General features: G+C 43.2%; 9 protein-coding genes across 18 annotated transcripts in view; 3 read left to right on the top strand and 6 right to left on the bottom strand.

The window, feature by feature from the left end:
* Positions 1-14,159, bottom strand: part of tefa (TEF transcription factor, PAR bZIP family member a) — a 15,805-nt gene extending 1,646 nt beyond the window's left edge. Inside the window, exons 1-4 of one of the 4 annotated variants that reach the window (XM_071909761.2) lie at positions 13,953-14,159; positions 5,070-5,190; positions 3,846-4,238; positions 1,371-1,588 (exon numbers count right to left, since the gene is read on the bottom strand). In XM_071909761.2, coding sequence (XP_071765862.2) covers positions 1,371-1,588; positions 3,846-4,238; positions 5,070-5,190; positions 13,953-14,033 — 813 coding nt within the window. In that variant the 5' untranslated portion in view covers positions 14,034-14,159. Of the gene's footprint in view, positions 1-1,370; positions 1,589-3,845; positions 4,239-5,069; positions 5,406-13,952 lie in introns of those variants that run through there. The other 3 variants (XM_071909765.2, XM_071909764.2, XM_071909763.2) reach the window with 3 other exon arrangements.
* Positions 14,160-17,598: 3,439 nt separating this feature from the next.
* On the bottom strand, positions 17,599-35,946 carry zc3h7bb (zinc finger CCCH-type containing 7Bb). Its single transcript, XM_078290966.1, has 21 exons — positions 35,768-35,946; positions 34,881-34,942; positions 34,728-34,764; positions 34,170-34,367; positions 33,307-33,465; positions 32,761-32,901; positions 32,321-32,363; positions 31,985-32,226; positions 30,796-31,114; positions 30,260-30,318; positions 30,032-30,131; positions 29,242-29,403; positions 28,432-28,637; positions 27,777-27,877; positions 27,351-27,532; positions 26,832-26,911; positions 26,007-26,284; positions 25,028-25,133; positions 23,877-23,985; positions 23,315-23,448; positions 17,599-22,097 (listed from the first exon to the last, which is right to left on the bottom strand). The coding sequence occupies exons 2-21, from the start codon at positions 34,937-34,939 to the stop codon at positions 22,062-22,064; spliced, it is 2,751 nt and encodes a 916-aa protein (XP_078147092.1). The 5' UTR covers positions 34,940-34,942; positions 35,768-35,946; the 3' UTR covers positions 17,599-22,061.
* A 496-nt stretch (positions 35,947-36,442) lies between these two features.
* Positions 36,443-47,210, top strand: rangap1b (Ran GTPase activating protein 1b). Of its 2 annotated transcripts, none has more exons than XM_071909751.2 (16): positions 36,443-36,509; positions 36,931-37,046; positions 37,168-37,295; positions 37,403-37,462; positions 38,068-38,247; positions 39,063-39,197; positions 39,485-39,643; positions 39,742-39,855; positions 39,954-40,053; positions 40,565-40,649; positions 40,835-41,021; positions 41,765-41,848; positions 41,960-42,062; positions 42,848-42,936; positions 44,103-44,224; positions 45,014-47,210. In XM_071909751.2, the coding sequence occupies exons 2-16, from the start codon at positions 36,938-36,940 to the stop codon at positions 45,096-45,098; spliced, it is 1,740 nt and encodes a 579-aa protein (XP_071765852.2). In that variant the 5' UTR covers positions 36,443-36,509; positions 36,931-36,937; the 3' UTR covers positions 45,099-47,210. The 2 variants fall into 2 exon arrangements, with proteins under 2 accessions (XP_071765852.2, XP_078147010.1); XM_078290884.1 differs by having other exon boundaries at positions 44,107-44,224.
* A 3,611-nt stretch (positions 47,211-50,821) lies between these two features.
* chadlb (chondroadherin-like b) lies at positions 50,822-61,185 on the top strand. The gene is made up of 10 exons (XM_071909741.2): positions 50,822-50,998; positions 52,250-52,444; positions 53,302-53,457; positions 54,355-54,500; positions 54,586-54,867; positions 55,527-55,746; positions 56,773-57,046; positions 58,332-58,744; positions 59,692-59,858; positions 60,035-61,185. Exons 1-10 carry the CDS (start codon positions 50,822-50,824, stop codon positions 60,333-60,335), a joined length of 2,331 nt encoding a protein of 776 aa, XP_071765842.2. The 3' UTR covers positions 60,336-61,185.
* A 200-nt stretch (positions 61,186-61,385) lies between these two features.
* Positions 61,386-75,205, bottom strand: l3mbtl2 (L3MBTL histone methyl-lysine binding protein 2). The gene is made up of 17 exons (XM_078290945.1): positions 74,742-75,205; positions 74,151-74,277; positions 73,258-73,391; positions 70,259-70,331; positions 69,904-69,983; positions 69,365-69,482; positions 68,575-68,709; positions 68,071-68,159; positions 67,006-67,252; positions 66,276-66,361; positions 66,004-66,108; positions 64,692-64,839; positions 64,331-64,413; positions 63,696-63,930; positions 62,882-62,947; positions 62,541-62,738; positions 61,386-62,446 (listed from the first exon to the last, which is right to left on the bottom strand). Exons 1-17 carry the CDS (start codon positions 75,117-75,119, stop codon positions 61,896-61,898), a joined length of 2,853 nt encoding a protein of 950 aa, XP_078147071.1. The 5' UTR covers positions 75,120-75,205; the 3' UTR covers positions 61,386-61,895.
* Positions 75,206-82,139: 6,934 nt separating this feature from the next.
* ep300a (EP300 lysine acetyltransferase a) lies at positions 82,140-113,469 on the top strand. Of its 5 annotated transcripts, none has more exons than XM_078290634.1 (32): positions 82,140-82,407; positions 84,465-85,144; positions 86,670-86,849; positions 87,207-87,537; positions 88,225-88,344; positions 89,049-89,288; positions 90,368-90,473; positions 90,737-90,862; positions 91,676-91,793; positions 92,356-92,497; positions 93,521-93,595; positions 94,019-94,104; positions 94,275-94,427; positions 95,129-95,617; positions 96,266-96,677; positions 97,029-97,147; positions 97,928-97,991; positions 98,490-98,665; positions 100,244-100,332; positions 101,779-101,859; positions 102,019-102,072; positions 103,055-103,111; positions 105,043-105,120; positions 105,313-105,380; positions 105,997-106,147; positions 106,733-106,879; positions 106,982-107,095; positions 107,571-107,736; positions 108,057-108,224; positions 108,383-108,544; positions 109,268-109,549; positions 109,724-113,469. In XM_078290634.1, exons 1-32 carry the CDS (start codon positions 82,314-82,316, stop codon positions 113,039-113,041), a joined length of 8,646 nt encoding a protein of 2,881 aa, XP_078146760.1. In that variant the 5' UTR covers positions 82,140-82,313; the 3' UTR covers positions 113,042-113,469. The 5 variants fall into 5 exon arrangements, with proteins under 5 accessions (XP_078146760.1, XP_078146761.1, XP_078146762.1 ...); XM_078290635.1 differs by having other exon boundaries at positions 95,132-95,617; XM_078290636.1 differs by having other exon boundaries at positions 88,225-88,338.
* A 5,893-nt stretch (positions 113,470-119,362) lies between these two features.
* Positions 119,363-126,970, bottom strand: cbx7b (chromobox homolog 7b). Its single transcript, XM_071909773.2, has 6 exons — positions 126,728-126,970; positions 124,226-124,269; positions 122,973-123,038; positions 122,756-122,822; positions 121,072-121,474; positions 119,363-119,562 (listed from the first exon to the last, which is right to left on the bottom strand). Exons 1-6 carry the CDS (start codon positions 126,794-126,796, stop codon positions 119,363-119,365), a joined length of 849 nt encoding a protein of 282 aa, XP_071765874.2. The 5' UTR covers positions 126,797-126,970.
* A 289-nt stretch (positions 126,971-127,259) lies between these two features.
* On the bottom strand, positions 127,260-135,687 carry josd1 (Josephin domain containing 1). 2 transcript variants are annotated; one of them, XM_078290792.1, is made up of 5 exons: positions 134,904-135,687; positions 133,437-134,417; positions 132,735-132,863; positions 131,121-131,315; positions 127,260-130,050 (listed from the first exon to the last, which is right to left on the bottom strand). In XM_078290792.1, exons 2-5 carry the CDS (start codon positions 133,796-133,798, stop codon positions 129,948-129,950), a joined length of 789 nt encoding a protein of 262 aa, XP_078146918.1. In that variant the 5' UTR covers positions 133,799-134,417; positions 134,904-135,687; the 3' UTR covers positions 127,260-129,947. The 2 variants fall into 2 exon arrangements, with proteins under 2 accessions (XP_078146918.1, XP_078146919.1); XM_078290793.1 differs by lacking the exon at positions 134,904-135,687 and adding an exon at positions 134,741-134,855.
* A 1,250-nt stretch (positions 135,688-136,937) lies between these two features.
* The window catches only part of LOC139919877 (GTPase IMAP family member 4-like), a 6,232-nt gene continuing 2,463 nt past the window's right edge, over positions 136,938-140,706 (bottom strand). Inside the window, exons 4-9 of the mRNA XM_071909744.2 lie at positions 139,929-139,979; positions 139,279-139,329; positions 139,140-139,190; positions 138,897-138,947; positions 138,691-138,744; positions 136,938-138,139 (exon numbers count right to left, since the gene is read on the bottom strand). Coding sequence (XP_071765845.2) covers positions 137,385-138,139; positions 138,691-138,744; positions 138,897-138,947; positions 139,140-139,190; positions 139,279-139,329; positions 139,929-139,979 — 1,013 coding nt within the window. The 3' untranslated portion in view covers positions 136,938-137,384. The remainder of the gene's footprint in view (positions 138,140-138,690; positions 138,745-138,896; positions 138,948-139,139; positions 139,191-139,278; positions 139,330-139,928; positions 139,980-140,706) is intronic.

A 140,706-nucleotide genomic window follows, 5' to 3' on the forward strand; every position in this document is an offset into this window, starting at 1 on the left:
AACTTCATATCAGCCCAACTGTAATTTAGATAAAATACAAGGCGGCAAGTACGGCTTACTACTGGAATCATCATTTCTTTCCCATGTATTAGAAGTAACCGACCGCTCAGTCAAAGAGACGAGCAGGCGGACTTATCTTTTTCATACTTTTTTGCTGATGGACCATTCAGGAATATTTTTGTAAATGATTATTTGGTGTATTCTTGGTAACGGGGAGACTCAATAGCAGGGTGTCAAAGGTTCATGTTAGCAGTGTAACCCAAACACGACCTTAACCAAGTATGGAGTATGGCCGACTGCCAGGTTGGTCTGTAGATGTAAACACAGCTAGTGTTCTCTGGCGGTTAGGAAGGAAGGAAGGAAGCATCAATTTGAAGAGTCTGCTGAGTCACTGTGAGTCGCCAGAACGGCCTCGGTGTGACTTGGCCTAGTTTCTATAAGCTATCTATCTCAAACTCCTTCTTCAAGTGAACTTTTGACTGCGAATGCCATTGCGTACTGTTTGCATCATTTTCACCGCCGAGCCAATCAGCGGTCGTTTGTGCTGCATTAATGCGGTTTCAGAGTCACATCCCCTATCTCACATCCTCTTCCTCTGTTTGCTGTAATATGGTTTCATCTTTATGTAAAAAATCCTTTCTTTGACCTCTTGCCTTCGCACTCATTTCTTTATCTAACACTTTTGTCTTACATCAGCCAGGCTTTTGACTAAGACCAAACGCTTTTCACATATCACCCCAATACTGGCCTCTCTGCACTGGTTGCCTGTGACTTTTAGAATCAATTTTAAAGTTTTATTAAATACATACAAGGCTTTACATGGTCTGGCACCTTATTATATCAGTGAACTGTTAACTCTCAGGTCCGCCAGTCTCAGTCTTTTGGCTGTTCCAGAGTCTAGGTTATTTTTAATGGTGGTGTTCTTTACATTAGTGTTAGTTAATGCTTTGACCAGTTTTTACCACTGTGTTTTTGTATTTTATCCTTGTTTTTGCATTTTATATTTCTGTTTTTACCATTCTGTTTCTGTATTTTATATTTCTTTCTTCTGCAAAGCACTGTGCTCTATGCTTGAAAGGTGCTATACAAATAAAATTCATTATTATTATTATAATTATTACATGATCACTCACAGGAATATTGTTGGGGCACGATGGCTTTGACCCATATACTCCTTGCTATTGATCGCTTTTAATGTCAGTGATCTAGGAATTTAAGCTTATTCTGCTGTTTCACTCATTGCTCTGAAAAAGAGCATCAGCAAAGTGTAAATGTAACATTCCTCGTCATAAAAAGACTGAGTGGACTTTATATATTGTAGTCCTCATTTACAGCACAATGTTTCTTTTTGTTTTAGTGGTTTCAATTACCTTCTGCTCCTCAGGCACAAACACCTTCTTGGCCTTCTTGATCATCGGCTGAGGCTTCAGCTCCTCGTCAGTGAACTTGTGTTTGCGCGGGTTGAACAGCTCGCCTCCCGGCACGCTGGACAGGACCAGGTCCGTGGGATCCGGCTCGAACTTCACGTCCACCTCGATTTCTTCGGGGTTGTCCTCGGGGGTCACCTTGTCCTTGTCTGTGGTCACTTCTGGGCAAAGAGAAGGGAAACACAGGGGTTGAAATACAAGACAGCTGAAGGTCCTAATAAGTGTAACCCAACTCTGTGAACCCACGCTTGCTGTCGCTGTCACCAACTTTACAGGAGAGCCATTTTGTGTCACAATTGTGTTTCTGTCCGGCTTAACATTCATCCAAACTAAAAGTATATACATATATATATATATATATATATATATATATATATATATATATATATATATATATATATATATATATATGTGTGTATATGTGTGTGGGTGTTTGTATGGATAGCCATATATGTATATATTTTCTTATGTTTTGGAGGAAATCTTTAGAGATGGTGTATGTTTTGTACCAAAAACCCCAATAAAAAGAGTTCAAAAAATAAAAAAGGTAAAAGTCAAAAATGGACTGAACAAAAAATTCATAAATAATAAAATAATTTGTTTGTTTTCAAAGCCTGGCATTAAAGGTTTCCCCTGTCCACTGACTTGTGACCGTTTCTAAACATAATAAGAAAAATAACCTTATATTATACTTTTTACTTTATTTGTATAGCACTTTTCAATACAGGTAACAAAGTGCTTCACGACATTAAAAACAGTTACGGGGGTTAAAATGATTAACCTATTATATAAATGTGTCTTAAGAAGTGAAATAAAACGGGGAACTGACTCTGCGAGCCTCATCTCCTCTGGCAGATTGTTCCAAAGTCTACATTTGTTTCTTTGTTGAGGAACAGCAGCCGGTTCCTACACTGACAGAGGTGTGTCTGTCCGTGAGAGTGAGAAAAACCTGATAAAACCTTTGGAGCAAAGCATCTCAAAAGTTTGTTTTAGTTGAGTAACATTCCAACAAGATTTTAGTACTATTTGTTAACATTTGTTGGATATGTAATACATCTTTCAACTTTGTGACTCAGTTCTTTTCAGGTTGGATCACATGTATATTTTATTAATCAGTTGAGAAGCAATGTTGGTGTCCAGGTAAACTACACTGGGGCAACGTACGCTCTTGCTTTGCGGCCATACCTGCATATAATATGATTTACTGGTTGTGGGGAAATAGTTTATGCGAAATAATCTTTATTCTTGCAACATATAGCATTTATTCTAACATCTGTATGCTGTTAGAATAAAGTTTATTCAGCATTATCTGTGTGCAGCCCTCCATCTATTCAAGCTTAAACCGTTTTGAGGCGACCAGCACCAGCACAATACATTGTGACCAGTTGAGAGTGAGTGCTGCATTTTCATGAATGGGGAAACAGTTTCTAACATTTGCATAAATACAAATGCCTTGGTGCAGCTGACTTGATAGATAATGGGGAGAGAGCAGGCTGTGGGTGAAGCAGTCTGCCTCACCGGATAGAGTGAGGCAGACCGCTGATAGAGACAAAGGTCAAGGGAATGGACCAAACCCAAACGATACTGTCAGTTTGATTTGACATCTCCACACCAACAGGCTGCTGACAAGCCCACAGTAAACTCTACTATCTCCACTATGCAGCAAGACCTGCTTCTATTTTTGCCATGCCTCCAACCATTCCCTCACATGGCTTAGTCCTGGGCGGAGTGACTTTCAGAGAAAACACACCGGCAAGACTTTCACATGTTGTATACCTTTACCACTCTCACACATCTGTGACAGAACCAAATAAATACCCTTAAAGAATCTTTAATAACACTGTCTAAATATATAACAACCAGGCTAGAAACAGAGAGCTAGCTGAAAAAGCTTGTTGTGGTGTGGCTGTAGATCCATTCAGTAACGTTCTAAGTAAAAGTAAATAGTCTGATAAGGTGGATTTGTTTCCAAATGTAGGTTACTGTGACACAGTAAACTGTCTCGTCTTTAGCCCTAGTCTCTACTCAAAAACACTCTGAGTTGTAGCTTGAGAAGAGTCAGCTCAGTTAACCTCAACAAACACTAACTAGCAGGTTAATTTAGCAAAGCAACCAATGTTAATGTTAACCTGCAACTACTAACCACTACCAACGCTAGCTTCTAAAACAGCACAGAAATTAACCATGTCTATTCAATTCTGTTGAGACTGACAAGTGGGACGTATAGAAACACAGTCAGCTGTCTACATCTATAGGACCTCCAATATGGCTGCCAGAGGGTGTGTTACTTCACCTAAAATACCTGTATAGTGTAACAAGTGAGCCAGGCAGGTAATCTCTCACAACTCACAATAGTTAGGGGATCAAATTGCAGAAACGGCCTCAAGCCATTGTCGTCTCTCCTCCCTCTCCACTCACCTGTAGTAACATCAGAGCTTATGTCTGACTGGCTCATGGTGATGGTGACCACTTCCTCCTCGCACTGGTCCAGCTCCAGGATGGGCAGCAGGGCCACCGGGACCGCCGTGGTCTTGGCAGCCTTGGTCGCCTGGGCAGCCTTTGGCTTCTCCTCCGTCTTCTGGGCGTCTCCTTCCTGGTCGCTCTTCAGCAAGTCCTCGGTGGCCGAGGTGGAGATGCCGTTCTCCATGAGGAACTCCTCGAGGTCCATGTACTCCAGGTGGAAGTTCTCGCCGTCGTAGGGAATGGTCTTCTCCCAGATGGCGGGGGTCAGGGCGGCCGAGGGCCCGATCCCGCTCCCTCCGACGCCCAGGTCCACATCTTCACCCAGGCACAGCTTCTCCTTGTCCGTCTCTGAAAAGGCAGAAAATACATGTATTCACATTCACACACACACAATTTGTATGGTTAGGATTTGAAGCTACAGGATGATTTCTGAGTAGATACAGAGAAGAATGAGGGTTTTCACTGACATGAGGTAGGAGCATGGAGCATGAAGCAGGAGTCCGTTTAGTCTAATTTTACTATGGAAGTCAATAGGGAAATTGGACAACAGAAGCTCCAGTGACAGTTCACCCTATACATTTTCAAATATAGTAGGGAGAATGAGTTTGTTTTTTGTTTTAACGTTACACCTCAGGAACTGCACTCCAATGCCATCTCAAGGTGATCCACACATTTCCACACTATCCCCATGTTTTCTGAATTAGAGCCCATCCTACAACCTAAAATTGCATTGTGCTGAAGGGACCTAATATTTGTTTTTGGCTGGAAAAAGGCTGATTTAGAACAATTGTGAATGGAAATTTTTCAAAGCCAGTAACTCAAGCCTTAACATGAAATAAATGCTACCAACACAAATATTTGCCAGTGACACTTTCATCCAAAACGAAAACACAGGTGCGTATGCTTTGTGTTGTTACATTTGTAATCATTTCTTTTCACTCGAAAATACTCGAAAATATCAACAAAAAAATACGAATTACTGCATTTTAAAAATGTTTTATATCGCAACAAACTGAAAAAAATTAAGCTAGCAGTACACAAACTCAGTTCGCATGATTGCGTCTCGACACATTTTTCGGTTGAACTCGTTCGATTTCGTTTATTCTTTTTTCGCACTTTCGGCTTTTTCCGGCTAAACTCGGCGGCTCGTCCCTCTCCACACGAAGCTTCTGCACTTACCGTCGTCGCCCTCCAGTAAATTCGGCGGAGGTATTTCCATTATTTTCTTCAAAACCACCGGGAGTGAACCCGGGGCCCCCGTCGTTGTTTTCAGTGTGAAGGCAATCGGCTCGGTCGACATGAATTCCCTCGTAGTTTAACGTTACGCGGTTAAAACAAATAAATAACCTCCGCAGAAATCTCGTTCGATCAAAATCCAGCCGGTTGCACCGCGGTGACAGGCTTCCAACCGTTACTACAGGCTATTTCAGACGTTTAAAACAGTGTCGTACGCTCAAAATCGAGGCTAAACTGTAACACGGACTATCAAGACATCCCCGACCTGTGCTTGCTTGGCCCAGTTCTCCAAAAAATTAGGTGGTCAGAGGTTTTGCTATTCAGGAGAAACCGCACCTCCTCGCGGAAAAATACGACCCTGCCCGCTGCTGATAGGCGGGCTTCGTCCCAGCCTCATGAATATTAACTTATCGATGTAAAGGAGGCGGGTCTTCTACTGAGGAACCAATGGGTATCGTTGCACCGAGCTGACAGCTCATTGGTTGACCGAGTTATATATATGTGTCGACTGAATACATTAAGGGAAAACGTGTCACGGTAAAACAAATATAAAGCAGATATACTCAGATGCGATCAATGGGATCGGGCGGGGAATGGCCTTTTGAATAGATTATTACTATCAGAATTAAGTTTTTAACTATTTTTCCTATTATTTCCATAGATACACCGGTAAGAAGGCTTAAAAAACTATTAAAAACTATTATCTGATATTAAGGGCCAATCATACATCTCTAATCACGCGGCCATCAAAAACAAGCATTACACATTTTTGTTTTGGCGCTTCAGTGACTCTTCAGATAGGCTGTATGTTGTTTTTTGGTCCTTTTGTCCCCTTTGCTCCGGCCATCCCACCACATGCCTCTCACATGGAAAAACATGTGCCGTCATTACATATCTGCAGGCTCGGGCCAATGGAGCCGCGCTATATGTCGTTTACATGCAGACGTGCAGGGCGGGGCTGCAGCGCAGGAATGGGGGGGGTGCACATATGTGTGTGTGTGTGCGCGTGCGTGTAGGCCATATAGCAGCACAGCTACTTGCTCTTCAAGTCACTGCATGTATAGGTAAATTGCAGCCATGCAGATATCTCAAGGGCAAAGATCTGCATGTATGAGACTCTGGGGATGCAGAAGAACCACAACAGTAGAGAACATTTTGTACTGAAGACTGAAGACTATCAAAATACCCACAGTAGGCTATATATATTTCTTGCACTATCCCCTTGCACTAAATGTAATTTCCCGTTGGCCCTGTATCATGCGTGCCACTATGTAGCCTATCTGTGTCACCATGAGTTGTCAGTATTTTTCTGCACCAACGTCACCAAGGCAAATTATAAATGTAACTGTGCACAGTATAACCTAGTAACATACATCCTGGTGGCCTAAAAAGAACTACAGTTAAAATCTGCCAGAGGAGTGGAGGTGGGTGGGGTTGGGTGTTAGAGGTGGGTGGGTGTTTTCACTCGGCCCAGACACGAGTGCGTGTTGCTTATATGTGTCGTGCAGAATCTGTTTTTGGCACAACAGCAGGAGGAGGGACGGAGCCTTCAAGGTCAGCCGGTAAGTGCAGGTGAACTCAGAATATCACACCTCTGACATGAAATGACAATCACCATAAACTATATATACCAGGGTTTAGTCCATTCATGAACTGAATTGAGAATACATGGTAAATTTCAATTCAGTTCCTGGAGTTGTAATTTGAATGTCACCCAGCTCTAAGGAAACAGAATGTGAATTGGAAATAGAATTGAATTCCATTAAATTCCATGAAATTCCACTTCTAAAAGAGTCTAAGTCTCAAGTCTTCACTTGCTCAACATTATGAACCAAATAAAAGACAGTTCAACAAATCAAACACATTCAATCATAATGTATGTATTACGATTACATGTTATGCATCAAATGCCACCTGAAAGGAACCTTTAACATTTTATGATGTTCAGTATTGATAATATATAACACTACCTGTAATCTCACATATGTGGTGAGAAAAAACAACAAAAAACATGGAATTTCACTGAATTTAAATGAATTAAATTAAACTTCCTGAAATTCCAATTCAATTCCAATTCTGTTTCCTGTTGGTGTTTTCAAATTCCAATTCCTCAATTGAATTGGAACTGATGAGTTCATTCATGAATTGAACCCAACCCTGATATATACCTTAAAGAGTTGTATGTCCAGGATTTTAGGATTTTGCAGATACCAACCTGCCATACATTCTCCCATCCATATGTTTTTCTCTGTGGGTTTGTGCTAGAGAGGGGAGGGAAGTGATTGATCCTGTACTGAGGCCTAAACATCACAGATGCAGGATACACTATACAGGCACTGAGCTGAGACCAGAGAACATGGGTCATTAGAAAATCACTTCCATTTTGACCTTAAGATCACGTGCACATGCTATGTTTAGGTGGTGAGAGACACGCATCCTCTCTCCCCCAGTAACTGTGTAAAATACACCTAAAAGGGAAGCTAACATAAAACATATAGTTACATTTTCTATGGATTACATGAAATCAAGACAGACAGATTCTTTTTTCATCACAAAATGAGACGTCAGCTACTGGCTGATGCAATAGTATCCACATCTGCTGTATTCATAACACATCCAAATCATCTCTATGACTATGAGGCCCTGCAGTTACATTGATAGTAAAGCCATAAGACATTATAATGCGCATGGTAAGACTTGAAGGATAATTACAATGAATGTTAAGTCCATTTTCCAGCATTCTGTCTCTCGCTTTTACTAATTCCTGGGGATTTTTATATGCTGTTAGCAAAGAAACATGCGACTTCTCTCACTTCCTCTAGACGCCACTCACTTTCATTCAACTCCAAACGACATCAAAGCTAAATTTTGCAAACAAAGTGTAGTAACATAATCCATGGGGAAGTGTGCATTGACAAATGTTTTGCTAGGCCTTGACTAATAAATCATTAAAAAAAATCTATTGTTTTGTTCCTATCCAAATAAATTGCAACATTTTTGAATTCCGAAAGCCCTCATTGGACGAACAGGAAAAGAGTAAGCGTGTCCATGACATCATGCGAAAATGTAAACATTGGGACAAGGAAGTAGGCAAAACAGCGTAGCAGCATCGCTGCATCATTAGAACAATGTCGGATTCTGAAAATAAAAAATATAAAATACTTAACGTGACCAGCCAGTTTCACCCAAAACTCTCACTTCAATCTTTGCTTAGATTTTTTTGGTTATATCTGAAGCCCCGCCTTAGACAGCACTTCTGACCAATCACCAACATCCTCCATGGTTACATCACGCCTCATTTCAAGTCTCTCGGCTCAGGAAGAGAGTTTTTCCGCCTCAAAGTAGAACGAGAATGAAATTAATAAGAATAAGGTGCGAAATAAGCAAATTTTATTCTTGGACATGTAGAGCGAATGATAATAAAAAGCTTGTTTCTTATCCGCTACGAGACGTGTTTCAAAACCTAGAAAATAGTGGTAAAATTGAGGACATCTACAAAGTCCGTCTAGCAGTTTATCACAAAAAAAAAAAAAAAACGAAAAGCATGAATGTCATAAGGGGAAGTGGGCACTCTGAATGTTCACTATGACCGACATTATCCTTTAAACTTTGCGTGTTATTCAGACTTTTGATTATATGATGCGTAGCCGAACCTCAAGGCGAACCTGTGAAAGAGCCAAACAGTGCAGAGACAGCTAGACAAGGCAACACACATGTGAATGCGAGGACACAAATTCAATCAGTGTGACTTTAATGCCATTTCTCTGTCTGGTAAAGTCAATAAAAAAAAAAGTGAATGGGGCTTCTCTGAACGCAGGATCCGTTGTCACCGTGACTGTGCAGTTTCCAGTCACATGAGAGGTCAAACAGAGTGTGAGGGGGTGACGAGTCTGAGAAATATTGTGGGTGAACATTCTTTGCCATTACATTCATCTGCCTTCATATCAGCGCTACAATATTTATGCCTGTCTTTGTGTTTGGGCCTGACTGTTTCAAAGGCTGCGGTCACCAGAAGGCCAGGCAGAGACGGAGTGCTGAGGATGTTTGGGAACATTTTATATTATCAGCAGACAGACACAGAGGCTTGTAGACTTCGTTTTGGAGCCAGGCCACAGTTTTCAGCTCGATCCATCCGGAGTGGAAAGCTACAGTATGAAAATTTTTAATCCCCAGTTACTAACCATCTGCACACTCTCATTCACTCGTGTAAAATTACCATAATTTATCATTCTTACTTTATGATTCTGCGCGATTGATTTGCCTCTCCCTTCAAATAGAAATCAACCCCCAGGTTATCAGGAGTTATTATTCTCTTTTAGGTAATTATCACTGAACGGTCTCATTATGTTTTACCTTTCAAGTGGATCCAGCCAGGACCGAAGGCTCTAACAGCCTAATGATCAATAGGCTTCTTCATGAAATATTTGTATGAGAAAATTGTCCAAAATGAATATGCTGAATTGCCAGGATTTTATACTTACTCCCATATTACTCTCATTTGAAGAGAAGACACCCACAACCTAAAACTGAGAATTACCCATAGTTCTATGACAGTGAGTTCTGTTGAACTCATTTTATCTCATGCTTTTGTATGTCAATTTCATGTTCTGAATATACTTTTATAAATGTTTTGGTATTGAAATGTTTGCAGCATGTTTTGCGTTGTAGAAACCTTTATGAATTCTGTGCTGTTTGGCTCAGAGACACACAAATATGTGAGATCACACAAGGCATACAACCCAAACCTTGAAAGACACAGATATTAATGCCATTTTCAGACGATATATATACATAAGCCAATGAAATATTAAATATGTTCTGCACTGTTCCACAGGTGCTGCAGTCAGGAACAACATCTCAACATGTGGAGGTCGAGGTTTTGCAGCCTGTAAAGTGAATTCTCAGCGGCTGCACAACGTGGACACCGAGATGAGAGAGGAAACACGCTCGGATAACAAGCACATCCATGTGAGCGAGCTCCTGAGCAGCTCTGTCCGCTTCATGGGCCGCGCAGGAAGTGTTTTTATGGTCAGTGGTATTCTGGTCTCCAGTGACAGGGACAGAGAGCTGGGGAACTGTCTCTGCAACCCTTATAGCCTCTGATCTTGGCCAGTGGACAGTATAATGTTCTTTTATCTAATTATTGTATTAAAGGAATAGTTCACCCCAAAATTAAACTTCAGTCATTATCTACTCCAGTGACTCTCAACCTTTTTCATATCAAGGAACCCTAATTTAGTCCACATTCGGGCCACGGACCCCCCCTTTGATGAGATTTTGTCTCTCGGACCCAAATCTGAGAATATTTTTATTGTTAGATATGATTTTGTCCAGAATTCCAAGACTATCTGTATTGTAGGTAGAGAGATAACAGTGAAACTATGATCAAAACAGTCATTCTTCTACATTCTCTAATTGTGTTAACTTCTTGTAAATTAAATAATGCTGAAGTTTAACAATTCATCAGTTTGCTGGGGACCCCTTGGAACCCACTCAAGGACCCCTGGTGGTCCCCGGACCCCACGTTGAGAACCGCTGATCTACTCAACCCCCCCCCCCCCCCCATGTTAGTTCAAACTCCACTGAACTTGGTAGGAAAACCAAACGCACAGCGAGTTAGGCCCCTGTAGTTTCATCTCAGCCGTGTTACAAACTGTTGAAAGTAAACAGGCCGTCTTCTTACAGCTAAAAAAAAAAAAGGATAAAATGTTTCGAAAATTTCGCAATATCCAAGTGTTTTATAGCCAAATGAGCTGTACTGTTAGTCCAAAAGTCCAATATTTATCTCATTATCTCCTGTGTTTTCCTCACTGACAACGCTCTGGTCGCTCGCACCTTACAGCACTCTGATAGAAGACTCAACTTTCTACTGCAGGGTAAACTAACAGACAGAAGATAATGAGGGAAATATTGGACTTTTGGACCCGCAGTGCAATTGTTCGGCTACAAAACACTTCCTATTTGCTGCAGGAGCTGTTTGGAGAAATTGGGAGACACTTTCTGCTTTCTTTTGGCGAAAAAAAATGGCCCCATTAACTTTAACAGTTTGTTAAAAGGCTGAGATGGAGCTACAGGGGCGAACTCTCTGTGTGTTTGACTTTCCTATGAACTTCAATGGAGTTTCCACTGACATGGGGGTGAGCAGATAAAGACTGAACTTTCATTTTGGGGTGAATCACTGCTTTAGGAACGGTGTGTGCAGGTTTGACCGACATGGGGGTGGACAGATATTCAGGGTTCCCACGCCTTTTCACTGATGAAATCACAAAATTCTCCATGACCCCTTTTCAAATTTCCATGACCAAAGTTTAATGTGACTGAACTGAAAAGTAACCATCAAACTACACTAACTTTAAGCATTAGTTTTTCCACTTTAAAATCAAAAATTATAATATTATTTTAACTCTGTCAACAAAAAAACAGTCAGCAAAAGAAAACAATATTTTTTTTATCTCAACTGTTTCAGCCACAGCTTTTTGACATTTGACAGTATTCAAGGAAAAAAAATCATTAACTTCACAAATAAAAATGTCATGACTTTTCTGCCTTTTATCATTTCTCATTGCTTCTCGGGGCCAATTATTCCTTTATGTCTTAGATCTGTGTTTTCTACGGTGCTTTTAGACGTCCTACAGCATCACAGACCACCTGTAGCATGTCAGCTACTGGTGTGACACACAAGTCACCATCAAATCTTGTTAACTGGATCCAGCAGCACACCTCACATGACATTACTTGAATCTAATCTATCAAAACACAGTCCAGGATGCCAGAGAAGGAGAATAGAGCCATCTAGTGATTTGATCATGAGTCTACAGCCAGTCTACAGCTGTACACACACACACACACACACACACTTGACAAAACCTTGAAAGAAGTCTGGGTTTCCTATATTCATCTCAGTACTAAGATGTGATACTGAATTGATTCCTGTGGGACAATTATCTTCTTGCTTGACATCTTTGGATAAAACTGTCCACCAACTGACATGTAATGATCTCTTTTATCTGATCAATACATCCCAGTGACGAGATTTCTTCAGGGAAAACAGGCACCGGTGTGTTTTATAAGGTAGTTTTTCTAAAGTTTTTCCTGTTTACCAAGAGTCTTAACAACTTGAAACACATTCCAGCTCTAAATGAAGCAATAAATGAAGATTGTTTTCTCACTTGCTGTCCACAAAGAAATAAAAAGTTTCAACAGAGGACTCAAGAGACATAATTATCATGTTTGAAAAAGCTGTGGAAGCAGCTGGAAACGCCAAACCTCCTTCCAACAGAAACCACAGGCACACAACGCAACATGTGAGGTCAACTACTACTGACACTAAAGCTACTGACCTTTTCAACCCGGTTTAACACTGTCATACCAGCAGACCCATGTTACTGAAATCTAAGGGCCGTGTCTTGAGACCCTCCAGGCGATATTTATGAGTCCAAGGATCACCAAATCACCTGACAGATCCTCAGTAGAAAACAGCAACCACACTCCTAACTCCTCAATAAATGCTTCTAATTCAATTCCTAAGACTGGTAGACTTAGCCTACATCCTACTTACATTAGAAGCTTTGAGCTTATTCTGATTAATAATCCCGAACAGTAGGCTAAATTGTAACTTGGCATACTTCTGCACCCTGGTCTAGTCAGCAGCAGTTCACAACTCCTAATCTGCAAATTTCAAATTAAAAGCACCAAAGTTTAAAAAGACTGTTTTTAAGCCACTAGGTGTAGAGCTTCTGTAGTTTGTCCATAAAGAGGAACATTTTGGGGCACAACGTTCATAGACTTGCATTCATTCTGGGTGCTCAGTCAGTTCCATTGACTTACATTTGTGGCAATTTCCTGAATTTCCCCAAGGGGATTAATAAAGCGCTATCTTATCTTATCTCTTACATCTACTGTTCAACAGATAGCGCTATCTCCTCTGTGGCTAAAATCACTGATAGGCCTAAAAGCAGGTTGCCCTGGGTCTTTCTTGATTTTTGTCATTTGTGTGATGTCATCAGCTCAGATGCTGGGAATAAAGGGAAACTGTGACTGTACAGTTGATATATGTGGGTTTAATACTTTAAGCTGCTGTATTGGTAAGCTTCACAAACAAAACAGGGGGAGAGCAAACGAGCACTAAGATAGTTTTTTTTTCACTTGTATGCCTTTACTTCTGCAGGGAAGGTTATGCACCTTCACACCTGCTGGCCGCTGAAGCAGCTGAGGGTTTGCTGCCTTGCTCAAAGGCACTTGGGAGGCAGGGAGGGACAGCTTTCCTTCATCACTTTCCCCAACTATCTCTACCTTCCAGTCAGCAGCCCACTTTCCCAACCCCACCACAAGTAACGGTACTTTTATTTTGAAACTGCCAGAAGCTGATCGTCAACTACAGCCAGCTTGACAACAGCACAGCAGACAGCGAGGTAGCCTACTGACCGCCTTGTTGCCGTTATCTTATTGGAAGTATTGAAAGGCTTAAACAAGTCAATAGTCCAGTACTTCTGAGGTGAATCGATGTATTTAATCCTGTTAACCTTTGAATTTCAACTACAGCCACGTACTGTGATAGGAAATATAGTTTCTGCTGCAGAAGTAAAGCAGATCTGCATCTCAGCCTGCACAGCTGGGGTTACGAAACACACACGCAGTTGTTTGCAGAAATCTCGGAAACTCTTCAGCTGTTAATAAAAAATGGTTTCGGGCAAATTAAATGACATTTATATATAAATGTCAGTAACTTTAACTCTGCTTTCAGGATGGAAACAAGCGCCTCACTCCCACATGCAGTTTGCAGCAGAACTACAACACAACACGGATCACTCTTTCATTTGTTAAGTCCTTACCGTTTTCATCAAAGGTCGGCACAGAAAATGGATACTCAAGAAGAGTCTTGAAAATCTCCGGAATCTCTGAAGTCATTTTTGTTTCTGGACTTTTAACTGTAATTTCAGTCACGAGTTTTTTCAAAGCTGGTCACCTGATAAGGCTAGCTCAAATAAAATAAAAAATAAGCCGACCGGCTCACCTGGGACTGACAGCTTCCATTCAGACTTGGGAATAATAGGCTACAAATTGGAAACAGCCTTAAGCTTTGGACTCCAGACAACACGTTACTTAACGCGGCCCGCCTCCTTTAGCTCCCCGTAGCCAATCAGCAGCGAGTACGCCCTCAGCAATTACAATAGCAACGACGGAAAGAGTCAGGATTGGTCCGTGCGGGTGTCCGTGACAGCGGTGAGAGCCAATCACGGGCCGTTTGGGTATTACCTAAGGGAGCAGATGAACTGGTAGACGATGTTACGAAATAAGGCAAAAAAAAAAAAAAAAGTGGGATAAATCAAAATAAATCACAGAAGTCGCCACCTGTAGTTATTCTCGACTCAAATCTCATAAAAAACAACAACTATAATACTCCTATAATGAGTTTCAGAAGGATGCTATGCAAATATCACAACAGAACCAGGCTATTTATAATATCCTATAGGAATATTATAGTCTAGTGTTATCATAGGAGGTAGAAAATACCATAATACGATAATGTCACACGATAAAGTCACTATGAACTCACTGTTGAGAACCACAGACAGCTGTAAGTCCCTATAGGAATATTATAGTGATTTTTCATTGGGGATCCACCAACAGAACGCATGTAAAAAAAAACAGAACAGAATTAGATCATTTTTAATTAAAGATAACAGGAAAAACGCGCAAAACCTGTGCAACTGCTTTTTCGCGTGCAGAATGCTCTTCACCGCAGAGCCGGACAGGCCGCGAGGAAGGTCACAGGGTGTAGTCTCCACGTGCGGGACACTTTTTGTACGCCCACTTAACACACGTGCAAATGTAAAATCACCCTCCTAAACCACGAGATAATCATATAGGCTTTAAACCGTGTCGTTTTACACGTTCATCCATCCCGGTCAGGCTGAGTTTGGGTCAACACTCGGAGCGTAAAGGAGGGTTTAGGGTTTGGTTACAGTTGGCTCTCCAGGACAGAAGGTCATGTGACCCTTCTGGAGTCATTTACGTGTGAATTTCAGAGAGCTGCTGGAAACACAGTGACCTAATTCAGTGACTCCTAACTTGGTCCACATTAGAGCCACAGACCCCTATTTGAGGAGATTTTGTCTCTCGGACCCAAATCTGAGAATATTTTTATTGTCCGATATGATTTTGTCCGGAATCCCAAGACTATCTGTACTGCAGGTAGAGAGATAACAGAGAAACTATGATCAAAACAGTCATTCTCCTACATGCTCTAATTGTGTTAACTTCTTGTAAATGAAATAATGGTGAAGTTTAACCCTTCATCAACTTGCTGGGGACCCCCTGGAACCCCCTCAAGGACCCCTGAGGGTCCCCAGACCCCACGGTGAGAACCACCGACCTAATGGCCTGAAGAGGAAGAGAGAAGTCGGGGTTAAAGGAGAAAACTGGTGTCATTCAGAGTCACAGCCCATTTACTTCGGTCTACATGTAGTTTACATTTCCCCCAGTCATTTTTCAATGCATGCTCTATGTAACTAGATTTTTAACATTTGCTCATTTTGGAGTCAAACCTAGCTTGAAATGTACCACTGTGTGGCTAAAGAAAAACTTAAACTTAAACTTAAAAAAAAGCTCTGTTTGGAGGTTTGATCATAACCATCCTACATGCTCAAGTCAGACTGCTGTTACATAATAAAACACAAATAAATGCTATGACTTGAGGAAACTAGACTTGTGCGGTTTATGAACCCAGATTGAAAATAAACTATAGTGTTTATCTAAAGGAGACTTTTATCTAAAGCAGACTTTAAACAGGCACTCTAGCTGCCTAATGTGCTGCCAAATTACCATGATATAGTAAATACACACAGTTATGGAAATTAGGTCATTAATTAAGTAGCTGATTAATCAATGCATTAATTAGCAGATATTCCTGTCAGCATACTTTTACATAACACAAGGGCAAACAAAACTCATCACTTCCTTCCTGGATTTTTCCCAGGAAAGAGCTACCAGACACCGGGTGTTCAAAAAAGAAAATGGAAAAATACACACTTTTCTAAAACAGTCTGTTTATTAAATGCTTTCAAGAGATTTGGTCCACTTATGTGATCATGATTCACTTCCAACCAGGGAGGAGAAAAGAGAAAACAAAGACAAAAAGATAAAACGAAAACAACAAAATGTAAAAATACAGTACAAAAAGAGGCCTTGTTTTTTCACTTCTTAAAACCCTGGTTTTCTTTATCCGAGTTGTTGAAAATAATTCAACTATCCATCAATTTCTAATAGTGAACGAAAAATGTAAATTCATTAAGATTTTCCGTGTTTATGTGGCTGTGTAGGTGTGTGTTGGCGGCGGGAGTCAAACGACACAATCTGGATTTGATTTTGCGTTGCGCAGAAACTGGTTTCCAAGCGAATGGTCAAAGATACTCTTTTACGCCAAACAACTTTTTGGAAAACCACGCCCAGGGAGAGAAACAACCGTGTACTGAACACGTGTTTTGCTTTATGTGGAAGATAGCTAGAACTTTCTGAATCAGTGCTATTTAGTTGCCTCATGCCATGCCAGCTGAATCCAAGGTTTAAGGTTTAAGATGCTGCCGGGCACCGATAAGGCAGAAATAAAGTCAGTATCTCCCCGAAAAGTCAGCATGGAGCTTCTGCCTTCAACAAATAAATAAAAAAAGGCTGTTGATTGTGCAGCTTATACCAAAACGCCACCGTTCTTTGCATGCTTACAGACTGGGTGAAAGATTACCAGGCAGGCAGCGGGAGAGCCCCGACAGGTTTGAGGTTTCTCGTATTGCAGCCGGCTGGAACAGCTCGTAACGCGGCAGGCTAAAGGTTAACGCAGCGTGCCGTTTGGGAAGAATAACCTTTTAGTGTAAGAATACAGTAGCGAGAACCTGGAAAAAAACTAGATCCAAGAACTCTGCGTGCTCCGTCATCGGATCCTCGGTGTGATAGGGATGGGACGATAAAGCGTAATTCGATATATCGCAATACAGAAATGTAACTACGTATCGTGGGTCAGAAAAATTAATTGTGATATTAGCTACATTTTATTCTGCTGTAGTAATCACAAATGAGACGCTTGACCATCACAATTTCACAAGCTCTACATCCAAATTATATTATTGTCACTTTGTAATGACATTTTTAAATTGTTTACGTTCTAGCGAGCCAATGCCATCGCTAGAAAGATTTGTGGCTCAGAAATAAACATAATTCTGCACAGTCAGACTTTGTCGTGACTGAACGTTTATTCATTACATCGTATCGTGGTTGTATCGAATCGTGAACCCCACATCGCGTATCGTATCGTGGTTTAAGCGCATCGTCCCGTCTCTACAGTGTGATGTCGGAGCACGCCGGCCTGGTCTCGCTGCGTTCGGCTGGACTGCAACGTAAGCCGCCTGCTGCGTTTTGTGTCATGATCCACCTGCCTTTAAACTGCGCACAGAGAACATGCAGTACAGGAATCCATAGGTTGTTGTTTTTTTTTTTGTCTGTGCAGGTCAGTCACATCATCAGCATGGGCCTTTATCTTTTACAACAACGATGGAAGAAGAGCGTCCTCTCAAATGCTCCGACAAACACCTTTCCTGCCAAAACTGTTCACTCTGACAGGATTTACATTTCTCCAAGTGTCAACTAGCCACAGTGGCTGGTAAATCCCCAAATTCACCAGCCACATTCACTATTTCATCAGCCAAATAGGTATTTTTAAATAAATCCCAGGTGATGGTTGGTTTCCTGCCAAAACTAGATACATTTTCAAGCCACAAGCAAAATTTACTGGCATTTGGCTGGTGGCTGGTGTTAATTTCCCACTCTGGTTGCAAGCGTAAATATCTTGAATATTACAATATTTGAGTGTTTAGAGCATTTGAGAGTGCAAGGATCTCCCGTTCCCTTCTCCTTCTCAACCCAACACGCTCTATAAAAAGATGGAAATATATTACTGACCACAGCAAACTCTTCCACAGCCACAGAAAAAAAACAAAAACAAACAAAACAAAACGGCTCCACCACCATCTCTTATCTAAATTACCTCATAAGGGTGTCTAAGTATTATTATAGGTATAGGTATCGTATATATAGAGAGTAGGATTATACAATAGGGGTATGTATCATCTTATAGGTATAGTATATCGAATAAGGCGCTATACTGGAGTATATAGGCCTCTATGTATGCTTTTTTTCCCCCGCCACACATCTGTCGCTGCTTGGCAAACCAATTTAAATAAAAATGTACAGGTAGTGAGCGGTGAGCTTTGCTGGTGGGATCCACAGCAAGGGGGAAACAAGAAATCACATTATCGGTAGATGAAAATTCAAATTACTGTCGCCTCAAATTACTGCCCAGACAATCCTAAAGCCTCCAAATAGAGGAAATCAAACATATGGCAGGTCTACCGTCTATACACTGTACTATAAACAACCTGTGGCTGCTGGTGGGTGATTAATGATGTAACCACCTGTAGGTTTAGAAACCCAAAAGCCTCACAGTAAATGTCTTTCCTCCTTGTCAGAAGCTGCACCGTCCACACGGGACTTTCTTTTCTGTTGCATACATAGGCGCCTATTTACCGTTAAGTATTATATTCATACATGAATACATATATAAAGAGAGAGTTATACATTGCAATTAACATATACATATATCAATAGCGTATAGAAGAGAAATAGAAATAGTCAATAGATAGCAATCATTATCGTCATCATATTCATCATAATACTAGGAGTAGTAGTAATACGTTCCCTCAATGAAGCTAATACCTGGGCCGCTCCAGACCAGGGCCGGTCATCGCCTTATTACCCAAACTGCTCCAGGCTGAACTGGGATCAGCTTCCTCAGGATCAATTTCCAAACTGTAACAATTAACAATAATAGCAAAACTGACCCAACATCAGCATTTAAGGGTAAATCCACAGTGGGTTGCCTGTGAAAGCTCTGATTAGACATGAAGTCAGATGATTTTCCAAGAGCTGGATGCTTGTCTGATGTTTTTTTTTTTGTTTATTTTAAACACTAAGGACTTTGCCGTCACACCAGCCCATCCACTTTCTGTTTGTGGGACTTGCAGACAAAGCTGGAACATCACAAAACGTGCATACAACATTTCGGTGGTTTGATGTTCTCTTATCTTGAGGTAAAAAGAAACATCTCTTCTACCTCTAGCTCCTATTTTTCTGCATTTCCTCCTACTTGATTGTAATCTTGGTGATCTAGAAATTGAAGCTAATTTGCTAACTGTAGAGTTGCACTCAGAAGAAGTTGCTCTGGATAAGAGTCAGCTAAATGCTTAAACTGTAAAATATTAACAATCTGGCTTATCCGTAATTCTGATAAACACAGTGCTGAACATCTAATATGCAATATTCTGTACGTTCAGTTTATCTGCTGCAACAACAACAACAGCCAGCCAGTCTCCAGCTGTGTGACCTCATTTCTCCTCCTCTCCCCTCAGTGTGAGATTTAACCCTCTGTGATCCGTTTCCACGCCTTCAGCCTGAAGCCAAACTCAAACCAACCTCCGCTGCAACACCGTCACATAAACCCAGTCTGGAACGACCCACACACAAGCAAAAATTACAAAAAAAAAAAAATTAAAATAAAATAAAAAAATCACTATTGTCATCTAGTTCAGCGATACATGTCATATAGCAATAGCTCAATAACAAGAGGTTCTTCTATGTAATCAATACAAGGTTTTCAGGTTATATATTTAATTAAGCTTAACCGCTAAGTTATCAATTATTATTAGTAGTATACCAATATCTGTAAATATGTATAATATATTGTGTGTATATGTATCTGAATATAGACATACCTCCATCACATCTGTCCACTTTGCAGGCTAGAATAGGATGGCAATAGATATCCTGTCTTTCCGTGTGTGTGTGCATGTTTTTGTGTGTGTGTGTGTGTGTTTACGTGTGTATGTGTTGTTTATAGGCACAATATATGGTGCTAATCATTTCCCTGTCCCAAGCTAGCAGTTTTTCCCATAGTGAAAAGTTATCTTGGGGGCTACCATTAGCTATCAGGAACATAACATCTGGGTGCGAATGAGGAACACAGGTTTCCACTGAAGGCTATGGGAGCGCAATTTCTTTTTTTCGGTGAAATAACGACCCCACTTCAACCCGAACACGTGGCGTCTTGCCCTTACTTTCAAATAATCTTAAATATTTCCATAATCGTTCATAAAAAAATATATTCTTAATCATCTTCAATCTCATTCTTTTCATCAGCAGCTATGGAGCTTTTCAGCCTTCACAAGCGCGATTCATCCGGACATAAAGTTAAGTCTCTTTTTTTTTCTTTTCTTACAATAATACATAGCTCTTCTTCTCTTCTACTGGGAACTCAAGTCTTCTGCGCACTGCAGTTGGCGGCGCTGTGCTTCGGTCAAAGTGGGGTCGTTATTTCTTAATGGGCATCTGCGGTCTGAACTGATCTAATTGCTGTAGCCAGGAAACTGTACATGTGCTGCAGTCACTCCTCTGCCTCCAACGCCGGCTTCGCGTCTCCGTCCGACAGCTAAGCCGCATACCGAGCCGATTAAGCCGCTTTGGCAACGAATGCTTAGCCATTTTCCTTCTGCGCTTCTACTACTGAAGTTTCGACTTCTCAGACGCACAACAGGCGATTCGTTTCAGGCATTTACTGCTGTTTTTTCTCTCTTTTATGCCCAGAGAAGCTGAAATTCAAGCATGCACAGATTTACCTGGACGCAGGCTGACGGCGGCTGAAAGGTTAACGTGTGAATGTGTGCGTGTGCGTGCTCGTCCCATGCAGGACCGGTTGGCATGATTACAAAACCAGCTATGTCTTGTCTAGGGGGGCTTTTTCTATCAATAAAGAGGGGAGAAGAGGAAACTTGACCGTTACGTAAGTTTGGTTTTGGGGTATGTATACTTGAATACATTCCACAACCATAGTAATGTTTTAAATGACTGACTTTCCTCATTTTTAAAGGCCCGTGCAGGCGTTACATTCATAGCGTTCTACCAATATGGCAGACAATATAAGAGGGAAGTACAACTCCCATTGGAAAAAAAAAAAAAAAAGTTCAAAACCATTCATCTGCAGATTTCTCTCTTTTCAACCCTCTCGCTACGTTCCCACAAGGATTTGGTGGTTACTGAGCGTGTGTGGCGTGTCCACCGAGAACCTCTCTGTACAGCGCCGGCTTCGTTTCCTCGTCAGTTTCGATTGAATAGACGCCCTGCGGCACGTTCCCGACAGCGCTGAGGGCTTCGCATTTTCGGCGCTCAGAAGTTTCAACTTTTAACAAATTTTCATTAATTGCTAAGCGACATGGAGAGCCACGACCAGCGCGTCCCCTGAGCTTCTTTTCAGCGCTACTAGCTTAAAAAAAAAATCCAAAAAAAAAAACAAAGAAAGGAGGTTCCAGGCGGACACAGACGCTTAGTCCCTAGAAACAGCGGGGGACTTAAAACTACCGGGTACACTTGTTGGTTATTTTCGTCTAGGCAAACCTAGTTGTTGCCACTTTGACTGTGAAATTCATGGGGTTTTAATCTGCTGGAGGGGAACTTAAGATGCAGCGTGTAACTGCAGCATGATAGAAAAAGAAAACATCTAAGGTAATAGATTATTTTCACTAACGTAGCTTTTTCTTTGTGTGAATCGGTGCCTGTGATTTGTGTGTTTCCTGTTGTGTGTGTGTGTATGTGTGTGTGTGTGTGTGTGTGTGTGTGTGTGTGTGTATATGGGGAGGGTCAGCCAGTCTGTTGAGTCTGGGGCATCCATCTGCTCTCATACTGCTGGCTAAGATGCTAGACGAGGTCAGACTGGCCTGACATGATGACAGACTGTTCTGTAGTAGCTGGTGTGGCAGGCAGGTCTGTCTGTCTGTCTGTCTGTCTCTCTGTCTGTCTGTCTGTCTGCAGCGCTGCTTCTCCTCAGCACAGCAACACTCAGAGGTCGTCCCCATCTGACAGCCGCCGGCCTCCCTGGAACACACACACACACACACACACACATATCAACACAGCTCATGTATTACTTACGCACACAAACACACACAAACAGTGATATGGGTTTGAACAAACAGAGACAGGCACAGTCCAGTTACCGCGAGCTAAAATGGAAACCACTCAAACCCATTAAGCTGAAAGCAGGTTCCAGGAATAAATTTCCCATTCATTTCTCCTATAGGGAATTTGATTATTTGCCATAACTATAAGACTGTGAAACAACTTTATGTTATCAGGTAATTTGATGTTAACTGCGGTGTTAAGAAATGATGTTTTACTCCTGCATTCCTCGTGAAATACTACACTACCCACAAGCTTTACTGTGTTCCCACCAATCGGACAGGTCGCTGTTACCATAGAAACGTTACCCGCTACAAAGTTGCACGTGGTTTGAAGCCAGACCAAAGCAAAGTAATGTTAGTCTTTTCTTTATTTTTTTCTTTATTTTATTTTTTTAGGAAAGAGAAGAGTGTGCGTAGGAGAGAAAATCATTACAAATCACGAATCACTAGTATTTCATTACACGGCTTTGTTGAATATTCAATTCTGATTGCTCAGTGAAGCATTCTGAGTCTGTCTGTTATTTCTGATTAACACACCGCTGTTTCAGCTCTAATCAAATCACTCCACAGTCAATAAGATTTGTCGAATTTCTAATCAAATTAACTGGCAACACCTTGTGGCAAAAAGACTTTACTCCGACACTCGGCTAACCAAAATTAAAAACATGGGAGAATTCTCCAATATTATAATTCCAATTTTAATTTGATTGATTGGCGGTTAGAGGCTGAACGGTAATTTTAACGAACGTTGCTATGGTTACAGTTCTGCTACAGTGTAGCCCTTTGACACTAGCTCCAGGTGTTTCTATGGTTGCAGTCCTGCTTAACTATTTTTTTGGCGGAAGCTTGTAAATCGGTTTAGCTTGTACTAAAATCATTTTAAATCAATATTTTGTGCCACATGATTAATGCCTTTGGGAAGCAGCCTTGAAATAAGGAGGATAATGTACAGTATCACTGTTTAAATGAGGGAAAGGGAATCAATAACATCAGTTGAAACGCTGTATGAGCGTTTCAATCCTATCCTATCCAATCCTATTTAAAAAACATGAGGGAAAATGTCAGGAGGGAAATCTCCTGCAGCAACCCAAGCAGGTTTCAGCTCTGTTGTTATTGTTAGCAGCCACTCACCATGCTTTCTGAGTAATCTGCTGTCATGGTGACCTGCTTCTCCTCCGGGGGCGGGGTCAAGACGGAGCCGTCTGTACGCCTGCTCTGATTGGTGAGCTGCAGCCACATGTCGTACATCTGCTGCATGTCTCTCACTGTGGAGGAACGAGGGGAAGAGAGAGAGAGAGAGAGAGAGAGAGAGAGAGAGAGAGAGAGAGAGAGAGAGAGAGAGAGAGAGAGAGAGAGAGAGGACGAGAAGACGAGCTCAATGACCTTCAGTTCGAGAGTTACATTCAGCTGAACAACAACAGCAATCAATGGAGAGAGAGAGAGACAGAGTGAGAGAGAGAGAGAGAGAGACAGATGGATACAGACGCAGATAAAGACAGACAGATAAATAGAAAGACAGACAGATAAATAAAAAGACAGACAGATAGATAATACACCACTTTCCTTGTATGATTTTGAAATCCAAAAACAGTAGTCTCTAAAGACAGTGATTGTAGGAAAGGTCAACGAGGGGAATTTCTGCAACGTGTGTAAATGTTATATATTGATGTGGCCGGTGGACGCAGGAGCTTACAGCTGTTGTTCTTCATGTATGTCCAGACGTCCCTCTCCTCCAGACTGTGGGCGAACGAGCAGTTCCCAATATAGTGGCACTTCTTCTGCTTCATCACATGGACGCACATCTGGGTGAGACAAAGCCCACAGACACGGGTTACATTACACAGTGCACTAATGTACCATCACAAACATGTTTCTGTTCACTAGTCTTGTTACACCAAAACGTAATTTTCTTGGTGACTTAATGACCATAACATATCTGCAGGGGGTTGATAGAGTTATTGATCAGTACCAGTAACTCAACGATTGCTTCACCAGGCCCTGAGATTTTTGGCTTTCAAAACTCACTTTCCATTTCATCCGTTTCATAACTGTAAATGTAGACTGTAAATATTACCGAGTTAGCCTCTCCCATCCACCACCCCCACCCCCCAACTGCTGCTAATGCACTCCAACACTTTATTACATACATCTAACTTGTTGTGCAATACCTTTTTATTATCTTGTTTTCTTGTTTTTACCTTGTTCTCTATTGCTGCTGGCTGAGAGTTACCAAACATAATTCCGTTGTATGCCTACAATGACAAATAAAGTGTCTTATTTTATCTTATAAGCCCTGATGAAGATCTTGTGACCGAAAGTAGCATCAATACCAGTGTGCTCGAGTCATTTTTTATGATTTAATGACGCATTTATACTCCAAGAATCTGGAATACATGTAGGAGTGCGGACCGTTTCCTAAGTGACGATTAAGTAACAAACTCTCAAATGATCTGAAAGACGGCTCCGGGGCAACCAGTGGGGACCGCTGTAACTCAATAGGAAAACACTATGAAGAATCAGACAACAGAGCTTATAGGGGTGGAGAGGGTTACCACAACACCTGCCATTAAGGAGGGGGGGGGGCAGAAACAGATGATGGAGGGGAGGAGATTTAGAGATGAGGGGAAGACAAGGATAGATGGAGTGGAAGGGAAGGAGAGAGAGAAGAGAAGGAGAGAGGGAAGATAAGACAAGGACAGATGGAGGGGAAGGAGAAGGAGAGATGGACGGGAAGGGAAGGAGAGAGCGAGGGGAAGGGGAGGAGAGAAGGAAGAGAAGGAGAGAGGGGGCAGACAAGGAGTGATGGAGTGGAGGAGAAGGAGAGAGGGAAGAGGAGGAACTCACATCATATTGCTGTGGGTAGGTGCGGGAGAAGGGCAGAGGCCGAACGACGACCCATTTCTTCTTCTCAAATGATTTTACCAGCAGGACCCGTCGCTCCTTAGTCCAGCTGAGGAGAGCAAACATAAATTCAGACAAATTTCAGGTTATTTCAGGTAACTTTGATGTTGAGATGCAGACCTGAACATAATAAATATATCAGCTATCATGGTTCAGGCATTTTGATAAAATAAACGAGGACACGGCAGTCTCATGAAAGGAGGCCAATACCAGCCCAATTTCATATGCCATGTCCAGCTACAAGTCAGATCTCTTTTTCTCAAGTCTGAACAGTCTGGAATCTGATCTTTTCAGATCAGATTTAAACTACATTTGTATGTGGGTTTGAAATGTGATTCAAATCGCATCTCTGACCACTCAGATCAGATTTCAAGTGTTTTTCCCATCGCATATTTGATGTTCCACATTGCAACAAGAAGAGCAGACAACGACAAACATGGAGGAGAGCCAGGAGGAGAATAGCGGTGCTTGGACAGATGATGAGGTTTCATGCCTCCGCTCACGACTAAAAAATGCCTGATAAAAACAGTCAGCAACGGCCAAACTTTCATGTTGCTAGCTTGTTGCAGCACCCGGAGTTGTTGGACAGAAAATGCGCACTTAGGCTACGTGTGCACGCCTGTGTCGTTACTATAGACACCAAGCTTGTAATGACAGCAAACGATTACACTGTCTAAACACACAAATCCGATCTGGTCACTTACAAATTACAAATGTGCAAAGTCAGCCTTGAAAAACAAACCGAATTTGCCTGCTGTCTGAACACAGTGAAAGTCAATATTTTGGCATTGTGGCAACTTTACTGCATCATATTGCTTTGACTCATGGGAAAACACTGCTGGTAGTGTGTGTGTGTGTGTGTGTGTGTGTGTGTGTGTGTGTGTGTGTGTGTGTGTGTGTGTGTGTGTGCGACCAGCCTCACCTGTGCCGTGCTTTGGCGGTGCAGTACTTGAGGTTCTTGTCTGGCTCGTTCACCTGTCCGTCTCTCCAGCACTGGCCGCACACAAACTTCATCTTCAGGTTGAGACCCCGCCCCCTCCCCGCCGCCGCTCCCACCCCTCCCATCCCCCCCACCGAGCTCACTCCGCCCCCCCCAATGCCGTCTCCCCCTACTCCTCCTCCCCCTCCTCCACCGCCTCCCCCCATCCCCCCTACTCCTCCTGCGGTGACGCTGCTGCTCTGGTGGGGGATGTGCATAGGCTGAAACAGAGAGAGAGAGAAACATCGATCCAAATAGAGGAATCAATTTTCACTTGCTCCATTTTGCCATAGTGCAGTAAAAACAAATTAATGAGGGCAACTGTATATCTAGACAGTGCTATTTAGGGTGAGGCTGTATATAGAAAACCCAGCCTGGATGCTAGAGGAAAGGGAGGTGGGTGAGACCAACTGTGATATTGGGGTTATCAAGATATTTGGCCATCAGCAGTGACAGCCCAGCATAACAAATTAACTGAAGGCAAACTGCAGTCTGGACTGATGCTCATATTCAGCTACTTCTTCATGTGTTCTTAACTGGTATGAACACCAGAGAAGAAGAGAGCAGACAAGTCCAGCATGCTTAGCTAAAGTTACAGGGACTGAAATCAGATTTGACTCCCCTTTTGCCAAAGTCTCTAACCAAAAACTCTGTCCAATAAATGAGCGGTTTGGATTTTTTTCGGTATCCGTTACACCCCTGATGTACTAAGTCATTTTATTCTCTTCAGATGTCTGGATGCCCTCCCAGTGTCCTTTGCTGTCTCACCTTCTGCTGTTTCTGGGCGTTCTGCTCCAGCCTGTGCCAGTGTCTCTTGGACTCCTGTACCATCTCTTCATGGGTGATACCTGCGGGAACATCAGGAGCACGAAAATGCCTTCAGTGATAATTGAAATTACTTTGCTGGATACTGTGATCCCCGATTATTAGTCACCATAATTAGTCTCAATCATGTGGGGGACAAAATTATTTCACTGCACTTTTTGCATCATCTTGATTATTTTCAAATATAGCATACATTCTAAATGTAATAAAATGTTTAAATATTGCCAATATGCCAGTATTCTACGATTGTGGAAACTAAAACTGTGTTTAAGATTAAACAAAATTAATTGTGCAGCCCCAGTTAAGAGAAATTGCCCCATGTGGGATAAATAAAGTTCTACCGATTTGACTGAAAGGGGAAGGGAAACAAGTCAGAGAGACACAATTTTTTTTAACAAAACAGAAGAGACACCTGTCATATAAGAGTGTGTTTGTGTGTGTGTGTGTGTGTGTTGTACCCACCGGTGTCTTGCTGCAGCACCCAGCACTTGAGCTCTATGACGGAGTGGGCGAAGGAGCAGCTGTCTTCGCGCTGGCAGCCGTAGCGAACCTCATGGCGACACACGTCGAACTGGCAGAGGGGGTGCAGGGGACGCACCTTACTGTAGCGCACGTTGGCCGACCTCACCACGTGCACCAGGCACCTGCAGCGGGCAGAGGTAGGAATTGGTAACAGCTTTATCGATGTTGATTCCTTCAATCAATAAGTTAGGTTTGTACTGCCATATAGCTCAAAATGACTCATTTTAATCAGTGTTTTTATCCCTTGGCTTCTATGATTTCTCACTGTGTAAATAAATGTAACTAATTGCGCCAAAACAGACCGCTCACTTGGGCAAAGATGTTTTCCTGTGTTCATTTTCCCTCACACTCAGACTCTAGACTCACTTGTTGTCGTCGAACGGGTGTCGAGCCGTGAGGTTCGAACACACGGCTAGGTTTTCTTTGCTGCGTTTGCTGATGATGCGAGGCTTACTGTCAAAACATTCCTGTGGAGAGAGGAGGGAGATGGTGATCAGGATCGGTTTGGTTCGATCCCCCCTGTTTTGCTAATAGATTCCATACTGGACCAGATTCAATTGATTTTCTCAATAAAAACACTGTTAAATAGAGGAAAAGTTGCATTGTCATTTTAAAAATCCAACATTTTTGAGCTTTTTTATGCCTTGAAATGGACTGATACAAAAACCTAAATCAGGTGGCATTTTTTGATACCAATCCAAATGGCACAGATCAGGATTTTGATATAAAAATACAAGAAAATAAAGGTTTGGTACATTTTATTGTTAAATAGGTTGACATTATGATATTGAGAACTAGCTAGCAAAGTAAAAAGTATTTTTCATTTAGCAGACTTTAACAAACAGGTTTGCCACAAAGTGCTTCCAGTGAACAAAGGATACCAGTGCAATTTAAGAGAAAATAGAATAAAAAGAACAAGAGATAAAACAAGTACATCACAAACTCAAAGAAAATGAGTACCATTCAAATGTTGTGAGTTAGTACAGTTGCCACATGTGAATGTACTTCTATTCGCTCTCACCTCACAGAGGAACATGAACATGCCCATGTGCAGCTGCAGCAGCCTGGTGACGCTGAGCGCCCGCCGCTCGGTGCTGCCCAGCGGGTCGAACAGCAGCTCTCGGCTCAGCGCGCCCTTCCTCTCCTGGGTCCAGACGTCGATCTCCTCCTGGCAGTAAGCGAACGTACAGTTCTCCCCGTACTGGCACTCCTGCCGCTCCTGCACCTCTGTGGGACCAGAGAGGAGGGAGAGGAGCGGTTTAGATGAAGGAGAATAACAAGGGGAAGAGGAATAAAGATAGCAGTAGCAGATATTAGGAGGAACAAAAAAATATATTTTCTACGCAGGAGTCATTTGTATTCAATGAGGCACAAAACTATCTTTTTAGTGACTAGTGTGGTTAATTTTTGTCAAAATGTTGTAAAATTTTCTTAATTATGGATCTGTCTCCTTCCATTGTCCGTCACACATCAGATTTCAGGCACCGCTGATTGGATTTTGACCAAACTTGAGAAAATTATGCACCTTACCACTGCACTACAGCTTTTTCAAAAGAACACCCAAGGGGGGGGCGCTACAGTCACAGGTCAAAACAGGGTCACATATTTATTACTGATTAGCCATGAGGGGGACTGCATGATTCATGGGAGACGACAGGTTTACTCTTCCCTTGTTTTAGAATAGACAAGACCTCCAAATGATGGTTGCTGGCCCGACAAAGGGGCCGGAGAAGTAGACAAACTTACCAGCCTCCGGCAAAATTTACCATCATTTGACCAGTGTCTCACTCTAAATATATGTTCAGCCATTTCACTGCAAATGCAAACACACCTTTACAGAGTACGAACGCCCCCAGGAAGTTGTTTCGTGCGGGCCGGGGCCGGACCCTCTTCCAGTTGGGGTCGTCTGTGTTTTTGAGGCGGCACAGGAGCACGTCTCTCTTGCAGCGATGAGCCGCCTCCGGCTGATACTGGTAGTCCATCACTCGCGGACCTGGGAGCAAGAGGAGACAGAGAGGGTTGGTTACACTGCTAGAGGAGCAATAAGTAAAGGTTTGACACGCCCTATAGCACAAAATGACCAGAATCTATCTGCAGGGGCTGAAACAGTTAGTCAATTAATTGATCAACAGAAAATGTACTGATTGTAGTTTTCAGGTCATTTATCAAGTAAAAATACCAAACATTTGCTGGTTACAGCTTCACAAATGCTATGATTTGCTGCTTTTCTCTGTTTCACATCATTATAAAATGAATACTTTGGGGTTTTATTAGCTGCTGGTCAGAGTAAGTAAGACATTTGAAGACATCACTTTGGGTTGTACGAACTTGTGATAGGCATTTGTCATCATTTTTGACATTTTATAGACTAAATGATTAATCAGAACATTTGACAGCTGATATAACAGTGCACAGTTGGGGTACTGAAGGAGGAAACAGTGCTGCAACCTCCCACAGTGAACATTTTGAAAAAGGATGGACAAGAAAAGCTGGCCATTGAGAGAGAGAAGAGAACAAAACCCCACTGAAAACAATATCATGATTTATCAAGACGGTCAGGACAGGACAAAACAGCGACTACAGGAGGGGAAGTGGCTCGGATGTCGGCCATGCGAACAAACCTATTCGGCTGTAACAGGCGTGGCAAGCCTGACGAAACTCATGTGTGGCTGCCAGAGGATTCCTGGAGAGCAGCGAGAGGTTGGTTCCCGCTGGACCGTTCTGAGGAAGAAGAGGATAAGGAGTTAGTATTTAGGTGTGCTTTACAAGAGATGATGGAAAGAATAGAACTACTGAACTACTGAACTACTGTGTGTGTGTGTGTGTGTGTGTGTATACACTTTACTCACTGCATGTGTAGCGTTGTGGTTGCGCACCCCAGAAATGAAGCTGTGAGACACTCGTCCCCCTGGAGACCAAAGACACAAGGACACTGATGTCAGACCGTGTATCGCCTCGCTGCAATGATGCTGACACACACACAGTGATAATGCTGACTTTACACACACACACACACACACACACACAGACCCGCCCAATGTTGTCTGCTGCTGACACACTCAAGTTAAAGCCAGCTCCCTAGGAATTGTGTTCAGAGTGGCTAAGCAAGGGCAAGCTGAGAAAATACACTTGGTCAGGATGCTACAACATGGCAGCTGTGGCTGATTTAGTAACTTCACCCCCAATTGGAACAATGATCAATGTAGTAATAAGACTTTATCTTACAGATTCTAATAATCATCCATAATTAGATGTAATAATAATAACAATTGAAGTTAAACATTTTCAGTTACTTCCACTGCCTTTTGGAGCCACCAATGTGAGGTAGCAAGGATTTTTCCCCCCTAAATCAGATAAAAAGACACACTGAGATGAAGATTTTCACCCGTTTGCTCACCAGGCAGAGTGTATTCAGACAGAGAGTCCAGGCCGCCAGCGACGCCTCCAGCCCCGCCCACTCCCTTCCCCTCCCCGTCCCCGGCTCCTGGGGAGAAGCCTCCCAGAGCGTCCTGCGCCTGGGTGGAGCCCTGGTCCCTCTGGGCCAGCGAGGTGTACGGCTCCAGAGAGGGCATCTGGCTGACGGAGGAGCTGAAGAAGGCGGGGGGGAGCTGGGGAGACGGGGCCGGGAGGCTGGGGGAGTACGGCGGCCGGAGACCCACCGCTGTGTTGGGCAGGTTGGTGGGGATGGCACCCTGGACCGGACTCTGGACCAGGAGACAGAGAGAGGGAAGCGTTAGTCCAGACAGAGAGACAACCAATCAAACACATTTTATCTCCTGTGTCTCCCCGACTGTTTCCCTCTCTGCTTTCCAACTGTTTTACATGGATTGCTCACTCCCCTTCAAGAAAAACTAGAAATACAAGACCAACTTTGCAACTGAAATAAACATGATGAAAACAATTGTAGTCCTATGAGGCGATAGGTTTGCATGGCTGGGCTGATCTCTCACCAGAAAACCAGCGCACCAAGAAACCACAACATTTTTTAAGATCTCTAAAACTGAATGGGAGACTTAAAATCCTTTATTTAACTGCATTCAAGACCGTTATGGCCTTCCTTGACTTAAGATAATATTAGTTAAAAGGAGGTTGTATCTTTAGAAAGGAATAATCTCATGTTTTTCATGGGTTTTAAGCTCTTGGATGTTCCTTGTTCACAGAAAAAAAAAAGTGAAAATTGTACTATTTGATGTTTTGCCAAAATTGTATTTAGAAAAAAATGTTGCCTCTTAACTGGGAAAAGCAGAACACAGTCCGGTTGCTGCGTAGAAAGCCGACTTAACTGGAAGCAACATCATCTTACTTTTGGGTTAGGAGGAGGGCGGGGCCTCTAGTACTGCCAGCCAATCAGCTAGAAACACCCCCAAAATGGCCTTTAGCTCTTTAGGTGCGAGAGGGGCACGAGGGAATAAATTACTAAAAATATTCATAAATTATTTTGAAAAAAAACTTCACAGACGTGTTTTGTAGACTCAAGATTATGATATAAAATTGTAGGAAAGTGAAAAATCATCCCCCTTTAAGACATTTTAAAACTCTGAATCTTTTCTCCCGCCCGTCTCTCCTCCGCTCACCTCACTGACTTTCTTGGGGATGCAGTCCAGCAGGCTGTCCAGCTCGTCGTTGATGACGCTGCTGCTGCATTCCTCGATGTGCTCCGACACGGGGACGGAGTAGGGCATGGGGGGCAGGCCCTGGCTGCTGGGGCTCTCCGACAGGTCGGCGCACGGCGTCACCACAGGGGTGGCGGGGTCGTCGCTGACGGGGATGGGCGTGGCCAGAGGAGCGGGGATACACTGGGCGCTGGACAGGTCCGCTGAGGAGGAGGGGGGGAGAGAGAGAAAAGGGGATGAACAGAGGGAACAGATGTGGATCTAGGTGGGAACGGAAATGTTGACTGTTTGCCGTACCTGGTCCAATGTCACTTAACGATTCAAGCCCATTAGAGGAAGTCTAAAGAAGAAAAAGAACAAAAGAATCAGACTAATATCATCTCATCCACTACTTCAGTCAGAACAGAATCAATATATATCATAATATGTCTAACGTATGCAAAATCACATTAAAAAAATCTAATTAATGTTCATCCCATGAATGCTAATGTTTGGTGTGATGTCAAACAAAACGGAAATTTTCTAATTATATTCCTTAAATGTTTCAGAACTCATTTTGTCAGACATTTTAAATAAAATTAGTTATCATCAGTTTAAACAGCAGAATCGTGTGTCATGATATCCCAAAATCACTATATCATCACAATATGATTCCACTGAAAGACAATAAATGATAATATTGAATTACCGCCCAGCCCTACCAGTATGTAGCTCTGCATGGTGAGAGCAGCACCCACCTCTCCTGTGGGTGGGGAAGTCTCCCCGTGACTCTCCCCTCCTGCGGCTGTGGACTCGGCCTGAGGGCTGATGTAGGCCTTACGCACCTTCAGGCCCAGTTTGGTGGCCAAATCCTGGGCCAGGTCGCTCACCTGCCTGTCCTGGAGGAGGGATTAGAAAAACAAGAGGTGCCATTAACCAGGGTGCAACTAGGGTTAAGGATAATTTACTTTCAGGTGAAATATCATGAGGAACACAACAGAAATATGTCCCTGACTTCACTGTGATGTTGTCCATGATTTTATTCACGCTTACTGAGTTTTTGAAGTAGTCTAATAAATCAAATTAAGTCACTCAATTCAATATGTAAACATAACAAAAATAGAAGAACCTTTTTATGGCAAAACATTTCCAGTTTTTGAACTCTGAAAAAATTGACCTCAAACATGCTGCTAACGCTTGCTAAAAATAATCACATACAGCTAGCAAAAAGTAATTCTCCTTATCCTTTCAAATGACGCAGCAGAATGTCTTCTGAATGGATATTTTTAGCGTAGATAACGTACGTGCGGTGCTGTGAGCAGACATCTGGTCCCACACTCGTAGGCCTCTCGGAGTCGTCCCAGCTCCCTCAGACAGAGCGCCTTGCGGTACAAAGCCCTGCGGCTGCCCTCCGACACACACAGCGCGCTGTCGCAGTCCTGAACGCCGCGCTCGTACTCCCTCTGAGGCCGGGAGAGAAACAGGGGAAAAAACAGAGTTACAGAGTGAGAGCAAGAAATGTGAGGATTAAGCATCAGAGACTGACAGTGTCAGATTACACAGACAGACAAGTGATTTGGGCTCAACTGAAGCTGCTACAAGAGATCAATGTAATAAAGAAAAAATAGACTGCCAAGCCCATAATGCAGAATGAAAATTAGACGATTTTAGCACTCCTGGAAGTCTGCACATTTATTGCAAGACAGTGCCTGATGTTTTGACTAAGCGGCTTCCTCAGAGTCGACCTTACTTCGGGTAGTCTTTATGAAGTGACCAGGTAAAATTACTTTGTTTACATATTGTCCTCTACTGCGAGCACCAAATCCCTCTTTTTTAAACGTTGGCCATATATCTGGGACATCAATATATCATTGTCAAACTGATGGTGAAGACCATCACTGAGAAGAAGAATCTTCTCAGTGATGGTCTCGTTTTTTAACAGTCATTAATGTCTTACTGATGTTAAAATGCCACATGTAGCACCTTTAATCACTGCATGTGTTGTTTGAGACAGATGTTGGTTTCTGTTGGTTTAACTGATTTAGTGAACTAAGTTTTATACTCTACTGATCTGTGAACAGAATAAAAAACGCCACTCTCCAGTGTGTTTTCTACTTGTCCAAACTAATGTGAACATCTGCATGTGACCCGGCGTCTTCTCCCTCACCATCTGGTAGTACGCAGCGGCCCTGTTGACGTAGAGGCTCTCCAGCAGCTCGGGGGGGATGACGAGTGCCTCGGCCTGGGCGTAGCGGGCCACGCTGATCCCCTCCCCGTAGTGCTGTGTCGCCTGACGCCAGTCCCCGTCTCGAAATACCGTGTTGCCCTCATCCAGCAAGTTACACACCAACTGGGTCAGGAATGCCTGAGGGGGGGGGGAGGGTAGAGAGAGGGGAATGAGAGATAAAGCAGTGAAGAATGAGGGAGAGAGGGAGGGAAAGGGTAACAGACACAAAAATAATGGAGAGGGAATACGAGAGGGTCAGACGGGGACAGAAAGACAAGAGGAAGAAAGACGGGGCAAGGAAAGCAAGAGAGAAAAAGATTGAGGTCAAGATAAATCACAATGTTCCAGCTCAAATTCACAGCCAGGTCCAGGAAGTAAGAGTTTAAACACAGGCCAAGGATGATTATGTGCTACATTTTATCACAGCCAACTGTGTGAACAAACAAAAACAATATAGAGAAGAGTCATTAATTAAAAAGAAACCAAAATGTGTGATACCTCATAATTCTCCGGTTCGGGGAAAGGCAGTGAGGACCTATGGATAGAAATGAGACAGAGGCTGTCAGGGGTGTGTTCCTTATGTCACTCTGATTTGACAGGTTAACACATTTTTTGTAAAGAAAAAAAAGTAGATACTGCTGGTTTACTTACTGGATAAAGCCCATTGCTTTCTGAATCTCCTCTCTTCGTTTCTGTCTTTCAGGATCCATGGCCTGAGGGCAAAGAGAAAGTAAACTTCCAACACCTTCAAACAACTTTTGGCATAACAGCATAAACCATTTTGACAACTACGGTCGAAATATGTGCACATAATATCTTGATAGATATGTATTTTAATAATTAGAATTATATCAATGTTTGCAAACAGTGCCACTTTCAAGCTTGCAATCATTCCTCCATTGCAACCAAGGCCTTCCGCTAAAACACGCTAAGCAATCCTCGGGCTTGCGTAAACAAACCGTGGGGAGACCAAGTAGAGCTAGCGGTGAAGTTGGCTAACAGTTAGCTAACATTACGTTCATCTTAAAATTATCCGGGACGACACATTGCCAGACTTAGTAACTAGCGCTAGAAGAAAGGTTGACGAATAAACTCTAGAAATTGTCCGTGTGTATCTTCCAATTTTTCGATGCAACAATGTAAAAAATGTTAGCTAACGTTAGCTAGTAATGAACGGGCTGACAGATAGCTTAGAGCCAGCTCCAACATAGCCAGCGATGCTAGTACCAAATGCTGTGGACGAAGCCGTTACCTGGGTCCAGTTTACCTTGCCGGTAGTTAGGATTAGCTAACACCACTAGCTCGCTCAAGCTAAAGCTATAAAGCTATTCACTGTGACTTGCTAGAAATAATGCAAAGATAGCTTACGAAGTTTGTTGCATTATTTTGTCACGTCAGTAGATTACCATAAATGACAGTTCAGCTAACAAGCATGTCTACATTGCACATGAAGCCAACATTAGCCAGGTAGCTAATTAACTAGCTACACCGTTTCAAGTCCCAGGTAATAGTCGGAGGCCCTTAGCAATACAACTCACCGAGTAGTTTGCTTTTTCAGATCAGATACCTTCACGGATCGTTGGCGATAATGTTCGAAAAAATAACCAGCCAAATTTCAAACAATATCCGGGCGCATATTTGTGAGTTCACTGTCCCTATCATTGGTATGTGGACGGAGCATTAGCTTTTTTTTTTACCGCTACGATAGCTGGATACTGTCAACTGACTAACGTTAGCTAGCTACTACTAGCTAACTGTTTGGCTAGTGCAGCTTCTTTGGCAAAACTATCGCAACAAGTTTCTAGGAGATGCTTGGGCACAGGAGGGCGATAGAGGCCAGAATTACGTTGCCTTCACATGCTGTCGGAAATATTGTAATGACGCCTTGAGCGCGCCCCAGGGAGCGGAGTAGCGAAGAACATGTAATCGTGTGAACTACTGACCTGTCAACTGTCACGCATTTTGTGCATACTTCTTGTTCTCTCGAATATACAAATCTACAGCTTTGGCTAATAAATTAATAAAAAAAATATATTAATTACATGTCTGAATAAAGCAACAGTTACCAAAAAGATTACCTATAGGGTCCATTTTCTTATTTCCGATCAAAGCACTTGAATGTGCGTCAGGTCGTAATTACGACTCCAGATGTCAGAAGCTTGCCAGGAGTACGTGAAGGCAGCATGACGTCAGACGGTTTAGCAACCTACTTGAACCGGCGCGCTGCACGGAAAGAGCGGCGTGTGTTCACCATCATTGACTTGGAAATTACTCTTTGTGGTAAAGTACAATACCTGTCAACAACATTATGTCTTGTTTTAAGGCTTGTGTGACTGATCGGATGGTTACAAAACATGAGAATGAACTTTTTAAAGGCCGGACGAACAGTTAAATGTCGCATGTAAGGTCAGCTAACTAGCTAGTAGTGTTAACGTTACCTTGCTGGTATCTGGCAACTGCTAGCTAGCAACGGCCGAGCTAACTAGCTAACGTCCTTTTGTTGACAATCCTTGTTGCTAATATAAAAAAAATCTGTTTAGAAAGAACCAGTTGTTATTGAACATTATCTGGTGGTTCCATACACAGTTAGGTATTCATGTGCCAGTTCTATTAAGTGTTATGTTCAGGAATCGACTAACTAACTCCCGCTGCATCAACTTCTCTTTCTCTCCTCCTGTCTCACATTTTGACATCTCCATAGAAACATCATGGCGGATGACATCTCACAGCTGGCTGATGCGCTTTCCAAGACCCATGTTGGGGATGGAGAGCTGAGCTACAAGGGCCGGGGACTGAAGCTGGACAACGCAGAGTCAGGTGGGAAGAGTTTTGTCTCTTGTTTTTGTCTGTCCATCAGTTCCAGTGCACTGTTCAGCAGAGGACTAGTCCCACATTTATCGTCAGCCTGATGTGTTTGTCACTGTCACTGTGCTTTCAGCGGAGGAGTTGGCCCTTGAGATTGAGCAGTACCAGGGTCTGAGAGCGCTGCGGCTGGAGGGGAACACTGTCGGGGTGGAGGCAGCCCAAGCCATCGCCAAGGCCCTGGAGAGCAAAGATCAGCTTCAGGTACTTTAATCATTTTATGGTTTTCAGTCCCAGCAAAGACGACATGGGACTCCTCTTGATGATGTATTGTTTTCATTCTGTTTTATGTGTTCTCTTTTGTCTTTCAGAGATGCCACTGGAGCGACATGTTCACCGGAAGGCTGCGCTCTGAAATCCCAACAGCCCTGGTGAGAATCTCAGCTACTAGTTTATTGGTCCTTGTTAAAGGAAAAGTCCACCCTCAGATATTCTTACATTATTATATCATCAATGTGTGATGTTCAATGAATTCCAGGAGTTATTTTGGGTTGTAATTTACTTTTTTGGCATACCCACTTTCCCTTAACCTGCCTCGTCTGCTTCTACTTCAGTTATGATTTCCTACATTGCCCAGAATGCCTTTCAAGAACCCCCAGAGAACAGACATGAGCTGTGGCATTCAGCTGGGGATTGTACTTTTCGGTAGAAATAGCGATAGTGATAGCAGAGCAAAAGTTCTTCCAATCGAGAATAAGTGAAAGTCATGCCCCTTTACTCAAACCCCATGGTTGCATTGCATTCTGGTCTCTCTCCTGCTCCTGTGGGTGGAGAAATTGGTCTCTCTCCTCTTCTACGATGGATTTCTCCCTGTATGATTGTTGAACGTCTCTCGGTGCAAAATGGCGGCTCTAGAAAGAAGCCCTCGCTCTTTGATTCTGAGGGACTGACACCAAAACCTGACGTTTACCGCTGATGTTTTAGATCCTGAAACATTTTCTGATATCAAACACCATTGTCTCTGTGCTTTCATCAGAGGTCCCTGGGCAGTGCATTGATGAGTGCGGGGGCCAGGCTGACAGAGTTAGACCTGAGTGACAACGCCTTCGGGCCGGACGGCGTGAAGGGCATCGAGCAGCTGCTGAAGAGCCCGTCCTGCCACTCGCTGAGGGAGCTGAGGCTCAACAACTGTGGCATGGGAATTGGAGGGGGCAAGGTGAGCTCTTTCTCTCTCTCTCTTCTCTCCTCTCCTCTCCTCTCCTCTCCTCTCCTCTCCTCTCCTCTCCTCTCCTCTCCTCTCATCTCTCTCTCTCTCACCCTCTTTTAGCTCCATCTTCATTCTACAGTGCTTTGCGGTCTCTACAGTTTGTTTTCTTTGGTCTGAACCATAGTTTTACTACGTTTATTTCATTTTTCTATTTGGTTCGTTCAGGTTCAGGTTCACTCTGCCCAATTACAAGTGAACCAGGGTTTGTAAACAAAAGTCACAAGACTCACAAGTAGCTTGTTTATTGAACATAGTTTTGGTAAACTGTCATCCTGCCAGGTTAGAGATTTTGGCAGTGGGGAGAGTCAAAACAAATAATTCCACTCCATGTAACTTTAGCTGAACATGATGGACTTGTCTGTCTCTTCTTCTCTGGTGTTCATACCAGGTCAGAACACATGAAGAAATAGCTGAATGTGAACATCAGCCAAGACTGCGGTTTGTCCTCACTTCATTTTGTTATGCTCGGCTGTCCAAGCATGAGGAACTGCTGGCTATCAGATGTCAACATCTGCCTTCTTCTTACCCATAAACCCTTGTGTTTTGGGGTTGTTTCCTGTAGTTGGTTCGAGGTGTAGTGTTAGTACATTCTCACTCCTAACAAGAGGACAGAGACCCGCATTTGCCCAAAGGAACCAAACTAAAAGAGCAAACTGCTCTGTGTTTTAGTTGTTGTTTACATGCTGTACTGTTGACAGTTGGTAGTTATTTGAAGTTTTGCATCATGGTACAGAGAGTGATGGCTGCCTGTGTGGTTCATGTAGATCCTGGCTGCAGCGCTGATTGAGTGCCACAAACAGTCGTCGGCTCTGGGAGCTCCGCTCAAACTGAGAGTTTTCATCGCAGGAAGGAACCGCCTGGAGAACGAAGGAGCCACCGCACTAGCCCAGGCCTTTCAGGTAGGAAATACTGTCCCTCTTAAACATTATGTCTCTCTTTCTCTGTTTTCTCTTTTCTGTCTCTGTCTCACAAACACATGAAGTCACTCACTCACACACATTTACAAGCTGCACAGTGTTTTATGTTAATAATGTTCATTTACAGACACTGGCTTCTTATTTTATGTTGTGGCTCTTAATTTGAAATCAGCGTTTCGCTCTGCCAGAGTCCTGTCGATGTTGTTGCAGTCCCTACTGGTCACCAATAGAGGTCAATCTCCTCTCTGTTTTTCCCTGTAACTCCTCAGCTGCTGGGCAGCCTGGAGGAGGTCCACATGCCCCAGAACGGTATCAACCACGCAGGCGTAACGGCGCTGGCCTCAGCCATGCGGCACAACCCAGAGCTCCGAGTCCTCAACCTCAACGACAACACCTTCACCAAGAGGGGGGCGCTGGCCATGGCTCAGGTGAGGCCGGTTGATTTCCATAGTGCACTAGCTTGATGTCGGCATATTCTCTTTTAGTGGAACAACTTGTTTTTGATTGGCCCCTGTCTGCCACACAGGCTCTAAGACACCTGAGGAACGTCCAGGTGATCAACTTCGGCGATTGTCTGGTTCGCTCCGAGGGAGCCGTCGCCCTCACCGCCGTCCTGAGAGAGGGACTGCCCGTTCTCAAGGTCGGTTCAGAGCTTTATCTCCGTCTGTATGTCTAATTTGTCATCACACCTGCCTCAGTTATTACAATTCTCCATTATGTGTGTTGCCTTCTCTTCAGGAACTGAATCTGTCATTTGGAGAGATCACTGAGGCAGCAGCTCTGGTGGTGGCTCAGACTGTCATGGAGAAACCACATATGGAGAAGGTGGATCTCAATGGTATGGATACGGTGTTAAGTCCAACCATAAATACCCTGTAGCAACAGCAGTGACATGCAGGGTTCCCACAGTCATGAAAATCCTGGAAAAGGTCTGGAATATGAAATTTTTGTTTTCCAGGACTAGAAATGTTTTTGGAAAATCATAAAAAACATTAAAATTTAAGAAAAGTAATGAAATTTTAAATAACGCTACTGAGTTCAAAATTTACAGCAGTAATTTGAAAAATATGTGAAAGACTAAATGCAATTGGTCTAGAAAGTGGCTGCTGTGAGTCTCAAACAAAACACATTTTGAATGTCATAGCATTTGTAAAAAGTGCTTTACATTACACCACAGTAGTACAATCATGAAAATTAGATATGAATTTATGGAAAAGTTTTGAAAAAGTGGAATTTAACCCTGAACATGTTTTTTACATCACAGTTTTGATGGAATAGTTCAGATATAAGCCAAGGCTAACTGTCTAGTTTTTGGACACCAGTTTTAGTTTTTTCTTGGTTTGTGACAGGAAACTGTCTGGGAGAGGAGGGCTGCGAGGCTCTGAGGGAGGCCATGGAGAACATGGACAAAGGAGACATGCTGGCATCACTTAGGTAGTGTGTGTGTGTGTGTGTGTGTTTGTGTATTTTCATGTAATCAAAGGAATCCTCAGCAGCTGTCCCGAAGCTTTAGTCAAATTCCTCCAATACAAACATCCTAACTCACCCCTGTTTATGATTTAAAACCCAAGATGAGATTTACTGAGTAAGGAAATTTTGTTTATCTCTTTGCACCATAGTGATGATGAGGGAGAACCTGATGATGATGATGATGACGATGATGATGACAATGACGATGATGAAGATGACGAAGATGCAGATGACTACAACAATGGAGAAGAAGAAAATGAGGACGAGGACGACAAAGTCATGAAGGAAAATGGAGTGACAAGTAAAGACAACAGTCCTGCAAAGCCTCAGAGCCCAGTAAGCAAACACTAAAATGTTAAATATAGTTTCATATTTTATGTATTTAGCAGACATCGATATCCAGAACAACTTTTAATGCAACCATTGAATACGTTTGAATTCCCATCTTGAATATCCAGTGACAAGGATTGCAGGCATCAGAGCCATCATTCCCTGGCAATACATGGAACAAACTATTGCTGCAACCCTAGAATGATGATTCACCGTTACACCTGCCATCTTTAAATATGAAGCAAAACCACAATCAAATTTTTTTTTTTTTACCCTTGCATCGATCATCTCCCCCCCCCCCCCTTATTTATACTGGTAGTTAATCCAGATTTATCTATCTTTCATACATATTACTCTATTATTCACTGTTTTGTTCAATACTCAGTTTTGATTGGCCAATCAGGGCATTCTGAAGTCTGTTATTTCTGGATAACTGACCGCTGTTTCACATCTTATCTTATTACACCGCAGTCAAGAAGTCCGGTCCATTTTGTTGATTTCTAATCTAAATAACTGGCAACACTTTGTGTCAAAAAACTTCACTCCAATTTTAAATCAATATTTCATATCATTATTAATGTCTTTGGTAAGTGCAGTGAGCTTCACACCAGGCCTTGAATCACCCTGCTTATTTTGGGATGGTGACCAGCTTGGTGTACATTGTCTGTTACTTAATAATTATGCATGGACCCACAAAAATCATTATTCATGCCCTGATCCTGATTGTGACTTCCTGTCTCCACCTCCAGCCAGAGGTCTTGTCTTTCCTCAGCTGCCCGTCTGCTGAGAAGCTCCTGCAGCTGGGAGAGAAGAGGACGAGTTTGGAGCAGCAGGTGGGAAATGAAACAAATCTGAATATAAAGAATGGCAGCTTCCGTTTACCAACACACAGAATCTGGAAAGAATAGAGCCTGTTGTTAAGACTCTTTCTCTCTTCTTGTCAGGTGGATTTGTCGGACCCAGACAAGGCCGCCGACGTTCTTCTGAAAATCTCCTCTGTGTACAGCGAGGAACCAGAGACCAAGACTGCCGTTCTGGAAACCATTGGTGAGTGGGGAAAGCACACAATCTCTCACCCTTCCCCTCTCTTTCTTTGAGTCTTTTCCTCTTAGATCCGTTTTTATTGAAAGGTGGTACCTGTGGCGTTTTTGACATCGATGAATCATTACCACATTAATTTTGAGACATTAGTGTAATTACCAAAAAACAAATGAGACCATTACGAGAAGCCTGTCAGCCTCTACCAGCCTCTACTCTGCATCCTCCATTGTTTCTCCACCTGGTGGATCTGGAGGGAAATCTGCTGGATCGCTTTACGGCACAAAACAGGAAGAGGTTCTGTTCTTCCAGAGCAAACGGAGCTAAAGCTGAAAGAGTTTCTGGCAGCAGATGGTGGAAGGAGGGAAAGGAAGATGCAAAAATGTAGTCTTAATCTTGAAAAACACCAGCACTAACAATACCACAGGTGTGAGATAGAGGTTATCAATCGTCTTGACCCTGGTCTCATTTGTTTACCTAATTATACCGAGGTACGACAGTTATTTTGGCAAGGCTACACATATGTTTTAAAGTTTACCTGCACAGTGCAACCTTATTTTTTTAACTGGAAGTTGATAGATTTGGCCACGCAGGTGAAAAGTTAAGTTATGTTTGAAGCCCTGCCACTGATAAGAACATATAGGACTGATTTGGTGTTATTGTTGGAGTTCAAATTGTTGCTCCCCCTAGTGATTCAAATCTCCGTTTGGTGTTAATGTGATGGATTTCTTGCTGTGCAAACTGACAAACTGGTGAAGTGTCAGACTGCAGTCTAACCTGTTTGTGTCCCACAGACTCGGTGCTGAAGAAGCTGCTGTCTGGTTCGGCCCTGCAGTCCTGCTGCTTCCTCTCCACTCTGCTGGTCCTGATGGGACTCCTGAAGGTACAGCTGCTCTGACCAGCACCTGCAGGAGCCGCTCTCCCCACGCTCCCTCTGCTGCCAGACCTTACATTACATTATGTCATTTAGCAGACGCTTTTGTCCAAAGCGACTTACAATAAGTGCATTTTGTCAACAGTAGTGAAACCAACTGTGTATCACAGTCTTCCTCAGCTAAGCCTTTTAATAGGAATAAGTGGCATTTGTAGTTTTTGAGTAGAAGGGGAAGAAGACCTTACCTACCGCTCATCTTTCTGCTCATAATGTGTCCTGCCATCTCATCTGGAATGGGACACTTGTTTATCATAACAAAAAAATGAAAATTCATTCATTCACATTTACTTTCTATTAGGGCCCCATCCATGCTGGATTTTTGGGTCCAATGTCGATATTTATAGTAATAGTCTGTGACATTTTCATATGAATACATGTCAGTGATTCAGCTTATATCCAGCTCATAAAAGCTTTTCCATTTGCTGTTCTAAACATTTGCTGTCTGGTAGCTCTTTCCGGGAAAAAATCTTTTGCCGCACAGGAAGTGATGCGTTTTACGTTTCCGGTTTGTTTGTAATAAACAGAACAAGAAGAACTGGGTAGTTAGCATGAGCAGCGATAGCCACCATGGCTGAAGAGACAAAGAAAAGAGAAACTCAAACTGTATCGACAGAAAATCCAAGCTCCACCCACACTGTTTGATTGACAGGTGATCTGTGGGAAGTGCAGTGCAGAAACACCACAGTGATGAGACTGAGCAACAAAGATGGGGACAAAATTTGGAGGATCTTGTAGATTTGCCACTAGCAAAATTAACAATTTAACTGACAGTATACAGTAGATTTCTTTTGTGTGATGGTATGTCATCTCTCAGCATCATGGAAATTAATCGAATAATGTTGACATAAAAACATTTTGGCAAATGAAAATATCAGTGACCTAATAAATCTGCCTAGTTCCACTCTCCATGGAAACTGAATGGAAATGATCCTGGTGAAATATTCTTTTAATCTTAATTCTTGAAGGTTGTCGCTGTCAAATCTTCCCATTACTCTCTTATTATTTCTATTATCACAACTTCTCTCTTTAGACAGGCCATATTTAAATGTAATGCTGTTTTTGTTAGTATTTAAAGACCGTTAACAGAGCTGTTGTCTGCTGCTGTGTTGGCTCAGGGAGAAGGGAAGGCGAGGAAGGTGCCGCTGGTCCCAGGTCAGCTGTTGTGTCTGGAACATGCCGTGCAGCAGGACTATTTCACCCAGGACCACGCCACGCTGCTGCACACCTTCCTGTCCCGGTAAGAGAAGAGCCACACTGTTTTTATTCTCATGATTTGTTGTACTTTCTTGCTGAATTGAAGGTGCCAGTGGGATTTGTGATGATTAATGTTGTCTGCTTCGTCAAACCTCACCAGGGCAAGAAATGTTGTGTATTTATAGTCAGATTGTTTTGAGGTGGAACATGGCCAACTGGAGACGATTATTATTTCAAAATCAGTATTTCATGTTTCAGTAAAATCTGATTATTCAACAGCTGACAGATCGGACGAAAAAGATGAGTTTTCCATGTAAATAACGTGGATTTGTTTACATTCATAATTTCACTCGAACAGACAGAGAATATGCTGTTAGACCCCAAAGAATAAATGTATTAACTTCAAAGACGTTCAGAAAGTGTTGATATTTAATGTTTACAAGGCTACATCTGGATCTCAGTGACTTTTATCGACCTCTGCAACCAGTAGGAAATTGCATCAACATCGACCAAATTAAACTCCTCCCACACGTCACACAAGTCTCTGGCACAGTTTTTAACTTTAATCATAGCACCCCCGTTAGGCCAATCAGTAACATGCCAAAATATGTCATCCCTCCAAGTTTTCGTCAAAATTGGACCAGTGGTGTCTGAGATGTTTCATCACATGGGGGACAAAAATGAGTAGGGACCTTGTAATGATGTAACGAAAGTGTAAATTTAGTGTGTGTGTGTAATGTAGTGTAAAAAATGTAATTCTACCCCCTGCATTGTGATTCTGTGTTTCTCACTTTGAAGTTGCATCCTGTGTGTTTGTGTCTGAACCTTCCAGGAACGGTGAGGCTCTGAAGTCGTGCAGCAGCGCCAGAGAGAGGCTGAGCTCCGCCCTGCAGAAGAGGTGCAACGCCAAATACTGAGTCCTGCCTGTTCTCCACCAGCCAACCACTGCCAGTGCCAACACCTGACACACACACACACACACACACACACACACACGTATACTGCACTGACAGACATTCGTCGTTTTCTCACCAACGAAACCAACAGGGAAACTTTACACTTGAACAAGGGACTCCTGATTTGTATATTTTATGTTGAAGACTGTCCAGATTCTCTTCCCTCCAATTTTTATTTTTCTACTTATGCTTATGACTTCTATTTTTTTAGTACAAAATAGAAAATGTAATTAAAAAAAAATGTTGAAACTATAGAACGACGCTCCAGTTAACCTTTGGGTTCATGTGGGGGAAAAAAGGTGAAATTGATTGTAACCTGGAGTGCAACTAACTTTAGATAATGCCAATATGGCAACTTCTGCAGCATATTGTTTGCATTACGTAAAGCATTTAGTATGTTTTTGTTTTCATAACTCGCTCTTTTGTTTTGTTTTGAAACAACGCACTGCACTCATTGTAGACAGGGTTCCTACACACGTCTGGAAATATGGAAGAAGAAGAAGAATTTGGTCATTTCCAGGTCTTGACACGTTTGGAAATTGCTCAAAAAAGTTTGGAAAACTATGGAAAAAATTTTTGCACTGTCCTGATATATATGAACACATACAACCACACATTTTCTGTGGTTTTAGACCCCTGTCATTTCACATATTCTGAGAGTAATCTTCATATATAAAGTGATATGGGAGAGTTAGTAGAGGCATGACGAGTATCGATGTAAATCATAGAGAACACCAACTAAAATCTTTTTATTTTTGTGACCAAATTTTTAAAATTATTTTCTATTTTTTTACATCATGAAAAATTACCATTATCTTCCCCATCCCCCCCACCCTGCGACCACAGAAGTCCCTTACATACGTTCATATTTCAAAGCCAACATCACAGGAGAATAGATAAAATAAATAAGTGAATAAATCAATAGATAAATAAATCGTATGACCAAGATTTGTCAACCATGTTAGTTTCGTCTGTACTTCAAGAAAAACAAAAAAGTAAACGTACAAATATAATGTATGAAAAATACATACATATTACATATATACATATTAAATGTAACATAAATATGTAGGAGAAGAAAGGAAAAAAGACTGTAAAACATAACTGATCATATAAAGCAGATTAAAGGGATGCAGCCTGACTTTCTTTGCTTGTCTGAAATGCAACTAAAACCTTCAAATCAAAAGAAATAAGTCTGGAAAAAGAATTGGATTTTTAAATTAAAAGTATGTAGGAACCCTGTTTAGAGCTTCTGACTTTATCGTTCCATCTCATGTTTTGGCCTCGAGTGACAGGACACATTCCAGATTTCTTTTTTTTTTTTTTTTTTTTTTCTACGGAAAGGGAAAGGGGACACACAGTGTTTCGTGGGCCGTCTGTCCAGCCACAGTCATCACACTGCTGTTTGGCCGCAGGGTTCAGTCAGGTCAGAGCGCTGTGTGCATCAGACTGTGAGCAGGAATGGGCTGCATGCATGAGCATTTCCCCCCCTATGGACCTGAATGTACAGTATGTGGCGCACGGCCCAGCACTGCACAGTCATAACACTGCAGAGCTCAGGACAACACAGGAAACTAGACCAAATGTGTGTATTTTCGTACGCAACTCGAGGGAAAATGTTCCATAATCAACCGTCTAACTTTATGAGGAATGTGCTGCTCGGAGCGCTTTGTGTTGCACAGATTCAGACTTCATCTCTGATCTCTGTGTGTTACCTCATGTAGTTCATGTTGTTCTTAATGTGATAGAGCATTTAGGGAAATTAGGATGAAAATGGAATGTACTTTGTTGGGATCTTCATGTACTTCACATGGACTGAATAACATTAGATAGTGCGGACTGCATGTTCATTGTCAAGATATTGATGTGTTTTTTTGCTTCGTATGTTGTTAATTTCTACTGAACGGTCTGTGGATAAATGATGCTACTAATCCAACAAGCCTGACTCCTGTTGTTTCATTCTGTGGTTGGTGAGCAATGTTTCATATTCAGTAGAGGAGGGAGGAGGGGTTGGTACTTATCATGTTAGTTTTTCAATTCTTGTAATCCGTTATAAATTACTTTTTTCTTTCATATTGTTTCATTTTTTGTTTTTAAAAAGTGAAAATCCTGCAGACAACATGCTGCAGTCTTCATATAAATGAGACTGGCTTACCGTTTTAAAAACAGTCATAAGTGGGTAAATTTTCCCAACACTGTTCATGTTTGACATCACTGACACTAATTTGTAGCTCTAGATTAGATGGCATTATGGCCACAGCAGCAGAGATATTTTTGCTTTAAAGGAATAGTTCATCCCAAAATGAAAATTGGCCCTGATGTCTGCTCACCCCCACGTCAGTCCAAATCCCACTGAAGTTGGTAGGAAAACCAAAAACAGCCAGTTAGCTCCTGCAGTTCCATCTCAGCCTTCTCCTAAACTATTGAAGTTAACAGGAACATATTTTACAGCTCCAATAAAGCATAAAATGTCCATCAAATGTCTCCAAACCTCACTTCAATAGTTTGTCAGAAGGCTGAGCTGGAGCTACAGCGGCTAACTCGCTGTGTGTTTGGTTTTCCTACAAACTTCATTGAGTTTCTGACATGGGAGTGAGTAGATAATGACTGCACTTTTAATTTTGGGGTGAACTATTCCTTTAACGGGCTCAGAGGAGCAGTGTGCGCACTTGAAACCCTCCCGAGGTGGGGTGTGGGGGGGTGAGGTGGAGTGAGTTGGGGGGGGGGGGTCGGGCCGAGTGAGAGTGAATGAAGGGATAAACGGAGTTTGTTTTGGATGGGGGACAGCCGGGGGAAGAGCAGCCGAGGCACCAGAGACCGTGAGAGAGTCAGCGGTCAGTAAAGAGCCGGAGCCGGACGGACCGCGACGGAACCACGGTGAGTCGCTTCTGTGCGTAAAGTGGAGATGAAGTGGGCTTCTTTATGGTTTATAGTCTAAAAGGTTGTGATTTCAGGTAGATAGAGATGTGTGGTGTGGCTGAAATAGGCGACAGATTATTTCAACACTAAGAAAATATAAACTGTAAGAAGGTAAAGTCAACTAAACTGCCTCATCATTCAATCACGCAGACATACGTCGTCATAACTTTGTTTATTTTACGCACTTGGGAGTCAAATGGGTACGGCAAGGTTTGGGCTCTCACCATACCTCAGCTAAGTGGGTCCAAATTTGATGGTTTCTATCATTATAACAGAAAGCAAAGATCAAGCAAATGTCGCCAGAAATTTATTTGGAAGCCAAATCTTAAAAAATCACATCAGGTGAGCATCAGGATCAATATTTCCTCGAAGCTGATAGTTTGGTGACTTGCATCTAGCTAAAATATAATAATATATTGTCAGTTATCAATAATAATAATACAAAAAAAGCTGATATAATATATAGGGGGGTTGGGTGTTTTTTGGCAAATGATACATGCCAGGGATTTTACCATTCCTTAAGGTTTGGTGAATCGACCTCCCTGTTTACGCACTAGGCAACATTTACATGGAAAATACCCAAATATTTGGTGGAAGTAATATCTGGTAGTAATGGCACTGAGAGGCGATGGAGAGGGGTGTGCTCACCGTTCCTCGCCAGGGGAAACACATTTTTTTGGGGGGGGAAACAAATTTTGGCACAACAGCGGCAGGAAGACACTGCGCGTCTTTGTGCGCGGCCGGCGCGCCGGCTCCTCTGCGGTCTGCACTGCTGATCCCCGGGGAGAGGCGGACACACGGGCCGGCCCGAGGAAATTCCTCCGGCTCTGATTTCTCTGCCCCTCTCTCTCTTTTCCTCTCTCCGCTCAGGGGGTCCGAGGGCCAAAACCTGGCACACTGCAAAAATATTAAGGAGCTTCAACTTAGTCAATTTAGTTTGCCTGCTGCCGCAAAGTTGTAGGCGAAGTTGACTGAAATAGTACTCAATAGTTAAGTAGGGCTATACGGTTGAAATCAATATCAAGATAATCATAAGGATTTTTTCGATATCAACATAGCCTATATCATGAAATGGCTCACGTATGCAAAATCACATGTTAAATAATCTAATTGATGTCCATCCCATTGAACTGAATGGTGATGTTTGGTGTGATATCAAACAAAACGGAACTTTTCAAATAATATTCCTACCATAACTCGTTTTGTCAGAGTTTTTAAATAGAATTTGCTTGTTATCAATTTAGACAGCAGAATTATGTGTCACAATATCCCAAAATCACAATATCATCACAATATGATTTCACTGAAAGACATAAATGATTATACTGAATTAACGCCCAGCACTAGGTCAAAGATCAATAGTTGTTCTAATGTAAAACTCACTGAGGGAACTTAAAAAAACAGTACAGACAGACAAGTAACAGACAAGACAGACAGTAAATTCAATCAGCAAATGTGTAGTCATGCTGACAAGTGTTTCTCAGTTGAATCCACTAATTGATAAACTTTTACTAGTGAGATGGTTTTCAGTTTCAGCTGTTCAGGTGTCACTACATCATTAAATTATTAGGCAAAAAGCTGATTCTGCACTAATATGAGTACCAAATGGACTGTACCTGTCTTGTGTAGACCTAATAGAGACTTTCCACCTTATTTCTAGTCTGGTATCCCTAAAAGTAAGGAATTACGGAGAGATTTGGTCAATATGAGCCTCAGTAAGGGAATGCAAAACAATATAGAACACACCCTTTTTCACATATTCTGCATGACAGAGTGTAAATATTCAGATGAAGAGGAGGGTAAACCCACCTAACCTCAGTTTACCCATCTAGTCGGTGGGTTTGGGGAAGGCACCGCTTCACCTTGCCCACATTTTGAGGCCGCAGTGTGGAACTGTGGAGCTTTTCATGTCCATTCCCGCGGATCAAGGACTGTTGATCCGACACCAGAATGTGGTTTTAAGGCATTCCAGTGAAGACTAAGGGAGCCCAATCTGACCAAAATAACACTAATCCCTAAAAGTAAGGAATTATGCAGAGTTTTGATCAATATGAGCCTCAGTGAGGAAATGTAAAACAATATAGAACACATCCCTCTCCACATATTCTGCATGAAAGAGTGTAAATATTCAGATGCAGTGAAGTAGAGGAGAAGTTTACTTTTATTTTTTATTTGCAGAATAGAGTTTATCCACCTTTTTAGGCTAACATGAATCTTTATATGGTAAATGTAGTAAGTATGCTTACATAAGTCGTACAAAATAATATTATCTATTAATACTAGAAAGACTAGTGAATTTGGGGGTTTAAGAGAAGGCCAATAAGCCCTCAGTTCAAGAGGGTAAACAAACATAATTATAAATACTATTTCCTTGCATGATTTTGAAAATCTAACACTGATTTGTACCGGAAATGGGTCTGAATCAAAACATTTTTGCAGGCCATTTGCAGGTAAAATATCTCAACTTTCAAAATGTCCCTGTAGGGAAAAATCTCAGTAAGAAAAAAACCTAAATTAACACTTTTCTGAAAATATAATTGATTTTTCTTATATTGGTGGTTGTTTGACTAGAGGTCAGAGTTTACCCACCTTTTTATTTACTACCACACCACTTGTCTCAGTAAGAAATGGAAACCGATGTACTAGTCTGAATGAAATTAGTGTCAATATTCAGGCTCAACAGGCTCTAGTATGAATGTGGTGTTGACTCTGTCTTGTGTGTCCTCTGTGTGTGTGTGTGTGTGTGTGTGTGTGTTTCCTCTCAGATGTCTCCCCAGCTCTGCCCCGCCCCCCTGCGCCCCCTGCTGGCCGGCCTGCTGCTGCTCTGCGTCCCGGCAGCGAGGACGGGGAAATGTCCTCAGCAGTGTGTGTGTGACCAGATCCAGCTCACTGTGGCCTGCGTCAACAAGAACCTCACACACGTTCCCCCCACTGTGGACGAGGTTTATCACTCACACACACACACACACACACACACACACACACACACACACACACACACACACACACACACACACACACAATATTACTGCAGTTTGGAGTTTTGGTTACACAAACATTTCTCTGAAGCAGAAATGATCTCATTGGTTGAGTTAAACCTCTGTGGGCGGAGCTAAAGAACCACAGCTTTTCAGAGCGCAAGTTAGCTAATTGGTAAACTTGAAAGGCAAAGTAACTCTAGTCAAAATATAAATAAACAAATTAAAATGCCAATGACTTCTTTTTCATTAATTCATGACCATGGTATTCATGATGTTGGAAGGTCAGCTAAGCTAACTAGCTAGCCTGGATAACTGAATTTGTTTGGCTCCGCCCATTGAGGTTTAACTCAACCAATCAGATTATTTCTGCCTCCGAGAAATGTTGGCATAGCTAAAACTCTGCAACATTTTTATATCCATTTCCGATAAGATGAAACATTAATGATCACTATGGGAAAATAGGGTCAGTTGGCTAAAAAGTAATGGGACATAGCGGGGAAGAAAAGAAAAATAGAATATAAGCACACAAATAGAATGTAAAATAAGCAATAAAAACAAAATAATAAAAAAAAAAACATTAAAACAACAAAAAATATATAGAATACAAACAATTGTAGCCAACAAGTTCAACAGTCTGTATGGATGGGAAGTACGAGGAAGAGAATGGCTTGCTTACATATAAGGATTAACTTCTACTTGTTACTTAGGTTTTACTCACAGATGGTACTTGAATTCTTAGTTAAATATGGATTACTAAATATGAAATATGTGCTATATGTAAATATAAGTATATATCAACATAACATTACAAAAAATATGAGAAATATCAATATGTATACAGTATGAAATAGCGGAACCGTTATGAATGCTTCAATATCAAAAGCTTCAAAACTCAAAATTGTCCCAGTTCCTCTCCTACTGGCAATCCCAATATTATAATTATATAATATAGTTATTTGTTGAATTCCTTTCTAATTTTCTATGTATATAACTACTACATAATTTCATGGTTCTGTCTTGGAAACTCCAGAAGAAATTGGAGGTATACTACCAACTACCAACTACCATTGAAGTCTTTCTCTTTTTTCCTTATAATTATAACATAACTTCATGGTTCTTTCCAGGAAACTTCCTAAGAAATTAGCGTTGCCATGGTTTCTAACACCCTTACCTCTCCTGTTCCTTCTACCATCTAACTCTGTGTCCCTGTAGATCACGGTGAAGCTGGACCTGCGGGGGAACGACATCCAGGAGCTTCCCACCGGGGCGTTCAGACACACGCCGTACCTGACACACCTGTCCCTGCAGCGCTGCAACATCCGCACCGTGAAGGAGGGCGCCTTCCGCAGCCTGGGCCGCCTCGTCTTCCTCAACCTGGCCCACAACAACATCGAGATCCTCTACCAGGTCACACAGACACACAGCATCTCTCTCACATGTATATCTTCTAGTCTGTTTTCTTCTCTTCTCCCCTCTCATCTTCCTCTTTACAGCTGCTGTTTGTCCTCACAACTCTCCTTATTCCATGATCGCTTTTAGCAGAGGTGTGACCAAGTCAACTTTGTTCGAGTCCCAAGTCAGTCTCAAGTCTTGAGGCACAAGTCTCAAGTCAAGTCTCAAGTCTAAATGTAGAACAGCAAGTCAAGTCAGAACAAATCAAGAGTCCAGTATCAATTTAATATCTTAAAGAAAACTAAATATCTAGGACTTTTCAATGCAATATGGTTTTAATAGGATAAAAACTTGGTAAGATCATCATGAGTTTGATTTCTATAATCAGTTTCAACTTCAATAAATTCAATCATTCCATACAAATTCAGAAAACAGAATTTAAATTCAGTCGTCTGCTGGAACAAATCTCATCACTTTCAATCTAAGTCATTTACACAAACACAAGATCTCAAGTCAAGACTTTAGAAACCTTTTCAAGTCATCAAAGTACAAGTCAGAGTCAAGTCCCAAGTCACCAGAACCCAAGTCAAGTCAAGTCTCAAGTCTTCTCTTCATGCATCAAGTCAAGTCTCAAGCAATTACAATTGACTTGAGTTTGACTCGACATAAACAGAAGTAAATGGTCTGTAACTCTAAATGACACCGGTCTTCTCCTTTAAGTGCCTTGATGTTCGGTTTCTCCAGCCTCTAAACTTCCGCCTCCTGACTTCTTCTCCCCACAATGAGTTTCAAAACATCTGGATAGAAACGCCTCCCTCCCTCCCTCCCTCCCTCCCTCCCTCCCTCCCTCCCTCTCTGCTGTCTGAGTGCAGGAGTCGTTCGACGGTCTTTCCTCGCTGAAGCAGCTGATGATCGACAGGAACCGCGTGGAGGAGATCCAGCCGGGAGCGTTCTCCCAGCTCGGCTTCCTCAACCTGCTCTCCCTCACACACAACCAGCTGGTCTACATCCCCAACATGGCCTTCCAGGTACACACACACACACACACACACACACACTTACACCCCCCTTGACTTTTTCCCCATTTTACAGTGTTGCAGACTGGATACAATCTCCACAAAATACCCCATGATGACGAAGCGAAAACATGTTTCTAGATCTTTTTTTTGCAAATTTATGGAAAATTAAATATAGAAATATCTCATTTAAATGAGTCAATACATGGTAGAAGCTCGATTGGCAGCGATTACAGCTTCAGGTCTTCTTGGATACATCTGTATGAACTTGACACATCTGGATTTTGGGATTTTCCCCAAGTTCAGTCAAGTTGGATGGTGAGCGTCTGAACAGCTTCAAGTCTTTCCACAGATTTTCAGTCGGATTCTATGAGGGATGAAAGTAACAAAAATTAAATGATGAAAATAGATGCAATGAAAATGCATGTGAACTGAAAACAAGTATTAAATTGTCAAGTGATTTGATAAATCCAAGGACGATTTGATTAAAATAGAGGCGATTTGTCTATTATTTTTTGACAATTTGCCATTTGTTATTTAAATGATATATGATGAATTATAGAAAGTGGTGATAAATAATGAAAATTGCTGTTTTTATCAAATTGTCTTTGGATCTATCAAATCACTTGACAATGTATCACTCAGTTTTTTAATTCACATGTATTTTCATGATATCTATTTTTAATTTTTGTTACTTCCACCCCTCACAGGATTCAAGTCTGGGCTTTAGCTGAGTGACTCAAGGACTTTCACATTTTTGTTCTGAAGCCATTTCAGCATTGATTTAGCTTTATGTTCAGGATCATTGGCCTGCTGGAACATAAATCATGCACACACTAAGTTAATGAGCTATTAATTGATAATATAACAATTACTATAACCAGTATATAACTCTCCTCCTCCTCCCAGGGCCTGCAGAACATCAAGTGGCTCCGTCTGAGTCACAACTCTCTGAACTACCTGGACACCGAGGCGTTCGCCGGTCTGTTCACGCTCACCCGCCTCAGCCTGGACCACAACGAGCTGCAGTTCTTCCCCACAGAGACCATGACCAGGTAGGCCGCCCGCCTCGCCGTGAAGCCCGTATATTTTCCACTCCCACTCTCCTTATTGCTCCTCCCTCCCTCCTCCCCCACCCAGACTGCCGGAGGTGACCCGTCTGGATCTGAGCTACAACCCCATGACCTACCTGGGGGAGGAGGCGGTGTCCATGGCCAAGCTGACCCACCTGTTCCTGGACCACATGTCCCTGCAGGACCTGGCCAACACCGCCGTGTCCAAGTCGCCCAGCCTCACGCACCTGGACCTCAGCCACAACCAGCTGCGCGTCGTCCAGCCCTTCTCCGCCGGCTCGCCCAAGCTGGCTCGCCTCAGCTTGGCCGGAAACCCAATCTACTGCAACTGCTACCTGCGTCCGCTCAGGTGGGACCGGACTGACCGAGGAGTTCTGCACCGCAATGCTTTGGTTTAGTCCACTGCTTCTCAACCTTTTTGGCTCGTGACCCCTAAAAACAAGCGATACCTTCTCACAACCCCCCACTACAGGCTGCACGTGCAGAGTGTTGAACAGTTTAACCACAGAATGATTTTCTCTTTCCAGGTTGTTTCATTTGATTATCAGATGAGGCCTTGAGGCTGAAAACTATTCAGTATTTCACAAGAAAAAAGCAAAAATTAGATAAAAATCTGAAAAAATAGACGATAATAACTTACTTGTTGTATAGCAGAAATCTGTTTTTTTTCCCCTATTGTATAAATCATCTTGTGACACCCCAAAATCATCTTGCACCCCCCTGAGAGGTCCCAACCCCCAAATTGAGAACCACTGGTTTAGACTAACGAATTAAAATCAGTTGTAATATGTGACACAGAACAGGCTGTCTGTCAACCACTTTGTGTTTCAGGTTGATAAGACATTTGTATTTTTTACATAAAAAAGCAATGCAGTTTTAAATCCAGACTACAGTAGATATGAAATGAGCTTCTTCAGACAGGTTGCCAGAAAAATGAGATTCGTATTTCCACAGGAACCCTTCGCTATCCGTCCTCTAACCCCGGTGTGTTTTCTGACCCGGCCTCAGGGAGTGGGCGATCCGCAGTAAGGTGAAGCTAATGGGAGCGTGTGGAGGACCGGCCCATTTCTCTGGAGAGAGCCTGGAGGCCATCCACCCTCAGGACCTGCGCTGCCAGAGCCAGGAGGCCATGCTGAAGGCGGAGTTCGAGGAGGTGACCAGGATCACGCCACCGCCCACCGAAAAGCCGGAGAACAAGGTCAAGTGTCCCGTCAACTGCGCCTGCGAGGTGAGCGGGACACATGAGGGAAAGACAGACAGGTGGAAATCCATCCTCAGATCCTCTTACACTGTTAGATAGCATCAGTCTGTCATGTTCAATGCATTCCAGGAGTTATTTTGAGATGAAGAGTTTCGTCCCCTTAATCAAACCTCAACATGTCTTGTTGCTGCATTGCATTCTGGTCTCTCTCCTGCTCCTGTGGGTGGAGAAACTGGTCTCTCTCCTCTTCTACGATGGATTTCTCCCTGTATGATTGTTGAACGTCTCTTGGTGCAAAATGGCGGCTCTAGAAAGAAGCCCTCGCTCTTTGATTCTGAGGGACTGACACCAAAACCTGACGTTTACCGCTGACGTTTTAGATCGCTGAAACATTTTCTGATATCAAACTCCATTGTTGCTGGAAATATCTTTACGTGACGTCACTTTGTCTACATTTAGCCAAGTGGGAATAAGAAAAATACACCACCAAATAACAAAATTGGCTCAGAAATGGAAGTTACATCACCAATAGCTGTTTTTTTAACAGTGTCAAGTGTTTTAGAGTGGATTTTTCCTTTAATACCAGAGTTTAGGAAGGACTGATGACTTGTCGCTTCCCTGCAAAATCCTTTAGTTTACTAGTACTATTATTACCAATACTACTACTACTTCTTCAGTTGGTTACAGCTAGCCCACATACGGTATTTTCTCTAGAATAGCTTTCTAGCATAGCTTCAGGTTTATTTGCACATACAAATGACAAAAAAACTGAAAGACAACAAGAAATGCAAACTGTGAAGGTGAGACAAAGAAACCCCAAGGAGCTTACAAAATACACTTCCTTTGAAAAAGAGAAAAAAATCAAGATGACAAAGAGAGGAATCGGGCACAGAAACCAAATCACCAGTTTGGTAGTGAGAGGGATGCTGAGTATGTGTGTGTTAAAGAGAGAGTGTAGAGTGTGTGTGTGTGTATTCCTATCTCCCATCACCTCCCTGTCCCCCCTCCTCTCTCCTCTCTCCTCCTCCTCCTCCTCCTCCTCCTCCTCCTCAGGCAGAGACTCACCACTCCTCCTGTGAGAACCGCGGTCACACCAAAGTCCCGCGTGGTTTCTCTGCGGACACGCGCCTCCTCGACCTGCGCGGCAACCACTTCCACTTCCTGCCCGCCAACAGCTTCCCCGGCGTGGCCCAGGTCGTGTCCCTGCACCTGCAGCGCTGCAGGATCGCGGAGGTGGAGGGCGGGGCTTTCAACGGGATGAAGGGACTGGTCTACCTGTACCTGTCGGAGAACGACCTCACCTCCCTCAGCCCCGACGCCTTCAAAGGTCTTTAAAACGAGTATACTGTGTGATTTAAAAATGGCCGAATCACTAAAATTTGGTGTGTTTCCGCCCACAGTCCAAAGACATGCAAGTCAGGTGGATTGGAGACTCTAAATTACCAATAGAAGTGAATGTGAGCCTCTGTCTATCTGTCCAGAGCGTTACCCTGCCTTCCCCCAATGCATGCTGGGATAGGCACCCAGCATGTGACAACAATGAAAAACAATAAAATTAGACATCACAAAGTCACATAATCTTTTGTTTTTTACCTTTACTTAAAGCTACACTAGGCAGCTTTGCTCACTCGCTGTTGTTTAGGTTCATAAAAAACACAGAATCCACAGTAGAGATGCGTCTTAATGTGATTATTGTGGGATGATTGATGAAATGAGAGTTGACTGGGTATCTCTACTGTGGATTGTGTGTTTTTTTTATTATCCTAAACAGCAGCGAGTGAGCGAGAGATTTGCATTTTGTGCTTAAATGCTGCATTCAAGTCCTACTGGATTAACCGTAAATACAAGCTGCTGACTGGGACAAAGGTTCATATCTGCCTATTATTAGTGATTACAAGTAGGACATGTGGGAATTCTTTTGTGAGCTCCGTTATCTTTAACTTGGTATCACGAATTGCAGAAATGTGGCAACACAGGTGACGAACATGACAACATTTTAAATTAATAAATTAAAATGATTTTGGATGAGGGGCTTTCCAACGAGTTAAAACACGTGAACGCTTCCAAGTTGTAAGGATATGTCATCCCATTTTTCTGTTTTCTTCCAATGTGTCGCTTCTCCGCCCACTTCCTGTAAGTTTTTTTTTTACATAACACTCTTGCCTAGTGCAGCTTTGAAACCATATTTGTGTTATCCTTGTCTTGTTACAGAGAGAAAATGCCCTAGTAGCAGCATTCTGACTTGCTGTACAGGTCAAAGACCCTATGAAACAGCATCTTTACATCCCTGATTTGATGTATTTCCTGTTGAAACAGGATGTTGGGGCGGGACACAACGCAGTGAGGGATCATTCAAAAGTGTAAACCAATGGATATCAGTTTGGGAGAGAGAGGCAGTTTTATTGGATGGGAGGGGCCGGATTGTTCAAAAATCTGTGATGGTTTTATTGGTTGGAATTTATATTTATGCCTCCTGGTGCATCATTGTCACCATTAAAGATACTCTGTTTTCCAGTAAATAAAATGGGAGTTCATTTCATGGGGACTTCAATGATTCAAACTATATTTCAGCCCAAAGACCCAAACTGAGTTTCTCCAACCCAAACCTCCAGGTCTCCCCCAGCTGACGTACCTCCACCTGGAGAAGAACCGCTTCACCAGCTTCCCTAAAGGAGCCTTCAAGCTGCTGCCGGGCCTGCTGGCGCTCCACCTGGAGAACAACGCCATCGCCAAGCTGGAGCCGGCGTCGCTGAGCGGGGCCGAGGGGCTGCGGGGCCTCTACCTCACCGGGAACGCCATCGAGCACGTGTCGCCCCGGGCGCTGGAGCGGGCCGGAGACCTGGACACGCTGCACCTGGGAGGGAACAAGCTGAAGGCGGTGCCGGCCGAGGCGCTGAGCGAGGCGGGGAACCTGGGGGAGCTCCGGCTGTCCGGGAATCCCATTCGCTGGGTGGGACCGAACGCTTTCCGCCCTCTGGCCGGGACGCTGAAGGAGCTGTACCTGGACAACATGGGACTGGAGAAGGTGAGGGGGCTGTGTTTGACTGTGATGTACTGCTGGGTGAAGACGTGTTCCCATTTCTTATCTCAGCAGTAAGATCTTCTTAGAACCTGTGTCCCCTTCTTTACTATTCTCTGACTCATTTATTTCCTCAACATTCCTCGCTCAAATACATCATCTTGTCTTATCTTACAAGTGGATTATGGTCTACTGTCCAATTCTGAACCATTAGATAATTTGACAAATGAGATGTAAAACCCCAAGTAGGATCCAATGTATATAACTTGATCTTAAAGCTGCACTAGGCAAGATTGAGATGTAAAAATACACCTGTCTTATCAGCCTAAATCACAAATTGGGGCGGCAACAGAGAAGAGTGTCCCATACAGACAGACACTATACATTCATTGTTTGTTCAAATGAAAATCTTTTCCTCTCTCGTCTCTTTGGTTTCCTTTGGTATAAAGCATCACAGACCGGCCGGCTGGTAAACATGAGCTGCTGTGTGACGTTTACTGACGTCACCATACAGGATTTCTGGGTACTGAAGTACAAAAAAACGTCAAACAGCCATCTCTCACTGTAATTTGGGACTGCAAATGTGGGAAAATGCCTAGTGCAGCTTTAAGAATTGTCATCTGCACTAGATGTTCAGGAGCTTTGGATTGAGTCCCACCTCGTCATTTATCTCTTTTAATAATGTGATATAACCTGATGTTAAAGCACAAAAAGGGCTAATAACTCATTAATTCCCTCAGCCATCACTGACGGATCTCTCTATGCTTTTCAATGCACCTTATAATAACTATCACACCTACAATGCTTATTTAGTGTACTTTATGCGATTATTGTGGCAGAGATGAGAGTTGACTGGGTATCTCTACTGTGGATTGTGTCTTTTTCATTATACTGCACAGCAAGTTGCATTTTATTTGCTTAAGTTTTCCTCTGTGATCCCTCTGACACCCCAGATGTCCCGGGACTCCCTGGCCGGTCTGGGTCCGGGGCTGAGGAGTCTGTTCCTGGAGGGGAACCAGCTGGAGGAGGTGCCGGACCTCCACCCTCTGTCCACTCTGGAGGTCATCAACCTGGCCGACAACCCCCTGCTGTGTGACTGCCCCCTGCTGCCGCTACGCATGTAAGACACACACATACAAGAGCACAGACACATCAACAGAATAGGGTTCGATCAACATGGGTTTTAAAAGGCCAATACTAATATTTTTTGGATTGAAGCTGCTGATCTACTTGGTTTATTGGGTGTCCAAGAGATTTCATCATCTGAGAGTAATCTGGTCTTTTATTTTCGTCCAGGTGGATTGAGAAAGTCAACCTGAAGGTGCGTGCCACCTGTGCCCACCCCCCCGAGCTGAGGGGTCGCCGGGTCAAAGACGTCCACGTCTTCAAGGCCTGTCCCGGCGGGGAGAGCCTGCCCTCCTCCCCCGCCGTCACCCCAAAGCTCTCCAAGGCGCCCAAGTCCACCAAACCCAAGCCGGCGCACCTGAACGGCCCCCGGCAAGTCAAAATGGTCAGAGCCAAATCCAAACCTCGCAAGAGTCCGAACCCCAAACCTGCAGCGGCCAAGAAAACCACCGAGAGACGCAGGACGGTTTGAAACCGCCACGGGGGAAATCCTCCGGCTTCTGAAGTCTAGTGAGTCGAGCATATTTGAGACCGCAGCAAACCGTAAACTGGCAACTGTCGAAGATTGTACGAGGTTAAACCATGGATTGAACTCTCCCGCTTCTTAAATTCAGCTGTAACCTCTGCCAACCGTGAAAGCTATAGCTGCCGAGGCGGTGTTGTACTTTTCATCTCCTGCCTCCCTAAAAAGTCAGTTTTTCAATCACAGCGCTCTCCAGCCAATTCTGTGCAGTTTTTCCTCTCCGCTGTCTAATCAATACCGGGTCAGAGGAGGTCAGAGAAGAATATTTTTTTCATCCGGGGGAACGCAGATGGAGTGTGTGCGCTCTTTTCCAGCACGGCCCCGCTTTACATTCATAACGTTACACACACATTCACACCTGAGCTGCCTGGTGTAAACACAGGCTTCTGCTGTTCGCTACCGAGCAGCTGTTGGATCTTTTTCTTCTTCTCTGTTGGAAGTTTTTGGATGTTGTCGAGGAGGCAAACGGAGTGAACGTCATTATCTTAAATTTGGTGCTAGAAGTCCAGTTTGGTGTCATAGAAGATTTAGGGTTCTTTGCAATACTCTTCAAGTTAACAATGTTGTCCCATGTCACTGTTTACTTCTATAAAAAAAAACATTATCTATGGCTTCACACTAATTTTCTTTAACCACTACACCCCAACTGCACAATGTACTGAATTAATCTCAAGTCCCTAATGCCAATTGTGAAGATAATTTGAGACGACATTCAAATCAGCAAGTTGAGCACAGTATTTTAATCGTTGATTGTACATTTACAACAAAAGGAACAAATCTGGACATAAAACAGGGAACAATAAAATATATTACAACATAATTATAAGTGTCTGCAGTGTCATTACAATCAAGTATGATGAAACTCTCTCGCTGGGGCCTTGAGAGTTGTATTCACCAGTTGATCTGATGTATTTAGAGTTGGGATGCTTGTGACAATGGATAACTCGTGTTTAGTTCAACTAAAACAAAAACGTTTGAAAGCAATTATAGCTGCTCAAGTAGTTAGTTAGTTAGTTAGTTTATTGTCCTCAGAGAGGAAATTCTTCTTTCACAGTTGGTGCACACGAAAACAGTTCAAAGACATGATACAAAATAACAGGAAAAAGCACAATCAATAACAGAAACCCAAAACACATTGACATTGTACAGTGGTACAGAGGCAAAAACATACTGACACTGTACAAACAAGTTACAAAAATTCACCGGGATGGGGGAGTGTTCCTATTTAAAGCTTGCATGGCAGAAGGGACAAAGTAAGTAACACATGAGTCTGTAGTAGAGCTGTACTGATTTGGAGAAAGTGAGGTAGTTTGAAACTGGCTAAGCTAGCCCTCGTGAACAATATGGAGTCATGTTATTAGGCACACGCAGTATTTAAACTCCCAAAATCTCAGAGTTGTATTGGTTCACTCACAATTTTCAGTCTCGTCTTTTTCACTCCGACTCTCCCATCATTGTTCTTCTGTTTGTAGTTTTCCATTCATTCTTTCCTTCCGCCCTCTCATCTCATCAGTCCCTCTCCCTCTGCTCCTCCTCCTTCTCCTTCTCCACAGTGCTGCTCTCCATCCTCTCCACATTTTCAGCAGTCTCCTCCCCCTGCTCCTCCGGCCTGTCCGGTCCCGTCCTGCTGTCCCGCTCGGCGTCGCTCTCCAACACTTCCTCCATGGCGCTCTCATCTCCTTGCCTCCCCTCTTCTTCGTCCGCCGTTTTTCTCTGCTCTACACCTTCGCCGTTTCCATTTTCACTCTGCTCCATGTTGCTTTCACCAGCAATGCTCTCTGTCACAGTCTCTTCCACTGGTGCCTGCTCTTCCAGTCTTTTTTCTGCAGTTCTGCTCTGCTCAGTATTGCTCTGCTCCATCTCTTGGTCTGCTGCGTTTCCCAGCATGCTCTGCTCTGGCGCCTCATGTTGCTCTGCACCGCTCTGCTCGCCTCCCTCCTTCTCCCGTTTGACGATGCCCAGAGCGGGTGGGGGGACAGCAGGGAGTTGCGGGGGGCCGGCCAGAGGAGCGATGGGCGTCTCCATCTCCACCTCCTCCACCTTCACCTGCACTGCAAAAACTAGAGAGAAAGGGGCGAATGACCAAAATGTCACAGAAAATATGAATGAACAAATTAAGCAAAACGCATGTTGTGTGAGAGTTTGTCCACTTACTCTCCTGCTCCTCTGGCTCAGTTTTGGGCTGGATGAGGGGGAGTTTTGGGGGGAGACTCAGGCCCACCAGCCCCGGGGGCCCGTCGCTGCAGATGAGCCCCGGACGCCGGTAAGGAGTGTGGCTCTGACATCCTTCCTCATCAGACTGCTGGTCGCCGTGGTCCAGAGAGGTCAACCTCCTCTTCACCATCTTCTTCTCTGGAGTGGGCGGGGCAAGAGGAGGTGAGGGAGAGAGAATATTTTTTTTCCGTATCAACCATCAGACAAGAGAATCAGCTAATTGTGATGGGTGATCTGGTTTCCGGCTCTACATATGCATGTTTCTCTGAGACAGAACTTACTCTTCCTCCCGAACACAAATGGCTTGGTTTTCTTGGGTCGTGCCGCCTGGTTTTCAGCTGGATCCACTAGAGAAGAGAGTACAAAACACCCAGTTAAACACCGGGTACGGTCAGAAAAATGGCAAAGTTTTTAGCTTGAGCAATGTTTTTGATGGGTCACTTTATTATATATAATACGTATATTATTATATATGAAATGTGAGCAGTGTGAGAGTTTCTGATTGCATCTATGTTGTGTTCTGCAGCTACAAAGTTTTTAACAGGCAAATCATTTAGTTTTTTACTGCTTTGATATTGCCTTTCATAACGTTATACCATTTTGACAAGTTAACGTAGCTAGCTAATTAGGTAGCATTAATTGAAAAATGACCACCAACTACCATCAACTCCAACCATAGATGCAACCGCTCTCCAATCATCGTTTGTTTATTCCTGTAGTCTTTCAAATAAAAGTTTTAGAGAACTAGGAGCCTTTGAAAGGCTGGAATCAACTTTTTGTCCGTTTTGCACTTCCCAGGCTGCTCATGAAACTACATCACATCAGTAAGAAAACAAGGAAGCGCTGTGATCTCATTGGCTGTTGATGGCCGACAACCACAGAAAGTTCAGCCACGGCCAACTTCGATCGTGTTGTTTGCAGTGTGAACACACAGTCAGAGTTTTAGTGTGTATGAAAGCAGCTCCTGTGGTGGCAGATGCCCACTTGATAACCTGCTGACACACCTGCTGTCAGCCTCATCCCCTTTTCCTCTAACATTAACCCAGCCTTCTACATTGGCACTCTTCCCAAATCTCCATCACACCGGGTGTTCACCTGGTCCAACAGGCGGCTGCAGCTGGTAGCTGGTGAGCTCACACCAGCCGGTGGGGTAGATGTCAGGCGACTGGTGGTCGACCCACTGGTCGAACTCGTCCTCCCAGCCGTCGAAGTGGATGAGCAGCAGGCGGCCCACACAGCGCCTCACGGTGGCCACGCACACCAGGCGCGGCTCCATCAGGTCCACCGCCTCCAGCTTCATGTTGGGGGAGAAGCCGTGACCTGGGTAGTCCTGAGGAGAGAGACGCATGACTGATGCTCATATTCAGCTGTTTCTTCATGTCTTAACTGGTCTGAACATCAGAGGAGATGAATTACAGTGCATCATGCTTAGCTAAACAGACTGGAATCAGATTTGTTTTGACTCCCCTGTCTCTAGAATCTCTAACCTGGCAGGAGGACAGGTTAACAAAACTCTGTCCAATAAAGGAGCTAGTTGTGAGTCCATGTGACTTTTGTTTACAAGCTCTGGTTCTCCTGTAATTGGTCAGTGTGAACCTCAATGAACCAAATACAAAACTAACTGAACTTTTCCACTATGGTTCGGACCAAAGAAAACAAACTGTCGGTGTGATTGCACCCTAACACTTCTCTAAACATGACTTGAAATGGTAGGGAGTCTGGAGTCTTACAGTGTTGAACAGTCGTGCCGGTGCAGTTTTAGCTTTCGTCTCCTCCAGGTATTTGGCCCAGGTGAAGGTCTGAGAGTCATAACCTGGCAGGAAACAGAGACAGAGTTGATCCATCAGGAACTAACAGAGCTAAATTAAACAATGTTTCTCTTTACAGTATCACTGCTTCAGTAATTGTCCGTCCACCTCATGATTTCTCTGCACAAAATCACACATCAGCACATGACAGCAACCCTAAAGAACCAGCTTGTAAACCAAACTAGCACTACCAGAGCAAAGAAAGAGAGTGGAGGGGTCGAAAGCTGAGAAAGTGAGAAAATTAATGAAGCAGACGGGGTGGGGAAAGTCTGTTTAGATTTACCTGGAGGTACGGTGAGGGGGACGTTGTTCTTCTCGCAGAAGCCTATGGGAAGGATGGCATGAGAGGAGGCGTGGTAACAGAACCAGTCGGCGCCGTTGTCCGACTTGGTGCCATCTATACCGACCATCAGATAACCCTCCAGCAGCACCTGGGGGGAGGGGAGGGGAGGGGAGGCGGGCAGAGAGCGAGAGAGATAGAAACAGGAGCAGAGAGAGAGAAAGAAAAAAATAAGTCAGAGAGAGACAGACAACAGTACAGGGGGAGACACTAGATGCTTTTTCTGTCGATGGCCGACGCAGACGATCCTGCAGTGTAAGCGGGTTCAAGACTGGAGACATTTGGCCCTTTTGACGACTTCAGACCAGTCGGAGCGGGACAAGATTTTTTTGCAATGTGCTTGATTTCGCCGGGTGAGTTTAGCTCATGGGGAAAGAAAAAGAGAATGAACTGGAAGAGCGGTCACTTTTTAATAACAACCTCCACTCATGCAGATTGTTTACATCAGTAGAGATTCCCAACACTTGCTCTACTCTTACGAAGTTGTTTTACAATTTTATTTGGAGGAATAAACCTCCATCTATGCAATTACAAATTAAGTCGCATTCAAAATTTGGCAACACTTTAGATTAGGGATAGGGAACACATATTAACTATGGGTTTTCCTCAATAGTTTCATAATTTCTCTCAATAATATGTGACACTAGCACCTTATAAGCCCCATACTGAGCAAAGCATACAGTAAAGCCCAATTCATGTGCAACAACTTTGTTACTGACTGCCATAAGCACTAATTAGGATGCTATTGAGGGAAAACCCATAGTTTAGTAGTCGGGTTTACTTGTAGAATACAATAGCGCAGAATAAGGTGCTAATAAGTGGTTTGTAATGACTAATAGTGAACCAATACACTACTAATAAACATGTTAATAAGCAACTTATTAATAGTTAATATGTGTTCCCTAATTTAAAAGTAACATTTTTATAAATGTTATCCTTGTAAAATACATTTGAAACGACAGAAAACCTATTTTGTAAATTGTATCTACAGTTAATTGTTATGGACGAATGTGAAAATGTTTTTGAACGACAAGAACAGGTAGTGTGTGATGTCTTCATATGTGCGACGGCCATCTTTGCCCTATCACCTGTGCTCAGCTTCCCGACGGGACGGCGAGCAAACGAGTTGTTTAGTCTGAACTTCCCTCGTTAGGCCAGATTCGAACAGTCTGGTAGTCTGACCTCGGCTTTGTGCAAATCTCATAAGAGAGAAATTTCAGATATTTTCATACAAAGCCAGAAAGGGTGACCTTACCTTGTGCACAGTGGCCACAGAGATGTTTCCCAGGTTCAGAGGGTCGATGGCCTCCAGCTTCATCCCTTCCTCAAAGAAACCTCCCTCCATGTAGACGATCCTGGGCTGCGGATCACAGTGGTTTTAAAGTCATGCTGAACTACAGCGGCACAGTTAATAATGTATAACTGTACACTGCGATTTTATCTCAGCTGTTGCATCAACCTCCGCTTTTTGCATTCGGTTGATAAATCATGAATCAGCCATTTCTTCGGCATGAATGTTGGCCTTACCTTCTTAAAAAGCAGCGGAGTGCTGTCAAATTGACCTTTACGATACGGAGAGTGGCCGCTGGCGCCGCCTTCCGTGTTCTTGCCTACTAAAACGAGAGCAAAACCCACATCTTTACTGCCAAGTTAAAAAACAAATGCATTTAAAAGTTATTAGTTCTATTTAAGTGACTCTTGTTAGTTAAAAATATATATATCTACCCAGGGGAGGAAACTACCACCAGATGATAGTTGACAAACTCAACAGCCACAGCCTAAATTGACAATTAATAACTGGTGTTTATTTCCTGCTCTGCCTCTGTTTCTTCTTTCTTGACTCCTTTACACCTTCCCATATTGTTCCAACAAAATTTGGGGTATTTTCTTTGTTGACGCAGAAGCGCTATTGTCTCAATTTGAAATCTCTGGTTTAATATTTTCATGTATAAAGACGACTTTGGGTCCCTGATCCTGAAGTTTACCCTGTCTTCACCCTCCCCACTGTTTCCAATCCTGTCTGCCTTGTGCCATACTCTCGCTTTCCCTACATCAATCAACAATTATTTTATTTCTCTTACTTGTTGTTTATGTATTTTGGTGTTTTTGTACCATACATCATGTTTAGTTCGATGTCCTGTGCCTCCACTAGTCATTTTTCCTTTTTCATCTTTTGGGGTGAGATATTGTTATACACAGCTTGTATTTATCTCACACTATCATCTCTATGTGTTCATAAACTAAACCCTAGACCTACCGGCGGGTTTGATGGCGTGCCCCACACTGCCGGACCAGCCGATGGGGTGCAGCAGGGGGCTCCACATGTGGCACCAGAAATCCAGGATGACGTTCTCGGGGGCGTCACTCTGGTCGGCGTACAGCAGCCGCAGACGACCACCGATGACAGAGTCCACGATGGCCACGCGCGTCCGGCTCACGTGTTTGGGGTCGACCACCTCCACACGTATGCCGGGTTTGAACGAGTACTTCAAGTTCTCTGCTAGCTGGGAGGAGGAGGGACGGGACAGAGATGCTGCTCAGTTTTATGGAGAAACAATTAAGTAAATGAAATGTATCTGTTTGAGGTCCTCAGGCAGGTTCGTATTAGCCGTTCAAAAATGTAAATCACTTCTTAAAACTCTTTTTATAGACTTGCTGTTATGCAACAACCTTTTATTATTGTTTTTTTACCTCCTTTTTATGACTCCTGCCTTGCCTTCATATTTCTTACCTTGTTTTTACTGCCTTTGCTGTTGATTTTATGTTTTTTATCCTTGTGAAGCACTTTGTAACTGTGTTTTGGAAAACAGCCACATAAATAAATATTACTATTACCTAAAAAATCAAACATAACAAAAAGAAAATAAAGAATAAAGAACTAGAACCTAAATCTACGCTGGATTTACATATTAGCTTCGTCATAAAGAATTATCTCTTGTTCCCCTGCCACCCAAAACTCCTTAATGGGGTCTTAAAATGAAATACAAATGAAATATTATTATAATACAGTTATAATGGGATGCCTATGTAAATCTTATATCCCACCTCACTTTTATATATCCACAGATTTTAGTGTGGTGATCCCCCACCTCAACATGCCTGAACACACACTGCAGGCTCTCTGCTAGCCAGGACAGAGAAGGTCGTTCTTCTTTGTGTAAATATAAAAAAAAAAAAATAACTGTCAAGAATTGTTTCCACTGGTTTTGAAGCTGACAGAGAGATGAAAAAGTTAGAGAAGAGAAGGGCATATTCAGTCAGAAACCAGAGAGAGAGAGAGACAGGCATGTCGTGTCTATCGAGCAGAATCAGCAGTTATTACCTTGAGGTAGAAGTCAACAGGAAGCGTGTTCGCCCCCACCAGCTTCTTCATCAGATACTCTTTCCAGTCTGGGATGTTCTGCTGCACATCTATACAAACACAATTTGTCAAATAAAAAAAAAAAATCATGTAATCTATGTATCCATCTGTCTATCTACAGAGCATCCTGTACAGACATATACACAAATGCAGTACATATAAAAAAATTAAATATGTGTGGAGGATAAAAAATGACAATGCTTAGGATTTGGTCAGTTTGAATAAAATTAAAAGATTTTCTCCAACATACAACTTGATTTCAAAGGCCAGAGACTCCGCAGAACACAACGGTTCCTTGTTTAGAAACCTCTCAAAAAACAAATTGCAGCATCCTATGATTTAGAAATTGCAGTCATCAGTATTGCAATAAAATTTTGTTTTTCCATTCGCGCATGATAGCGATCACGGTCCTACAGCTGTGTGTTTGCAGGTCGGTGTGTGTGGAGCATCTGTATGAACCCTCACCCTGCGGCGGGACCAGCAGTTTGCTCGTCATCGCACACCATCCGATCGGGTTCAAGTCCCCCGAACCGAGGCTGCACCAGAAGTCATGGCTGCTGTCGTGCTCAAAGCCCTCGTACCTTAACAGAGCTTTGTATCCTAGGGAACAAGGAGAGGGAGAAAGAGTCGTGTTAGGTCAATATTGTCACTTGTAGGCCTTTTATTTGAGATCGGATATCAGGTCGTCCAACTCCAACATGATGGATATGATGCAGTTTGTTTGATATTTATTATATAATTGATTGATATTGCACTGGTTGTCTATGGGAGGCTCTTAAAATGAATTGATTCTAATGCGCCATTGTGATCGGATTCCACACATAAATGCATGAATATGTTTTTTTTTATTATTATGGGACTTCAATGGAAAGTTTTAGTATCCCATGATGGTCTAAATGCCATTTCAGAGGCTTTTCCTAACGTGACAAAAACAAAATTCTGGGGGGAAAAAAATGAATATATGTAAATTTTTTTGGCATTAAATAGTCACATTTAAAAGAAATTGTATTTATTCTGCAAGAAGAGGTGCAAGAATTTTACTGATGATTTTCAGATTGATTAGAAATAAATGCGACAAGTGGTCAAATAGCATTTTCCTTGCCATATCAAAAGGGGAGATCGTTCTTCAATTCCTGGCCAGATTGTGCCAACTAGGATTCAGATTGGCTTTGTTTGACCTGATTGACGAGACTTAAGACAGATAGAACGGTGTACTGGCCTACTAAAACAAACACTGACCGACAGACGCACAGACCTGCTAACTGGATGACGGTGGCGATCCAGTAGACTTTACTGGGCAGGACTGCATTAGTGTTCAAGACCTCCACCTTCATCCCCACTGAGATGTCGTCCCACTGGGAACACAAGGGAACCTGTAAGGTGGAGGAGGGGGGGGTGGAGGGTGCGAGGAAGTTCAGAAACAATAAAATCAGGGATCGTTCCATATAGACCATTGGTGTGAGGTGTTTGCTTGTTTATTCAAAAACAATGTTAAAATTCAAGGCAGGCAGCAAAGCAACCGCTGCACACAGGAATTTAAATTTCAACATCCATATACAATCTTTCTTCTGCAGATATGTGCTCCATATTCATATCTTTTCCCTGAATTTAAGGAGTTACACCCAGGCTCCACAAAGCTCTGAGCTTATTTTACACCTTTCATCCTACTCAGGAATTTTAATGTGCATGTACACACTCTCAGTTATAGAAAGCTGAATGTTTATACAGTATATGTAGATTGGTTGGTGAATAAACTAATTGTGTTTGTGATTACACTTCACAGACAGGACTCACGTGTCTGAAGCAGGAGACGGAGGCAGCCAGAGAGGTTTCCTTTTCCAAGTAGGAGCCCCACTCAAAACCTGCTGCAGACGCTACAGCACAGAGAGGAGAGGGGAGGTGTCAGAGTGTCGGTGGAAATGAAAATCACAATGTTTTGTACAGCTGAAGTGAGACTTCTTGCCATGTTTATGTATGAGTGTGTTCATTTTGGACGCAGAGTGTCTACGTGAATTGCTGATATGTTGATATGTACAAATTCCTGTGCATGTATTGTACTTGGTCAATAAAGTGATTGTTGTCTGTGTCTCTCTCTGTGTGTGTGTGTGTGTGTGTGTGTGTGTGTGTGTGTGTGTGTCAGTGCCCTCACCATCCGGTACTATGGTCGGAAGGGCCTTTGTCACCTTGTTCAGCACTGTAGCTTTTTTTGAAGGGGGCTTTCCCTTGGGAGACACAAGCACAATAAAAATTAGTTGGCACCAAGGAGTGTTTTTTTTTTTATTATTGGCACACCTTCCTGATTTTTTGTGGGCCTTTTAACACTTTGAAGTAAGTAGTTACAGCACTTTCAAACTGCTAGTATATATTGTGGTAGGGAGAAGTACATGAGCCATGGTAAGTTATTGGGAGTTTGTCCCATTGGTCAAATTTCCCAATATCTGATGAGGATTGGCACCAAAATATTCTGTCTCTCCGGCATGCTAACACTTTAGCTTGCATTATGCTAAGTAATGGTAGGCGACTAGCATCGTAAAAGTGAGAATGAGAACTTGAAGCAGCACTAAGTCTGGATAGTAAATTTTACCGACATGCATTAAACCTGCCAGGCTTGTTTAGGGGAATTGGTCAAATAGATATAAAATTCGACAAGAAAAGAATTAACTGTTTAGAACTACTTTCAACGGCTGAAGATGTATCTTCCCGCGAGACTTCGAGCGTAACTGTTTTGTTTACACGGGAGCAGAGAAGTTAACTTAGCGAGACTACTCAAGTTTTTTGCGCTGTTGATTTTGTTAACAGACGTGGAGACAACTTTCTGACACCGAGCCTGAATACACAGATGAGGGCTTGTCCAAACGGAAAGAAGAGAGGAGTAAGTATAAAGTTAAAGCTAGCTCACTACCTGTTGATCCACATGAATGACACTTGCGGCGGCATCACCTGTCTCCTCCTCGGTGTTTCTGCTCCGGGACGGGACGGCGCCGTGCCTCAACAGACGGCGCACGCGGCGGGTTGGGAAATCTAACCTGTCATAGTAATCATCCAGCTGAAAATGCTCCTGGCAGATATACCTGTTGGTGAGCTTCTCGACTGGAGTGTTTACATCTATGTCCAAAGCAACGAGCCATAGCCTCAGTCTCTCTGGATCACCGACTGGGAATCGGTGAAAGACGAGATCCGGCCGTTTTTTGTTCCAACATGAGAAAATATAACACCTGTGAACCATTGAAGTGCCTTATATGTGAACGCACACGTCTTGGTTAAAAATAAAACCGTAAAGATGCACTGCGCCTGGAAGTTACAACTCAGGTTGGAAACTCGTGCAATTTAAAGTGCAGCGCGGGCTTCTTCTTCTTCGCCTGCTTCTCCTCATGCATCTTCTTCGCTATCAACGGCGGTTGGCAAACTGATTTTTTAGTGCATTACCGCCGCCAACTGTGCAGGAGTATGAAATCAGGGAAACATTCAGTATATAACGCAACTACGAAAATGAAGGAGAAAAAAATAAACTGCACTACTCTTAAATTCCATGTATGAATCCTGTTGCCCTTAAGTATTTAAACAAGAAGTTATTCAAATATTTCTTTAAAATTCATTTGCATACCTCTATCACTCATCTCTATAATTTGGACTTTCTACCAAGACATGCTCTGTTGTTTCTGACTGCTGGAAAATAATCACACCTTCCATTTAGCTGAGTGTGGTGTTGAGACTGCACACGGCTAAAAATATGTATATATGTACAGCAGGTGAAAAAGTGGTTGTTTACCTGAAATAGTCCCAAAATAAACCATTGCTACATCAGTTATACTGAGTTTATGAGATTTTGATTTCAGAAGTTATGAATCTACAGGCCACAGAATAAAAAACAGAACCAACTTTGGATTACTTAAAGGTTTATCTTCATACTTAGGATAATGCTAGTTGCCAATGATTACTTAACATACTGTATGCTAAAGAGCTATCTACCGGAGACATAGAGATGATTGTGGTACCAATCCTCTCACTAGATATTGGGTAAAGTGACTAATGGGCCAAACTCCCAAAAAGGCAGTGTAGTCCTTGAAAACCAACTGCTGCAGTGGCCAACAGTATAAGACTGTGCTTGCACTGGCCAGCAGATCTTCCCTGGGTAAAAATAAAATAAAGGTTTGTATTGTGATCTGCAATATATTAAATATAAAAGTTGCTTTTGAGTTAAAAATGAAGTTCTGTTTGAGGGCAACTTCAGCAATTAACCTCATTACGCATGCACTCATACATGCATCCATCCATCCATTCATTCATTCCTTCGTTGTCAGCTTTGGATTAATGACGTCTGAAGTCCAAGCACCTTGAGTTTAAGCTTTAAGGATGATAATATGTGATACAGATTACATTTATCTATGGAAGCAGGGGGAGGCAAGTAGCTAGCAGCTGACATTCAATAGCCACTGGCAGGCAGGTTTGAGCCTCTGTGGTTGACATTGAACTGGAAGACTGTGTAAACACATGAGCATATAACAAACACAGTGTTCAGAAACCGTAACTACCAATACAACCATGCATACTGTACGAGAGAGTTTCACTCCAAAATGTGATATCTACCACTTGATGCCGCAAAAATGCTGCTGGCATCAAAATAAAGCACATTGTGGGTTATTATGAAAGTTATGAGTCATCATTTGGTCTTTGGTTACAAAATAGTTAGATTTGTGAGGATAAAATCATCTGTGTTTTTAAAATACTGACAAAAATACTGTCAAATTTCAGGTCACAAAATTTTTCAAAAATGTTATGTATCCATCTATCCACCTCCAAAAAACGGTCAACTGAAATTCGTCATTCAGTATTTCACAGGCAGAGATTCAAACCTGTTTTAACTAGACCTTGTCTCAAACTTCGCTAAAACCTTTTATTTATTGCACAAAATGGGCATTTATTTAAAAAAGTACAGACAGCTTATCCCTATCTTCTCCATCCTCTGTACTAAGTTAGGATACAAGATGGTACAGTAAGATTGGAATGTAATCACATATTTAGTTGATGGTACTAATTAAATGCTAGGGCAGTGTGTCTTAGCCTTAAAAGCCATGTCATGTTTTCCATGTGATTGATAATTTCATCCATCCCTCTCTCCCAGCGGGCCACATCACATCTTTCTCTCACCTGCAGTCGAGCCAGTATGGAGGACTTCTTGGAGTTGGATGAATAGGAGCGGGAGCAGGACATGCTGCAGAAACGCTTGGTCCTGGAGTAGAAGGTGCCGCTGGTGCCGGTGGTGCCGCACAGCTCACACACCACTGGAGGAAAACATAATCATGCATTTTGTCATACACCTGCTATAAAATGGGTGTTTTTTTCATCACATTTTAGTTTGCTGATTCAGTCTCATCTGACTTTGTCAACAATCCTGACAGCTTATACAAATGGAATGATGGTTCAAGTGTTTTATGGAAATGTCCCGTCATTCCTTTTGATTCATTACATAATGTTGAAAAGGCATTTAACCAAATCTAAATGTTTATTTTGTACTTAGTCTGTCCTGTTACAACACGATCATACTTTATCCATAATGCATTTATGTTGTACACTGTAAAATATGATCTTATGATCTTAGCATAAGATGCAAAGATTATGTGGTTCAAATGTATTGAGATGAAACAGATCTTTGATTACTGATTACAGAAATTTTGATTTTAACATTGATCCAGCAACAAAATAATTTTATCATGCAAAAACCACAGGGCGCGATCAAAAAACAGGCTCTAACCACATCAGGTTTAGTTTACACATGCATATTCAACGCATAAGTAAACTAAACACAATACATCTGCAACAGGATGAAGCAGCGGCAACAAAATCTCTGGGTGGAATTAACTGAGGTGTCAGCCATGTTGACTTTTGTCTCCACTGTCAACAAACATTCATAAGTTTGCATGTGCCAGCAGACAAAAAGAGAAACTGGCAGCACTTCTAGCGCATTAGCCGCACTCGGATGTCCTGTGCTGTACATAAACCAATAATTCCTGTTCCCTCATGTTTCCTTAGTTGCACCTCACCTGGTCTGTCGTCCTTTGTTTTTTTGCCAGACCAAACCGCTGCTTCTTCCTGATCGTTATCCTCTTCTTCCTCCCCTCCTCCATCGGTATCATCAAACTGAATGGGGGCCGTCTCATCATCATCTGCCTGTTGAGAGAAAAATAGAGTAGAGCTTAACAATGAATCGAAAAAAAAAAAGTCGAAATCGCAATATGATCTTCTGCAATTTCCAAATCAGACGCTGCAATTGCTTAAGAGAGAGAGTCGAGTACAATATTAGTTTAAACCTTTCATCATACTCACTCAGTAAACCACCACACTGACATCTATTTTTTTTTACAAAATCAAATTCTTTAAACAATTTTAAAGTTCTAAAACATTTATGACGAGAAAAACTTTAAATCGCAACTGCAATATTCTCTCAAATAATCGCAATTGGATTTTTTGTCAATATCTTTCAGCCCTAATGGAGAGGCAGAAAGCAAAAGAGAGATACTAATTTTCTATTAAACATGTAAATTAAACCCGTTGAAATCCCTCAGAGTGGCAGGATGTCTCTCTCTCTGTATTGTCAGTCATACGTTTCCCGGTCCACAGCAGTAATCACTTACAGGAATGTTATGTTCTCTTGGCTCTGCAGCAATGCTCCTGCGCTGGATGGCAGGCAGGCATTTGCTGCAGCCGACTCCATCGCAGGTGGAGCACGGCGGTCGGATGAACACAGTGGGAACGGCCCCCGGCTTCAGCTTCAGAGCCCCCGTGGCAGCCAGAGCTTTCAGGGTGGGGATGGGCAGCTTGGGCTCAAAGTACTCTTTGCCAAAATGCTCGCTGCACAGGTGGGAGGTGGGTGTGGCAAACCACTGGCTGCGGGTGCGCTGGACCTGCTTCTCCCATTTGCGAAACTCCTCGGGGTCCCTGGGGAATTTATACAGAGTCACGCCATCATCAGCGGTTTTGCCGCAGCCGTAGGCCACACAGTGGTAGGGCATTCTGTCTCCAGCAGAGGACTGAGGAAGGTGATGTCCATGGGCTGAAGCTGGATCTACAGACAGGACATTGTGCTGTCGGACGTCTTGTTACCAGCTCTGCAGAGGACAATGATAACTGCATGTTACTACTTGCAAACACTTACTCTCCTCCTGAGAATGAAGTCTTTAACATTAACTTCAGGTAAGACCAACGTCTAGATACCAGAACTGATAAAACGCTTGGTGAAATGTGGAGGACAAAGACTACACCTCATTAACAGACACAATATACATAATATTCAACGTAGCATTTAACTAACACCAAATTCTAGACACCAGAGGTGAAAAACGCTTTGTAAAATGGGGTGAACACAAAGTAAACAAGAAACACTTGGTAAAATGGGGTGAACACAAAGTAAACAACAAAAAACACTTGATACAATGGGGTGAATACAAAGTAAACAACAAGAAACGCTTGGTGAAAAGGGGTGAACACAAAGTAAACATCATTAACAGACACTACATACATAAAGCGACAATGACAACGGGATTTGTGGTATAAACCGTATTGTTGCGAGCAAAACAATTATGACAGGTTTGCAAACTTAGCAAGCCGGTCAAAATGTAAACACAGTCTAGCTAGCTTGCGTGCTAGCTAACATGCTAACTGGAGAGAAGTGCTGTTAGCTTCGTACAGCAACTCACTTGTTATGCATTTAATGATTTTTTGAGGCTTATGCTGTGTAGGTCTTCACTGGGCTGTTTCAGAAATCCACATTAACTGAGGTAAAATGTTTATATCCTAGCAGTCGGCACATGCCTGTGGTCACCTACCCGCGTCGTCGTGGTTACTCCTGGCGCACGGCATCATGGGAGTTGGTGTTTTATCCCGATAGAAAAGGGGAAACCACTCATTTTTCTTAACAAAAATGTATATATTTTCATGCAGAAAAGGGTTAAAATGCTGGCTACACCTTAATCTGCTGATTCAAGAAAATGTCTGTCTCGTGTGCATTCACTCTATCTATAATAAAAACAATATAACAATAATGATAATGATAATAATAATAGTAAAAGTAATTAAAGTAGTAGTAGTATCAGTAGTTGTCATAGTAGTAGCAGTCTTGCCTAGTATAAGTAACTGATTACTTTCTCTTATGAAACCTTCCCAGTCTTGTGAAGCATTGCACTTGTTTGTTTTGCATTTTATGCCACATACTCATACCCATTTAATAATAATAATAATAATAAACTTTATTTGTATAGCAATTTTCATACATAAAAATGTAGCTCAAAGTGCTTTACATAAAATCAAGATGAAACAGAAAGTGCATTACAATAAAATACATTGGAAAATTGTACAGTAAAATAACATAAAGTAAGTAACAGATAAAAGACAGGTTCAAAGTAAAAACAAGTACAAATATGGTTAACAGTTACAATAAAAGAGGCTAAAACAGAAGGTAAGAAAGATTGAAAGGGCTAACAAAAGGCTAAATTAAAAAGGTATGTTTTGACCTGTGTTTTATAAGATGCTAAGGAGGTTGCCTGTCTAATTTGTGCTGGGAGATTATTCCAAATAGTTGGTGCATAAAAACAGAAAGCTGCCTCCCCAAACTTCTTAGATTTAGTTTTTGGTACATTCAGCAAGCCAGTGTTTGATGACCTGAGTGAGCGAGCAGGTGCATAAAAAGACAGACAATCAACAATATATGATGGTGCCATATCATTGAGAGCTTTGTACAGCAACAATAAAATTTTAAAATCGATTCTAAAAGACACAGGCAACCAGTGCAGAGATGCAAGTACAGGTGTAATATGTTCTCTTTTCCTGGTTTTAGTTAAAAGTCTGGCTGCTGCATTTTGAACCAGTTGTAGTCTGTTTATAGAGTTCTTGGGTATTCCAGTTAAAAGAGCATTACAATAGTCAAGCCTTGAGAAAACAAAAGCATGGATTAGTTTCCGGCAGAGTGAGATACGGTCTGACCTTTGCTATATTTCTTAAATGAAAGAAAGCAGTCCTTGTGACATTGTCAATGTGCTTTTTAAAACTTAGTCCACTGTCGACAGTAACTCCTAGACTTTTTGCCTCAGGCTTGACTTGTAGTGCTAGGCTCCCAAGTCTGCTTAAAGCACCATCCCTCTCAACACTTGGACCAACGACTATAATCTCAGTCTTGTCTTCATTTAATTTTAAAAAGTTCTCTTTCATCCAGGTTATGATACTTGCTAGGCAGTTTGTTAGACTCTGAAGACCATCTAGGTTATTGGGTGCAACGGAAATGTACAACTGCATGTCATCCGCATAGCTGTGAAAATTTACTCCATGTTCCCTGATAATGCGACCAAGAGGAAGCATGTATAAAGAAAATAAAAGGGGACCAAGTATTGATCCCTGCGGCACCCCAAATGGAACATCATGGTTCTTAGATATGTGATCGCCTATGCTTACAAAGTACTGTCTCCCTGTAAGGTAGGAACAAAACCAATTAAAGGCATTTCCAGATATACCAATATGATGTTCTAGCCGGTTAAGCAGTATACTGTGGTCAATGGTGTCAAAAGCAGCACTTAAATCAAGTAAAATCAGAACTGAAACGTTTCTTGCACCTGCATTTTCTCTTAGATCATCCATAATTTTAACTAAAGCAGTTTCAGTGCTGTGGCCCTTTCTGAAGCTATATATACACATATATAGCACATATATTATTACGTATACCACACAAATTTCAGGTCTTTTTAGCTGCACTGTTGTTTCTCTCTCTAAGTGTTGAAACTGTAGGCAGCATACGGTTACATAAACCTCCGATTGTTTATATTCTATGCTATTGCTTTCATTGTTTTATTATCGTTTTATTATTTTATTATATTGCTCCCAAGAGGATAAGTGACCTCTGTGTTCATCCAGCAGAGCTTCTAGTCAAGCCACATGTAAGATAAGAAGTTTATCTTCTCATACAATACCATATACATATTGATAATCCATAGTCGTCCTATTATTGCAGTAAAAACTGGTTAAAAATCTTTACCAAATATAAGACACTTTCTCTGGTTGATGGTAATCCGACAGTCATGTGAGCAGAATCACCTAAGTGATAAAAAGTTTACAATTAAAACTGGATAAAACATCTTTATCAGATACAGACAGACAGACAGGCAGACAGACAGACTGCTCTAAAGTCTGTGTCACACTCAAAAGTTAGAAAATGAGTAAGTATGACTATATATAAGCACTTTCCAAAACAAGTGATCCGAAATGCTTTACAAAAAGAAATAAAAGAAAAAAACAAATTAAAAACAGACAAAAGGAATGAGGACAAAAGAGCGCAGAACATAAAGTGCAACAAAAGTGCAAAAAAACAGAACTCTCCAAATCTGTATCAACATACAGCTTCAGGCTGTCACTGCTGGACTCTGTATCAGTGCAATGCAATCAACTCCATTGCTCCTTCAAGTAAACCACAGCTTGACCGATGACATGAGCTGGCAAGACTAAACAGTCAAAAAGACACTGATTGGACTGAAATATGTTTATGAAGCCATTCGGTTACAGTCTGAACAAGTATCTGGACTGTCTCTCACTGGTCAGAGCAGATGAACTTTCCTCTCCTTCATTTCCTCAGTTCTCTTCCTCCATCTCCTGCCTGGCCTCCTCCTGTCTGCACTGACATTGAGAATGCATGGGAAACTACAATTCAATTCCTGGAGTTGGGGTTTGGAATGTGAATGTCACCCAGCTGTAAGGAAACAGAATGTGAATTGAATTGGAATGATGGGAAACAGAATTGAATTCCATTAAATTCCGTGAAATTCCACTTCTAAGAGAGTTTAAAGTTTAAAGTTTAAAGTTTAAGTTAAAAGACAGTTAAAGAAATCAAATACATTCTAAAGTACATTCTAAAGTCTAAATGTAGATTGCCAAGTCAAGCCCATGTCATTCATGTCAAGTCGCAAGTCTAAATGTAGAGCAGCAAGTCAAGTCAGAACAAATCAAGAGTCCAGTATCTACTTGTTTAATATCTAGGACTTTTCAATGCAATATGGTTTTAATAGGATAAAAACTTGGTAAGAGCATCATGAGTTTGATTTCTATAATCAGTTTCAACTTCAATAAATTCAATCATTCCACACATAGTGAAATAATTGGTCCCCACCTATAGAATTACTGTTGGGAAAAGTTGGAAATGTCTATATGTTGTAATTTCTGTATTTATTTCTATGTGGTCTCTGTATGGAACGTTGGCCTATATTGTCTTACCTGGACATGTTTATTCGCTGCACCTGACTGTGGGACGAATTTCCGCTCAAGGACAATAAACTGCCAAATATCCCATCCACATTCAGAAAACAGAATTTAAATTCATTCGTCTGGCGGAACAAATCTCATCACTTTCAATATAAGTCATCAAGTCCCAAGGCCCCAGAACCATCAGAGCCCCCACCTGATTGTATGACTTGAGATCTAACAGTAACTTTGTAGGGCAATAGCCAGTAATGTCTGTGCTTAAAAGGAGCAGCATAAGCAAACTCACTTGCACTTGGGGAATGTGTGTATGAAGTAACGTTGGCACAGACAGTAGTACATACTGTCTGTCTTCATCTATATTAGTCAACAGTGAGCATTTCAGACCACATGGTAGTTTTCATCCTCTCCATACGATCATAAGACTATTAGGGCCGGCCTACAAACCTTTTAAACCTCGGCCTACATATGTTTCACTTGTCTAATTTTCACCCCATTAACTGTCGGATTACTTTTGGTCTGAATATGGGCCATATTTTTAAAATAGCATTCCAAACTTTCAATAAAGTGATTCTCTAAATGTGTGTCTCACCTTCAGCAGCCTGGTGCAGTCTCACCTGGGATTCTTAAAGGCCTGCAAACCCCCAAAAACAGCACTGACCCTTACTGACAAAACACATTGAAACTTATAGATGAAAGTGAATTTCACTTACTGAATAACAATGCCAGATATTTTGTGTAAGCATAATCCAGAAATATGAATACTGATTGAGTGCTTGCTTATTGTGTCAATAAACATATTTTTTCTTAGTTACTGGAAAATGGAAATGGAATTTAACTTGCAAAACAAAGAAACTATTCTGTTAGGGTCCTATTTGATATTCCAAAGCTTCATTTCATATCATTATTATTATTATTTATTTAGGCTGTAGGAGCATCACAGCTACTCTAGTATGGAATACCTCCTGCAGATCCAGAAAACATGTCATTTTTCAATGTAACCTGAAGTAAACTAGGACCTGAAGGGCCTTGAGGCCATGCAGATTTTAATGAATCATGGTTTTCACACAAACCCTGCCACCTCTGGAGAGCTTTTCACTAGATGAGCATTTTTCCATCAAATTTGAAGGATTTTAAGTCTGACATTGGGCCGTCTGCAGCCATTTTCTCCTAACAAAACTGTTGTCACCTGCAGTGAAGATGCTGGCTTTGGTGTAGCACACAAAAACTTAGAAGAACAAATTAAAGCAAGCACAGGTTTCCCAAGTAATGAATGCAGCATATAATACAGTTTTTAATATGCAATATCTGAGTAAACATGTATATATGGCCCAAAAAGGCCTAAATCAAATAAATTTTGCAAGCAAAAAATGATACAGCATGCATAAATCTCACAAACAACATAATGTCCTCTTCATAAAACATCTCCAGCTGTATCCTGCTCTCCTGTCAACATCAGACACTTGTAACACTTTTGGTGTTTTCCTCTTTTAAAGTGAAGCAGGAAAACCTGCATGAATATGAGTGTGAATGGATAATTGTGTAGAGAGCAGTGTACACCGTAACACCTCTTACGCACTTGTTACATGTTATTACTTAGTAGAAAAGCAACTTCATGTTGGCTTTTCAAACAGGCTCCCGCTTTCCAGTAAGAGAACTGAGCGATGGTGTCAGGCTGGGATTATATTCACATCTCTTTGAATATTGAGTGTGGGATGATTTTGAACACCACTTCCCCTGAACTGCCTCATTCAGTGTGATGTGAAAGGAAAAGAGACAAGAACAAGAACAAGACAGGAAGAAGACATTTTTGATTAAGGACACACAAAATGACTCAGTCATATTTATGGAGTCTATGCCAAACACGCAGAGTCCCTGATCAACACCAGGACCAACAGTCAAGACAGGAAAAATTGCATTTTTCTGTTCTGTATGAAAGAGGATTTATGTATTTCTGGAGCTGAAATCCCATTGACTGTCAGCTCTATAAAGCTAAAGTATGCATATATTGGTCTGTGTCACTGGGCTTATCTGTGGTTAATTTACTGGTTGCTCCTTTCTTATTGAAGAAATAAGTTTCACTGATTCTTTTTAAACAGTTAAACATACAGTTTTCTGTGTCTGTGGATCATCTCCAATTTAAAAGTAAAGTTTGTTGTTGTAAATGTTTCATTTGCTCCTTTTAAGTCCTGGCATTAAGGGTGATTAATTACACAGCATTAGACTGTGAGATGTCTATTTAATGATTATTCATCATCATCCCACCTCAGACTTTGCAACTCAACCACCCAAAATAAAACCGATACATGTTCAGGTTGCTGGATTCCACTGTAGTTAATTGATTTGAGCACTACATTTCTTCCGTATTTGTGGCACGAATTCCTTGATAACAAACTTTTAATATTTACCATGCATACCATAGTGATTATGCATCATATTTCAGCCATGATTGCAGCTGCACATTAGTATGCTTTATTATTTTTTTTGCATCCCCTCATCTTCACCCGCTCCCACCAGCAGCACCACACCATCACTTCACAGCCAAACAAGCCTTTTCTGCCCGACATTATCTTCACCTAGACTCCGCTGAGGGAGGCTGAAATGACGGATGCAATCATGGGAGAGAGACCCCGGGACAGTTTATTTACATCTGAAGAGGCTGTGTAAGTTTAGAGGGAAGCCGCTACGTGTGTCTCCCTCTTTACTTTCACCGACCCCCTCCTCCTCCGCTGGCAGAAATTTATAAAGAACAAAAAATCCGACAAGGGAGGGAGGGGGGTTGATACGCCGAGGCTGAAATCGAGAGGCGAACCCAGGAAAGAGGAGTAATTTGTACACGGGACTTTCCCCCTCTTAGTCCCCCAAAAGGAGGGGGAAAAGTCGCAATAGTGGAAACGAAAAGGAGCGAGCTTCTAAAGACGTGAAAACGTCTGCAACGGTGGATACTTTATATATTTTTATTTCGAAAAAATATGGCCGAGAACGTTCTGGACTCTGGCCCGCCTTCAGCCAAGAGGCCTAAACTCTCCTCTCCGGCACTTTCTGCCTCCGCCAGCGATGGAAATGGTAAGTATTGTTTTTCGATATCATTTGTTACGGTGTTATTTGTCAAGTTTGTTATTTTTCAGCGGCCTGGGTTTACTTGAAAGAGATAGAGAACGTGGGATTACTCTTCTGTTTTTGTCGTAGCTCGCTAATGTTAGCGTGCTAGCCGTATGTGTGTCGGACGTGAAGAGCTCTCGCAGCTCGCATGCTAGCAGTCATTTAGCTGGAGCTAGCTCTGCTAGCCAGCCAGCTAACGTTAGTTGGGTTTGAATGCGGGACTTCGATTTAAGGTCCCATGTCTAATGGCTAGTTTAGCCGGTTTGCTAATAAAGCTAAACATCCAGCTAACTTATAAAGTTTTGGGTGTTTTCATAGTCATACCAAAATGGCAGACAGTTACAACAACTCTCAATCTGTTATATGAGTCTTTAAGAATGCCAGCGTTAAAAAAATCAGACCATTATTTTGCCTCATCATAACTCGGACCCTTTCCCAACTAGCGTAAGTGTTAGCGAAAGCTGAGATAGCTAATGGTGCTAGCTTTGTGGAAGAGCTAAATTTAGGCCCATGGGTCTGAGTGATTGTTATGCTCAAATTGCCATTGTTAGTTTTTTTGTGGATGGCGTGTGGCAGCAGCTGGAATAGTGGGCTGAGGACAAAACTAGGCAGCAGGGACAGCGCCATGTCCAGCCGCTGCGATCTGAATTACCAGCTAGTTAAGTTACCAAACAACTGTCCGTCAAAACACGAAATAGCCTAGTTACCTTCATTTCATCACGTAGGCATTTTGCCATCAACTGCTGCAGCTGAGCTTACCTAGTTATGATCAGTGTCAGTCAGCAGCTTAAGAAATGGACTTCCACAGTTAAACCACTAAGACTTTGCACATCTTCACCTTTTTACTCTTGCAAGAAATGTTGGAGGATCTCAAAGTGATGTCAGGAAAAAGCTGTCTCTATTCTAAGAACCTGACTTGTAGCAGATGATTTCAATTTAATTAGTAGTGTGATGCGTTTAGAAATTTCCCATGGTGAAGGGAAGAAGGTTTGGGTGATCCATAATTATAGGCCTAGACACCTATACACATGGGCTTATGTTACTGTAATTGACTTTTTGTGTAACATGGTTATTTGTGACACTCTGGCAGGTTTATTAAAGTTAATTGCCAAATGAAGGCATATGATGAGAAATTGGTACAAAGTTTGTGCAAACCTTATTTATCTATTTTTGCATTTAAAACAACAGGTCGTAGGCTAATTAAAGTTTGCTGCTGGTGACGGTTGAAATGTGTAATGTTTCAGGTTTAGTTCATGTAAGCATTGAACTGTATTTGAGTGTGTTATGTCAAACTAGTTCATGGTGAAGTTTGTGTATGTTTGTGTGAGTGTAAGACAGTATGTGATATTCTAAAAAATGCTGACTTATGGAGGGACACAAATTACCACTAAATTAGATTCTGTATTTGAGGAATTCGGGAAATGTGCTGTTTGGTCTTCCATGTCCATCTTGTCATTAGAATGGTGAATTGGCTTCTTCATTGCCTGAGAAGTGTGCAGATGAACACACTGGATGTAGACTCGCACGCTCAATGTGCATCTCTACCAACTTGGCTCCGTCATTGTGGGGTTAATACTCCATCCGTCACCTTGTCTGTGTAAACCTGTCTCTGCAATGTTAAATCACTTCATAGGCCAGGCAGTTTGCACGCTAGTGGGCGATGTGGGCGTGTGTGTTTGGATTTGTGTTTGTACATACAGCCTTAAATGTGAGTTCTTCTGGATCTCACCTGTAGTTTTGTGCTCAGATGCACTGTATATGGTGTAGTTTCAGAATGTTTAATCTTTTGAACGGGAGAAAATTTCTCAGACAACCCCAAACAGCTTTTATCAGTGTTTTAATGTCAAGCATGCAGTTGCATCCTCACTCAGTCATGCTGAAAAATGAAGGCTTATACCAGCTTAACATACTTGGCTGTGACACTCTTTATCCTCCTCTCACCCTTTCTCTACTGTTTCTCCCATCTCTCTCATCATCTCCCTCTCTCCCTTCCCAATCTGTGCGCTCCGTCTCCCTCTCAGATTTTGGCTCGCTGTTTGACCTGGAGCATGACCTCCCAGACGAGCTCATCAACTCATCCGAGCTGGGCCTGGTCAATGGCGGGGACCTCAACCAGTTGCACACCAGTCTGGGAGGAGGCCCTGCGGGCCTCGGGCCTGGAGGAGGAGGTGGGGCAGGAGGCATGGGTCTGGGGCTCGGCCCTGGAGGGGGTCCTGGGGGTGGAGGCGGGGGCCAGGATGCGGTGGCCAAGCACAAACAGCTCTCTGAGCTCTTGCGTTCGGGGGCGCCACCCACCACCCAACAGGGGCACCAGGGAGCTATGGGCAGCCCAGGAGGGCCCGCTGCCATGGGGCAACACTTGGGGAACATGAAGGCGTCCCCTGGCCAGGGACCCCAGCAGATGATGGGCCAGGGGCAGCAGCAGCACCTCTCCCCCCAGCAGCAGGCCAACATGATGCAGCAGCAGAACGCTGCAGCTGGAATGGTGGGCGGCATGAACAGAGCCATGATGCAGAAGGGCAACAACGGACAGCAGCCAGGCATGATGGGGGGCCAAGTGATGAACGGCTCCCCCAGGATGGGCTTTGGGAATCAGGGGATGGGCGGCAACAGCAACCTGTTGGCTGAAACCCTACAGCAGCAGCAGGGAGCCGGGGGACAGGCCGGGATGAGAGGCCAGCAGCCTGGAGCACTGAACAAAGTAAGACTCCTTCAATTGTCGAAATGTTGTCCTTTTGTAAGAATTATTTCACCCATATTTTTTTTTTTCATTTTTGATGCAATGTACATAACGAGGGCTTGGAGCCAGAATGGTGTAACTGGCATTTTAGACGAAAAAGAGATCTATATATCAAGTAAAAGCTCTTGGGGAGATATATTTAGTAGTGTAAATAATTATTTAATGATAATGATGACATTATCATTATCAAAGAATGTTTAAAACAGTTGATCCAAATTAGGTGCACTTTTTGTTTTGGCTCTCTTGTAATGTTTGCCAAAACCTACTTTTGCCCCTCTGGCTCCAAGCCCTCAAAATATATATAGTATGTTTTTCTACCAGCAATTAATTTCTTGGACATAAGTTATGTTCTAATTAAGCCCAGTGTTGTTTATGCTAACTGGATTGTGGGTTGCAAATACAAGAGGTGCTACTATGTTGTATCTGTCCCAGTATTCTTAGATTAACACAACCAACGATGAAGGAAGGGGTTTGGGTTTGATGTTGGATTTAGCCGTAGAGATCAAAAGCAGTGAGAAGGGTTGCAGGTTGTATAAAGGGAAGAGGAAAACAAAAATGCTAAGGAGGTTGCTAGGGAAAGGAAGGCATAAGGAGAAAAGGAGAGAGAGAGAGAGAGACGGAGAGGAAGGGGGGGAGCGAGGGGAATAGATCAGTGATAAAAGTGTTCGATCAACCCCCTAAATCTGCAGAGAGGAAAGGGGACGACTTAATGTCAGGTTTGCTGTCACATACACACACACACACACACACACACACTGCAAGCTACATGCAAACCAGGCGCAGCTATAGATTGGTGGGTGTGTGGAACCCCTTGATTAATTAAGTACATCTCACTGGTTTCCTGTTCTGAGCTGTCAACATTAAATCTCTGGCAGCCGCGGCAGGCTAATTGGGTTGCATATGTTTTAGGCCATTGTTAATGATTTAATTGAACTTAACGCCGTAACCTGGTTAATTGATTAGAAGTACATTGTCTCTCTTCAGAAGTTAATTAATTGCTCTTAAACGGTGGGAAGGGGGAAGTGGACACGTTGTAAAAACAGACGTGATTTAATGCTCTTTTGTCCCCGGAAAAGTGAAAGCGTTCCCATAGCTTCGATGGTGTTCATGTTGTAACGGCGATGTCCAAGGGTCCCGCTCATTTAACAGAGCTGTGTTCTGACATCCTGTGGTGACTGGAACATGTTGCATGTCAGGGTAACATGAAATACTGTTTGATTACAATTTGGGTGGAATTTGATGCAACTACATAGGTGAATTCAAGCAGTAAGGGCTATTTAAATACTGAAAACTTAACGTCTTTCATTTTCTTCCCTCTCTTCCTTTTTTATTACCTTGCTCGATCCATCCTTTCCTTTTGTACCCTACATCACTCTCCATATCTCCTCCTCATGCTCGCTCACTTCTCTCTCTCCCTCTTTGCATCTCTCCTTGCTTCCCTCTTTCCCCCCTCTCCCTGCACACCTTTCCCATCCTCCTCTCCCAGATGGGTATGATGGGGACACCTGGAGGCCCCTATGGAGGTCCGTATGCAGGGCAAGGGAACCAGGGTCTGGGAGGCGCAGGGCTGGGCCCTCAGCTCCAGAACAAAGGGCCCATGTCCAACAGCCTGGCCCAGTTCAACGTGGACAAGAAGAACCAGCCCATGCAAGGAATGGCCGCCATGGTAGGAAACAAAATCCAAATGCAACTGTGTGACTGTGTGCAGTTTACTTGTGAGATGTGAGAACGTGGTGTGTACTAGTGCTTGAGAGTTTGCAAATTTTTATTTTTTCAACCTATTCCCTCTCGTCTCTCCTCTTCCCTCCCACTTCACCTCCCACGTTCCCACTATGTCACCTCTCTATATTTCCTGTTTCTCATCACTTCACCTCACCTTGACTATCTGCTTCCACCTCTCCTCTCATTCCCTATTCAATACCACTTTACCTCTCCTCATTCGTTGCCTCCTCTCCTCTTACTTCCTGTTCCCTTCCATCTTGCCTCTCCTTACTCCCTGTTCCCTCCCACTTCACCTTCCCAGGCTTCCCAGCAGTCACAGCCAGGTGTGGGCGGTCCCTCCGGTCCTGCTGTGGGAGGGGCTCCAGGGATGGTCCCCAACGCCCAGGGAGGCCTGGTGGGCCCCGGCGCCCAGGTTTCTGCGGCGGCCGCTGCGGCCGGCGCGCCCCCTACGGCCGACCCCGAGAAGCGCAAGCTAATCCAGCAGCAGCTAGTGCTCCTGCTCCACGCGCACAAGTGCCAGCGGCGGGAGCAGGCGAACGGGGAAGTCCGGCAGTGCAACCTGCCCCACTGCCGCACCATGAAGAACGTCCTCAACCACATGACTCACTGCCAGGCCGGCAAGTCCTGTCAGGGTGAGTAGAAGGGATGCTAGATGGTCACATATTCAGCAGGGATGGGACGATATATTGAAATTCAATATATCGCAATACAAAAATGTTACAATACGTGTCGTGGGGCAGAAAAATAAATCACAATATTGGCTACATTTTGTTCTGCTGTAGTAATCACAAATGAGACAGCTTGCCCATCACATTTTCATAAGCTCTCCATCCAAATTATATTATTGTCACTTTGTAATTACATTTTTAAATTGTTGTTTACATTCTAGCAAGCCAATGCCATCGCGTTGAAAGATTTGTGGCTCAGAAATAAACACAATTCTGTAGTCAGACTTCGTTGTCACTGGACTTTTATTTATTACGTTGTATCGTGGTTGTATCGAATCGTGAACCCCATATCATATATCGTCCCATCCCTAATACTCAGTGGATGGCTACGCTGTGTTCCTATGTTTGAGATGCAGGCTTTTTTCTGCTTAAAGGTTAACTTTCTGACATAATCTTGTGTGTAGACGAAACATCTTGTTGATTGAGCAGCTCTTTTTTGCTGTCCAGGCGGTTCTAATTCCATTTCATCTTTGTCTTTCCTTGACTTTTTTTTCTTTCTCTTTCATGTTTTTTTCTTCCTTCCCTTCCTGTATACCTCCTTTTTCCTCACTCCCCCAATCTTCATGTCTGTCCTCCCTCTCTCCTCCTCAGTTGCTCACTGTGCGTCGTCCAGGCAGATCATCTCTCATTGGAAGAACTGCACGCGACACGACTGTCCTGTCTGCCTGCCGCTGAAGAACGCCGGGGACAAGAGGAACCCGCAGTGTGAGTGTCTGTATCTGACCATGCAACACTATACTAAAACATTCCTTGTGTTCATGCTGTACTTCACTGCAGCTCAATGACTTTTCATCCCGATTGTACAAAGCAAATGGCGTTTGGTCAACACTTTGATCCAAAGTGCTTTACAGTACATGCTTACATTTAGGGCTGAAAGATATTGATCGAAAATCGAATTGCGATTACTTGAGAGAATATTGCAATTGCGATTGAAATATTCACAAGTTCACAAAAAAAAAAAAAGATGTCAGTGTGCAGGATTTACTGAGTTTGAGTATGATGAAAATTTTTCACCAATATTGTACTTGATTCTTGGACCAAAGATTACCAGGAGCTCTAAAACACCTTGTTCAGAAATCCATTTTGGACGCAGCTCTCTCTTAAATTAATTGGAGCCTCTGCGATTTGGAATTTGCAGAAGTTCATATTGAGATTTTGACTTTTTTAAAATTGATTGTTCAACTCTATCTACATTCTAAGTGTGGGTGGCCTCAGTGGGAATCAAACCCCTAACCTTTGCAGTGTTTGTGAACTATACAGTGTACTAAATGTGTAAGCATTAGCATGTTATTTGACTTAGTTTTATATAAATATTCAGTTACTAGTGCATTCATAAACTGTAATTATTCATATGGTCTTAAAAAAAGATCAACTGTCTTATCACTGTCTTCTCCTTTCCTGTTCTGTCCCTGCAGCTCTACTGGGCGCTGCCGCTGCAGGTCTGGGCAGCTCCCTCGGGACGGTCCCCGGTGGGCAACCAAGCGCTCCCAATCTGAACCCGCCGAGCCAGATTGACCCCAGCTCCATAGAAAGAGCCTATGCAGCGCTGGGCCTCACCTACCAGGGAAACCAGATCCAGGCTCAGACCACCCAGCCCAACATGCCCAACCAGGGCCTGCCGGGCCAGCCGGGCATGAGGCCTCTGAACCCCCTGGGTGAGTCGAGCTGCATGTCCTTCGATAATCTTAATTCTTTCTCCTAGCATTTTCAATGGGAAGGATATGCAAATCCGTGTTCCTGACGGCACCGAGAGCTTAGCATGTTTTCAGTGTTCGGAGAGCTGAGCGCTACAATTTAAAAGGACTTCCAACTTTCAGTGAAAGAGTGGGGCGCTTAAAATGGTTTCAGTAGGCACTTAGCAGCAGGAGGAACCGTGAAAAGTGCCTCCCACAAACATCTCTTTAAGGCTGACTACTAGGCCTGTGCAGATATGAAAATATCACAGTACAATTATCATGACCAAAATTATTGCGATATACGATATTATCTTGATAATTATTAACAGATGAAAACTTTAAAAACAGTACTGTAATATGCTTCAATCACGTAAAAACTAAATTATCATATCAATCACAAGACATTTGACTGTTTTCTTTCAAAACAAAATTCCAAAATGCTGGTTTAGCTTAAAGGTTTAAGCTAAAAAGCATCAAATGCCTCTCAAAGTGCTACTGTCCTGCAACCAGTATAACAGTTTATTACAGTGCTCCCCCTTTTTTGTGGAAAATAAAACCAATTATCACAGAAGAGAGTGGCGGTTATCACGGTAGTCACAGTAATAAAAACTAGTGGTGGTGTCATAACCGTTATTAATTATTATTTTCAAGTAAATAATAATAAAGTAAACATAACTACTTCAGTCTTCTCTGATTGGTTCGCGCTTCACCGCATCATGCCATGAGTGTTGGAAAAGTTGAAGCCAGCCGAACTTCAGTTTGACACGCTGCTACATGTTACGCGCTGCCGTTTGTAGCTTTGTGTCGCTGGTTTCCATTGAAAATGAATGACTTCTTGTTGCTTTGTAGCCCGTAGTCTGAACGTACCATTAGTTAGCTAAACAGGCTAAATGACATCACCTTGAATCAACAAGATGCCCTCAGTATCTCAAGAATTTACTTTTGATACCATGTATCTAGATGACATTTAGGGTGACATTTCCAGGTGAAAGCTCTAAGTTAACTGCGAGGAGTACGATCGTATCATAATGTGTTTTCATGTCCTTTCCCATGTGCAGGAGCGAATGCTATGGGAGTGAATGGAGGAGTGGGAGTCTCGCCTCAGAGCCAACAGGCCAACCTGCTGCAGGACACCATGATGCACCTCAATGTGAACAGCCAGAGGTGAGGAGCAACACACACACAACATAACATAACATCCCGTTTAGTGGATGCTTTCATTCAAAGTGGCGAAAACTACTATGAGTGCATTACATTTCTAGTGTGGGTGGTCACAGCGGGAATAAATTGTGCTTCACCGGATCAAGGTGCACACACAGGGTTTCTTTATTTAAAAAGAGGCAAATCATAAAGCTGTTCTCTCTCCCTCTCTCTCGCACTGTCTCTCTTTCTCTCCCTCCCTTTCTCTCTCTTTCCCTCCATCCCAGTCTGATGAATGATGCGGGCGGTGTCGGCTCCATGCCCACAGCCGCGCCTCCCTCTGCCACAGGCATGAGGAAGAGCTGGCATGAGGACATCACACAGGACCTGCGAAACCACTTGGTACACAAACTGTAAGTATTAACAAGCACAGATTGTGTATAATCCCACAACACGTTCATGGCAGTATTATGTAGACCTAATTAATTATAGATTTTATTTGAATGTGGTCTCTCTGGCTCCTAAGCTGCCTAAATCTGTTTTATGTTTCTTCTCTCATACAGTAACATTAGGCTGCATGGCTTGTTAGCTAACGTTAGCAACTGAACTATTAGCAAATACAGTTTATAGACTGTACAACAATGTGCTTTATTATAAAATACTAAAATTGTAAAAAAGATTTAGCTTCATATCGACATACATCACTCTAAGGCAGCAGTCCGTGCAAACTAAGAGATGAAGAACATGAACAAGAACAAGAAAGTACATGCACCTGCTGTGTGATGTCACCGAAACTCATTTGCATAAGAAGCGGATTATGCGAGTTGTGTGAAAAGTCACAGCTAAAATGAGAAGTTATACTTGAAGTTGAATTTTCACAATAATACAAATTTTCCTTGCTTTTATTAATTAAATACTGGCAAACAGCACTAGCTACTTTTGTGTTTTTAAAGGTCATGATGAGGGTTTAGATTTCATATCAACATGAATAATGCCACCAAGAAATGCCACAAAATAAGATATATATTCTGTTCAAGCAATACTTTTGTTGGGACAGGAGGTAAACTTTGAAGTTTTTCTCAGTTTCACTACTTACAGCAGTATTGAGGAGTGAAGTGTCTTGCTTTGGCTCTTCAACACCACTGTGCCGTGGTTAAAAAAACGAAATATCACTAGATAACCATCATTTTTTCTCTCTCTCTCCCCCCCCACCCCCCCACCCACAGTGTTCAGGCCATCTTCCCCACCCCGGACCCTGCTGCCCTGAAGGACCGGCGGATGGAGAACCTGGTGGCCTACGCTAGGAAAGTAGAGGGAGACATGTACGAGTCGGCCAACAGCAGAGTAAGCAACTTTCTTCTTTCGATCACCATTTTACTCAGAAATGAGGGACAAACCACTGAGAAGTTCGTCCCACATTTTTTAAAACTTATGCATTGTTCTTCTGCGTTTTCCTGCTGCTCCTCCTCTTCAGTCTACAAACTCTCTTCCATTTGTTCAAGTTTTGTTTGTTGTTTGTTTATTGTTATGCACAAATTGCAGGAGTAAACCATCTGAAAAACTTGCGAAAAGTTGGGGTTAAAGGGTTAAAAAGTACATCGTTAAACTAGGTTAAATATACAATTAAAAGATAAAAACCTTGATAGAATAAGAATATATAAAACATTAGCAGGTGCAATGTTCATTTATCAAGTTCCTCATAAAAACTGTATTTTAATTTCAGCTAAAGATGTGAAAAGTGTACTGTCCTGTATTTTAACCCTCATTCTAATCGTTTCCTCTTCTTCTGTTGCATTTTTTCCCGCTGCTCCTCCATGTCCTCCTTTCTTCCCTCTCATTTCTTCGTGACACTTCACCCCTCGCTGCTTTTCCCCTTATTCCTTTCCCCTCTCTTCCGTTCTGTCAGGCGGAGTACTACCACCTGCTAGCGGAGAAGATCTATAAGATCCAGAAGGAGCTGGAGGAGAAGAGGAGGACCAGGCTGCAGAAGCAGGGCCTGGGGCTGGGACCTCCTAGCATGGGTCAGCCCCCCACCGGACTGCCTCCTAGTGAGTCGACACGCTGCACATGTAGACCTGGATGAACTAACGTTGCACTGGACCGCATGCATTCATGTGTATGATAATTTAATCCAGCGGAATGTGACGTATAAGGACTTTTTGTGTTAAGTACTGTATCTTACGCGTTGAGATCTAATGCAAGCCAGAGTGCAGTGCAGATTTTTTGTATCACTGCATTATCAGTCATATCCCATTGTATTATCTTTATTTCCTCTTTTTACCACATTTGACCAACATAATTTCATTGAGGGCATGATCAAGTTAACCTTGAACAGATAGGTGGACCAAAACACTCTTCTTCTCATTCATTTTAGCCTGTTTGTAAATGTATACATACTCACAGAGACTACGGGTTCGATCACACCTCCAGTTTGTTTTTATTTGGTCCAAACCATAAAGGAAACGTTTACTTTGTTGCATTTTTGTATTTGGTTCGTTTAGGTTCACACTGTGAACACAAACCAAACTTGTAAACAAAAGTCACATGGACTCACAAGTAGCTCATTTTTTGGACAGAGTTTTGGTAACCTGTCATCCCGCCAGGTTAGGCATTTTGGCGTAGGAGGGGTGTCAAAGCAAATCCCACTCTGGTCCCTGTAACTTAAGCTAAGCATGATGGGCTTATCCAAGTTTGTCCTCAGTTCAGTTTGTTATGCCAGGTTTTCCAAGCATGAGTAACTGCTGGCTGTCGGAGTCAACCTCCTCCTCCTCCTTATACCCATGGAGTATAAGCCGTTTCCTGTAGTTGGTTCGGATTACGCTCTCACTCCTAACGAACCGCACCGCAGTTCTCTTGTTAGAGGACTGAGACTCGCATTTTCAGGCGCCAACTGAGTTCAGATGGCATCGTTCTCACCTGGCCAATCAGACTTTACTAAAGGAGTAAACGCTCCAGAGACAACAAACATGCTTAGTGTGAACACATTATAACTCTCTCTCTGAGCACACACATCCATGCTGGAGCCTTATCACAATGTAGTGTCCTCAATCTCCTGCCTCCTTTTTTTACAGATGGCCCCCTCCCTGACCCAACAATGGTGAGACCAGCAGGACCCAATCAAATGGTCAACAGGATGCAAGGCCCAGGTACGAACCACTGTGGACTAAGACACAACAACGTTTTAATCCACCGGCCAAAGTTTGTGGTTGAATCCAAAGTTTAACAACCACTTTCTCTATTGTATCAGCCAAAACGCATGTTTAAATGGAAAAAGAGACTGATGGAGAAGACAAACTTAGCCAGCCAGTGTTTACTAGTATTAGGCTGATGGCTAGTGATATTTCCTATCCTGCTGGGGACAGTGCAGTGTCTCGGGGTGTGTGTAAGGCTTGTTACACTGGTCAACATAGAAACCCAGCACAGGAAATGAGTGCTTAAAAACAAAATACAAAAATGTAGTGTAGTTTCCATGCTTGCATGCCTGATTTCATTTTGGTACACATTGAATTCCTCATTTATAACTGTAGTGTTGAAGTGTTTTAAACGTCTCTCTGGTTGTGTGTCATCAGGTATGAATCAGTTCAATCAGATGGGGATGCAGTCTATGGGCCAGAGGTCCACTCCTCCTCTCCCCATGGGAGCATCTGGCAACCAGGTCAGTACTCCGTACACTCTCCATCACACAGCTTTACACAGTAGTTGTTAGCTGTGTTTTACGGGATTTAGCACCAGAAACGCTTCTTTGACCAGTCAGAGTGCTTGGCAGAAACAACAAGTTGTATCAGAGCTGTTAAGCACCATCTCCATGTCCTGTTCTATCTCTAGATGGGAATGGTTGGAACCAGAATGAGCCAGCCCAACGTCAACCAGCTGCAGAACCAGTACCTGCCCCAGGGACAGTTCCCCGGCTCGGGACCGGGGGTCGGCACTGCTCAGCCTGGGATGAACCAGCCTGGAGCGCAGGGGGGCATGGCACAGGTAAGATTGCCTACAGCCTTTTTCTGTCAGTCAATACTAACTTTTTGGTAAACTAGATTTGTGGCAAGTTACTCTTTTACTGGAATACTAGCTGGTTCTGAAGGATGAGTGATAAAGTATTTATTTTGTCTTTAGCTTAGGATATAATTTTCAGCATTTGTCTTGGAATTCAGGCATTCAGAGAGAATACGCCTATTCTTTTCAAATAGAGGCTCCTGTCTTTGCACTGTTTACCTGTTTTATTTAACCTTTATTTAACCAGGAAGTCACACTGAGATTAATAACTTCTTTTTCAAGGGAGACCTGGCCAAGATTGGCAGCAGCACAGATAAAAACAAATAGTTTCAGACAGACTACAATAAAAGCACAGCATAGACTAACAAAACATACATAACACGAAAAGTCTGCTACACAGTTGAGAAAGTTGTTAATTAAAAACAGTATCTACCAATTATTCTTCATTTTTGGATTTAAAAGCATTTAGCGAGATTAACTTGTTAAATCGGTGCCTGATTTATCATGTTTCCATGATGGTATCCCTGTCTACTGTATGTCTGGATGTATTCTAGATGAACCTTGTACACATGTGATGTAGCAAACTGATGATGATGAATGAATAATGATGAAATTACCTATCTTCCTCCCTCTCTCCTGTGCTCCATCCCCTCTGTCACTCCTCCTCCTCCTCTTCCTCCTCTCAGCAGACTCAGATGGGAACTCCTCCCTCTCTCCCAGTGGCCAGTCCTCTAGCCCAGCCCGGTTCAGCCGGCGGCCCCAGCGGCGTCTCCTCAGTGGGGCCGATGGGTCCCCAGAGTGTGGGTGGCGGAGGTCCCAACTCCGCCGTCGGAGGCCCCCCATCCACCATGACCCCATCTAACGCAAATCAGCAACCCAACTCCATCCCCCACCTGGCAGCCATGCGTGGCAGCTCGCCCTCACCCGCACGCAGCCGAACCCCCACCCCTCACCAGACGCCCCCCAGGCTTGCGGGGTCCCAGACTCCGCAGCCGCACACCCCTAACCCGCCCCAGCTGGCTCCGCCTCCTGCCCCCCAGCAGAACCAACATAGCCAGGGCCCCGGCTCCAACAAGTCCCTCCCGCAGCAGCACATGACGCCTGCTGGTTCCACCACTCCATCTCACCCTGGACTGGCCTCGACGCCACACAGCGCTCAGCTGCCACGCACTCCGGTCAGTATCTGAGTGAGACATGTGCACTTACACATTAAGACCCATTCTTATTCCACAAATTCATACTCCTTTTCTTAAAGCTGTTTCAGCTGTGAGAGATTACTTGGAAATCAGTTTGCAGAGCAGATTGAAGCTACATCAGTTATGAGGCAGTAGAGAAAGATTACAAGAAAGATTGAATTCATATCAGTGATTCCTCATACACAAGTCAGGAAGGATATATGGGGTTTAGGATAGACGGGGTCCTACTGTCAATGGTATTATTGATTACTAAAGAATTGCCTTTCTTATCACACTCACCTGACTGTACTGGGTTGTCCTTTAGGGTTTGTTGTTGTATCTCCTGCCCTCCTATTAGGGCTGAAAGATACTGACAAAAAATCTCATTGCGATAATTTGACAGAATATTGCAATTGCGATTTAAGTTTTTCTTGTCATAAATTTTTGTTTTGGGTTTCACCAATATTGTACTTGATTCATGGAGCAAATATTACCTGCAGCTCTAAAACACCTTGTTCAGAAATCCATTTTGAACGCTGCTCTCTCTTTTAAGCAATTAATTGCAGCCTCTGCGATTTGAAAATTGCAGACGCTCTGTCAAATTCCCTGTTCCTCTCCTCCTGACTCTGTTTCTGTGTCTGTCTCAAGTTGTCCCAAAAGGGTTCGTTCCCAGCTGACAGTCAGGCCCTGACTCCAGCGTCCGTCAGCAGCCAGGACACTTCCTCCCAGCAGGCCCAGTCGGACACCTCCTCCGCCAACCTCGACCCCAAGATGGAGGTGAAGCAGCAGGACGAGGACGACGATGGCGAAGGGGGCGGCTGCTCCAAAGGAGGGAAGCTCGGCAACATCAAATCGGAGGAGAAGCCCATTAAGTTGGAGCTGAAAAAGGAAGATTGTGCGGGAGAGGGAGGTAAAGGCGTTCCCATGGATACGTCGTCGTCGACAATGCCGTCGTCGGGCGTGAAGATGGAAGACAGGAAGCCGGAGGTGAAGAAAGAGGTGAAGGAGGAAGAGGTGTCGTCGGAGGCTGCTGGACAACAGGCTCCGGTGAAAAAGAAGAGTAAGGAGGAGAAAGCTTTGACTTTTCTACTTTCATGCACTTCTTTTACCTTCCACTGTTTATTGTTATCAATCCACAATGAGTGATTCTGCCTGAAGTTGTAATTGAAGCAGTTTAAAATGGATTCAGAAGTAACAGTATTTTGACTCCTCTCACTTTCCTTTCCTCTCCCTCTCTTATTCTTCTTCCCCTCCTCTTCCTTTCCTCTCACTATCCTCTTTTTTCCCCCTCTTTCTCTCATCTCCCTGTCTTCTCCCTTTCCTCTCCTCTCCCTCTCTTCTACCTCTTCCTCTCACTATCCTCTCTCTTCCCCCCTCTCCCTCTCTTCTCCCGCTCTTTCTCTCCTCCCAGTCTTTAAGCCGGAGGAGCTTCGTCAGGCCCTGATGCCCACCCTGGAGTCTCTCTACAGACAAGATCCAGAGTCTCTGCCCTTCAGAATGCCTGTAGACCCAAAGCTGCTCTGCATACCTGTACGTATTCCTATTGATTCTGTCTAACTACCTGTTGCAGTGGTTCTCAATTTTTTCAGCTTGTGACCCCTTCAAAATGAAGTGATGTCTACTCATGGCATGCATAAGCATAAGTGGAGAACAGTTCAACCAAAAGAATGATTTTTCCCTTTTCAGGTTGTTTGATTTATTATCAGAAGAGGCTAAGAGGCTGAAAAGTTTTCAGTATTTCACAAGAAAAGAAGCAAAAACTTCTGAAAAAATTGACTTCATAAATTTGTATAGTAGATTTCTTTTTTCCCTATCCCATAAATCCCATAAATTAATTAGCTTGCAACCCCCTGGGCGGTCTCGACCCTCAGGTTGAAAACCACTGGTCTATTGCATGTCTAACGCCGTCCTCTTGTGCTGAATTTGATGTGCTATATTGTTCCTGTACCTTGTATGAACTGTGTCACTATGTGAGCTTTCAGTGTGTTCATGCATCATTGTCATTAAGACAAATTCCTGTAAATTCATTGCACTCAAGCATGTATTGTGCTTCTTCGAACTAGTTTCATTGAAATAATGTAGATCTGTATAGTCTTCTGTGTGGGTTCCTAAGAGTTTGTGAGAACTTGAGGCTTGACTGGAAATCCTGCAACAATTTGAGTGCTGTTGCTTGTGACTCAACAGCAATAGACATATTTTTCACATCAGTCATGCTTTGCTGCTTTGCTGCTGTATGTAATAGGCACACAAAACCCTTTTTCTAAATTTCCAAGCACTTGGCCTTGACACGTACCTCTTGTGATCCGACAGGACTACTTTGACATTGTGAAAACCCCCATGGACTTGTCGACTATCAAGCGAAAGCTGGACACAGGTTAGTACTTGGTGGTTAATATTGCACGGTTTGGTCATAACTGTAGTCAGGGTTTGAAACTTATCTACGGGTCACAGTGGATGGTAAATTCTAAAATTCACCGGACATTTTCACTATTTTACCAGAAGACTAGTTTTGTAGAATAGAGTAGACAAACCTACCAGCCACAGCCAAAACTTGACCAGAATTTGACTGTTGTCAATTTCTGGCAGTAATTCCTGGTCCAAAAAGTTAGTCATGCTGTTTCCAGGGACAACACTGAGTCAGACCACACATTACAGTCTTCATAATGTTTCTTCATCCTATATTTTGTTGAAGTACGTGACTTTGTGCACATACAAATGCAGTTATTTTTTACTCAAGGTGGGAAATTAACACCAGCCACTATATTTGACTACTAGCTGGTTTTCATATTCTTCTCTCTTTCTACGAGCCAGCTCTGTTTAGATCAGAAAGTCTCCCCATGCCATTGTCTGACGCTTTGTATTTCGGTTGTAGGTCAATACCAGGAGCCCTGGCAGTACGTGGACGACATCTGGCTGATGTTCAACAACGCCTGGCTGTACAACCGCAAGACGTCCCGCGTCTACAAGTACTGCTCCAAGCTGGCCGAGGTCTTTGAGCAGGAGATCGACCCTGTCATGCAGAGCCTTGGCTACTGTTGTGGGAGGAAGGTGAGATAGAGGGATGGATGAAAAATGGATTTGGAGCGTAAGAGGGATGGATGAAAAATGAGTTTGGAGCGTAATGAGGAATGTAAGTCGGGAGAAAGTAAGGGAACAAGAGAATTACTTCATCATAGATTGCCATGGTTCCTGATGTAGTTAGAGATGGAGGGATTGATGGGAATAAAGAGAGATAGGGAAAGTTTTGGAAGTTAAGATGGCTGAGAAGGAGGGAGGGAGGGATGGAGTAAAAAAAGATGGAAAAGAACAAGGAGAAAGTTTTGAAAGTTAAGATGGCGGCAGGTTGAGAATGCGTCGGTGTGTCTATGAAAAATGTTTTGCGTGTGTTTCAGATGCGGATGTTACTCCCCTTATTCACATCTGAATATGGAAGTGTTGAAGCTGCTCCATAGCTAAATTTGGCCCTGGACATGCCACCACCATATCACATTTCAGCCTCATTAGACTCCGCTATTTTTGGTTTTGCACACAAATGACAAACTGATTTGCTCTTTTAATGAGTGGCTGACTGAAGGATTGAGTTTTGACAATGAGTCAAAGCAGAAAAGACTTTTAAGTTAACCGTCTGTCATTACTCTTCCTCACATAACTAAGCCAAACTGAGGAGTTTCTAAAGCTGTAATGTTGATGTTGGTTCTTCTCACACAATAGTGCTTGTACTGTCCTTGATTATTATTTCATGACCATTCCCTGTATAGTTTCAGTAACTATGATGGATGGGGAACCTTTTCAGTTCAGTTTGGCTTAGTTATGTGAAGAGTTATGATGTTGCTCAGCATTGCCTGGTTTCAGATCGGTCTGATCTCCATTTTGAAAAGTTTTAATTCCAAAGGGGTTTCTCGGTCTACATGCTGTTTCAGTCAAGCGATCTGGTTTGTCAAAGACTCATTCCAGCTGTGCTGATAATTCACATAAATCACTAGCCTTGCTTTATTGGTTGGGAACCGAGATTTTGTTCCATTGAGAAACCAGTTCCAGTGTTTCCAGCAGACTGGATCGAAATACATTTCCATTATCGATTCCCGTTCTCAATTCCCAGTTTGTTTTCCCTGCTGATATTTTTTAAAGTATTACAAATTGTGCAATTTTAAATTCAGTACCGTCACACTGTTGTGTGAGAGTGACTGTGAGGTGTAGTGAGGCAGTGTGTGTTCAGTTTAGATCTTCACAGCACAGGAGCAGTTGCCTTCTTCTTCTTCACTTTTTCACTTATGCTCTTCGCCACGTTCGAAGCATAGGTCATCAATAATTTTCTTCCACCTGTCACGGTCTTTAGCAGCTCGTTACCCCTCGGCCCATGAGAGTCCCATCTCATCGCAGTTGCCTTCTAGCCGAAGCTATTAATTTTATTAATAATAATTGACAAATGGTATAAGCAGATTAATACCTTCTGAGCTCGTCTCTTGTTAATAATATAACGCACTTCATGGAGGTTCTTGACTTGTGCATATTTCTGAACCTTGTCAATTAATTGATTAATCTAAAAAAATAATTGATAGATTAATCGATAATGAAAATAATCGTCAGTTGCAGCCCTGATCGTCTGTCTTTGCTTCTTTCCCTCAGCTGGAGTTTTCTCCTCAGACGCTCTGCTGCTACGGGAAGCAGCTGTGCACTATTCCCCGAGACGCTGCTTACTTCAGCTACCAGAACAGGTATGGAGGGAGGGAATCAGCCACGAAACGAAGGGGGGAGGGACGGCAGGATGGGTGGATGGGTGGGTTGGTGAAAAGAGGGGAGGGATTATGGTAAGAGATTAAGGGAAGGAGACTTAAATGACTTGCATATCAAGACTGAACCGTTGATGCCTTCCTTAGAAAGGTACGCTTTCAGAGATAACAAGATAAGACACCAAGTGGGTTTTATGTAACTGATTGTCTGGTTAATTTTGTTTCCCTGGGAATAAATGTTCCCCTTCACTGTTATGTTCCCTGTTTTTTTTATACCTTCATGTGCTGCCTAATGCACTGGCATTTTAACAGTCGACCTCTCTCATCACATTCTTCAAATTATTCATAGTTTGATTAAACAAAGCCATAAATAATGACTGTAATAGTTAAAAATAAACTCTGTCAATGTTTGGAGAGTAGTTACCGGTGTTTACGAAAGACGCTGCCATGTTTGGTGACGGCAAAACAAAAGATTGCAACGTTTTCCTCCCTCACAAAGATAATGTCTTATTTCTGTGTTGGATCTGTTTGTAGTATTGGATAAAATGATCTTCTTTCTCCTGTTCCAGTATGATTTGAACGCCCTACCACCACACAGTAATTGGGCATTTTCTTTGTTTTGTAAGGGAATAAGAGGCAATAATGCTGCAATCTTGAGTTTTTTTGCTGCTCTTCTAACATGTTGGCCTGTTCCTCATAACCTTTGGTCCAAACGTTTTCTGATTACACTTCAATTTCTGATAACATAGATGTCTCCTGTCTTCGAATTTTCTCAACACCCCTGATAACCCAGCTGGAATGTGACAGGACCGACTTTAAAATGAGCTGCTTGTATGAACGAACAGCTGAACAGTCGTCTGTGCTTTTGTTCATATTTGTTCAGTGTCTGCATTTGTCCCATGCTACGACCTCCTCCTCCTCCTCCTCCTCCAGTTCCCCTCTCCCCCTGTTTTACCCCCCTGTTGATTCTGCTCCTGCTGTGTTTAGGTGTGACGGTGATTGTTGTTGCTCATCCTCACATGTCCAAATCGCTAATCTGTGCTTTGCCTCGGCTCTCTGCTACGTGTTGTCTTGGATGTTTGTCTCGTCTTGTTCCCCCCCCGGTCCATGTGACTTGTCTGTCCTCCCTTCCGATGCCTGTGGTATCTGCATTGGCTTGCATTCGCCTCGACCAACCATGCACCTCCAAACCCACACCTCCTCCCTCACCCCCCACCCCCCTCCTCCACCCTAAATCCTGACTCATGACTGGCTGTTGTGATGACGACTCCCCGCTGTCCTGCGCTCCTCCCTCCTGCTTGCCCCGCTTGTGGCACCCTGCCTTGCCCATGTCCTGTCCTGATTGGCGACTCCCCTCCCGTGCGCTGTCTGTGATTGGCTGTGCTGTGGGGAACGGTGTAGTTCACCAAAATTTGGGCTTCTTGCTAACAGGTACCACTTCTGCGAGAAGTGTTTCAACGAGATCCAGGGAGAGACGGTTTCCCTGGGCGACGACCCCACCCAGCCGCAGACGTGAGTTTTTACTGCTTAATGACTTAAATACAGTGTTAGCTCTATATGAGAATCAGGAAATGCACAACAAGATATCCCTGCGATTTTATTGCTTTTGAAAGTGATCATCCTGACCTTTGAAGCTGAAAATTTCCTTTTTTATGAACTAACTATCCCCAGCCGCCAGCCAAATTCCTGTAAAGATTGGCTGTTGTCTACCAGCCACAGTCAGAGGTCTGATCCTACTCTAAAAATCATATTTGGGTGATAACATCGTGAAAATGTCTGGTGAATTTTGGAGTTTACCAGATAATGTGACCTATTGACACAAATGTTACTTGTCTGCCCTTCCTGAAGTCATGACCAAACCTTGTAATATTGGACGAGCAATGAAAAAATAGTGGAAGTAGCTGAATTTGTTGATGTTTTCCACCTCAGTTTCTTAACACTATAATATTTAAATGATCTCTTACTGGCTTAATCTTAAATCTGTCACTTACCAAAGTCCTGCTGGGACTTCCCTGTAGCATTTAATACCCACAATAAAAGAGGATCTGTATAACTGTACAATGTGATACTTCACTCAAAGTCAAGGTGAAAATTTCCTCTGTTTTTTGCGTAGAACCCATACGGCCGGGAATTGGCAGATTTCCCTTACCTTGTTAATTGATTCCATTTGTTGCTCAACAAGTTTCCCTTAAGGTGTTTCCAAAACTTTGTGGGCATGTGAAGTTTATGATGTTGTATTTCATGGGTGGGTAAACTGGTAAACTCTGCTTGCCACTTGAAGTTTTGTTTTTACAACACATTTTACAGGGTTCCTGCACAGGGCTGGAAAGCTTAGAAAGAGTGTAGAAAATGAATCTGGTAAAAATCCAGATCTTGAAAATCTTTGGAATTGGGTCTAAAAAAAAGTTTTATGGAGTCTTAAAACCAATGCCAGTTTCCTTGTGATATGATCATTTGCCAGTGATATTACCCAGCTGCTATAGCAAAACATCAGTTTGACCACCAACTAAAATATGGAAGTTTAAAATGGTAAATGTGTAGTAACCTTGGTTTTAGGCCTGACAAATGTGCATTGTTATAACATTTGAAACTATGTCTTACTTCAAATCCACTTCATTGTTTCACTGGTGTCTCTGCAGTTTGCTCAGCAGTTTACTTGTCTCTTGTTGTGCTTCATATCCTCATCCTCCCTCCTGATTCGTTCCAGATCCATTAACAAGGATCAGTTTGAGAAGAAGAAGAATGACACACTGGACCCTGAACTGTAAGTCCTCCGTTCTCAAACTTCATACCTTGTTGAATAGTTGTGTTGATCCAGTGCAGGAACAGCAGTGTCATTATGGATGCAGATGTTAGTGACTGTAATATTTATCACTATACTGCTGTATGTTACCGTAAGAAATGATGGCTTTTGTGTGGTACACTATCTGCAAAGCCTGAGAAAAAGGCAATGCACAGTATGATTCCTGAGTTTGTTTATGAATATCTCGTACATGTATTGCAATGTGATGTATGGATGTGTCTTGTAAGCCCGTGTGAGCTGAACGCCTGGAGTGCGTGACACTAGAGCTGTAACGAATCACCGATCTGAATCGATGCACCGGGCTTAATGTCTAACTTACATCTGCATCGATTCAAACGCCTTAAATCGGGCCAAAGCTGGGAGGGAATTCGCGGCTAAATCGATGCAGGCTTCTATTGGAAAAGCCTGAAATAAAAGGCATATCTTGTTTTTATTTTAATGCCTAATAATATCATGTACTCTGTGTGTTTCTCTCCCTCCGAGTCCATAAACAGCCTGTTTTTTTTTTGTCAAGAATATCAAAATATACAAACCCACCAAACACTTATAAATCGGGAGTGTAGACCCACTTTGGGGTTTATAATAAAGGTGGAAAACTTGATAAAAGTGTGGCAATATGCAGAACTTGCAGAGCAGCAGTGGTAATCTGGTGTTTCAGAGACACTGTGGACTCGCTGCGGGAGAGAGACTGTCCCCGTTTGTCCCTCTTCACCTGCAGCCAGCGGTAACTCTAGTGACGAAAAAAAACGTAATAAAAAAAACATAATATGTCCTTCTGTGCTTCACTCGCCAACAGCACTGCACGGTCAGAAATCCATTACTGAAGCCATTGCATAAATAAACAGCAGCAAGGCATTATTAATAAACAATGGCCTGTTTGAAAGGATTATTTTGAGTTGACTGGTTTTCATTTTTTTACTCTCAATAAATGAGTTTCCAAAAGGAAGTGGTCATCAAATTGTGAAGGAGACCATTTGAATGCATGTCTTTCTCTCTCACACATAACTGGAACTCATTGAATTGCATCGTTATCATATTGCATCATATTGCACGGCGTTGTATTGCATCGAGACCGGTCTGAATCGAACTGTTGGCTGCTTAAAATGTATTTTAGGTGCATCAAATTATTGAATCTGTATTGAGATGCGTATAGAATGAGTCTCAGAAGGAGAGATACACACCCGTACATGACGTGAAATCAAAATAAAATCAAGCTCTAATAAGTGTTTTAATCCACTAATTATCTTGTCCACTAATGGTTATCATAGCTCCGCACTTCCCCACCATCAGGGTGGGGAATTACCAGCAGCACCCTGATATAGGGCTGGGCGTTATACCAAAAATTTACCAAAACCGACACTGGCACTCTCTCACCGACCAAATTTTCTACGTGTCAGTATGATCAGTAAATACGTTTGTCAAGTAGCCAACTTTGCATAAATGGTTTCATTTGTGTTGCTATTTTAGAGTCAGCTGCCTCAAACCAGCTAGAGATGGACAGAATAAGACTGGAAGTAAAGAGGACTTACCTTCAAAATAAAAGCGTACTTTTTATATTTATGATACGAATGGTGAATGTAGTATTTCTGCAACGGGGCTAGAAAAATGAACAAATTAACGTTTAATTTATCGTTATCGAGGTGAATGTGACAGTATGTAGTGATATGAATCTCCAGCCTCACCCTGCCATATAATGGTATAATTGTGGCAGTCAACCTGGCAATCATTTGAAGGTCCTGTTCTATTCATAAATCTATTTGGCTGGTAAAATGGTGAAAGTGGCTGGCGAATTCTGGTATGAACCAGGATGACAGGAGACAGAAAACTAACCCTGCTTGTAAAAGGACTGAAGTGCTTAACTGTATCTTAACTGCCTTCCCTCTCCTCTCCAGGCTTGTTGAATGTTTGGACTGTGGACGCAGGATGCACCAGATTTGTGTTTTGCACCACGAAACGATCTGGCCAGCAGGGTGAGTGACCGACAGACAGAGATGCATGGATATTACTCATTCATATATACACAGAGCGTACATCTCTCTACATTTGATTTATTTACAGTCATTTAACCAGACCAGATGTCATTTGTTTAACTGAATCCATCTAGTGTTTTTTTTTTTATTCGGCTGACTCACCCTCTTGTTCTTGTGTTTGCTGCACCTCAGTTTTGTATGTGACGGCTGCTTAAAGAAGACTAACAAGACGAGGAAAGAGAACAAGTACGCTGCCAAAAGTAAGTAGCGGCGCCTCTAATGTCCCTACTTTTGTCCTTGTTTATCTTTGATTTTTTTTTTTATGTTTTAGACTTGGAGTGATTCTGCTCCTCCTGCATTAACCCAATTTCTCCCGTTTCTCTTTGCGGCTTTCAACCAAACTTGCTTGAATTTTCTTCCCAGTAACACAAAATTCTTTCTCTCACTCTCTTCGACCATACACACACCCTCAGTAACGCAACACACACTCTCTGCCTCTTCATTTCTTTAAAAACACACACACACACACCCTCCTGACACCACTCAAACCACACTCTCACTTTATTTATTGCCCTTACTTGTTATTTATACATGTGCTGTTTTTGCACCAGTCTCAGCAGAGTTTTAATGTTGTTTGTGACATTGTTTGTCATGTTGCTTATAAATTTGATTGTTGTCAGAATTATTTTCAGCTTTTAGACAGATCTTTTCAAAAGCCCTTCAGGATATTTGGTCTTACTTGCCCAGTTTGTGTTTATTTTCTTCTTTCATTTTCTGTCCAACTAAATTATAACTAAGCTTCGTCTTCTTCTTTCATTTTCTGTCCGACTAAACTCTAACTAAGCCTCTTCTTCTTCGTCTCCCTCCCCCACGCAGGGTTGCCCCAGACGAAGCTGGGCAGTTTCCTGGAGACGAGGGTGAACGACTACCTGAAGCGTCAGAGCCACCCGGAGGCGGGGGAGGTCTTCATCCGCGTCGTCCACGTCTCTGACAAGGTGGTGGAGGTCAAGCCGGGCATGAAGTCCAGGTACAGGAACGAGACAAAAAACAAGTCTTTCACATCCAGAGTCGGAGTTGCTTGTCTGGTTCGCTCACAACAACAGTGTGTGTGATTTGGACAGATAAACAGATTTAGCATCAAGTTAGAGATCAGAGTTGAATGGAAACTTTTCAACAGATTTAGGGTCAAACGCATAAAAACAGATTTTAGTTGTTGCATAGTTGAGCAGGTGCTGTTGCAGAGATTTGAATATTGGGTGTGGTGATGCATACTGACAAATGATTATTTTGAAATTACTGTTTGTTTTGTGACTGTGATAGGAATTAGGAAACATGGACACAATTTTTTCCCAGCATTTCCAAAGATTGTATTTATTTATTTTCACTTGGTTTGTGGAAATTTCCCACCCTGGTTGAACAGTGTGATTGCTGTGATTTGAATGTGAGGGGATCTGGAGTGAAAATTTCAGGTTATCGTCTAAATATTTGTGATCTTACATACAGTTTAGAATTGTGTTGATGAAAATAGACGGCTAATGTTATATTTTTACTGTTAGCTACTGTATTTTACTCTAAATTTTAAATGAACACACCCTCGTGTTGTCGTTTCCAGGTTTGTGGACAGCGGGGAGATGTCGGAGTCTTTCCCATACAGGACAAAAGCCTTGTTTGCGTTTGAGGACATTGACGGAGCAGATGTCTGTTTCTTCGGTATGCACGTCCAGGAGTACGGATCCGACTGCCCCCAGCCCAACCAGAGGTGAGGACATAAATATTTTACACAAAGACCGAAGAAATCTCAGATTAAATCTTAAAATCAGTTTCAGCAGCTTTGGTGTGACTTTTATCAAATCCCTTTCAGGCGAGTATACATCTCCTATCTGGACAGTGTGCACTTCTTCCGGCCTCGCTCTCTGAGAACAGGAGTTTACCACGAGATCCTCATTGGCTACCTGGAGTATGTCAAGAGGTTGGGGTGAGTACTGCTACTGAACACCTGTTTGACAGTAACTCATGTTGAGGCTCACTGAATACATTTGTGCATTGTTTTGGTAATGAGTGAGTACCTGAATGGATCGATAAAACGATATCTAGTGGAACTGTGTTGATTTTTGGTATTGATATTGATTACAAAGTAACGAAAAATATCAAAAGGTTTCAAAATGTTGGATTCTTAACATTCTTCTTGTTTATAGCAATTTGCACTGTGGAAAACAATTGAGCATGGTCTGACTGTACTGAGAAAAGCAGGTGGCATACATCACTTTTTATTAAGATAAGATAAGATTGCACTTTATTGATTCTGGGGGGATTTCAGGAGGGATTTTTAGTAGGGATGGACCGATATATCGGCAGAGTATTGGTATCAGACGGTATCGGCTTTAAAAAGCAATATTGGTATCGGTTCGATATGAATTGTGCTCATTTTGTCTCTTGTGTGTCTTCCTCAGCTACACCACCGGTCACATCTGGGCCTGTCCGCCCAGCGAAGGGGACGACTACATCTTCCACTGTCACCCTATGGACCAGAAGATCCCCAAGCCCAAACGCCTGCAGGAGTGGTACAAGAAGATGCTGGACAAGGCTGTGGCAGAGAGGATAGTGCACGACTACAAGGTAGAGCGTTACTCTTGTCTGTGGTGGAAGGCGTTTAACAAATTCTTCAAAATGTTCAGACTTGGGAACTTCCCAGTAAAACCACAGTCTTCAGTGCGTTGCTCAAAGGCACCTCAGTAGTAAATGTCAAGGGAAGGGAGAGGATTTCATATTCAGGATTTGAGCCAGGACCTTCTTTTCACTAGCATGCTTCTGTAACCTTGCGGTTATCGCAGCTTTATTGTGATAGTGATGGGGATTAGCATCATTATACATACAGCATTATGGCTGCTGGTAATTATTGATTTGGATCTAATTTTATCTCCTGTTCTCTCCATCAGGATATCTTCAAGCAGGCGACAGAGGATCGTCTGACCAGCGCCAAGGAGCTGCCTTACTTTGAAGGCGACTTCTGGCCCAATGTGCTGGAGGAGAGCATCAAGGAGCTGGAGCAGGAGGAGGAGGAGAGGAAGAGGGAGGAGAACAGCACTTCCAACGAGAGTATTGATGTAAGAATGTTTTAACTTCTTGATATCGTGCTGTAGAGTCTGAATTATATGTTCTTGCTCTCAGGTTAAGATGGAAAAAGAAATGAATGAAAACCAGCACTGTGAAGAGAGGCTTGTTGGTCAGAGGATCACTGATTTTTCCCTCCTTCCTTGTGCAGGCCACAAAAGGTGACAGCAAAAATGCAAAGAAAAAGAACAACAAGAAGACGAGCAAGAACAAGAGCAGCCTGAGCCGAGCCAATAAGAAGAAGCCGGGAATGCCCAACGTCTCCAACGATCTTTCACAGAAACTCTATGCCACCATGGAGAAACACAAAGAGGTATGGGGAAAAGAATTAAACTTTGCTCATACTCATATTTAAATGTTTGCCTTTTTATTACTCTCAGACAACTTATTGAAGTTGGGAGAGAGGAATAGGAGATACTTGACAAATAATCACTTAGCTGCACTCTGTGTTTTCTGTCACCACTACTAACAAAACTTGGCTTTGCTCGCATGCGGCTTTGTTTCGCCTTTGTAGAAAAGGCGCTGCCTCATCCACATTTTGTGTTAAAGGAAAATTGGGTTGTGTACTGTTTCCATAAGAACTAGCTGCAGTAGCTGCCAATAAGTGGTACTTGAATATCAGTCTCAGGCACTTACCAAGAAATCCCACAACACAGCCAATGTGCTTCAGTATTTATGATCAAAGTAACTGCTGCTAACTTGTCTACCGCTACTTGCTTTATTTTCATTCTGCTTGTTGTTCATGTCAACCTGTCAGGTGCAAATCCACCTCTTCTTCATTGAAGAAGAGTCGGCTCATTAGTCGGCTCACAAAAAGCAGTCGGCATCACATGGACTCCTCTAAAAAGCCAAACTTTTCTCATCTTTAAACATTTGGCCCTGCCATAAGATGCAAGGCCCAACGTCTTTTCAAAGTGGCCAATTTCTTTCCGCCTTGCAGGTGCTCCCCATAGACTTTGGGGAGCACCATTGAGCTACACAAGACCACATTTCACCTTTCCCTCATCTACTCTCTTTCTTCTTTTCCCTGTACCAGGTGTTCTTTGTGATCCGGTTGATCGCGGGCCCCATGGCCAACGCCTTGCCCCCCATCACAGACCCGGATCCCCTGATGGCGTGTGACCTCATGGACGGCCGTGACGCTTTCCTGACGCTGGCCCGGGACAAACACCTGGAGTTCAGCTCCCTGAGGAGGTCCAAGTGGAGCTCCACGTGCATGCTGGTGGAGTTGCACAACCAAAGCCAGGACCGCTTCGTCTACACTTGCAACGAGTGCAAGCACCACGTGGAGACCCGCTTCCACTGCACCGTCTGTGAGGTGAGGAGGGCAGGGTGGGGAAGTGGGGTGAGGATGGGTTTGGGTTTGATTTGCGGAAACAGGTAATGACTAAAGAGGGTATGTATGTCAGGATAGGCTTTGTGATGTTATCAGGAAACTGGCTATAAATCACTTCTACACATTTCTAACCAACATCCATCTCATGTCTCTTAGGATTATGACCTGTGCATCACCTGCTACAACACTAAGGGCCACGAGCACAAGATGGAGAAGCTCGGCCTGGGTCTGGACGACGAGAGCAGCAACCAGGCAGCCGCGGCCACCCAGAGCCCCGGAGACTCTCGCCGCCTCAGCATCCAGCGCTGCATCCAGTCCCTGGTGCACGCCTGCCAGTGTCGAAACGCCAACTGCTCTCTGCCGTCCTGCCAGAAGATGAAGCGCGTCGTTCAGCACACGAAAGGCTGCAAAAGGAAAACCAACGGCGGGTGCCCCATATGCAAGCAGCTCATCGCGTTGTGTTGCTACCATGCCAAGCACTGTCAGGAGAACAAGTGCCCAGTCCCGTTCTGCCTGAACATCAAGCACAAGCTCCGGCAGCAGCAGCTGCAGCACCGGCTCCAGCAGGCCCAGATGCTGAGGAGGAGGGTAGCCAGCATGCAGAGAGTGGGCCAGCCGCCTCCTGGAGGAGCTCCTGGGGGCAACGGGGGCTTACCCTCTCCAGGAGCCAACAACAATGGAGCAACTGGCCCCAGTACCCCTACATCTGTGGGGACACAGCCTCCCACCCCGCAGACACCCACCCAGGGCAACATGCCTGCGCTCCCTCAGCAACAGGGGGTTGGGATGGGAGGCATGGGGGGAATGGGAACTCCAGGACAGCAACAGCAGCTCCAGCAACAAAGCGGTGCCATACTTCCTCAACACCACCTCCATCACCAGTTTCAGCCGATTGGTGGAGGAGCAGGAGGGGGAGGGGGGATGATGAACTCTCCACAACAGCAGATGGTGCCTCAGATGCAGCAGCAGCCTCCCAACGTTCAGCAGCTCCAGCAGCAGCACCCTGGTGGTTTGCCTCCATACACCCCCAGACCACCAGGAGCCTCTCCTCTCCACCAGTCCCTGGGCAAACCAGGACCAGGCCCAGCCACCCCACCCCAACAGCAGCAACAACCCAACCAGGGCCAGGGGGCCATGCCTGTGCAGGGCCAGCAGCAAGGGCCCCCGCTGGCTGCGGTGGAGACGGCCCTAAAAATCCAGCGCCTAGCAGAGACCCAGAGACAGATGGCTCAGGCCCAGGCCCAGGCCCAGATCCTCCAGAGGCAAGCCCAGGGCCAGGGAGGCATGATACCCCCACATCCTCACCACCAGAACCCCCAGGCACAGATGGGCATGCCCCATCCTGGGCCAGGGATGGTTGGGGCCCAGGGCATACCCCCCCAGGCTCAGGGAGTAGCTGGCAGGACTATGTTAGACCCGCAGCAGGGAATGCTAGCAGGGATGCAGCAAGGCGGCCCTCAGTCTCAGCTACCACCTCAAGTTCAGCAGCAGCTCCAGCAGGTCCAGCAGGGAGGCGGAGGGCAACTTCAGCCAGCAACCCAGCAGTGGGGCGCTGGGGGACCGGCCATGAACCCACAACAGAGGCCAGGCATGATGGGTCACATGACACCACAGCAGCAGCAAGCAGTTGCCCAGCAACAACAGCAACAGTTGCCCCAGCAACAGCAGCAGCAAGCGGGCAACCGTGGGCTGATGCAGCTCATGGGAGGACCAGGTGGGGCAGCGGGGGCCGCTGCAGCGATGGCAGGGGCAGCCGGATCAGGAAATCTTCCCCAGGCGGCGCTACAAGAACTCCTGCGAACCCTGCGCTCCCCGAGCTCCCCCCTCCAACAGCAGCAAGTCCTCAACATCCTGCGTTCAAACCCTCTCCTTATGGCTGCTTTCATCAAGCAGAGAGCAGCCAGGTATCTAGGAGGTCAGGGAGGCCCTGGAGGACCGGTAGGGCCTCCGCAGGGGGGGCCTGCAGGCGTGAGGTTCCAGGGGGCTGCAGGAGGGCTTCCTGGTGCAGGAGTAGTAGGAGGGCCTGGGGGTAACCAGCTGGCCAACATGGACGGACAGCAGCAGGTTAATGTGAACCAAGCTGGCCAGCCAGGGATGAACATGGCTCAGGGTGGAGCAGGGGGAGGGAACATGCCCACTATGGCTCAGCTTCAGCAGCTACAACAGCAGCAACAACAGCGCCCAATGTTGCCTGGGAGTCTACAGCAACAGCAAATGGCTGCATTGCAGCAGCAACAACAACAACAGGGAGCAATGCAACCAGGCCAACAAGGCAACATGTCCAATATGAATCCACAATTCAGAGAGCTGCTGATGAGAAGACACCTGCAACAACAACAGCAACAACAGCAACAGCAGCAGCAGCAGCAGCAGCAGCAACAACGGCAACAGCAGCAGCAGCAGCAGCAGCAGCAGCAGCAGATGGGGAACCACGGTCAGTTCCAGCAGCCTCAAGGACTCCAGCAGCAGGGCCAGCAGGGCTTCATGCAGCCTGGGCAGGGACAGCCAGGGATGCCCCCTTCCTCCCAACCCCAGCCTGGAGGTGGAGGAGTAGGGGGTCCCCAGCAGCAGGGAGGGCCTCAGGGTGGGCCAGGACAACCAGGCCAGCAAGGATACCCAGGCTCCATGTCCCATCAGCAGGTAGCTGCAGCTCTCCAACAAAGGCTGCAGCATCAGATGCAAATGCAGCAACAGCAGCAGCAGCAGCAGCAACAGCAGAATTCAATGGGTGGGCTGCAAGGGCAAGATGGAGGGCCTGGAGGGGGCGGCGGAGGACCGGGCGGACCTCCGCTCCAGCCTGGGCAAGGTGGACCAGGACAGGGGCAACAACAGCAAGGTGGAGGTGGAGGCCCACAGCCTCAGACCTCCCAGGCCATGCTGCACCAGCACCAGGCCATCCACCAGAGGCTCCTGCAGCAGCAGCACCTGGGAGGAGGCTCTCCGGCACAGCACAGCAGCCCCATGAGCCCCCAGCAGCAGATGGCGCAGTCGCCCCATCCCCATCTCCAGGGGCAGGGGGGGCTCGGTCCGGGCGGGTCGCTCAGCAGTCAGGTCCGGTCGCCTCAGCCCTCGCCAAGGCCGCAGTCCCAGCCTCCTCACTCCAGCCCGTCCCCGCGCATGCAGCCCTCCTCCCAGCCGCAGCCCTCCCCTCACCGCATCTCCCCGCAGACCCAGACCGGGTCGCCCCACCCGGGACACCTAGGCCAGCATCACCCCGGCATGGCGCCGCCCCAACATCCGCAGTCCCAGCAGCAGCAGTTATCTCAGCAGCAGCCGGGTAACTCTGTAGATCCCGGTCAGTTCGGCTCGGAGCAGAACGCCATCATGTCCCAGCTGAGCGGGATGACGGGGATGCACGGAGGACAGGGAGGGCAGTCGGACATGTTGGGCGGGAATAACAATAACAACAGCAACAACAACAACAACCAGGAGCTAGGAACGAACATTAACCACAACAGTTTAGACCTGATGTAGCCTGGACTCCATACTGTCTGTCTGTCGCGATGCTCTGATCAGTTGCCCCAAACGACGACGAACTGCTATGAAATGACAGAAAGCGGGGACTACGGCTTTGGGTTTTTAGAAGTTTTTATTTTTTATTTAAATATTTTTCTGATGTATAAATGAAAAGAACTGAAACTTCCTTCCTATGGGAGATGCAACATAAATCTTAGAAGTCAATAAATGAATAAATTAAAACAATGGTAAGTTATTGCTGTTAATATATATCTATATATTTTTGCCAATTGTGTACAAAAAGGTGGAAGGGCAGTGTTTCAGGTTGGAGATATTTCTTCCTTAGTCTATGACACAATATTTTTGGGGACTGAGAATTTTGCCTTTTTTATGAATATTTTTAAGATTTTAAATGTGGCGAAAAATTAAAGTGAGTTGACACAATGTACCTTTTTATTGTTTTGTTTTCCTCCTCGAATACCCAGTCATGATTGTATCTGTTTTGCAGAGAAGTGTATTTTATTTCTGAGTTATGTTGTTTTTTTTCTTTCTTTTTCTTCAGATCTTAAAAACAAAACGTCAACATATCTTCCGTTACAGGAGCTTTCTTCTGGACAGTCTTTTTTCGCAGCAATGTACATTACACGGCGACTGCTTCAACAATTCACATACATAGAATATCTATTTTTGTTAATGACTGTGTAAAAGCCAAACGAGTCGGGACGGGCCGGGAAGGGATGGGATAGGGGTTTACGAGTTTATCGCAGTTTGATTTTTGACTGGTTTTATAGGTCGGTTAAAGGGTTGGGGGTCTGAGTGAAGCCTAAACAGTGTTTTTTGGGGGGTGGGGGTGGGGGTGGGGGGGGGGGTAAACACACCCGCTGACAGTGGCTCTGGTTGGATTTTTTGGCGGGAAATACAGGAAACAACGACCCAATCCCCGGAGCAGACATATCCTCGAGCGCCTAGAGCCGCCTCTCCACCCGCCTTCCTCTTTTATTCTCCTATGAATGTGCACACCCTCCTTAACCCCACCCACCCACCTACTTATCCCCACCCACCCCAAAAGCGATGGATGGATGACCTGCCGATGCCTGGCCGGCTGTCTGAGGCGCACCGTGCCTCCGTTTCAAGTCGGCCGATCTGTTTTTTTTTTTGTTTTTTTTTAAAGGTTGTGTGTGTACATATAATATAGCCTTTGTTCATGAACTGTGATGCATAGAGGAAGAGGAGAGGAGGGGAATAAAGTTGTTTGCTTTTGCCGAATCCTTCCTCCACCCCTCCCCAATCGGCTTCCCTTTAGTCTCTCAGACAGATTTTAGTCTCTCTTTCCCTTCGTTCCCCCGTTCTCTCAACCGCAAGGTTTAATTTAATGTTATTACTGTACAAAGTAAGAAAATGGTGGACTTATACTGTTTTTTTTTTTTGTAATGAAAATGAAAATTGTAAAAAAAAAAAAAAAAAAAACCTGTACAGACTTTGAGACCTTATGAGCAGAGACAGATTCTTCTTCTACTGCTCTTTTCCCCTCCGTTTGATTGGATTTTCCCTGTATCTATAATAACTATGAAAGTACTCCTGAGCTACTGTACAGTATTGAGATTTTTCTAAAAAGGTACAGTATGGGGTGTAGTAGGTCATGAGCACCAATGCGCCTTTTTCTGTGTATTTTTGACAAAAGGTTTTAGGGAGGGAAGGGGTTAACTGCAACAAGTCACACACACACACACACACACACCTGAAAGATCTCAACACTTAAGACATGAAACACATGCACAAGATGGAGCCGAGGCAGAGGTGTGATCAGCGAGAATCTAAATTTGGTCGTTTAGCTTTTTATGGAGAGGATTGAAGACACAATATTCACATGCTCACTATTTTTCTCAAAAGGTTGGGCTTGCTGGGTATGGGGAGGGACGCAACAGAACCAGGTGGCAATATATCTTGAGACTTATTTTATAAGAAAAAAACAAGGAAAAAACTCTGTCTTTTATATATAGATATATTATTTAATTTTATTTTTTTGGAAATAAAACTTGAAGCTACAGGAATTATTAGATAAAACATGTTCTTTTGTTTTGTATTGAAGATGTTATGGTGATGCAAAATGACACTGCAGACAGTCATTCAGTTTGCCCTGGGGAGGCTGTGGAGTATATCATGCCATTTCTTTTCTTTTCTTTCTTTTTTTTTTTTTTGAAGAGATGTTTCATGTACATGAATATAGATGTAAACATACTGAATCACTGTACAAACCGATGGCAACTGAACAAATAGTTTTGTTTTTATAATTTCTTCTCCTAAAAAGAGACTGGAAATAAGACTATTTAAATATTTGTTTAGTATTCAAATGGAATCTTTGACCACTTTTTCGTTCTATTGTTAACAATTTTGGTGCTTGCTGAGAGAAAGCAAAAATGAAATAACTGTTGCTCCATTTTCATTAGTTTCTTTTTTTAAGTTATTTTGGTGGTCTGATTTTTTTTTGTTTTTTTTGGCCAATAAATTAATTGTACAATAAAGTATGTTTGTACCATTGGAAAAAATACTCAATTGTTGCACCGTTGCTTTTTTCCACTTGTGTTAAATCAGATGCATTGAGCTGATGCTTTGATTGCATAATCATTCAACACATATTTGAGCATTAGTAGATGTAAATCAGAGTGTCTGCAGGTCCTGAAAAAGTCTTAAAATGCCTTAAATTATATCATCTAAACTCAAGGCCTTAATCAGCTTGAATACACTTAAATATCAGGTTTTAAAGTCTTAGAAAGTCTTAAAAATGTGGTTTCTTGCTCATCTTTAAAAGTCTTGAACGTAACAGATTAAACTTGCAGACACCCTCTATATATATATAGCAAATATAGAATAAAAATACCTCCATTTAAACGCCAAACTAGATCCATGAGTGGAAACCGGAAACGCTTGGTCGCTGTGACGAAATAACCAAACAAATTAGCAAAAGAAAAAGGGGGGTAATATTAAACATGAGCAACATTTATTTTAGTATTACAGTAGAAATCGTCTATACACACTGACACGTCATAGACTGGAGCAGGTAATATGCAGGTTCACTACATCACGTAAAGTGCAAGGTTCTTCCCTCGGCGGTGGATGAAAGCAGCACAAAGCGGCCGACGTTAGGCGTCTCTAACCCAGGCGCTCGTTTTCCGATGACGTCGGCTCGGCGGTTATCACAAACTGTATAAAAACTATTCGCTTCAGTCGTCTCCGTGACAATACACAGGTTTCTCTTTTTTTTTTTTTTTTTTAAAGAATAAATAGTTTACATTCAGGTCGATGTAGAAAAATAACGGCTAAAAATACATGTTCTTCTCCCTCCTCCTCCCCTTTAACGTCTCCTCGTACTTCAAGTCTTGATATCGTCAGCGGAGGATCGTGCGTTTTGAGATGCAGAAATCAAACAAGCTGGGACAGTAATGGTGTGTGTGTGTGTGTGTGTGTGTGTGTGTGTTTTTGGTCAGTATGTGTGTGTGTGTGTGGGTGAGAAAATGATAGAGAGACAGAGAGAGAGAGAGAGAGAGGGAGAGATTAGCCCTAAAAGCTCCACTGACAAAAAAAAAAAAAAAAAAAAAAAAATGCAACATCAGGCACTTCCATTCCCTGCAGCTTCATAATCACACAGAGACTGTTTGGGATCACGAGACGCTGACCCATCATCCTCGGTGCGGGGTAAACAACTTTTCGGACCAATGGGACGCCGCTGTGGGAGATTCCACAGACGTGACACATCAAGTCGGCTCCTGTGTCCACCGGGCCCGGGGCCAGCGGGGGTTAGACTGATAGAGATCGGGCCGATAACTGGGCTTTTATTAAATATCAGATGGCAGCTTTTCAGTGTCGGTTCGCCGCTGATACGATGGAGGTTCCTCTCTAAACACAGCAGCTACAGAGAAACTATCTGTAAAACCTTCATTTTATCTGTTCATTTAGCTGTTCAATAATGTTTTCTGTTAATTAATTCTACATTTAAAAGACAGTAGTGTATCCCAGAGTTCCCCTTGCCTTGGGTCACTGCCTCAAAGTGATGTTGAACTTTGGTAGAGCCTAAAAGTGAGAGACTTGTTTTTTTATATATTGGCAGAATCTGCTTTGTCAAAGTCCTGTCTCCCACTTTTTTTTTTGCCTATCTACAATTATTGGTAAACGTATTATTTTCTTCGTTACATCGGTTTTCCGACTGGATTTCGGTGTTCCACTTGTTCAAACTGAAAGGTTTAATAAACATAAAGAGATTCACTTAAGCACAATTCAGCAGAATGACTAGTTTTTTATACATTTCAGAATCTGCTTTGTTGGCGTTCGTTTATGTGTTAGAAGTGTGATTTTCAGACTGTTCCTCCATACAATGGCAGTGAATGGAGAGAGAGGAAAAAAAAACACAATTCTTCAATCTCCTCTACCAGAGCAACAGATGACAGAATCACTGATTTTGGGGGTTTATTATGGAGGGAGATACACAACCCACCAATGTTCAACATCACTTTAAAGAGCTGGGTGTCAGTGGAGAGTTTTAGTGTCCCATGATGCTCTAAAGGCTTTTCCACCCTGACAAAAAACACAGAATCCTTGTTATTTTTGGCATGATAATGGTCAAATTTAAAGATTCTAAATACCAGCACCAAATATTGTCTTATCAGTGACTTATAAACTTAAATATATACTTAAGTATATACCCTTAACTTAAATACCAGCATCAGCATCGGCCTTTAAAACCCTGTATCAGTCCAACCCCGCAGGAGAGGCTCCTGATGGACACGCATCCCACATGATGTAAATACAGTGCAATTCCATAGTTCATTCATTTCTCAAGTCTCAAATCTACTTTTCTGTTTTTTTTTTTTTTGGTACAAGATTCAGATTTCGCTCGCATGGTTCCACACCACGTTTTCCTGTTGGAGGGCAAAACCTAGATATCGATATACTGGAGGAGAAAGGCATGCAGGCGGATCAAGTCTTCTCCCGGAGGATTCTGAAACGCGTACAAGACTAAGCCACGTGTCGTACAGTAGTAACAGTCTATGTGTTTTACGGGTTACGGGTATCGGCACTGCATGTTAGTATTAGGACTGGCAGCTACGCCCACCGCACTGTAGTTTATGTAGAGTATGTACAACACACTTGAGTCCAGTATTGAACGGTAAGCTTTAGTGTGGAAGAGAGACGGGAGCCGGCGGCGGCGCTCACCTGCACAGAGAGACCAGACAAGAGACCGGTGGGTCGTGTAAACGAGTGTAAACGTCACGACTCGGTTTGGAAGAAACTGGTTAAGCTCAGAGTCTGATTATGAGAAATCTGGTTAAAACGCCTGGTTTACTCCCATATTAAACTGGGTACTGTGGCGTGGAAACATCTTACACCGCTCACTTTTGGTTTTCTGCAAAACTGTGTCTGCACAAACTCAGACAGGATTACAGGCATAATTTGATGTCAACAGAAAACATGGCGGCGCACGATCAATACTGTTACTATTACTATTAGGATCGTCATGTCTTTCACCTGTATTAGATTATCTGTGGATGTGACAGCCACAGGTGGACAGGAATATTCTGTCAACTGGTTTAAGGTGCAAAAAGTATGATTTTTCCTGTCCCTTGGCACAAAATGACAACAATATATCAACACAGGGTTGATAAAGTTGTTGATCAATACCAGTTACTCAACGATTAATGGTAATGACTTTCCTGGCTTTCACATCTTTCTGGCCTGTAGTCCGTTTTGGATTTAAAACTCCAAATCCACTGGAGTTTCAAGTCACCTCTACTCGCATTTTCAACTGTTCAGCGCTGGAAGACGAGCGACCCGCTTCGCAACACATTTTGGTTTAAAAAAAAAAAGTCAAAAAAGCAAATGATACATCTGCATTATTATTCCAGTATTCAGCATGGTGATATATTTCCTCTTCACTAGACGTTTCGTTCTCGTCTCATCTCTGCTCTAATTACCTAGCTCCTCTCTACTGTGAAAATGCGATTTGTGTCAATTACAGGCTACAGTAAATTGTTTTGGCAATTCCTCGGTCACAGATAGAGGCCAATAAAAGATCACTTAACGCAGCTCAGTCGCAGGGCATTAAAGGTGCGTGTGTACATCTTGACCCGAGTGAAACGTTACCCAGGTTCCTCTGTGCATGTGAGCGGTGCCGCCGACCGCGCTGGAAGTGTCCGGTACAGAGAGGAGAGGAGACACAGAGGGAACGAAAACATCGACACCGCTGGCCCGCGACGGACGCTCACGCGCTCACGCCTCCGACCCCTTCTCACGCCAACGCCCCCCTCCACTACCCTCCCTCCTCCCTCCACCCTGCTTCACGGTGTCTCAGACCTCCAGGCCCCAGTCTCTGAAGAAGCCTTTGGCCACCAGCGCCTCCCGGAAAGTCACTGTGAGGGAGTTGATGGTGACGTCAGTGACCGTCACCTCGCCCGGAGCGATGACGGGCCTCCAGGCGTCCGGCCGCTCCGACGCAGCGACCTCGTCCGGTCCGACGGCGGAGCTCCAGTCGTCTGCCCTCTTCTGTCCTATAGGAGGAAAGAGAGAGAGAGAGAGAGAGAGAGGGAGGGAGAGATATTTAGAGAAAGACAGAGGGAGACAGAGGTAGAGTTGCAGTGATTGCATCAAGCCCGTCACGTGTTTGTTGTTATTGAGTTAACCTCCCTGGACTGACCTGGATAGTTTATCTCTGCTCTGTTAGATGTCATAACTGACAAAGGCAGATATGATGCATTTGCCCGCAGGACAAAGGGAACTAAGAGTGCTGCTGGGATATCAGGGAGGACAGAAATGCCCTACAAGCAGCCCAAAAAATGATTTAGGGAAGACTTGAGGGCGGTGAAATGTCCAAAAACAGATTTCACTGTGAGAATTTTTATAATTTAAGTACTGTCTTGTAACGGTCAACTTAAAAATAGAAGCTTACAGTCATACTTTTCATTAGTAGAACATTTTCACTTTTTACCATGTATATTTTTAGTTTAAGTTCATCAGTAGTCAACTACTAATATTGCTAATATTGCTAATATTATCGCCTGCTAGAGGAGCTCAGGCTTTTAAATCCCTTCTAAAAACGTATTTTTATAGAAAAGCCTTTTTATAATGGTTCTATTATTAATGCCCTGGTTCTTTACTATGCTATATTTTTGTCTTTGCTTTCTAGGTTTTGGTCTGCTCAGTTTTTAGCCTGCTTTTACTCTTCTGTAAAGCACTTTGTAATGTTATTTTGATAAGTGCTATATAAATAAAGTGTATTATGATTATGATTATTGGTTGCCCTGGGTATCTGAAGTCATTGCCTATCATTTCGTTTGAAAACCTGTCAAATGCTACTTCTGTCTCATATGTAACTACTTCACTCACCAAATGCGGTTTTCTTTAAAAGTAATAATTCACGTCATTTTCATATAAATAAATGTCTGTTTTGCTGCCTATATCCAGTTGATGAAAGCTTTTCCATTGTCTGTTCTAAAAAAAAAATCCTCTGCCGCACAGGAAGTGATGCGTTTTACTTTTCCGGTTTGTTTGGAATAAACAGAAGAAGAAGAACTGGGTAGTTAGCGTGAGCAGTGATAGCCACCATGGCTGAACAGACAAAGAAGAGAGAAACTCAAACTGCATCAACAGAAAAGACTTCACTGTACCGGACACACTGTTTGCCAAAATAAAAAAGGAAGATCTCGCAGAATACTCCTTTAATGCCTTTAAACAGCAGGTCATATCATTCCTAGCTGAATTGTGTACTTCTAAAATAAAGACTCTGCAGCAATTGTTTCCGTGCACTTACATGCAAAAGTGACTACAAGAAATGGTGGGGGGGAAAAGATCAAAAATACAAGTCTTTAATTTGACCTGTGGATGATTTGTGCTTTAATCAGCTCAGGATGGGGCGGCTTAGCGTTTTTGGTTGTGCGCCCGGTGAAACAAGCCTATCAGTTCCTGCTGAGAGGTTGACAAACAGAGTCAGGCGTATCCTTGTGGCAAACTGGGTCGCGTTGCTGATTAGAGTCTACTGGCTGACCGACTGACACACTTACCATTCAGAATGCCTCCGCTCATCTCTGTCCTCGTCTCCCTCTGGGCCTCCTCTTTCTCCTCCTCCTCCTCCCTATCTTCTTCATCTTCTTCTTCTTCTTCTTCTTCCCTGTCCTCGTCCTCCTCGTCCTCCTCATCCTCCTCATCATCCTCCTCCTCCTCCTCCTCTTCCCGGCCTTCCCAGTCCTCTTCTGTAGGAGTAGGAGAGTTGGAGTTGAGGCACCTGAACTGCGGCCCGCTGGGTTTGTTTTTGTGGTGTGCCAGTCGGGGAGGGGCGGTGCGTCTGCAGGCGTCGTACATGCGATCGTCGGCCTCGGGGTCCAGCGAGCGGGACAGGGAGAGACGCAGGCGGGGCTTCTCTGGAGCCTTGTGGGCGCTGCGCAGGTCCATGGTGTAGATGGTATCCTGCATCCGGAGCCAAGAGAGAGAGACAAAGATGCATGTCAGAATCATTTGAATAATTCCTCACATAAACCAGGTGCCAGTGGCATAAAGACAGACCTAGACTTAGACTTAAATCTGACTTGAAGTTGGGCGTCCTGGTGGCTCAGCTGGCCAAGATGCCTACCATGAAACTGCAGCATCTTGGGTTGCTGCATGTCATCCCTCTCTCCCTCAATCTCTCAATCGCTCTCTTCTTAAAGCTCTTTCCAAAAACCAAAGATTCGCCATCTCGTATGAAATAGCTACAGTATTTAAACTTCCCACTCGGACAGTTAGGCCGACTCATTGCCATAGAAACAAAGTTCTTACGTTTTCAAATTACTTCTTCTACTAATGTGAGAGAAACTAGGGATCTTTCTCAACATGCATTCTTGTGTGTCCTTGTATCTTCCATGACATATTTGACGTAATATCTAACGCCCAAAGTGTAATTCCAAAGCAAAAGAACGGCGAAGACGAAAGACGGATAAAGATCCCGGAAGTTTACCTGCCAGCCAAGGATGCAATCGATGGTGACTTGGCCAATGAGAATGAACGGGAAGCCCCGAGATTCACTGCGAGAGCGACGCATTATGTCCAAACAGAGCTTTATAGTACAGAACCGGATGGGAAAATGAAAACCAGTGTGTCTTAATCTCAAACTTCCAGTCTCAAACTGTAAAGACGCCTTTCTGTTCTTGCGTTCTTGAGAATTTCGTTCTCTCCAAGACAACTTGGGAAGAACGGTCTCCACAAGGACACAAGTTATCGGCTTGGCGTATCTTGGATTTGATACTCACCTTAGGTTCAGTTTTACAGAAAGAAACATGCGAGCCAATCAGCAAAGTGAAACTGGGGCAGCAGGAGCAGCAGCCTAGAGCCTCGCCTGTCTATTGCTGTCAGGAAGGAAATGAAGACAAATTCACTAGCTTGTGATTCTCATATTCAGGATTGGACCGGGAAAAGAGTTTGATGGAATTTGCTTGTGCGACATGTTTGGGTTTGACGTAGTGGAGTGAAGTCAGCCCTCGGATGTGGTTTTAGGTTGTGGTTGTGTGTGTTTAGGAGATGTGGGAGAAGAGTGGGAAGGTGGTGGGATGCCAAAGGCGAGGTGGAGAGGTGAGAACTTGGTGATATACCCAAACAGCAAGCACAATGATTGGATGATTAGATGACTGGATATGACCAACATGGAAAAAGTGTAGTGAAGTAGAGAATATGAGAATCTCCTCCCCAACTTTCACCATTAAATCCAAACTTTACCTGCAGCAGGAGTCTTTTGGCTTTGGGTCCTCTCTTCCTGTGTCCCACAACTCTCTCTCTCTGCTCTCTATAAAAGCCAAGGAGACCGTTAACGACAAGGCTGACAAGAACAAATGTCTTGTGTATTCATCAAGCATGTCTGAGTGCTGATGTCAGGCCCTGTTTGTGTCTAGATGATTCAGGCCAATATTACACGTTGGTTTTGGGTCTTACTCACTTCTCTTCATAGGCCTGCACCAAGCGCTGGTCCAGAATGTGTTCCTCAGGTTCCCATGTGCTGTATCTGCAAGAGGAGAAATAATAAAGAGTAATAAAGGTCTCTCTTCCTCTTTCATTCTTCTATTCATTCATTCAACCTTTCATTCATTCATTCATTTGTTGGATCGATTATTAATCAAATCAATCTGTCCATTAATACAGGGTTCTTGCACATTTTACATTTTTAAATTCCAGACTTTTCCAAACCTAATTTTCCACACTTTGCAAGGAATGTTCCCATCTATGAATATGGCAAGTATGTCTTTTTTTGTATATTGAAGGTCAGAAGTATTTAATAAGCAAAGGTTTTCCCATACTTTTAATCATAATTATGAAAATCATTCTCCATACTTTCCAGACTTGTGCAAGAACCCTGTTAATAAATTAATCTGTTTAACCAATTTAATCAATTTAACATATTCCAATGGCACATTCTGCACATATGCTATCGTTATCTATAAGCTGAATAAGTTTGATAAGTGTATAGTTTTGTTTTGGCCTCCTGCAGACACGTGAATACAAACACAATGCACATTTGCACATTATGTATACTGCTGTAAATTTACATATCTGCTCCTCAGTTTCACACAATGTTATATTTATTTATATTTATATAATGGTTTTCACTATTTCATACCATGTACATATTGATATTTCTACATTTCATAACACTTTTATAATGCTGTTTATACATATGTAACAAATGTGTTTCTACATACTTATATCAATACATGTATAGCAAATAAGTTTATGTTTCATATTTAGCAATCAATATTTAAGTAAGCAATTGAGACTTAGTAACAACTGTAAGTAAATACATAAATGTTAATATTCCATTTCTTTCCCATACTTCCTGCTGTTACAGTCCACTTAACATGCAAAGTTGTCGCCAGAATATGCTTACATAACCCCATAATTGTTTGTATTCTACTTTACTGCTTTCATTGTTTTTTTCTACTATTTTTGTTGCTTATTTTAATATCTGATTTGTGTGCTTACATTCAGTTTTCTTTTTCCCTGCTGAATCCTATTACTTTTGCAGCTGCAATGACCAAATTTCCCCACAGTGATCAACAAAGTTTCATCTTATCTTATCTTATCCTATCTTATCTTATCCATCCATCCCTCTAGTCAAGTACATACTATATGTATACTACACATCTATATCTATACTATACATCTATATCTAGGCCTAAATCTATACATACTCACTTTGGAGGCCATCCTTTCCACTTCAGTAGATACTCCACATTCCCCTGTAAAAACACAAAGTTTTAAGAGCGGCATGAATGTAAAAAACACAAAAATGTAAATATGTAGAGTGATCTATGCAGTCTGCTGTGTATTTCATGTCTCATAGTGTCTCCTCTGATTGTAGCTGTCGTCCTGTTGTCTCTGTACTGTGACAGGAAACAAACGATGACATGAAACTTAATCATCCCCAGGGGGAAACTGGGCAGTGTGAGCAGTATGGATCATGTCACTGCATGTGCTGCTGATGCCACCAAGACCGATTCCTGTGCAGTTACTGCCCTTGGAAGATAAAGTCAGACTTCGTAGGAAAATACAGTCAGACTTTGTGGGAAAGTAAAGTCAGACTTTGTAAGAAAATAAAGTCAGACTTCGTAGGAAAATAAATCAGAGGAAAATGTCAGAGGGGATGAGACACAGTTTACATATTTTACCTGCAGTGTTTGACATCACATGATATATTCATGTTTTAATGCATTTTACTGGCAAGTCTGCCCACACATACATTCTTGAATGCAGTTTTTCTCATACTTAATACTTGCATGCTCTACCTATCATTGTCGCCAAATTGCACTGACTGGCCTGATGGGGGGGGGGGGGGGGGGGGGGGCGCTATAATTAAGAGTCAAAATTTAAAACTTTGAAAGGCCATAACTGCCACACCACTGGTCAAACCACTGATTTTTATGAAACTGGTAGGGATGAAGCATCTTGTTTCTGATTGGCCGTTTACTTGTTTCTTATTTGCCCCTAACTGCACACAGACCAGGGAAGGAGCTTAAAGGTTTCCGTAAAGCTTTCACCTATGGTTTTCAGCTGAGAGCAGGGATGTAGTGGAGGGTAAAACCATCCAAACTCAGTTTACTTAGGCTGATATGAACCTTTATGACATAAATTCATGGTATATATCATGGGAAGTAGTATCAAACTCATCTAAGTTATGTGAGGATCGGGTGTTTCAGGGAATAAAAAGCAGAAATTAATGCTTTTCTGAATATATAACTGTATATCTCTGTGTATACTGGTGGCTGCTTGCCTTATCATGATCATCATATTGTACCGCCACCTTTTTATTTACCACCACATCTCTGACTGAGCGGACATCTCAACATGTGAGCATGCTACTTTAAGGATATTCTTGGAGTTGAAGTGAGTTCATGTGTAGGAGGATGTTGCTATGCCATCAGGCAATATCTAAAATTAACAGAATAATGTAAACTGTATGCCTTCCATATACCAGCCAAGCCACCAAGAGTTAGTCATCCCGGGTGACATCATCCACTACCAAGCTTTGATAGTATTCCTGATGAGTGAGATCACCGCTTTTCCCGACTTTGCTTCACTCACCCTCCATCCCAGCCCCATATAACCCACAGGAATTTTATAATGTCTTTCATTTTATAAAGCTCTAGGAGTATTAAAAAGGTATAAATGTGTATTGGGTGGGATTTAGGGAATCTGATATTGAACCTTAACAGCAGCGTGCATGTTTGCTCTCTCAAGGGACTAGGCATCCATACCTCACATCATTTCCATAGTACAAACCTTAATCTGTTTTACCCATAACACCTAAATATTATGCACTCAGTATAGATGCCACTGTGTGCTCTGGTAACCCACAAACCTCCATCTGTTTTGGGGTGCCATAGTAGCGGGGGAATAGGGGTGCTGATTACCCAGGGTCCCAATCTGAGGGAGGGACCCTAAAATATCTGGACTGAAACGCCTATTTATTAATATTTGATACAGCTTCACACTGCTCTAGTTTTGAAACAGAGTTTGGTTGAAATCTACAAATCTGCAAACAAATAAAACTTTCTCAAAAATATAAATTGTCCTAATTAAGCACTCATTCATTCCAATTAGGGATGTGTCAGACAATCAATCAGTAAATGAACATGAGCAGGTGTGTTTGAGTTGTGAATGGGCAGACACAGTTGTTTGTCACAGATGAAATAATGGTGATGGGGTGGGGGGAGAGAGGAGAGAGGAGGAGAGGAGAGTAGAGGGGGGGGCCCGGGGTCCCCTCGTGCACACTGGACCCATAATTCCTAGCTACGCACCTCCATCTGTCAACACCTCATCACAACCTCAAACCTGACCTAATTAGCTAATGAATAGATCTAAAGGTTGGTAACGTCACTCTGTGTTCTCCCCCTGTCTGTTTGGCCCGACACCTGGCATGCTAGGCTGTAATGCAATGGCAACACACTCCACGTTATATTAAAGGGCCATCCTCCGGTAACCCGCCCCCTTTTAGGATAGCCTGCAATTAGATAACCAGATTAGTCGCGCAATTCTGTCCGCTTAATCTCACAGGCTTTCATTAGCATCCAAAGTAGCACCCGCTCCCCCCCCTCCCCCCCCCAAAAAAACAACAAAATTGCCGAACTGTCAGTCAGATGTTGGCAGCGTCCCACAGCCGAACAGCCTGGAAAATATCCACCAAATCCTTCACGTTACCTTTCTAACTCTTTTCTTCACGATTGATTCCACCGCGAACACTTGCTCTCCAATCGCTGACAGCTCCATCTCCGTGCCGCCGTCCGTTTTAACTGTCAAAGTGGCGTCTTCTCCGTTACAAACTAAGCTAACTGTTTGTGACAGCGGTCCCGGTCTGTCCTCTCCTGCCTGTCTGTCTCTCTCTCTCAGCCGCCTTGTTTTCCTGACAGTTTGAGGCCCATTTATCCAGATCTACTTCCTCGTACTGGATCTTTCCGTCCGTCCAGTGACTTTACAAATCTGCGACACATCTGCACACTGCTTCGCGCGCCCCCGTTCCGAAGGCACGCTCCCCCCGTGTTCGGCAAGCGCAGCGCTCGTGTGCTGGGCCTAGGGTCCGCGCACGCGCACGACTGTGTCATCATCATCAGGCAGTATCTGGATATCAAAAACATCCCCAACATCCAGGATAAAGAGAGGTACTTTCTGGTTCATCCAAAGCAGATAATACAGCAATAATCCTTTCATAGCAACGAATGACTCACACAGCAGCTTGTACATAAAGTGCCATTATAAGCATTTTTATTTCTATGCAAAAAAAAAACAAAACAGAAAATACAGTGACATTTAATCAGGACTCTTTGATTGGGAAGGGATGAATGGGTGGGATTGTCATGGCAAAAAAAGCAAAACCCACTACGAGGTTGAACGACAGTAGTGAGAGTTTGTAGTCATGTAGTCACCAGATCGACCTGTGGATGTTTCAACGCAGCTTCACTTGGATATAATGACATTAAAGGTCTAGAGACTGAGCTGGAATTGCAGAGTTTCATTCCAAAAATCAGACATGCACCATTTGAAAAAAAAAAAAACATCTGACGCCTACTCTTTATAAAATTATACTTTTTAAAAGGATTGTAGGCAACATAAGTCCTTGGCTGACAAAATGATAACACCTTTAGAGACTACATCCTCTATATTTTAGATATTAAATGATAAACTTCAGCTTTTTTCCCCATCCTCTCTCTGAACGTAAATCGGTGCTTTGGAATAAAACTCCTCAAATACACTCAAAACTACACCGCCCCTCTTCATCTTCAACGGCAAATGCATGTTATTTTTCTATGTAAACAAGTTAAGGCCAATATTGTCATGAACAGACAATACATGTATAGAATAAACAGTTTCTCTTAAGCTGATAAGATCTATAAGCTACAACCGTCATCAATATAAATCTCTCATAAGGCTCACTTCTCAGTCATCCATCAACACATGTCTGGCTGGACATGTGCCTGCAAACTTTCACTTTTCTTTCTCCAAACACGTTTTCTTTTTCTAGATTATTCTCTACCCAGGCTCCATCTCCCCTCCCTCCACTGTCTTTCGCAAACTGACAACTTCCCTTCTCAAGACCAGCAAACACTCAGACTGAAACCTAGCTGGCACACATCTGTGACTGCTGTAACCGTAAAACTTTCTGCAACTATCTCTCCTGTCCTCTCTCGACTGTATTTGGCAGGTTTGATGATATAGTCGTTTCAGCGGAGGAGGAGGAGGAGGAGGAGGAGGAGGAGGAAGAAGAGTCCTGCATCAGCTGGGCTCCTGTGCTACAGAGGGATGCTGCTGTGACCCTTTGGACCGCTGCTGTGACAAAATTTGGCTCCCCTAAAAAACAAATGCGTCTCCCCTGGTGGTGTGTCCTCGTTTTGTCATCGGTGTGTGTGTGTTGTTTTGACACTGCATGAGGAAATTATCATTGGGGATAAATGCGCTTAATAGATGACAAGCAGGGCTGGGCAATACAGACAAAACTAATATCACGATAATCATAAGAAATCATTTTATCATCAATATGTAATGGTAAGAAATCATTTTGATATTGATATATAATTCAAATCATTTCTAATTTCAAATAAGTTTCCCTAATTTGTTTCAGATCTCATTTTGGTAGAGATTTGAATTAGAATTTGCTTATCGTTATCATCAGAAGTGACTCTCACTATATTATTTCATCACGATATGATTCTACTGGAAGATGATAACCAATATTAAAGTATTGCCCAGCCCTAATGACAAATAGACTAATTTAGAGCACGACAACTTCCTTAGAATCAACGAACACTTGTGGTTTCAGATAAAGATAGATTGCAAAACGAGCCTCATTTCTGCTCATTACCAGGCAGGAAGCAGCTAGTTAGGCTACTTTCATTCTCTGTAATCCCATGAAATGTTTTTAAAACATTGTTTTTCCTTTTTTTAGGTCAGTGACAGGAGAACAATCCACAAAAAAAGTAAATTATGTTATTTCTTTCCTGGAGTGAAATCAAGGCCAAACACATTTTTTTAAACGGGAAACAAACTTTGGCACAACACCGGGCTCTGGAAAAAATATTACAGCACGAATATGGACAAACATCCAGTAGAGGGAGTGCTTGGCCTGGGTGTTGCATTGCTTTGTTGCCATATAAAACTCTTGTGTCCGTACAGACTTGTATAGGTTACAGGTTCAGTCTGTGCCAGCAGTGTTTGGAGGGGAGCGGGGTGAAATACAAAGTTGGCAATGTGATAAATCACCGATTTTGACCTGTGATATCAAAAAGAGACAGAGAGGAGTGAGATGGAGATACAGTCACACTGAGGTGAGGAAGGACACACTTTGGTGAAAGGGAAGGAGGGAGGGAAGAGAGAGAGAGAGAGATTCACAACGGGGAGGGAGAGAGAAACACAAAGACACGTCAGTGAAGGTGAACGGACTGAAGCAGGTGGGATCACTGAAGGAGACGAGGCAGATGAACAGCATTTTACACACAGCCTCAACTCCCATGACTTTGGAAACAGTAAAATGTAAAAAAAAAAAAAAATCAAAAAAAAAAATCAAAACTGACATTGAAAAATAGTTAATATATATAAAAACACATAAGAATACCAGAAACGGAAATAATAGCATTTTCATAAATCTGAACTGTGTTGTAAGTATTGTGATTCTTTGTGATCTCCCTGTATATGTAAGTGTTTGCTTCCTTCATCGCTTTGCGTCTCGTCGCATAAGAGAGTCCAGCAATGGTCGTGTAAACAAAACCCAAAAAAGTCGGGAAAAACAAAAACAAAACAAAACCAAAAAAAAAAGTCTGCAAGTTTGCACCCATGTGATTGGCTGTGCACGACTCTACTTCCTCTCCCTTTTATTCCGTGATTGGCCCGGGCCGCCTGTGCTGGGGGATGTGATTGGCTAGTTCGTCCCCTAGCAACCGTCAGACCGCCACGTTTGGTGCGCCTCCACTTCCTCGGAGACGACCAATAGGAGTTCACAGTTCTTCCCTCGCAGCTGGTGACGCAGGAACTTCCTGTGATGTCGTAAAAAAACGGACAGTGAAAAGGACAGTCGCAGCCAAGAGAGTGAAAAGTGAGATGAGTTACTCTTTAAGAAGACTTTGAATCCAAAAAGGCAGACGGTCACCGGTTTTAAATAAACAGACCTGCTGAACACTACAAATCTTTACAGGAATACACCGAGGTTTTGGTTGGTCAACTTTAAGTGATGAGAACATAAACACTAAAATCATCCATGTGTCCCCAGTAGATCATTGGCTCTGCTGCTCCATGCTAACACTTTAGCATACACCATGTTGAGTGATAGTAGGCGACTAGCATCATGTCAGAAGTGAGGAAATGAGAACTTGTAGCAGCTCTAAAGCTAAAAGGTAAGTAATCTTAAATGATATGCAGCCAAGTTTTGTTGGTTTGTTGTGTTCTGTGTAGGAGATTGGTAAAATTGACATTAAGTATGATACAAAAATAACAGTTTTGAACTAACAGGGACTACTTTCACTAAGCAGTGAAGGTGGTGGCTGATGGGAGACTGTACAGCTAAAAATCACTACACAGTGGATGAATATCTCACCTAAAATAGTTCCAACAATAAACTTGGCTACATCAGCTATATTGAGCTAATGATAGTTCATTTTTATAATGTATGAATCACCAGGCCATATAATAAAAACCACTGACAACTTTTTATCACTAAAAGGACACATGAATGATTTTGGTGTCTATGTTCTCATCACTTGACGGGTAATATCAATATCGCTCACGTACGCCAAATCACGTTAAACAATCAAATTAATGTTCATCCCATTGAACCAAATGGCAATGTTAGGTGTGATGTTAAACAAAAAGTTAAAATGAGGTATGGTAGGAATGTTATTTGAGATATTCCTACCATACCTCATTTTGTCAGAGTTTTTAAATAAAATTTGCTTGTTATCACCAAAATCACCATATCATCACCATATGATTCCACTGAACGACGATAAACGATAATATTGAATTATCACCCATCCCTACCTTTAACACACCTTCTATATGTAATGGATATATAAGACACACAAACACACACACACACCACGGCTCTTACCTGAGCTCGTCCGGGTCGCCGATGGGGTGCGGGTTGCGCAGTTTGGAGTCCAGGTTGTAGTAGACTCCTCCCACCTCTCTGACGCCGATCCAGTGCTGGCGTTTGAGCGGCAGCCGCAGAGGCCCCCAGCGCAGGTTGGACGGCACGTTCAGGATGAAGCCTGTCACGTTGGACAGCTGGATGCTGCCCACATCCCTGGAGGAACACAAACAAACACATGATTCACTTTTTATGGGTTTCCCTTCTGCCAGTGGCCTGCAGGAGGAGGGAGAGCGAGGATCAGCTGCGGTTTGGAGCAGACAGAAAACTTTATGGGGAAGCGGGCAACACAATAACTGTAGCATATCGTCTTCTATCATGTTGTAAAGGTTATCAGTACATAACGTGATGCGTTTTAAAATAGTGCAGCCCATAAGAGTTATAGCCTCCATGATAAAACCTTTCCTCCTTGCAACCTCAGAGGAAAATATGAGAATACAGGATATGCAAATAAGTGTCAATCGCCTGCTGTGGTGTTTCTGAGCTGCACTTCCCACAGATCACCTGTCAATCAAACTGTGTGGGCGGAGCTTGATTTTCTGTTGATGCAGTTTGAGTTTATCTTTTCTTTGTCTGTTCAGTCATGGTGGCTACCGCTGCTCATGCTAACTACCCAGTTCTTCTTCTTCTGTTTATTCCAAACTGCTGCTGCTGGAAACGCATCACTCCCTGTGTGCCAGAGGATTTTTCCCCAGGAAAGAGCTACCAGACCGGGTGTTGAGAGCAGCAAATGTGAAAACTTTGACTCACAAATCACTGCTGTGTTATTTATGATGTTGGGGATTATTACTAAGATTTTGGCCCTGTTTTGATCTTAACAGAGAGACAGGAATTTGGCTTCTCTGATACTGTTAACATTTGATAAAAGCAAAGCTTCCTGCTGTATTGTTGTCATCAATCATGTTAGACTGATAACTTTGGTATAGGAGGAAATAAGGATGCAGATAAGACTTGTCTCTTAGTCTTTATCAACTAATGGGATTCTGCTGACTAATCAAATAGATCATTCAATCAAGCAATATAAAAAACAGTCAGCAAAGACTACTGACTAGTTGGCTTAGATACAGAGGGGGGAAACATGGAGCCTCTTTACAACATTTACCCTCCATTTACATTCTGGGCATTTAGCTGACGCTCTTACCCAGAGTGCACCAGCAGAATAAGCATAAATTCCTACATCACCAACATTAAAACCAACGAATTGTCAAGGAGTGCAAAGGTCAGAGCCAAAAGTGCTCCAACAATAGATGTGACGAAATATTCCCGTGACCCTGGTGTAATCATGTAAGATAGGGAAGTGGTGAGAAAATAACCAAGACGAAAGGAGAGGTGGAATTGTTTTTTGTTTTTTTAACTTGGGCTCAATCTGCCTGACTGTCCTGTTGACTGTTTGGGTAAACAACTAGGATAACATTCTAGTGATAAAATTCTACCAGTAAGCAGCTGATGTGAACAGAGCTGGATAGAAATGTGCTAAAATCCTTACTTTCCTTATCACATTGTGTTACATTTTCTAGTAAGTTAAGACAATGGAAATGTCTGTTTTCAACCCCAGCCATGTCTGGCTCTTCATACCTTCTTTTATCCCACCAAACGGCCTCAAACCCCCGGGTCTGCAGAGCCGCCATGATGACGTTCACATCGTAGTTCCCATTTCCCAGCATGCTCTTCTTGTGAGGTGTCACCAGAGTGCTGGGAGAAAGCCTGAGAAGAGAAGAGATAAAAGTCATAATGCACAATATTTTCTTATAAATAAATAGCGGTTTTGTTACTTTAACACCACAGTGATTCAACCTATATCCAGTTCATGAAAGCTTTTCCATTTGCTGTTTTAAACACCCGGTGTCTGGTAGATCTTTCCTGGGAAAAATCCTCTGCCAGACAGGTTTTTTTTATGTTTCCAGTTTGTTAAGAATAAATAGAAGAAGCAGCCACCATGGCTGAACAGACAAAGAAAAGAGTGCCACTTACAGAAACTCAAACTTCATCAACAGAAAATCTAAGCTCCACCCACACTGTTTGATTGACAGGTGATCTATGAAAAGTGCAGTGCAGAAACACCACACCAATGAGCGCTTAGCACCAAAGATGGAGACAAAATAAAAAATAAAAAAGCACAAATCTCGCAGATTACCACTTTAAGAAAACAGAAAGCAGGACAAAGGGTGGGTGAGAGTGTGTGAGAGAGAAAGGGGTAGGTAAAGTAAAAAATAAAGAAGAAAAGTGGGACGGTGAGGCGCACACACACACACACACACACACACAGTCCCCGCTCACCTCTGGTAGATCTCCTGCAGCGTGTCCCTGCTGAAGGCCGTCCCGTCCTGGAAGACGTTATTGAGCGCGTGCAGGGCGCACAGCTCCCTCCGCTGCTTCTCGTGATAGATGGCCGGAGGAGTCGGACTGGGCTGGGGGGGCGCCGGGGGGGTGAGGGAGGAGGAGGAGGACGAGAGATCCTGCTGCTGCTGCTGCTGAGAGTCCCTGGGTTCCCTGCACCTCCTCTCTTCCGTTCCCACCACCACCACCTCTCCTCCTCCTCCTTTCTGCTTGCTGACCTTCCATGGCATGCAGCCCAGCTCCTGCAGGCCGCCTCGCCCCTTCCCCTTCCACTCGCCGGCTGAATACGGAGCGCTTCCCATCCCTGGACGTTCACCACCACCACCACCACCACCTCTACCACCACCACCACCACCGCTACCTTCGCAACGCTACATCGGCATCATGACGACCGTCGCCATGGCAACCTCTCAGCCGCTTGGAAGAGAGGAGCTCTTGGGTGAGGAGGAAGGGGTGGGGGAGAAGAGTGGCGGTTACAAGGTAAATGAGACCTCTGCCTGTTTAACGCAGCAACACCTGCTCTTTCAAAAGGGGACGAGAGTGGTGAGAAAAGGTCAAGGGGCGGCGAAAAACGTGGGGACAAAAACTGGGACTCAAGGAGGGGGATGAACAGCACACAAAGATACTCCAGGTGCGGCCAGATAAAAGACAACCGCTACAGCAGCATGATCAACAAGACCACCCCCCCCAAAAAAAAACTAGAGGACAAGACGACTGTGGCTCTCTATGTTTTCCACTTCCTCCATCCTCTCTCTGTGCGTGTGAGTGTGTGTGTGTTGACGACTCTTTCCATCCAGTCAACCCAGCCTATAGCTTTGCAGTTCTTTCCATTGCTAGGCCGCCGACCATGAAGCGTTACTTCCACTGGAACAGATGCAATGGGGATTTGATGCTGAGTGGACAGGGACGCCTGGAAAACAGCTGAGAGGAAGAAAGAAAGAAAGAAAGAAAGAGGGAGGAAGAGAGACAGAAACACATTTTAAAGAAATGCTGTTGTTGTTGTTGATGTCAGTGTCTGCAGTGATAGCTGTAGGTAAGATAAGACTGTGCTGCTACAATCTCTTCTTGGTCAGCAGGCACTGAAGTGAAAAAGGTAAACATTTCCAGCAGCTTGGACTGGCTAGAGAGGAAGCAGGCTGTTTGGTAGCTAGGAAAACAGACAACAACCCGGACAAAACACACAATTCCGCCTTACGTTTACACTCCATTGAGGATACCCACTCTTATATACTCTTAAGCCATACCTGTATCGAGGCAATTTACACGATAGTAACCGAAATCAGCCGTTAAGTCTTGCTCGCTGCCCTACGTGACTCCCGTCTGATAACACACACACACACACACATACACACAGACACAACGGCTCCTTACGCCGTTTAACTTCATTTTCCGTCACCGTACACTTACCTGAACGCGTCCTGCCGTTGGTTTTACTGTTGTGGAGTTGTCACAACCCGTTTCAAAACATAATCTGGTCTCTCCTGTTTTCCTGGGGCTCTTCAGTCCTTTGTCTTTGCCACTTTTTTCCTGGTAGCTCTCTCTCTCTCTCGCTCTCTCTCTCGCTCTCTCGCTCTTTCTCTCTCCTGGCTGCCTCGCTCTGTGTGGACGCGGGCATGCGCAGTAGCGTCTCACTGGCTCCATGTTGCTGTCACCGCCTGCGTCAGAGCGGAGCAGTCCCTCCCCTGAGACTGCGAAACCCTACATTTCCACTTTATTTTCATCTCCAAGGAGGCGGGATCAAAAATAAATAAAAATAAACCACAATATTGCTTTTTTTGGGGGGGGAAGGATAACATCCTCTCTGTGTGTTTACGGTTTACAGCAGTGATGTAATGGTAAAGAAAAAGGTTTTTGAAACTATGACATCCAGGTGGGGATCATCATGAGCCAAACATCCATCAAAATAAAAAATCAAATTATAGTAACGTGATACTTAAAGGAATAGTTCCCCCAAAGTGAAAATTCAGTCATGTCTACTCACCCCCTGTCAGTCGAAACTCTATTGAAGTTTGTAGGACCACCAATCACTTTCCACTTCCTCCATCCTGTGTGTGTGTGTGTGTGTGTGTGTGTGTGTGTGTGTGTGTGTTGACAACTTAATTGAAGCTCCACTGAAGTTGGTACAACCACCAAACACAGCGAGTTAGCCCCTGTAATTCCATCTCAGCCTTCTAATAAACTATTGAAGTTAAAGGAGCCATCTATTTACAACTCCAAAATGTCTATCAAATTTCTTAACAGCTCATCCAGCAAAATCCAAGAGTTTTGTTCCCAAACGATTGCAATGTGGGTCCAAAAGTCCAATATTTACCTCATTATCTCATGCCCTGCAGAAAATATAGAAGATAACGAGGTAAATATTGGACTTTTGGACCCAGAGTGCAATTATTTGGCTACAAAACACTTGGATTTTGCTGCATGAGCTGTTTGAAGAAATCTGATTGACATTTTATGCTTTTTTTGGAGCTATAGTAAAAAGATGGTTCTGTTAACTTCAAGAGTTTGTAGGAGGAGATGAAACACACACACACACACACACACACACACACACAGGATGGAGGGGGTGGAAAAGTGTTTGGTGGTCTAACGAACGTCAGTGGGGTTTCGACTGACACTGCAGTGAGTAAATCCCAAATTCCCTTGAATTTTGGAGGGGACGATTCCTTTAATTCTCTTTTCGTCAGAGGTCAGAGGTCAGCTCTCCTGCAGTGTTGCTCAAAGACACTTCAGCAGAGCGGCTGATCCCCAACACAGGGTTTGAACCTGGGTCCTCCAGTTGAAAAATGGCCTCTCTAACCACTAGGCCACCCTGCCTCTCTAATACATTTTCAGAAAAGCATAAATTAACATTAGATGGATGCTATTTAGCGTGATGTATCGTATACATTTATGTCATTAAGGTTTATGTCTGTCTAAAAATGTGTGTAACCTCTGTCCTGCAAATAAAAAGCTTAGTAAATTGAGTTTAGGACTCGTATTTGCGAAAATGGGTCGATTTTAAAGGAACCCAATTACAGTTTGACAGATATATCAGTTTGTCGAAATTGGCCTTTTATTAAATATCAGATATCAGCCAGTCAATGTCGTCCGCCTCCGATATGATGGAGGTTTTTCCCCGATCACAGCTACAGAAAACAGTCTGTAAAACCGCAATCAAATTTGATCTGGTTCATTTATGTTATTTTATTGTTTAGTTATATTTTCTTTTGAATTAATTCTTCATTTAAAGGCCCAATATATCCCAGAGTTTCTCTACCACTGAATAGGCGCCGTCGGTCTCCCTATCTTAAAGAGGTGCTACCACTAGAAGAATTTCATCAGTCTGGGTTTCAGTGGAGAGTTTTAGTGTCCCACGATGGTCTAAATGCTGTTTCAGAGGCTTTTCCACACTGAAGAACATTCTGGGGAAAAAACACTGAATACATTGCTGAACCCGATCGGTTGAACTCTAGTCCCAATATGACTTCAGTTTATTTTCACGGATAATCTTTAAAATTTGATACCTCTTATAAATTATGAAAGATGGAAGAGGGCCAGGCGCTGGAGCAGAGCGAGAAACCCGGATGAAAAACATGATGAAAAGAGAAATGTCGAGGTATTAAAAACATGTCAAAATAGGAAAACAAACTGTAAGTGACCAAGATAGCAAACCAAAAGCATCTCCGGCATGTTGGGACCAGATTGCAGGCAGCGATAGTAAATTCATGTGGACAGTGGCAAACCCACAGAGTGACAAAAATACCTCAGGCAAAGAATCACCCTTGCACTTGCACTCAAAATTGCATGTTTAACACTTGAATGAATCCCGCCTCTTTCTCTCTCCACGGCCCCTGCATCTCTTCCACACACACACACACACACACACACACTGTCACCCTCCTCGTCCATTTACATGTGTCCCAGTTTTCTAGCCAGAGCAGAGGCCATGTCATCCAGCAGCTCCTCCTCCCTCCTCTGCAGCTCGTGGACGAACTGCCCCCTCAGCGCCCTCAGCTCCGCCACCCGCCCCACCAGCCGCCTGCGCGTCGCCCTCCGCGCCTCCGGGGGGCAGCGCGGGCCGGTGTCCACCAGCTCCGCCCTCTGGCCGCACAGAGACAGAGCCGCTTTGAGACCGCCGGCGTCCGCGTCCAGCAGCTGCTCCAGAGTTCGCCTCGGACCCAGGCGGTCTGCGTGGGTGAGCACCGGGATGACGTGCCCCGTGACTTCGCCCCCAAACAGCTCCATGGCGGTTCGCATCGCCTGAGCGACATCCTGGTCCATACCCGTGCTGGAGCCCGGCGCCCGGAGCACCAGCAGGAAGGCGTGGGGTCCGGGGCTGGCGAGCTGGAGGCTCCTCAGCGCCTCCCGGGCTCTCTGACTGTCTCCGAGCGACGAGCCCAGCAGGTCCGGGGTGTCGACCACCGTCACCTCTCGACCGTCCACCGCCGCCGTCCGCCGCCTGCTGCGCTCCATCAGGGGACCTGTGGGTGCCCCGGTCAAAGTATCCGCCAGGGAGGTCCGTCCCCCTCCAGCAGGTCCCAGGAGGATCAACCTCAGGTCTGGTTCCCTGAGACCGCTGAGGCCGGAGAGGTCGGGGGTCAGGGTCAGGGTGCTGCTGCTGGTCCGATCCGTCTCCGTCTCCAGTTGTCTGTCTCCGGACGGTCCTGCAGAGGTGACACACAGGTTCTGAGTAGATAAATAATAAACTACTTTGCAGGGCTGCAGTCAAGACCGCATAAGTCAAGTCTGAGTGAAGACCAGGTCTAGTCAAATTCGATTGAAGACCGAGACCGGAGCAAATCAAGTCCTATTCCAGACCAAGACCAAGCAAGTCAACATGTCCTCCCCTGTGGATGATGCAGGAACCAATCAGGAACAAGATGCATCATCCCTTCAAGTTTCATCAAAGTCTGACTGCTACAGCAGAACTAGTAGGGACGGGACGATATATCAAAATTCAATATATCGCAATACAAAAATGTGACAATACATATCGTGGGGCCGAAAAATCGTGATATTAGCAACATTTTATTCTGCTGTAGTAATCACAAATGAGACAGCTTGACCATCACAATATTGTAATGACATTTTTAAATTGTTGTTTAAGACAACGCCATCGCTAGAAAGATTTGTGGCTCAGAAATAAACAGAATTCTTTACAGTCAGACTTGTATTGGATCGTGAACCCCTTATCGGGTATCAAATTCAGACTCACTTCTGCCGTGTGTGAAGACGGACTCCAGGCGTCGTTTGGCTCGACTGGGGAATCCTGACAGGGGAAGAGAGAGAGAGAGAGAGAGAGAGAGAGAGAGAGAGAGAGAGAGAGAGAGAGAGGAGGTTCGGGTTAAAGCTGGACATAAAGCCAAGAAACAGCAGAAAAAGCAGAAAATGTAGGAGAGGGCAAATTAAGGCAAAACGTACCTACGATGTTTTTGATGACAACAAGCAGCCAGCTGAACTTGGAGAATAATGCTGATGGAGGAACAGAGTGGAAATCAGTTGGTTTAAAGCCCCTGGAAAGACGATTCTGTGATTGCCTTGTAAATATGCAATTTGTGGTCTTGTGTGCATATATAATGTGTTTAAAAAATATGAAAATTCAATTAGATTCCAATCTTTAAATAAATCAATAAAGCTGTTTAGCTCTTTTCCTGACTTGCTCACCGACGATAAACCGCCAAACTCGAGACAGCCATTTAAACAAGCTCTGTATTCCTGAAACACAAGAAACCAGCATCAGTCTTTTACTTATTATACAATATACAACACATTTTTGTTTAATTGTTCTGGTTTTATGTTGTACCGCGCAGAGTTCCCACCAGGCGGCTCACCCAGCTCCACAGAGCCGACAGACCTGAGGCACAAACAACAGAGACAAAATGTTAAAATAACATCCAGCTGACTTTAGTTCGAAAAAATAAATATCACGATAACTAGTTGGAATTTTTTCGATATCGATAAATATCTGCTTGTTTAGGTATGGAGAAATCACATGCTAAATAATCCAGTTGATGTTCATCATATCGACTTGTATGGTAATTGAAAGTATTATACAGTATTAAACTGAAACTGCAATTTTCATGACATACTCAGTGTTTTTTAGAAACGATTTTGAGAAATTTGGCCTGATGTTTGCTTTATATCTTTCATTTAAACAAAACTGTACGTCACAATTCACGATATCAGTTAAAGTTCACGGTACGATTACATGAAAAAACAGTAAATGAAAATAATAAACTTGATTTAATATCAATATATTGTCCAAGCCTAATTTTAGTTTACATCATATCCAAAGATGACAGTCAGTGGTGCGAGGTTTACAATATTATTCTTATATTTCCATCTATCTTGCTGATGGCAATGATTTGTAGTTTTGTGTTCTGTCAGGTCAAACCACTTCTAAAGCTGAGTGACACCGAGTGACCTCTGACCTCTGACCCTGACTGAACCCACCAGTTAGAGAGCAGAAGAGCCGAATCGGCCATCGGATCAGAGCGGGGAGCGCTGCAGGGGAACAAGACTCAGTGTCAGCATCAGATTCACTGTGATGAAGATAAAACCACCCAGAAAGTGTCTGGACTAAAATGCCTTTCGTGATCCCAAAGTGTACGTTTATAAATATTTGAATCTTTTATTTCACACTGCTCTGGTTTTGAGACAGGGTTTGGTTGAAATCTACAAAACTGCAAATAAACAGATCTCTCTCAAAAATATGATGCAGCAGCTGCTGTGTGTTATCTGAGACAAACCGGAAGAAGCAGGAATACAATTTGGTGAGTTTTTCCTGTGCAGACAGAAACAAATTCTTTCCTCCCTAGACAGATTTTGAACAGAGGAATACTGGTGAAAGTTCAGATATAACAGCTGATTATCACAATCATTTCAATTAGGGATGTGTCTGATAATTGATCAGTGAATGAATGTGTGGAGGTGTGTTTGAGTTGTGGACGGGCAGACACACACTACCAGTCAAAAGTTTGGACACACCACATTTTTCTTTATTTCTACTATTTTTCGCATTTTAGAATAATAGTAAAGACTATGAAACTGTGAAATAACACAAATGGAATTATGCAGTGACCAAAAAAGTGTTAAACAAATCAAAACTATCTTATATTTTAGATTCTTTAAAGTAGCCGCCCTTTGCCTTGATGGAAAGGCAAAAGGCTTTGGAAAGAAATTCATACACAGGATCAACTTCACTATTTATATTTGTCTAAGAAACTAATTT

The sequence above is a fragment of the Centroberyx gerrardi genome, chromosome 20 (assembly GCF_048128805.1).
Source record: "Centroberyx gerrardi isolate f3 chromosome 20, fCenGer3.hap1.cur.20231027, whole genome shotgun sequence".
Taxonomy (NCBI): domain Eukaryota; kingdom Metazoa; phylum Chordata; class Actinopteri; order Beryciformes; family Berycidae; genus Centroberyx; species Centroberyx gerrardi.

Coding starts and splice junctions, on each gene's coding strand:
- chadlb (XM_071909741.2), top strand. CDS start 50,822: ATGTCTCCCCAGCTCTGCCCCGCCCCCCTGCGCCCCCTGCTGGCCGGC. Junction 53,458..54,354: donor TCCCCAACATGGCCTTCCAG/GTACACACACAC, acceptor TCCTCCTCCCAG/GGCCTGCAGAACATCAAGTG. Junction 58,745..59,691: donor ACAACATGGGACTGGAGAAG/GTGAGGGGGCTG, acceptor CTGACACCCCAG/ATGTCCCGGGACTCCCTGGC.
- l3mbtl2 (XM_078290945.1), bottom strand. CDS start 75,119: ATGCCCTACCACTGTGTGGCCTACGGCTGCGGCAAAACCGCTGATGAT. Junction 66,362..67,005: donor GCACGCCATCAAACCCGCCG/GTAGGTCTAGGG, acceptor CTCTCGTTTTAG/TAGGCAAGAACACGGAAGGC. Junction 63,931..64,330: donor CGGCACGACTGTTCAACACT/GTAAGACTCCAG, acceptor CTCTCTCCTCAG/GACTACCCAGGTCACGGCTT.
- josd1 (XM_078290792.1), bottom strand. CDS start 133,798: ATGGGAAGCGCTCCGTATTCAGCCGGCGAGTGGAAGGGGAAGGGGCGA. Junction 132,864..133,436: donor CTGCAGGAGATCTACCAGAG/GTGAGCGGGGAC, acceptor TTCTCTTCTCAG/GCTTTCTCCCAGCACTCTGG. Junction 130,051..131,120: donor GGCGACCCGGACGAGCTCAG/GTAAGAGCCGTG, acceptor ACGACATCACAG/GAAGTTCCTGCGTCACCAGC.
- cbx7b (XM_071909773.2), bottom strand. CDS start 126,796: ATGGAGCTGTCAGCGATTGGAGAGCAAGTGTTCGCGGTGGAATCAATC. Junction 123,039..124,225: donor TGGAAAGGATGGCCTCCAAA/GTGAGTATGTAT, acceptor CTCCTCTTGCAG/ATACAGCACATGGGAACCTG. Junction 122,823..122,972: donor GTGCAGGCCTATGAAGAGAA/GTGAGTAAGACC, acceptor TGGCTTTTATAG/AGAGCAGAGAGAGAGAGTTG.
- ep300a (XM_078290634.1), top strand. CDS start 82,314: ATGGCCGAGAACGTTCTGGACTCTGGCCCGCCTTCAGCCAAGAGGCCT. Junction 93,596..94,018: donor CAACAGGATGCAAGGCCCAG/GTACGAACCACT, acceptor GTGTGTCATCAG/GTATGAATCAGTTCAATCAG. Junction 94,105..94,274: donor TGGGAGCATCTGGCAACCAG/GTCAGTACTCCG, acceptor TTCTATCTCTAG/ATGGGAATGGTTGGAACCAG.
- rangap1b (XM_071909751.2), top strand. CDS start 36,938: ATGGCGGATGACATCTCACAGCTGGCTGATGCGCTTTCCAAGACCCAT. Junction 41,849..41,959: donor GGACGAGTTTGGAGCAGCAG/GTGGGAAATGAA, acceptor TCTTCTTGTCAG/GTGGATTTGTCGGACCCAGA. Junction 42,063..42,847: donor TGCCGTTCTGGAAACCATTG/GTGAGTGGGGAA, acceptor TGTGTCCCACAG/ACTCGGTGCTGAAGAAGCTG.
- zc3h7bb (XM_078290966.1), bottom strand. CDS start 34,939: ATGGATCCTGAAAGACAGAAACGAAGAGAGGAGATTCAGAAAGCAATG. Junction 34,765..34,880: donor AAAGCAATGGGCTTTATCCA/GTAAGTAAACCA, acceptor TTCTATCCATAG/GTCCTCACTGCCTTTCCCCG. Junction 25,134..26,006: donor ACCGCCAAAGCACGGCACAG/GTGAGGCTGGTC, acceptor TGCTCTCCTCAG/CTGGACTAAGGAGCGACGGG.